Source organism: Amphiprion ocellaris, chromosome 22 (assembly GCF_022539595.1).
Source record: "Amphiprion ocellaris isolate individual 3 ecotype Okinawa chromosome 22, ASM2253959v1, whole genome shotgun sequence".
Classification (NCBI taxonomy): Eukaryota; Metazoa; Chordata; class Actinopteri; family Pomacentridae; genus Amphiprion; species Amphiprion ocellaris.
In genome coordinates, this window is record NC_072787.1 from 5,317,894 (window position 1) to 5,458,754 (window position 140,861).

At 39.4% G+C, this 140,861-nt stretch overlaps 1 protein-coding gene across 8 annotated transcripts; it reads left to right on the top strand.

Annotated features, from left to right (window-relative positions):
- Positions 1-22,446: 22,446 nt before the first annotated feature.
- On the top strand, positions 22,447-105,724 carry col11a1a (collagen, type XI, alpha 1a). Of its 8 annotated transcripts, XM_035952358.2 has the most exons (68): positions 22,447-22,824; positions 28,089-28,253; positions 28,746-28,959; positions 32,145-32,307; positions 40,410-40,535; positions 42,965-43,057; positions 44,028-44,213; positions 44,434-44,532; positions 46,301-46,585; positions 47,959-48,024; positions 48,291-48,332; positions 48,453-48,515; positions 50,059-50,133; positions 50,248-50,331; positions 51,353-51,409; positions 52,697-52,750; positions 52,865-52,918; positions 54,270-54,323; positions 54,459-54,512; positions 55,656-55,709; positions 56,143-56,187; positions 56,390-56,443; positions 56,538-56,582; positions 57,728-57,781; positions 58,570-58,614; positions 59,325-59,378; positions 60,777-60,821; positions 62,013-62,066; positions 62,189-62,233; positions 63,646-63,699; positions 63,811-63,918; positions 63,994-64,047; positions 64,999-65,052; positions 66,024-66,068; positions 66,253-66,306; positions 66,550-66,594; positions 69,496-69,549; positions 70,143-70,196; positions 73,067-73,120; positions 73,957-74,064; positions 77,551-77,640; positions 78,934-78,987; positions 81,417-81,524; positions 81,614-81,721; positions 82,222-82,275; positions 82,470-82,523; positions 82,987-83,094; positions 86,326-86,379; positions 86,460-86,513; positions 86,704-86,757; positions 87,282-87,335; positions 89,328-89,435; positions 89,828-89,881; positions 90,002-90,055; positions 90,952-91,005; positions 93,597-93,650; positions 95,738-95,845; positions 96,162-96,215; positions 96,764-96,817; positions 97,634-97,741; positions 98,896-98,949; positions 99,044-99,079; positions 99,179-99,232; positions 99,353-99,599; positions 100,419-100,531; positions 100,980-101,048; positions 103,534-103,767; positions 104,379-105,724. In XM_035952358.2, the coding sequence occupies exons 1-68, from the start codon at positions 22,710-22,712 to the stop codon at positions 104,523-104,525; spliced, it is 5,622 nt and encodes a 1,873-aa protein (XP_035808251.2). In that variant the 5' UTR covers positions 22,447-22,709; the 3' UTR covers positions 104,526-105,724. The 8 variants fall into 8 exon arrangements, with proteins under 8 accessions (XP_035808251.2, XP_023134998.2, XP_054863028.1 ...); XM_023279230.3 differs by lacking the exon at positions 44,028-44,213; XM_055007053.1 differs by lacking the exons at positions 42,965-43,057; positions 44,028-44,213.
- The last annotated feature ends 35,137 nt before the right edge of the window (positions 105,725-140,861 follow it).

Consider the following 140,861-nt stretch of genomic DNA (forward strand, 5'->3'; position numbering starts at 1 on the left):
TAAAATATCAGTGGTAATAAACCTTATAGTAAGGATATAAATGGTCTAATTGTAATTTCTTCCTTTGGTAAAAACTTAATAGGCACTAATCAAAGCATTTTATAAACAATAATAAATCATTTCTAAATGTGTCATGCAAATTTATGTTGCAGTTAAAATAAAAGTCACATTAAAATTTTCAAATCAAGTTAGTTTTATGCATCAGTAAGAAGCCGGAGTACCCGGAGAAAAACCACGTATGCACAGGGAGAACATGCAAACTCCATGCAGAAAGATCCCGGGAAAGCCGGGACACGAACCAGGTATCTTCTAGTTGCAAGGTGAAAGTGCTAACCACTACACTACTGTGCAGCCCACATATTATATCAATATTTAAAATATATGCTGTATATATTAAAGGAAAATAGACATTCTTCTTAAGGGGGCGCCTTTCCCCAGTAACATTCATGTTTGGAACATTGGTGGAATTAATTGTGCTTATTATCCTAACTAAATGAACTATGCTGTGCACTGTGTGGTGAATTTTAATTAACAGCCACTCGCCACAGTTTTAGTTGTTGTTTTCCACCAGCAGATGTCAGCCTCACCATAGGAAATAACAGCTGCTGCAGTAATTAGTCCGGCATGTCAAACTACTGTATGCAGGTTGAAAAATCACTTTAAGTTCACCCCAGTCAACCACAATACTGTTTATTGTTGGATGATTACACTAAAAGTATTATGACTGATTAAAAAATGTATTTAATTTAATTTGACCTTCATCGTGCAAGAAAGAAGTTCACAAGCAGAGAGTTCACCAAACTGAAAAAATATCACCTTTAGGCCTGTTTTGATTTTCTGCTGGATGAATGTTAATCTGTCATAGCAGAGATTTAATACCGGTAATGGGAGGTCTGTCCTTCTCCTGTTCGGGCCTTATGAAGACCTTCAGCTTCCCATCCCCACCCCCGAGAAAATCTCCCCTACACTTCTCGAGATGCCTCCAAATTCCTGGCCAAATGAAGCCTTTTCTTTGACGAGCAACGCAAGGGCATTCCTCATCAGGGGGACACAATACCCCCTTTCAGCATGGCCTGGCTCTGAAATTTCACAGGTGATGGGAGGAACGGTAGACACTCGATCCTCCTTCCTCCCTCCGACGTAACACATCAGGCCGAGGGAGAGGAAAAGGGAGAGAGATGCTGATCGGGAATGTGGAGAGAGAGGGGAAGTGAGCAGAGTGTGATGGAGGAGTGACTCAGTTTCTATAGACTGGGCTCGTGGCATCATTTTGGGGAATAAAGCTGCAGAAAGCTGATGTGTTGTGCCATTAAGATCAACAAATATGACAACTTTTCTGACAAACATGCTGTTTGAAGGTGACACTGACTGGTCTATCTCATTCTTAATGAAATGCCAGTTCCAGCCCACAGAAAGGTTCAATGAAAGAGCTGAAAAGAAAGGGGTTGGACCACGGGGGACCGGAGAGGAGTAAAAACTGGAGTTTCAGGTGGTAGAAGAGACAGATGAAGGGCTGTTACTGCCACTATAGGCAGCCTGGGGTAATGATGGAATCAAAAATGGCCTCTGGTTTCTGTCAGCAGTACATTATAAAGTACAAATGAATGTTGATGCTTGTAATTGTCATTTAGCTGATGCTTATATTCTAAGACACCTACTCAACTGGCTACAGAATCAGAGTTTTCTTTTAGTCAATGGGCTTCAGAACAGATCAACAGACATCTTTTGACTGGTATTGTACGTTGACTGATTGTTACTAAAGCCAGGAAATGTAGAATTGAGTGTATTCTGATAGAGATGAACACAAAAGGAGGAGGATCTCTCCGTACACCTGTTAGCAGTCAGTGGTGTTACATCCTAAAGGGAGACCCAGGTAGACGATGAATCAGGTAGACGATGAATCAGGTAGACGATGAATCAGGTAGACGATGAATCAGGTAGACGATGAATCAGGCCAACTGAGGCTAAGCGGCAGTTGTGTTCTGGCAGCAGCTCACCCAAAAAGTGAGTCGGCTCTGGCCCAGTATTGGTTGCCAGTTTTGGCGTGTGTGGATTTGGGCCAGTTTAGGCTGAGAATTGGCACATTTAGCCGCAGTTGGACCATCTACGGACCTGGTTATGTTTCAGCACCTAGACTCAGGCCAGAGTACTTGAGCCAAGTTTTTTTTCTGGCCTGCTGGATTTAGGCTGTTATTGTGGGGTAAAACCGTTTTGGGTAGCGAGGTCCTCAGACAGGGCAGCACAGTGGTGCAGTGGTTGCATTCGTGTCTAAATGATTAGCAAATGTGCAAAAATGTCAGGTTCATTAGGAATAGTCACAACTTCAGGATGTCTCCCGCTGGTCGGGTTGGGAACTCAGGCAGGAGGTGGATTCTGAGAGGGATCATATGAACCCCTGCTGTGTTATCTCTTCCTGTTTTACCAACTTCTTTTCATCATGAAATACTGTCTGCACACCTGGCAGGCCAATAGAGGGAGTTAGGAGAAGCCAAGGAAATGCAATGTGAGGAACTGACTCTTCTAAATTAGGAAAAATGTAATAAAAATGAATAGAATCTGCTCAAAGTTGATCAAGCTTAAGGATGTGTGTTGAATTAATGCTGCTTCGTTGTTGATTGTAATCTAGAAGATTTGTTCTTGAAGGTGTTCTCCTCTCATGAAAAGTGAAAGGTTTTCAAGAAACAACAAAAAAAGAAATACAGTTTCTTTCTGTGAATCTGCACTTTCCCACCAGGTTGTTTAAAATTGCTGCTTCAGAAATAAGGTCAACACTCAAAATTCTCCTCATGCTTCTTCAGTATTTCATCTTCACTCTGAGTTTGCCCACAGAAATACTTTCCAGTTAGGTTCTAGCCTCAGAAGAAAAATATTGGCAGCTACACACATCCACTCCTGTTTGTAAGCTGGAGGGGGTAACTAATTTAAAAAAAAAAAAAAAAAAAAAAGACCTAAAAAGGCGTACCAGGGCTTACAGCATTTGAACTGACAAGGAATGAACCAAGTCAAATTTAAAAACAATATGAACACTTCATCAGGATTGTTTTTGCCCTGAGATTATGATTTATATGGGGATCAAATAATCTATGCTGAATAATATTGGTGCTAAAATAATCTCCTCATGCCTTCAACAGGGTCCTACAGTCCTCAGCTCCTCATGGTGGGGTATATTCCCTGACTGGACACAGAGGGAAGGCTAATACTCTCTAGACAGTAAACTCAGGTCATGTCCAGCCTCCCAGGCTTTAAATGGACTCTTTCATGGTCGGGGCAATGAATGGGGCAGTGCGGGCCTCTGTGGTGGCATAGTGTGTATTTTCAGTAGCTTGCATGGAAACGGCATTGAAAAACGCAGGTTCTGAGTACATCATGCCTCCATTGTGCCTGTACAAATATTTCACAGACAGGACTTGGTTTATGTGACTGGAAAACTGGTTTGGGCTTATAGTGTGACTTATACCTTTTTGTCTCAGCATTTTTCATTCACTTTTATTTTCTGTGCAACAGCTGGACCTGAAACAGCTTTTAGACACATATGGTGAAGTGAAACTCTAGAGACATGGTGATTAGAATAAGAAGCCTCAGAGGCATTTAGAGGAATAGTTTGACATTTTGGAAGTATTTTTTTACACAGCGTAAGATGAGGATGAAGATTGACACCAGTCTGTTTATCAGTCTTTAATCTGACTCCAGGACAACATGTGAATAAGTGAGTTTTCGAGGTGCTGGTTGGGAGATTTTGTAAGTTTTGGGCAGAAGAAGAGTAGGGTTGTGGGTGAATAGCCTTTTCTGCTTAGGAAGGTTCCAACTGAAATGAGGTGTTAGCATCTAAGCGAGAGTAAAAGCTCTCTAAATGCTCTAAAGGAAAGGTGCTTCAGTGCTTCCTTTCTTATCTTCTTTAACAAAGGATATACTGGTCCATCCTTTAAAGAAAGAATAGGTGTTAATGCTGTTACATGCTGTCCCAGACACTATCCATGGAAGACCCATGTAACGTCCACCATTGATGATTATGTAGCCTAATGTAAGTGCAATCGAATTGTCTTAGCACCTTGCCTGTCTTTTCCAACATCCTTCTGAATTCATCTTTACATCTTTCTTTGACCTTATGACATTTTATATCGAGGAAAGAAAAAGACCAGCTTTTTCATCCTGTTTCTCATCCCTATGCTAAGCTAAGCTGATCAGCATTGTGTAGATACGAGAGTGGCATCGAACTGCTTAACATACCAAACAGTTTGAATACACCTTCTTATTCAATGCTTTTTATTTATTTGTATTATATTCTACATTGTAGATTAATACTGAAGATTAACACTTTTTTGTTTACAACATAATTCCCTATGTATTCTTTTATAGTTTTGATGTCTTCAGTATTAATCTACAATGTAGAAAATAATTATATAAAAAAAAAAAAAAAAAAAACACTTAATGAGAAGGTGTTTCCAAACTTTTGACTGGTAGTTTATCTCCCATATAGTCAAATTTAAGTCACTGCAGCTTGCTCTCATTTTGCCAGAGCAGGCAGCCTCATCCCTTCCTCTTCCTGTTTGAAACTGTGCATGTGTGTGTGTGTTTGACAAAGGCCATCTCTCAGATTGGTGTGGAATGCCACTACATAGTGAGCTGGGTTTTAAGTCTGCACTTTTCCCTCTTTTTAGACTAGAAATCCTTCAGTTTGGGCCTTCATGATTACAGAAGAGTACAAGCCAAGCTAATTGAACGGACTATTTATATGTTTGCACATAGCAAGTTGCAACTTTCACTACGACTTCAACAAATTCAGAGACCCTCATGAAAGATGGGCCACTGAGAGTGATCATAATCTGTAATTACCTGTTGGTCATTATAGACTAAAACTGAAACATTGCACTCCAGAAGGTAGACCAAGTATGGAGCCCTGCTTACAGATACTGCTATCAATGGATGTGTGACAAACAATTGCATCCAATCTTCTACTGGCATCTTGTTTGGCAGCAGTAAGACGCTAAAATACTAAGTAGGGAGTACAGCTGATGTTGATGGAGATGGCATTTGTTTTGCAGGTATTTAGTTATATGATAAAACCAAAGTATTGGACTAAATGATATCATAGAATTACTCCAGACATGGTGGAAAATCAGCAGAAAGTCAACAGAAGCCATAACAACATCATTGAAACTCATCTAGTCGTCATTAAAAAAATTCAATCTGCCATAGAAATAGATTTTCATGTTGTCAACATTTTGTTAAATGGTGAGTACATTGTTTTCTCTTATAGTTTTGTCAAAAAATAGCACACTTCAGCCCAGTCAACCCAGACCAGACACCTGTCATTTAAGAGAAACTACTCAGCAGTGTGTTACAAAAAGCCACTAATAGCTGCAATGCCAGCTTCTACTAGATTAAATTGCCTTGCGCTCAAGTCATTATAAGACAGCTTGTCCCTAGAGACACAGCAAATGTCCCACACTCAAATGAATCACAGATCCCATTGTCCCAAGCTGACTGTACATATAAATTATACTTCAGTCAGCTGAAACAGTCACAACATGCCATTTGTATTGTGTTTGACTCATGTCACAATGGATTTTAAAACCATCCTGCTGACAGACATGCTGTATGAAACCATCTGAAAACTGAAGACTCATGTGGTCTACAGATGGGCCGCATTGTGGGTATTAAGTCAGAAATTTATTGTAATTTATGCAATAGTGAGTATTGTCTGAATCTGTTTCCAGGAAAAGAAAAGCTTACTCATGTTTTGCATGTCGTCTTTAAATTTGTACAGCTATTCTTTGTTAAACGAAGTAACTCAGAGACCTTGGAAAGAATACAAGATAATGTCTGTTTAGCTCTTGAACTTAAACAATGCTTAGAAAATAGATACGCGGATGGATACACGAAGCTGCATATACTGGGTAGAACTGGTTGATAATCAGGGCACAGAGTGGATCTCAGGTACTGAACTAACCTCTAATTCTCAGGAGTCCCTAAGACTGATCAGAGTCCTGGCAAAGACAGAAATAATATAAAGTGGGGCAGACTCTGTTTAATCAGCATTTCACAATAAGCATTTGATAGATGGTGATGTAGAGGAAATATCCAAGTAAGGTTTACATGATAAGCAGGTTCAGAATCAGCCCAAACATGCACTACTTTGTCGCAACAGTATGATATACAGCACCCGTGTATTAAAGAAACCTTTTGAAACTGACCTGACATTAGTTATCCCAAAATGATGCAGGCAAAAGGCTACAATCACATCCCCTCAAGCTTCATTTTGTTTCAGGCAAAATTGAAAACTAAAGCTAAATCATTTTTGTATCCTTTTTTTTTCCAGAAACCCACCAGGATACAGTCTTTTGTAATTCTGCAGGTTCTTAATATCTACTATCTCCATTTTAGAATCCTTGTAAACAAATTTCAACTGGAGAGATTTATAATTTAGATTTTTCCAGTGTGCATACTTATTTGCTCTCCATGATTAATGATAATGAGAGTCTCCAGTTAATGCAAACTGCACTCCCATTGGACAGGCTTTAACCAGTTTGTACGTTTACCTTTGTCTTCTTGTGCACGTGGGAGAAGGCTTGGTGGAGAAAGGTAAAACGTGTGCAGGGATCAAACGCAGAGTCACCCACTCTGGAAGGAGACTGCCAAGGGTGAGGGGAGGTCAGGAATCCAGGGTTGAGGCAGAATGCGAGGAATGCTGCCTCCAGACCTGAACACTGAAACCAGAGACCACAGAGAGATACCATCTGAAGATTTGCAGAGTAATGGCTCAGGGTCAAAGTTACAGGATGAGTTATATTAGTGAGAGTCCAGGTCCAAAAGTAAATTCACGACAAACTCACGGAGCGTTTGAAGGAAAGCCACTTTGTACTGAAGAGGTTCTGCAGTTTAGCACTTAGCAAACCATGGAAATGAAATGAAAACAAGCTGTTCAACACGGGACATGATTTACATCATAAAAGACAACACAGACTGCTACTAGGTACTAATTGTTATTCCACACCGTGAACATGTAATCCAGATCACATGTGCAGGAGAATACATTTCACTTCAAACATTTCCTTCTTGTTAACAGCTCGCTCTGACACCATGGCATGTCCTTTGTGTTTGTTGAAGTTTGATGAAACCACAGTTGGCTCTGGCATTAGGCCTGTGGTCTGTTAGCACTATTTGTTGATGCCATTGTGACTGATTCCTTTAATCAAAGCCTGGAATTACACACATATAAGCTGCACTGAAGAAGGAAGGTTTGTATTACCGTTCATATACCTGATCAAGTCTACATTTTTATAGGGTCCTTTGTTTTAACTAGACTGAGAGTCTCGAGTTATTTATCAGCTTTGTAAGGATGTATTTAGTCACAATGATGATCCAAGCTAAATACTAATGCCCGCATTCTCACTAACACACTAACATTGTGATGTTTAACAGATGTTGTGTGTTGACACAGTTGCATTTGGTAATTATTACCAAGCACAGTACAGTTGAGGCTGATGGATTAGTTTAGCAGGCATTAAGTCATATACTAACAATGGCTATAATCAACTTTTTTTATATATAATGCCAGTGCATCAACATAAGTATTAAAAGAATATGACAGTGTGAACAGGTTCATACCTAATAATGACCCTCCAGAGAATTGTCACCCAAATCTGCAGCTCCTCACTTTAAGGAGCTTCAGGTTATTGTTTAGCTAGTCTGACCGCAACTTTATTGTGTTGTTTCTTACGTTCTCACCACTCTTACAGTGTTTTCAGAAGGGATGCGTGATATTTAAGCTTTGCCAGATATGCTCATATTTTTTTTCCAACTAATTGCAGCAAACATCAAGTATCTCATGTAGTGGATTTAACACATTATCACGCCCACTCTTACTATGAAGGCTCACTGGCAGATGCAGACATAAATTCAGTGCTTTTTAGATGTACACATTCGTGGAGCAAAACAAGAAAAATACTTACATGTATGTGTAAAATATTCCATATTCATTTTTATATAATATTTCCATCCTATCTGATTATAAATGTTAATTATGGGCCTTTATCAGACAATACCATCATGCATTCCCGGTTTTCAGAAAACTGCTGTTTGCACCAAAAAAATTATGAAGCCCCTTCTCTAGTGCTAACAACAGTAGACAGTCACAATGACATTCACCAGGTGGTTAGATATTACAATTCCACTTAAAATCAAATGCATCTAGTAGTTACTGCAGAATAACTCTTAACCCACTACCCAGCAGGAGATGGGTCCCCCCATATAAAGAGCCGGGTTCTGCTCAAGGTTTCTTCCCATTAAAAGGGAGTTTTTCTTGCCACTGTCGCCTTATGGCTTGCTCTGGGGGTTCAGACATATGGGTTCTGTAAAGCGCCTTGAGACAGTTTGAACTGTAATTGGCGCTGTATAAATAAAATTGAATTGAAATGAACTTAAAAACACATATGCTAACCCTAGCGTGGTTGTTGAGGAAACTCAGGGTGCCACCAAAATCATTGAGATTCATCATGTGAGCTAATCAAGATAAGAATATATACAGTATAAATGATTACATGCTGAGTCATACTGTCTAGCGATATCTAGTGTATTTTTGCTTTCTGTTAGTCTAAATAAGGATCAGTTGTCCTTTAAAATGCCACAGCATCCAACTTATACAGCTGGCAACTGAGTCTAGTCTTCACAGAAACCAAAATGTATACTGGAGCACAGCTGTTCTATTTCAGCTCAACGATCCCTTATTCAGAATTTAACGAAGAGTCTTGTACCCTGTATTCTGCTTTGCCATCCTGTTTGATGTTTTGTCTCCCCACATCACCCCAATCCACCGGTTAAGCCAGACTGCCCTCTCCAAACTGCTAATTATCTCTCTAATGCACGGGCACCTCCCTGAGCCTGACTGGACCACATGGTGAATGAAGGCACACAGCTGCATTACAGCAGGCATCTTCCATTTTTTCTTGAGCAGAAATTATACTTTCAGGGAGAACTTCAGATCCTTTGAAGGTTGTTTTACTAAGAGTATTTAACAGCAGCAGCTGTACGCATGTTACAGTTTTGGTTTTTTTTTGGGGGGGTGATGAAGCTACAACTGTTTCTTGTTCTCTGTGTGAGAGCTTTCTATGTGCGGCAACAATTAGCTATGTTTTATTGTCAGTGCATTCTGACATTAAGACCAAAGTTCCCCCTACACATGTTTCAGATATTTCATCACCTAAAACCAGCCATGAACGTTGACTTTACGAGTATACATCAGTTCCCATCCATTCATTCAGTTTCTCCAACTGAATCACTGACTGCTTTCAAAAGAAAATAAAACTTCAAAAATCCTCTAACATAATTTAGGCAGGCCACATAATGTACCAACGGAGACTGCAATGGCACTGGTAACAAAAGACTGCACATCCGGAGAGCATTCACAACTCTAATAGATTCCAGATTGTCTCGCAGCTCTGCTCTAGACCACTTGCACATATACATAGGTTTTTTGGCAGCACATCGGTTATCTTTTGTCCAAATGTGATCATGTCTTGCTGTGAGATTTTAGATTCATCGTTAAGCTTCATATAGTCTTAATGCATTAACTCTGTTCATATGCCTTTTTACTACAGCCACATGTGGGCTAGTGGCATCCACACTCCACCAAGTGTTAAAGTAATACAGAGATGTTTGCAGTGCAGTTAAAGTCAAACGGCCATTTAGACACAGTCCTATAATTCTAATGTGGGGAGGATGTAAGAATCTGCCATTAAGATTCCCACGACTTTGTCTCGACTGTTAGTCTCCACCACCTCTCTTGGCTAGCTGCACTTCGTTAATTATAGAAGGCCTGCCTCAGGGGTCGGGAAAGGTGTCCTGAAAATGACAGCAGATAATCCATTTAGCCATTTATATTTGGTAATAATGCACTAGTATGTTTGAGTTTGCCATTGTTTTGGAGTAAAGAGGCTTAAAGTGTCTGTGCACTTATCAAAAATCCTGAAAATGACTCAGCCAGAGCCACTAATTGCTGATGTCAAAACCAATTGTTTAACTAAAACTTTATTGATGTATGATTTTTGAACGAAACAGCTAATGAATAATAGCAGCCGATTTCATGTTATCATTTATGCAGCAACATCAGATGAACTGGCCAATCACCTTCAAGAATCTAGACAGGCTAGATAAGGCCAGTTCAGAGGTCAACCAAAAAAAACCAAGGCTGTGACAGTTAATTTCTAATGTGAGTAAGTGCTTCTGTATGCTTTCATACTTCTGTTTGTACTTTATTTTTTCTAGTAACATTATAATATGTACATTTCTCTGTTTGACCAAACTTAAGAGTATAATGATAGCTAACTGCTAACAGCTACTGTTGTTAGCAAGGGTAACTGTGATAGCATTCTGTACTTTAGAAACAGCATTAGGCAGTATTTTTTTGGTGTCACTGTGTAAAAAAATGTATGAATGGCTATTCAGGTGCTACAAAACTAGGTTGCAACACTTAGAGCATGACAAGCAACAAAGTCCACAGTGGGCATGTGATGAGGTGGCCCATGGACATAAACAGAGGACTGTCTTGGGTTTGAATCCTGTGCGAAGCCACAAGTTAATGGTGACTTTTAGACTGATGAAGCCGTGCGTATGTCTGTGCTCGTCATATGGGAATGGTTAGAGAAGAGTGGCAGGAGGAGGGCTGTGTTTTCAAATTCTGGTGCTTTTTTTTCTCCATTTCCACATTTTAACTTAGTGCAGGAGTAATGGCACCCTAGGTTATACACCGGTTACACACTTTTCACAGCTGGTTTGTCTAGTTGGAAAGCAGTATCAGCACATGTACAAATTAGGCACAGTGGCTGCCACAGAACTTTCCATTTTAGGATTTGGTTTGCAAGTAGTAGCACTGTGTTTCAGTGGTAATGCTAAAAATTCTGCTTAATGAAGCAGGTTGCGTGGGTTTCAGGTATGGCTTTTTGATTTGGCAAAGCTATAAAGCTATGTAGTTTATAAAATTAACAATGCCTCCATTACATGTAGGTGTGCAAGTGATGATATGATGGACCTTTTTGACTTGTAGAATCCAGAAATGAATGTAACCAACCAGCGTTAGCAGTGGCTGTATTACATGTATGGGCTGCAGCAATAGGGCTTTGGTGATGTGCATGCTGGCATATATATGGGTTAGTGACAAATTTAGATGAAACACAGCAATGTTTCAAATGATTTGTTACACCTGTGCTCCGCAATGACAAGTTATAATGTAAAATATGCAGAAAGTTTGCACTGAACTTTCCCTCCCTCTCAGTTCTTCCGACCAGCTTTTCCGCAGCATACCTGAACATCAAGGATCTGTACTGGAAGCTCGCCTTGGGGACCTGTGTTGGATAACCTGCAAGAGCCTTACAGGGTAAAAGAAGGCACGGGCAGCGCAAAACAGACAGCTCTGGCTGAAGGTGAGGGCTGCATGACTTGTCTTGAACTATGTTGTGACCTCTTCACCAAACTCCTTTAGGGGTCAAAGGCTAACCAGGGCAGCTGCACACAAAAGCAGCATGAAACTCTACCCTGTTTCATTCAGTCCCCTGAGAGTGAGCTAATGAGTTTGTCGGCCCAAAACACAACTGATTACATAATAAGAAATCTATAATCAAATTTTCTTGTAGTTAATGAGTTAAGGCAATAAAAATGGTAACTGAAGACCACCAAACTAGCTTGTGAGTTTTAGTGTTATTAATCACAGTCAGCTGGGCAAAGAATCCATTAGGTTCACTGAAGTACATATTTAAGGCTGTTTCTGTAGAAAAAAAAAAATGCCCTTTATAATTGCAGCTCAGTCAATTTTCCTACGTATAATTTTAGAAATGTCATTTTATTACTCCTTTTACAAAATATGACATTTTAATTCCAGCATTAATACCCTCTATGTTACGTCTTTGCAGTATTCTGTGATTATTCCTTATGTCTTCTGTAGCAGTTTTATTTGATAGTTTGAGCTATTTGTCAGACAAACCAACTGATTAATATGGACAAAGGTGTGCTAAAAATATGCTAATTTAGTTGCAGAACAAACACAAGTCTGTGGCTTTTGTCACTTATGAAAATCCTGAGAGTTTACTGGTGACGCTATTAGTAATGTGAACATACATAATGTAGACCTACACTATGTTAAAAGGGAGTGTAGTGAGGAGTGGTGAGGGAAGTTTTTAGCATTAAGCAAAAGTGGAAATGCAATAAACAATGAAGCAACTTCTTTAATTCAAGAGCATTTTTAATTGTTCAGAAAGTTAAAAATTGATTTCTGCACACTGTTCATGCATTTTATCAGTGTACGATAGTCCTTTTCTGATTATTAGTTAACATTATTCTGCATATTTTATTGCATTTATTATGAACTTGATATCACTAGTCTTTTTCTAAAGTCTGTTTTAGGTTTAGAGTGATAAATCTAAAAAAAACAAAAACTGCTAAGCCTATGAATCTTTCTTATGTTTCAGACAGCTGCTGGTCACAAGCCCTGACTGTGTGGTATGAGCACCAACTTGCAGAAACATGTAAGCTGCTTGACATACAGTAGGTAATCCATCATAGCGAAATAGAGCGAAAACTCACTTTTACGTTGACTTTCTTGTGTTATCACTGCATGGAAATATTTGATGCTTTCAAGGGCTTCTGGAGTCCAGAATTAGTCACTAAACAGCAGCCTCTTTATTTCACATTACTGCCAAGTCATCGTAATACTTTTCGAGCACCAAGGTTGGTTCACTGCTTGTCCTTCACTTTAATACTCAAAAATAGATGAATGAGGTGGAAGTTGAAGTTGGTACTCTGCAATTATAGTGTTCTTTTTTTCTCTAAAATTTCAAAGTGAGTCATTTATACTATTTTAGGTTGATTGATGACAACATTTGTGCCACACCTTTGTGCTGAACAAAATAAAAGTTATTAGTGTTGAAAGTCTATTTATTTGATACATGTTGCAGATTTTTTTCATAGTTCAGAAGACCCAAACACAGGACACAGGTTAAAGCCTAAAAACTACATTTTTCACTTAAACAGCCAAGCAAGTCAAATGCTCAGGAGGTCTGTCAGTTTGGTAAACAATTCCATGAAAGGGGCAGGAAAAATGCACAATGTAAAAAAAAAAAGTGCAATTAATCAAAGACAAGTGAAAAAACAAGAAAGCAAGGACATATAAGGAATGGCTGGAAAGCTGAGGCACAAAGCAGTGTAGAAAATGTGGAAACTGACTAAGGAACAGCAGGGAGTATATAGACTGGGAAGACTAATTGGATGATTGGTGACAGGTGAAGCACAAAACCGGTGGGAAAACAAACAAAAAGAGGAAATAAGATGAACTGGGACGCTGCAAATGTTATTTCTGTCATTCAACATGCATGTATTACATTTCGAATCCCAAGAAAATTTAAGAAATGTACAGGCCATGTTTCTGCTTTGCACTGATACACATTTGTAACTGAAAGAAGCCCACACCATCATTATCTGTACTAAAGCTGGGTTATAAATGAAGTTGACCTAGGTCTTTAGTGCCCTTTGAAGTTTTGAATCTTGGAAAAAAAGTCTTTTGAGCAGGTGCTGTGTGATGAATATGACTCAGTGCCAATGGATAACCATGTATCCTACACTGCTCATATGCTTCCTTACACTCATAAGATATATGTCAGTCAGACATTAGACAGACTTAGATCAGACACGCATCCAAGCTCCACCGCATCAAATGCCCACAGTAACACACATGCCCTGTCATTTTGGAATATGAATAGTGAAATACAGTTTACCTCCTACAGTTCATCTCTCAGCCAGTCTGCCTGCCTCATGGCCCTCCATTTAGAGGCCATGGTGCTTCAGTGCCGCCCCTGTGGGTGCACATTGCATGCCGTTACAGGACAGTTCTCAACAGCTCAGCTACAGGGTGGGAGGAGTGAGACATATGAAAAGGAGCTCTATGAATGAAGCTTGACTCTAACTGCCCACAGAGCAAACCAGGAAATGTGAGAGAATATTTTAGTTGGTGCCTGCTAAGGAGCGCAAACCTCTGCTCTATATTGGTAACGTGTGCTGCTAAGGCACTTGATAGGTATAACTGCATTAAAGCAGGATTCATTCTGTTAAAACATTACACAGCATATGCTAGATGCTGTTTGAGTCCGGAGTTAATGTAAAGTTTAGGGAAATTAAAGGAACATTTCGATTTTTTATAAAATTATTAATATTAACTAATACTCAAAATGGCTGACTCTCACACACTGACAGATTATCTTCTAAATCTACACACATCCAGTCATGATAGATGGCTGCCTCAATAACTTATCGAGAGGTCTGTTGCACACTCGTACACACACACACACACACACACACACACACACACACACACACACACACACACACACACACACATACATACACACACAGCCTATTGAAAACCTATTTCTGGCCGCCCACTCTCACTTCACAGTAGCTGCTCTATCTCACCATTCAGCCAGGGTGATTCCCTGCTTTCTTCCCTCCTGCTGCGGTCATCATACCAGCTGATTTTGCCATGACTTTTTCTAAGCTTTTCTTCTAAGTCCTACTAAACCAAATCTGGGTCACAGAAGGCTATTCTTCAGGTGTCAACCTCTAACTTTCCCCTTGCCACCTGTAGAAAGCAGTATATTTGTTACAGAATGTGTGTGCCGTCATCTTTTAAACAGCCACACACTCGCATACCAAGTTCATGCACCTCTCTTAACTCCTAACATTTTTGTCCTGAGGGCTCACTCTGGAACCTTCCTGACCAGGTGGTGCGAACATACAGATCTACCTTTAGCTCTTTTATGATTGGCTGAAAGGAAAGCTGCACAGTAGGTGATAAAGTGTTCTATTATGGGAGGGAAATTGGCGTAGCACTCACACTGTCCATGAAGCTATCACATAGAGTAACCATGCTGTGCTCCACAGCAATTTTGTAAACTTTTGCTGAATAGTTTCTTTTATGTTATGGATAAAAGTTGCCAATTAGCAAAATTTTACTGTGACTGCATGACATTTATGAGCAGAAAAACTGCTTCTTTAAATTAGTCTGTGAGGACAATAAATATTAAAGCAAATGGCAAAAACAGAAATGTAGACTGATTTTTTCCCCTGTCTTTTAAGACAAACTTATCCAAGATCTGGATCTCAACTATTATTATGCTACGTGCCACTCATAAAACAGCAATTATCAAGTTGTATCACATAGGAGCACCACAGCTACCTTGAAATTATACTTTTATCAACTGAAACCATCACTTTAGATGCCTCTCAGCTACAATACGCTCAGACAGAAGGACATTCCTGACTTTTTGAGACATATAAATGGCTTGTTGGATGTCTGACTGACTGTAAGATTGCTGCTCTTTTTGCTTTATGTGCTTTAGAATCGGGCTGCTTCTCATTAGGAACACCTGTAGCCCAGGCCTGGCTGATTTTAGTTCATCACATGGATCTTTTTTCTCTGCATGACTGAGACAGATCTGTGGTTTTTCATCAGTGTGAAGTACAGAACAATGTTTGGAGTTACTGTGCACACTATATTAATTTAATATCTGAATGCTTAACTTTGAATTTTAGAGCACTTTCAATACAAGTAGTAAATCAGACAAAGATTTAGCTTTGAGAGATGACAAAAGCAGCTACAACCTGTCAAACGTGTCATCTTTTTGGGATTAAGGACACATGCAGAAATAAAAAAAATGGTCACAGGTCATTATTGCATTTATTTCATATTTTTGTGCCATAATTGAAATAAAATTTCTATTTAATTCAATAAAAATAGCAACAAACCGCTAAGTGACACAAATACTATATAACTGGATATGTTGGGTCTGCATGAACCCTCTTAAAATAGAGACAACATTGAGCCACATGTTAATTCTGGTGTTCTACGTGGTGGACCACATTGTAAATACATGGTTGTCACTGGCAGTGTATGACAATGAAGAACCATTTCGATGGCAAAAATGACTATCCACAGATTGTCTCAAATTACCCAAAATTGGGCTAAGCTTCTAAAAAAAACATTGCAGTCCTATCTAACTAAGCTTTCAAATGATAAATATAAATACTACATGTATATTATGAAGTGTATTCATTTTTGGGAATGCTGTGGCAGCCAAAAATAATGTTAGTGAAGTGAGGGAACTTTTTCTTGCTTGTATTAGACAGAGGACTAGACTGAGTGTGGAGAAAGAGCTCTTTATACTCTCCTCTGTGCAGTGTGTAAACACTGACAGACAGTGGCTGGTGGTTGGCTCCAGTTTGCCTGTGAAAAGTGCTTGTGTTTCAATACCATGTCAGGTAAAACTCATAGCACGTAAAAGAACTATTTTCGTTTTACCATTTTCGACTTATATGGCACTCAAAAAACAGCATGTGCTTTTTTAAAAACTAAGATTTCTCGTTTTGTGGCTCAGTGTCTGGTGTTGTTGGTAAATGGTCTTTGGCCACCCTAGTTCATGTGTGGCACCTGGATTTTGCAACAAAACTGTCAATATGTAGTTTCAGTTTCTCTATGATCCGCACATCCATAAATGGAGAAAACATGGAACACTGGTGAACCTTCCCTGGAGTGGCTGGCCGACCAAGATTACCCCAGGAGCACAGCGATGACTCAGCCAGGAGGTCACATAGGAACCCAGGACAACATCTAAAGAACTGTAGGCCTCCCTGGCCTCAGTTAAGGTCAGTGTTCATGACTCCACAATATGCAAGAGACTGGGCAAAAATGGCATCCATGGCAGAGTTCCAAGGTGAAAACCACTGTGGACCAAAAAGAACATAAAGGCTCGTTTTGCTTTTGCAAACAAACATCTGACTGATCCCCAAGACTTTTGGGAGAACATTCGATGGACTGACGAGACAAAAGTTGAACTTTTTGGAAGGTGTGTGTCACGTTACATCTGGCGTAAAAGTAACCTAGCATTTCAGAAAAAGAACATCATACCAACAGTTATACATGGTAGTGGTTGTGTGATGGTCTGGGGCTGCTTTGCTGCTTCAGGACCTGGACGACTTGCTGTGATTGATGGAACCATGAATTCTGCTCTCTACCAGAAAATCCTGAAGGAGAATGTTCGGCAATCAGTTCATGACCTCAAGCTGAAACATACTTGGGTTCTGCAGCAGGGCAACAGTACAAAATACACCAGCAAGTCAACTTCTGAATGGCATAAGAAAAAACAAAATGAAGGTTTTGTAGTGGCCTAGTCAAAGTCCGGACATGAATCTGATTGACATGCTGTGGCATGACCTTAAAAAGACCATTTATGCTTGAAAACCCTCCAGTGTTGCTGAATTAAAACAATTCTGCAAAGAAGAGTAGGCTAAAATATCTCTACAGATATGTGAAAGACTCATTGCCAGATCTAGAAAATGCTTGATTTCAGTTGTTGCTGAGGTTGGCCCAACCAGTTATCAGGTTTAGTGGGCAATTGCTTTTTCACACAGGGCTAGGTAGTTTTGAATATTTTTTCCCTTAATAAATAAAATCATCATCTAAAAACTGCATTTTGTGTTTACCTACATTATCTTAGTCTGATATGTACATTTGTCTGAAGATCTTAAACAAAATGGGGAAAAGAGGCAACAAAAAAAAGAATTTGAGAAGGGGACAAATACTTTTTCACGGCACTGTAACTTACTTAACATATATTTGTGATATCTCTTTTGCATTTATGTAGTCATTAAACAGGTTCATTCCTTTATTCATCTGCTTACTACAGCAGGCCATCTTGGTTGATTAGCTCTCTAAATACACTATTCAGTCTAAACCTATATGCATTTGAATAGTTGCACATTTTATTTACCTGGTCTCATTCCTGACCTAGCCTTAGAGACAACTTGGGGCATTGCACTAGTAATTTTCAAAACGTTGAGGTATTAAACCCCTTTTAATCTGTTTGAGGTTTTGCATTCCTCAGCAAAAGCTGCTTTTCCTAAGTTTTCATTCATAAAGAAAACAGTTTGAAGTAGAACATGACCAGTAAATCCCTCTCACCAATATAGAGACCAATATTGGCTCATTGCTGATATAATGGTCTAGGTGTGGCTTATGTACAACAGAGACTGAAGCACAGAAATGCCAAAGGTATGTCTTGAAAAAATTCTGACCATCCTGTAATTTTAGTTGTTTTGTTTTACCAAAAAAAGTGCATTGCTTATTTGCAATGGGTGAAATGAGAGGAACCTTCAAAATGTTGTCATACTTTGCATAACGAGAAATTAATAACAGCCAATATCATGTTTTTCCAAATATCTCAATCATCATCATTGCCCAATATCTGCCTGGGCACAGTGGTGCTGTAGTTAGCACTTTGTGGATTCGGCCTTACTGATTGTTTAGGGCCTTTCTATGTGGAGTTTGCATGCTCTCTTCAGATGGATTTTTTGCAGGTGCTCTGGCTTTTTCTCACAGTCCAAAGACATGCATGATAATGGAATTGATGACTGGAAATTGGCCACAATTGTTAATGTGAGCATGAATGGTTGTTTGTGTTAGGTCTCTGATGGACTGGCAGCCTGTCCAGCATGTACTCTGCCTCTTGTCCAATGTTAGCTAAGATAGGCTTCAGCCCCCATGACCTCGAGAGCATATAAAGGGAATAGTTAAAGGATGGATGGAATGAATCTGCCGCCAAAGTCCTGTATTGGGTGGGCTATAGTTTTAAGGCAATTATTTTTTGTCAGTTGATTGTTGTAATAAAGACCTTCAAGGCCAACATTTTCACTTGTCACATCAGGGAAAGCATTGGTGTACAAACAAGGACTGCCTTCTGATTCACTATCATGGCTTGCTTGGGACACTTCATGGAACTTAGCAATCATTAATTCCATCTATGCTTTCCCTACTGTCAAAATGTCTGTCTTGAAAGAGGTCTTCGCTGGAAGAACCCCAACAAAAGCAACAGTCAACCATTTGCATATACACACAACACAAACATGGAGTAACATGATGGTTAACATCATGACTTAGAAACTTTAAATTTTTGCCTTCTGATGCCGCCTAAAAGTGTGACAGGAAGGAATAACACCCCAGCTCCTAAGATATTGTAGCAGCATAATACCAAAACTCTGGTGTAGTTTAAGTCTTCATGAGCCTCAACTTATGTCTTACATAGAGATTAAACAAGACCCATCATTTTTGCAAGTTACTGACAGAACTGCTTATCATAACTACTACAGTAGTAAATGAGTAGAGCATTGTGCCAGAGCGACTATTTATCACTTCTCTGGCATGAGTTAGTTGGCTTTAGTTTGACTCACCAGCTGTAGGGTGCAGGTATAAGCCTGCCTGCCACTGGCCGCACATTTCATTCACCTTTCTCCTACCCTTCTATTATCTATATTGTGCCAACTTACAAGTTTAGTCCGTAAACAGCAACAATATCTGGACGAGCACTAAAAATTTCAAGTTTTGCAGAGGATTTGGATGGTGTAAGTCAGTTTTGCTAATTTTTTCAGTGAATTAGCCCTTTTAATGACAGTGCTCGCATGTTCCACCAAAAAAAAACCTTCGTTCATCACTATTTTGCAGGAACACTCATTGTATCCTTCACCATCCAATACAACTGTGATTGATATAAAGAACTACAAACAAGACAGAGTTTTTTCCTCTCTTTAACAGAATGATAATACGGTGCATGCTATGTGAGACTAGCTGCCTCAGTTATTTGTTGATTTGAAGGCCATCTCATTAGTGGAGACAGTGACAAGTTTGAACAAAGGCTGGTTGTCATTATAATTACTGTTGATTACAATTACATACCCATGCTGGCAGAAAACACGGGAGAATACTTCACAGAGACTATAGAAATTGTATATTTCTTTATAAATGTTAGTTCAGAAACTATTAAAACCTAACTTAAAATTAGAAGAATGTAGTTTAATGAGTATCAACTCTGCAGTACACTACAGTGACACTGTGAACTTTACAACAATGTTTTACCATCAGGACTGGTTCCATCTACCTTTTCATGGAGGATATTAATATTCTTTAGAAGTATTTTATCCTTATATAGTTGCCTTTTGCTTGATATTACTGAGGAAGACACTGTAGTTACACCTACAAATACCACAGCTACAACTGCTGCTAAAACTACAACTAAAGGTACCGCAGTCGAGTTGGTATGCCATATATTTACCCCAACAGATTACATACCCAAAAGCTTCCAAACACTGTAGTTGTTTTTATTTATCTACTATTCTAGATAGTACTATTATAGATTATACAAACTGCACCTCTGACAGAGGAACTGTGGTTTATTTGGTTGTGAGACTTATGGCAGTATTTCGTGAATGAAGGGAGATTGTGCTTTGCTCATCGTCCAGTTTTTCCTCATCCAACAGGAAATCAAACTAGCAAACCTCCAACTGTATGCACGCCTCGCTGTCCCCGGGGCTACCATCTGCTGCTGTCACTGGAGCATCTCTCAGTTGCATCACTCAAGACCGAGTGACTCGCCATAACTAATATCTCCTTTGAAGTTCACTCCTGTCCATCTAAAGCAAAGTCTGGGAATCATTTTATGAATCAGTGCATAATCAGTATGAGAACACCCCCCCTAGAAACCAGAAAAGTCAAACAAATGCCAAGCACCTCTTAATTATTTAAGTGGAATAATTTCCTGTGAACTGAAACATAAAAAGAGCATTTACAAATTTTACTTGGACCGACACAAGAACCCTTGGAAGCCACTTGAGCCAGCTTTTAGAATGACTGCCCTTGCTTTATGAACCATGCTAGGGCAAGATGTAGCATGAAACCTTCTCTGCCCAGACATCAGTTCTTCTCAGGGAAATAGCTCCGCTTTTTGCCAATGGGCATCGAGGAGCATCTGATACTGTTTGGCTGGAAACAGGCTGAGTCTGGCTGGCTGGGAAGGATCCGACCCCTGCTTCTAAAAGGCCATTTGACGAAGATCCTTCATCTCCTTGCCGTTACTCTTTAGGGTGGTCCAAAAGTATGTGACTTCGTGATATTGTTTCTTCATGCAGTATATTCACGCTGTCACCGGGAACAACTTGAGTTATCTGATGAGATCAGATGATTCCATTTGTTAGTGCAGGTAACTGTTAAAGGCAGTATCACTGATAAGATATATAATATACAGCTGTTATTGGCATTTAATCCAGAAATTAACTTACAACTTGCTCTATGTCAAAAAGGGAATAAGATTCAGTAATACATTTAAATATCTCTGCAATTATTATATTGTTTGACTACATACAGGAATATATTTAGACATTTAGGAGGGTACATAGGGGTATATTTTAGGTGGATGCAAGGGAAAGCACATGCATGTGTCCCCCCAATAAAAGCATAAAAGAAGCTATAGGTGTGCACCCTTCAAGGCTACTATTAAATAAGAAAAGCTGATCTACAGGAAAATAAATGTTTGAAAGCAATACCTGATAGTGTTACTGCTTTATATTTCATTATATTCTGAACTGTCACTTGATGCCTAAATTTTGTGGTTACTTTTACATAAATAAAGACATTTTCACCATAACTTGATGCAGGAAATGCACAAATCAATGCTTAAAATTTCACCAGAATGCAGGAAATTATACATTTGATGTGCAAAATTGCCTACAGAGGGACCCTCAGATGTTCTGCTTCATATGTCTCCCACAGTGTTCAACTAAAACATATCCCCAAGGAAGACCTTATTATTACAGGGCAGAATCAAAATTTACATGTTATGTGATACATAACTTTAAGGAATGTATATAATCTAAAATCAGCTTGGTGAGATCTGGTTAAAGAGATGACCGTGACTTACATGATGTATAAAACTCCTTAAGTCATTGTTTCTTCAAGAGCTTGCATCTGCTTTCAGTGTTTTTCTCCATTGATTCATTCTTTTCACACATGAGGCTGTTCTGCCATGTTTGTGTCTCACTAATAGTGCCACATTTATATAATTCTTAGTAATCTGCAATCATCTGAAAAGTCAGGCTTTTCCACTGTTTGGATCACCACTGAACAGCCATTTCAAATTCATTAAGCTCAACATTATGTTTTTCATTTTCTATGATCGTTGTGTATTTCTGTCGTTATGTTTATGTGTGATTACATGGTGGAATAATTACTCAATTATGCTTTACATGGTTAGAGTGTTTTATGAACTGATTAAAGTGTAGCCCTTTTCTGTTGTTAAACAGATGAAACTGATAAAACAGTCCATAAAAGTGATTTTGGTCTGTATATGGATGGTTGTTAGAGGAACACCATTCTGAGACTTCATCATTCCCAGGTCGTTATCAGCTTTGTCGGAGTTTTACTTTTCCCTCTTCTTTCCTCAGACGCACTCTGCAGAGACTTAGGGGCGCACTGCAAAGTTAATGGGTGGACCCGAAGGAGAATTTCCAGCCCCGTGATTTGCTAATCGGGGGCTGGTTCCCTTGTCATTTCCCTGTAATCGTGGCTCCGGTTTGTGGAGCTTGCCCAGCCCTCCTGTCCGTGGACGCACCAAGTGTACCGACTGCACTGTGTGCGCTTTGGTTAAAGCCCGACTACCTTCACTGTGAAGGCTGGGCGCTGGGAAGGAGGACCGGGGCCTCGTTGTGGCAGAGAGAAGAGGCTTTAACTCCTCACATATGGCTTTTTTGTAGGACAGTTTCCATCATCATTTGGGATTGTGGAAGGGACGTCAGTAAAACTCACCTGAAGTCGCCCAGAAGTTTTGTTCACTTGTGGGCGCCCGACCATGGAGATGCAAAGGTGGTCCACAAGGTGGAAAACGAAAAGGTGGCTTATGGATTCCACTGTAACCGCATTCATCACTTTAACCCTGGTTCTACAGGCTGCTAATGTCAGAGCAGGTAAGATTAATAGGGACCAAACGTCTCTCATGAACTTTGTGTGGTCGAATAGGGACGGAGCGCCGAGTGGATGGGAAAACTCGGTAACAGATGATGGAGATTGGGCGAGTTACAGACTTACCTGGACACAGCGGCGTAATGTGCAGCCAAAGTAGATACATTAAAGCGAGATTACAGCATATAACTGTACAAGTGAGCTGATTACTCGTGGAAGCCACCAAACCAAAAGTTTAGGTGTAGCGCAAACTGTGTGCTGCTCACCACTATAGTTAAGTGGACGGTTAACCACTCTCCGAAAGCACAACTTAGACAGCGCACCGCTTGTAATGCATGTATTTTGTTGACCAGAACACAAGGTTATATTCAGGGAAACACCGCGGGCAAGTTTTACGCATGAATGGAAAGCTTCTGCCCCGAAGATGAAACACCTCGCCTAATTAAATTCATCCTAAGCCGCTGGTATGTGCTTATAAAGATCAGGAAACTGAGCAGCGTTCCCTGCTTTTTAAGATTCACTTGGGCTGAAAGAAACCCCTTTGTTTGAACTGTGGTCCGCTAGGTGGATGTGAACACGGTTAGCAGGGTGGATTTCCTCAGCCAGATGACACTGGACGCTTGTCGGACCCTGGACTGCTGACATGCTACTTAGAGCTTTACGATTGCAGTGAAACCAATCAATGTCACTTATATTAACATATGATCTTATATTTTCTGTCAGACTGAAGGAATATTGAGTTGTGAAATGGTTTTGTGTTGACTGATTGTCAGCCTACAGCAGCCACCTCTCAATACCAGAATACAGTGGATGTAATCCTACAGGTGGATGAAGAGAGGCTAACCAGGACAGGTGATTAATTAAAGGTTATGAGACACCCAGTAATTTGTGAAGACGTTATATTTTAGTCTTTGGTGCACAGTATTAGTGCATGACAATAAGTAAGCACCAGTGGAGTACACTTTTATAAAAGTCTGAATAAATCTCAGACCTGTCAGTGCAGAGTGGACAGCCCCCTGTGTGTTTGGGGGCTAGAAGTGGTCAGGCAGGTTCACCCTATCTCCACACTGCCCTGGTCCACACCAAAGCCCAAGATCTGTCTTGTGCAACCACCTCCCCCTTCCTTACCACCACCCCCCAAACGTTGCACTTCCAACTTTGCACTTAGATGTTTGGTGGGCTGCTGGACAAGGCTGTGTTGTGTGAGTGGTGGGAATGCTTCTCCTCTAAGTACTGAGCAGTTATTTGATGATGGTCCTTGTTGCACTTCCCTATGATTTCAAAGCCTTCAAAGAGCAGGCCTGCGTATGGGCCTAGCCTGCAGCCGTGATGGCCACAAGTCGCAGGGCTCAGGATTACTTAGGCCTCACACCTTGGCCTGTAGACAGCTCTGTGAGGGTTTATTCTTGTGTGCAGATGCAGGTAGTGATTTCGGATGTACATGATCTCCATAATCACATTTTTTTTCCAGCAACCTTGTTTTTAAATATAATGCCATAATTGTAGCTTATGCACTGACTTTTGAAGAGGATTTATACGGGCAAAGGTACTGATCATTACTCAAGTAATCAGTGAAGGCAAAGCAAGAAATTACAACAAGTTAGAGTTTATGTGGTTTGCATTACACCAGTCTATTTATTTTTTAATCACTATCTGTTGATTTATCTTCCTCATATTGCGCCTTTTGCTGTCTTGTTGTCTGTAAGTATAACAACCTGCCTGTTTTGGAGATAATGAATTGGAATTGTACTTCAGATTGAAAATTTCTCCTCTCCCAACTCACCAACTCCATCCTCTTAATGTAAATTTGAAGTATTCTGCTCCAGGCTGTATTTTTTTCAGGGTCTCAGTCAGTTTCTTCTGAGCCTTTTATGGCAGTCGGAGCTGTTTCTGCAGGGTGTCCTCTCCATCTAGCACTGTACAGACACGTTTTCTCAGCCCCCAGGGTGCAGGCTCAGATGTGCATTCCAGCAGACAAAGCTAGCATTTTCAGAGTCCTCTCCCTAATACGCTCAACCGGGAACTTCAGCTAATCAGCTCCTTGCAATACCTTTGTTTGCTGAAGCTATCACACACATATATAGTCATTAGCAGATCTTTTGGAGACGTTTTCCTCACCTGCCCAAAGTTAGACCTTGGTTATTAGTTTTAACTGCAAATTAAAACTTTAAAAATGCTTTAACAATTTAGAAAGGAGGATGATCAGAGTGGCTTGTTGACATGACCTGTTTGGAATTAGAAAAAGGTGTGAAAGCATGTTCCTATTCTCATATAGAAGTCTACATTAAAACGAGTAAATGAGAAGAAAAGCAAGGTGGGAGAGAGTAGTGGGAAAAATGCTTTGAAAAAGTGGGTAGGTCTCAGTGAAGTTTCCTTGGTATGACACCAGCATAAAGCCGTCTTGTTTTAGCCGGCAGCGTGGTGGAAGTTAAAGGAAGGAGAGAGGGAGAGTGGGGGGATATATAGAGAGAGACACTCTGAGTGAAGATGTTATTAGAGTCTCAGGGAGCTGCAGGTGAAAAGGTCCCCCTCCGTTTACCAGCCAGTTTTACATTTCTGTAAAGATGTAAGGATTCAAAATGACAAAAGAGGAGTGAGATTTATGATATCAACATGCTTAAGTCTTGTGTACTCTGTGATAAAGAATGAGTTGAGACAGAGTTTTTGGCCTCAGTCGTGAGCATGGTGTTATGTTATCTCTTGGAACATATGGTTTACAGTGATATACACCTGTGAACACGATGGAGATTATATCAAATCAGTCCATCCGTGTCTTATGGTAATGTGCCATATTGCTCCTCCCATCCTTGCGCGCCTCTGTAGTTTGCATAATGATGTAGAAAACGATCCAAAAACCAAGCAATGGAGGTTCCAATAATGGATCACTTCTCCAAACTGAGAACAGTCCATCCTCCTGTGCCACCTAAGTTCTGCTGGTAGCTGTGTGGTCTGTTTGTTCAGCCCTGAGGGCAAACACATCAGCTCATCAGATGCACTCTTTAAAAACCCGCGCACACTCATCTGGCATCCTCAATGGATTGGCCAGTATTGACGTTTTCTCAGCACCTCTGCGTGAGGGTCGTAGCTTGGCCAGATTGCCACATCTGGAACATATGAGTCCCGAAGTTTGGACTGAAAGCAATGCTGCAGGAACTCACAATGAGGTCCTCAGTTCACTCTCCAAAATAAGTAGCCGGTTCATCCTCGCAAGCTACAAAAATGGCTGTGATGTCCTCACTGATGGCATTTCTGTGGAATAACAGCTCTCAGCTTTATGTTATTTGATGTTTTTTTAATTAATTTTGCATATGTGTGTCTTTGGGTGTTTTGAAAAGCGCTATACAAATAAAATGTATTATTATTATTATTATTATTATTATTATTATTATTATTATTATTATTATTATTATTATTATTATTATTATTATATCTTCTTCCGTGTCCCCTATTGACATGGGTGTGAGTTGTATTGTAGAGGTTTGACCCTGAAGATTCTCCTTTTGTCTTTCTGAGTTTGACCACCTGATACCGATTTTTCCTAGAGAGACATGGTTGCTGTTAAGAGAAAGGAAGTGAGTGATGACTGTGAAATGGCTTGCTGAGTTCTGCAGATTTCTTCTTTTATTTGGAGTGTATGTTTTTTTGGACGACAAAAAAGTTGGACTATTGACTAAAGTTTGAACTACGGATTGAGGCAGACCTGCTACTTCTTTGCCTGCACTCTGACGGGTGTTTGGCCCACCACTGGTGCTGTAAAAGATGAATGTACAAATAAAGTTGCACTGAAAACTTAAAATATTCATTCAGTGTGTTTGTGGTCGTCTTCCATAAAGATGAAATCCATGAGTACCACAAACTCACTGCAATGGAAGTGTTTTTGCCTGAATAATGTCCTCAAATAGCAGTGTAATCTGCACTGACTATCTGGTGACCCTGTACAAACCCTCTGTATGAACGATGCTTGCGGCAGCTCTAGCGTCAATAGGAATACATTCATGTTTAAACAGGAACTTTTCCTCAAACCACATGCTATGCCAAATAGGATGAAACAGGCTCCTAATTGTCTTTTATGTTCCATAGCTGGAATGTAACCAGAAAATGTCAGACATTTTTAAGATCCTTTGTAGAAAGTATTCAGAGGAATACTTTTTTGACCTCTACATCCTAACCAAAACAGAGGCCTTAGAGTCATCAGAAAAGGCTTGTTGATGCTTTCAGATCCCTTGGCATGCCTTTTTGCCCCACAAAACCAGGTTAGTGTTCGACTAACCTACACTTCAAACAGTCTGCCATTGTATTGCCTTTTAGCCACATATAGCTGTATTCTGTGGAGTGAAGTGAGGTTCTGTTTATATTTTAATAAATAAATGTACTCATAGTGCCTGCTTACTACTTGCCTACCCATGCTGCAGTGTCAAAATATGACCTATAAACAATAGAATAGCACTGGCATTGTCAAATTTGGATGAAACTGTAGACAGTGAGACATGCAGGAATTGAATTTTCTTTTTAATGGATCTGGCAGTAAAAATCTCCCATTTACTAATGGCCCACCTAACAGAGGGTCTGTATATTGCTACACTTTGCTCTCTCCCAAGGCTAATGTTTTATGCTGATAGGGTGTTCTGATTAGGAGGCATAACTATGCTTTCCCATGGGCCTCCATGGACACCCACACAGGCTCCTTTATGTAAGGTGCATCAGATTGAAGAGCCTTATCAAGGTAAACCTATCCAAGTGTTATAGAACTAGAACTCTGTTGGCACATTGTTCATTATGGTCTTTGGTATGCCTTGACATAGACATTTCCTGTCAGATGAGCCTGTAGATGCAATGCAAGGGTGCATTTCCTAACTTAACTGTTTAGATGTTTGTTGTGGGAAATTTGTCTCTACATTTGGTCAGCATAACATACAAGGTTTTGCCTGTTGATTTGCTTTTATTTGAATGTACTAGGAATCATGCCCAGGCTCTAGTACTGCTGTGCTTGTATTTACCAGAGCAGGACCAGGACACATACATGTACTGTATATCCCACTGAAAATTAAACGTAAACACCCATTATTGTTGTTTTTTTATTGGTTTTGAAATATATGTTTTCACTTGAAATGCTGTCTCTGTGTTTTGTTTTACGTCTGTAATGTAGACAAGCAATCAATGCCTCATCCACGTGGTGTTCATGGTGACAAACCAGCACACCTTAAACTAAATGCTTCCTATGGAAAACTATACAATGATCTAACTAATATTTTATTTGCTTCTTGAACAGAAGAGCCAGTGGATGTCCTAAAAGTATTAGCATTTCAAAATTACCCCGAAGGAGTGACGAAAACAACAGGATTTTGTGCAAACCGAAGAGCATCAAAGCCAGACTCAGCTTACAGAGTTGCCAAGCAGGTCCAGATCAGTGCCCCCACCACACAGCTATTCCCTGGTAAGATGAACTTCTCAGACTTTATTTATCTAGGTGCAAACTCTTGTTTTTGTTTTTCAAAAGTGTTTTTTGATAGTGGATTCTCCTCTTGCTTTTGTTGTTGTTAAAGAGGCAAAAATCTTGGCTATACGTGCAAAGAACATTTGCAGCCTTTCTGTACCGGTAATTGATTTCTGTAGAGTTGTGTACATCTTGAAACTTTAAACATTACACCTACCACGGTTAAATCAAGACATGTAAAAGCTTTTAAGTGACTGAGGTTGCATCATTATAGTGTTATTTACTGTAAATCATTGACAAATTGTGAGAAAATGCTTTAAAAAATAACAGGTTATTGCTTTAGAACAGAAAACTCATGAGGAGACTTTGAAATGAAGGGGTAATAAACCTTAATGTTGTGTGCTTGGTAGTACAATCTTTATGTCCTCAGTTACATGAACTCTGACTCATTCAACTGTAATTAATGACCTCCATCCTCTTTTGGCCATGCAGGTGGTGTTTTTCCTGAGGACTTCTCCATCCTGACCACAGTGCGCCCCAAATCTGGCCTCCAGTCCTTCTTGCTGTCCATTTACAACGAGCAGGGAGTCCAGCAGCTGGGCGTGGAAGTGGGACGCTCACCTGTCTTCCTGTATGAGGATCAGACTGGCAAGCCAGCCCCAGAGGACTACCCCCTGTACCGTACTCTCAACCTTGCTGATGGAAAGTATGTCGAATCTCAAACATGCGCTCACGTAATCACACCATCAGATACACTCATGCACCCTCAGACTCACATTTGAAGTTGTTTCAGGAGGAATGGGCGAAACGTGCAGGGAGGGAAGTAAATGTCTGGGATTAAAATGCAGAATGGTGAAAAGAAACGTACCAAAGCTGTGGTAATTTGTAGCACTGAATGATTTAGTAGTCGTTCAGCATTTACATTGTACTGCCATTTTTTTTTGCAGCTGATGAAGTTTGGTTATAATTATAACTGCAGACAATCTGAAAGCTGGCTCATCAGTGGTCCTCTTATTTATTTCATATATTTTGTCCCGTGATTGATCAGTACATTAGTTGTCAGTGGACTGTTGTTTATTTTAGTTAAAATTTCCTATGAGTCTACGTGAATATGCATTTCTATAAGAGCTGGAGTGATTTCAGTGGCATTTTGGTCGTCTTCAGACTAGTTAAATTACCAAATAAACTAAAACATTGTCTGATTTGCAGTGGTTTGTTCTTCTTGATAAAAGCCGCAAAACAACCCAGATCTTCCCTTTGTTGCACCACAGGTGCTCATCACCGGATTATCCATCTCATCAGGGGTCCGTGGGCACAGAGACAGGTCAGAGACAGGGAGACACTGGATTATTGGGGCACAGCAGGGCTGCTATGGGCAACCTGACCTCATCCATGAACTCACTGCCTCTGTTATTTTAGAGGGGGGGGGAGGAAGGAGGGGATAGAGGCAGTCCTAATCTTACTTTTACCTCCTTGGATTACCTCACCAGAAACAGTGCTGCTAGCCTTTTAGCATAAACCTGATTATCTGCTCCCGGGTTCAGAAATCCCCAAATTCTCACTCAGAGCTTTGATGTAGCTGACATGATCCCATGTGCAGGGGCAAGAGGGGAATAAATAAACAGATCGGCTGCTGGGAAAATGCGTAATTTGAAATAGTATTTTGCAATTTCTTCATGTTATTGAAGGTTTTTCCACTTGCCGAACGTGCGATGTTTGTTTTTTTGAACTTTTAAAGGAAGTCAGATCCTGGTCAGAATATTTTGTGACCCAAATGAGCTTAAGATTAGATCTAGTGTGTACACTGTGATCATGATAGAAGCAAGGAAAATCCTTCAAAAATCTCATGTCAGCAGTAACTCTGCTTTATAAGCATTTTTCAGGAAGGAGTAAGTCTCTTGAGCTAGCTTTGTGTTGGTGTTGTTGGCCGTTCTGTCCAGTGTGTGAACTGCTATCTAACGAACAATGTTCTCTGTGGAGGATTTTTAACACTTCTTGGTTTGGATACATTCCATCTCCAAGCTTTGTCTAAATCTTCGGCAACTATAGCTCAGGCTGCGTGCAATCTGCAATCCCCTTGGATGTATTCATTGTTACTAAGAAGCATATGCTCAGCTTGAAAAGAGAAGCACAATGATGATATTGATGAGGCGAAAAAGAGCCTTATCCTTATTTAAAAGAAGAAACACGTGATGAATTTGGAGATTACTTGTGAGCTGTTACACTGTATAGCATCAGTTTTATGTGATTTATTTATTCTCTTTAAACATGCTTCTCAGAGGACTGCTTTCATTTGTAATTTCAGATACAGTGTTACTCTCCTGATCATTATGCACTTCAGACATTTGAGAAATTGTTTAAACCCACTGAAGTCAACTTTGCTTGTCTGCCATATAAGGTAACAAGTAATCCTTTGTGCTGTTGTGCTAAGCTCACTGAGTGTTGCACGTTTATTTTTCTCTAAGCTCCATTGCCTGCCCTGGAATGTGTCCGTATGATCTCACTGTGTTCAAAGACATTTGATCACATTTTGCTCCTCTGATAACACAATTTGCCATCCAGATTAATTAATATAATATTAGAAATATTATTTCTGCGATGATAGTTCTGATATTGCCATCTTGAGCTACAGTGTTGCCAGGTCTCATCTTCCACCTCAGAACAATGTTTTGACTGTGTGCCTCCTGCTCTGGCAAGGCAGGCCTTCCTGGATCTTGACACACACTTTCCACAATGTTCACCATGTCTGTCATGCCGAGTAACCCAGAAGGAGGATTAAGTTTGGAGTTTAATGAGTGTAATCCTGTGTTAAACAGGGCCAAAGTGTGGGGGCAAGAATGTGGTCCACTGCTGCCTGGTATGCAATAGCCCTTAAGTGCAGTGGCAAATGGTCCGGTGGCAAGGAAGGTGTCAGACTCACGTGTGACCCCGGTTAACCCTTTACATCTATGACAGTGGTCAATCAAAATATATCATACATAACTCTGTCGTTTATGTTTCTTGGACCATTTGCTTTTGTAATGAATTGCATCATAACTAAGAGCATTGGGAATTTCTTTCTCCCTCGAGGCTTCTTGTAAGATATTAAAAGTTGATTGTAATCTGATTAAAGTGTTGATAATTTTCATAGAGTGTAATCAAACAGCACAAAACTGCCTACGGTAAAGTTTCATGTCATTGACTCAACACTTGTCCCACACTATATTCATTGCTGTAATGTTTATGTGTAATTTATATTATGCAATGCAATGATTTCAGTAACAGTCATAGGATGTACATAAAGACAGACAAACCCATAGTTTGTTCGAGCAGCAGTTTTGAAGCTCAGTGTAGCAACTTCATCTGTCGCCATCTTGACAGTACATGATGCCATTCTTGCTCCTGGCTAATCCAAAAATAAGTCTAAAGGTGGAGTGTTAGTGGAGCTAAGGTGGGCCATTTAATGTATTTGGGCCATGAATTGTCCTGTGTCAGCTTCCACTTGTCACTCAAAGTGGTCACCCCCTTAATTATGCATAACTTGAAGCCTTAATAGAATTCAAATGGGTGAATTATATAAAAATGTACCCTCTGTACAGACATCATGAATTGTAACATTAGCCATGGATACCAAAACCGTTATTTGTATCATGTTTATTTCTGCTATAAGGTTGAGCATTTTAGCATGGAATTTTATAGGGATTGACATGTTTTAGCAGTCGGCCTCAAGTGGCGATTTGTAGAACTGCAGTTTTCAGCGTTTCTTGATAAAAATTTGCAGTGCCAATGCTTGAGGTTATTTTATGCACGCCACAGTAACAACAGTGTTTACAAATGACAAACAACAACTCTCACGCTGCTAGACCTTGCTTTCTTCTGTTACTAATCTGTTCTTTTTGTGTTCTTGACCAGGTGGCACCGTGTGGCCATCAGCGTGGAGAAGAAGACCGCCACTATCATTGTAGACTGTAAGAAGAAGATCACCAAGCCTCTCCTTAGGAGTGACCACACCTCCATCAGCACCAATGGCATTACTGTGTTTGGCACCAGGATTCTGGATGAGGAGGTTTTCCAGGTACAGTTTTTAGTGTTGTGAATTCCTCAATCTGCTTGTTGGTGTGTCATTGCTAATCTGTATCTTGGCATTGCTATATATAATAGTTTTCTTCTTGTAATCCTTTGGATTATCTATTTATTATAAAGATAACCCGGTATTATCTATCCTTTTTAAACAGTATTTACTGTACCCTGTCTCTGTCAAAGTGCTTTGCCTCAGGGGGTTTAGTTTAATTCCATTGACACAGCCCTGGACCCCTTTGATTCTGCCAAAAAGGAATGTGGAGTTGATAGAAACCAGATCAGATGTATACGTCTACAATTCTTTATCTTTTATGAGGGACTTTTTATGAGGCTGCTCATGCGTCAGTGTATTTTGATGATGAGAGTGCACCAAAGAAGAGACCAAGCAGAAGTTTTCAGCTATTCTTGTTTTGACCTGCTGCTTGACCACATAAGTAGCCTTGTTAGTGTGTTGTAGCTATTTTGGAGTGTGAGAAGCTCAGATTATGGGTAGAGGTGGTCAGCCTTTTAAACATAGAAAGCATACTTTAATGCAGCTAGAAATGAATGTGCAACCATTCTACAGCTGTGGTTTGAGTCGTACAGGTAATTGTGGAATGGGAAACTTACTTGGCTTGGCTGTGTTTTTCTATCACTTCACCTTAGTGTGTTGACTAACTGTGAAAAGCCCATTTAAGTCCCTGAAAGCACTAACTGTAATAACTGTAACATGCAATAGCTCAATTTTCAAGTTTGTTGAAGTGGTCATGATCGTTACTTTGCTCTTGAAAAAAATAGACATTTGTCTTTGTAATGTCTCGTTGAATACAAAAGTCAGATTTCCTGCCGTCTATTTGTATGACTCATAGTATACGCAATGTTATTCGTCAAGGATAAAACCAGAATCAGTACCCATTAACTCTTCCATGGAGTTTGTAATGAACACCGAAGTGAGTCTTCACTCCTTTTAACAAAGCCATTGTTGTTGTGGTGTGACAGTTGTCCGTTATTGAACGCTTTTAAACAATCCTTTTTCAACATTGTTAAACCTACTGTGTATGTAGCTGTTGATCCCTCCCTCTCCAAAAGAAAAAATGTTATGCTTTGTGGGCTTTCTCTTCCTGTTTGTACAGAAAATAATCTAAGAAGTCATAGATTTTATCATTAGACAAATACCACTTGTGTCCATGGGCTGCTGAGGAAGTCCAATGTTTGGAAATTTAAATGTGTGGAGTTTGTGGAGCTTCTTTGAGCTTTGTAGCCTCTCATTTTGCTTTGGCATCTGCAGTTACTGCAATGCAGTATTGATTTCATAGCCAAGTTGTAATGGTTTTTCCATTTGCAACAGATTTTGATATGCGTTTTACCCAATCTGTCACTCAATACCAAATAATTAAGATAATATGAATTTTTAAAAAAATGACACAATTCTGCATCTTTTAGCTTTAAAATGTAAATGTATGAGGGCAAATTTTTCTGGAATTGGGGCAATGTTAGATTTATGACACGGTGGTATGTTTATTCTGCTTTTACACACAGTTCATCCAGAGTTTGATGCTGAGATTTTTGTCAGGCAGATGTAAATAATGACAATGAGTGAATTGTCATGACATTCATGGTCTACTCTGGTAGGAAGTAAAGTTCACTGAAAGGCTGTATGGGAGCTGTGTTTGCTTGTGAGAGAGTGCTGGTTTGTCTAAGTGCTGCTGGAATGACTAGTCATTATTCTGATGTTGTGTTTGAGTGATTGATGCTTCTACTCTTGTCTTGAAGCCATATTTTTTGGCTGCCTTGTCATTGCCACGGGGACACAGGATGCAATGCAGTTTGTGTTTGTGGAGACGGCTTTTCCTTTTCTTTGCCTTGCATCATACCTCCTATCTGACCTTGTGCTACCCTGTGATTATTCAGATTATGACATGTTATGAGAGATACGATGCAGGGTGATGTAAAGAGATGGGGCTCATCATAAGTCAAAATAAAAGACAGATCAATTACAGTTAATTGGAAAGTACTGATATTGCAAGACACACCTCTCTTTTGAAAAGGTGCTGTCACCATACTACATATATCAATAATAACTACATATATTGCTCATGAAGGTGTCAAATTACTCAACAGAGAAGATGTAGGTACAATTTCATTCAAGTGCAAAGTTTTATAAGCAGATTTGCATTCACATCTCTTGTCAGTTTTGATTTTAGATTTATGAGAGGGCACTGAAGCCAGCTTTTGTATCAAACAGTGTGTCTAGTCAGACGCTGGCGAGTGGAAGGGCTGAAAATAGGAGCCATAAGTCAGCTAACAGGGTCTTCTCTGTGTAGTTTTTGGAACAGGTCTCCTGTCTGTTCTCTGTCCCTGCTCCCCTCAGAAATCCACGGGACCCATTGCATGCTGGGATATACAGTACAGAGGAAGGAAATACCTTGACCTTGTGCATTCAAGCCAGTGGTTATAATGAGAGATGATGTCAGACCTCCTCTTGTTTTTTTAATTAATCAAAAAATTTAATGTGATTTGATTTAATTACAATATAATTGTGTGTGAGACAATATTAAATATGTAGAAATGGAGGAAATGTGTGGCCTAAGCTTGTAAAAAGTTGCATTTTTATTTCATTTTTAAACCATAGTTTTAAAACTGTGTTCAATAGTAATCTGACATTACGACCATTTGCCTCTCAATTCAAACTCTGGCATTTGTTTTCACAACCTGACCTGCATTTTTCATAAACGTCTATTCATGCCATACCTGCTCCAGGTTGGAGGCGACCACCGTTGCAAAGGGATCTGGCTCAGATGAATGGGAGTCTTTCATTGCCCCGTCAGGCCTTCCTTATTTCCTCATCTCCTCCCCTCCCTGCATACTCTGCCCTACTCACCACCTACTCCCTCTGCACCCTCCCCACCTTGAGGCCTCCCTACTGTGCTAAAGCCATGAGGCTGTCTATTCATGCCTGGCGGACATTACCTGTCTGAATCGAGCACACATGTATACATACCTGTCCCTATCCAGCGACTTTATACTTTGAAAACACTTGTCAGTGCTGAGGGACTAGAAGTCTACATCATATCCAGCATTGCATCTCATTTTAAAAAGCACATTGTTTTGCAGTGGACATTGTTTATCAAACTAACACACTGTGTATTTTGATTGTTTATCAAGTGCTTATGATTTCTGATATACTTTATAAATGTTTAATAAATTATAATTGCATGCAAATAGTTGATAACAGTCTCTCCTACTTTTTAGTCCCTTTTTACATGCATGTTTAAAGACATACACATGAGACTTATTCTGTAACTGAGTTGACTTTTCGTGAAAAAACTTTGCAGTAAATATTTCACTGTTGCTTAAGAAACTAGTGTTGACCAGTTTTACAAATCACATTTAGTTGGCTTTACAGCTGTGTCCTAATCAAATCATTGCTCTTTTCCAGTCTTTTAATGTCATTTTTTGGAGGCTTAATCCTTCCTTACCTCTGTCGAAACTTTTGATTTTTTGGGTTCTTCATTTTCTTAGAGTGACTTTGGCGGCATAGCCACAATGTTGTTGTAATTATTGTATGGGGTTGTCTAATTACAGTTGGCTGTGGTTAGCCTAAAAGTACGTTGCACTGAGCAAAGGTATGTCGAAGGCCCCACGGTGATCACTACTTGGTTTTGATTTGACCATTGATGCCCTACACATGCCCTGTAATTACAACATGCAAGAGTATTTTAGAAGAGAAAAGACAAAGGAGCTATCTATCACAGCAACACTAAACATTGCTGTCGACTGATGATTCAAAACGTGAGCGTTGTTTCGTGCAGCTACACTGTAGAAATCCAACACTTTTACTATGCACTGCTGTAATCTTTGACCTCTCCCATGTGTATTTATATCCCTTGGTGCCTTGTGGTCAGGATGAGGTCAAGGTAGATTGTGCATTTAGAAAAAAAGATGGTATCATGAGCTCTGCACTGTCAACAAATGCCAGTGTCTCCTTGGTTTTATTTCTCTGTCCCTGTTTTCAATGCACTACAGAGCATTTTGAGGCAAATGTTATCTGATTCCACTAGTCTAAACTGACAGTAACTGCTGAAAAAAAGCCTACTTACAGGTACATTTTACTTGTAAACAACACAACTTGACTAAGCAATTCAGTGTGAATAAAGTGCACAATTAAATACTAAATTTCACTCCTATCACAGTTAGTAGTGATGAGTCAGCACTAATAGTTTTGCTATATATAAAAACTGCATAGTTTAAGAAGCTCTTTGAGTAGCCAGTCAGGTCTTCGCTGAAAAATTAAGAACTTCTCGAATCTCATTGAAAAATAGCATAATTTAACATCAACCCATTACATACACTGTATAGCATCCTCCCTTTCTTTTGTTGTTTAACTTTTTTATTAGCACTGTATATACATCCTCCAATTGCACAATAATAATTGACATCCACTAACCTGTTTTTTTAAATGTTAATGATGCATTCAAAGCTATTTGAGGAGAGCTACACCAACAATGCATAACAAAACAATGAATACAGCAGGTACACAGCAGGAAATTGATTTCTACAAGCATTCACAAGTCTCAGCTGTTGCTCTTGACCCCACTTCTCTCTTTCAGCCTCTCTCTTCTCTCATTGACCTCTGACACTGCAGTTATTAACACACGACCTCATGGGTCTGCTGCTATACTGCACTCTGCTCTGCTGTAGCCAGGAGGGGCATATTTTGGAGCTCTGGCTTTGCTCCAAGTTGCCAGGGGCTTTTTTTTCCCTCAGCAGTTCACAATGGAAGACAGGCCCAGATCCTCAGTGTAACTCTCCCCAGGTGTTTCCCAGCACAAAACATCTTTTACCGTCCCAGCTGCTCTCTCTAAATCCCTGTCTGTCTCTCGATACCTCCTGGTGTTCTCTTCTTGAGTTGACATCAGTTTCTCTGCTGCTTTGGCTTCATGAACTGGCTCTCATTTGTTAGGGGACTCAGCTACAGATTTATTTTGTATTGGAAAAGCAGGTTAATGAAGTGTTAGAGGAGGACACCTGTCTGTAGAAATGCCTTTTACATCAGAAAATATGTAAGTTCCATTAGCAAGTGTGAGGATGATTATCTGATTTGTTTAGGTGTTTAATACTATACCAACCTGTCGACTCTCAAAAATGAGTAGTGTTTATCTTTTATACCTTAGACTGGATTGCTTTAATGCATCATGAACACCTGCTGTATATGATCATTTTGTCTTTTCTTGTTTCTGTTTACAAGTATTATCGAATGTATGTCTCATATTGCTCATGTCCTCCCATGAAACAGAAGTTTCTTAATTGTGCTGATCTGGTTTAGGGGTTGAACACCATGTCTCCACAGCCTATTTGTGTGCAGACGGGTGGCTCTCAGACATGGACTAATTAGAGCTGACTCGAGCCAGGGTTCAAGCATTCACTGTTGGTCTTAGGGTGACACATGAGGTAATACATGTCAACTTGACTCAGGGCAAGGCTTGATCTCTCTTTTTCTGTTGAGCCTCTGCAAACACACACAGACGTAGACACATCTCTTTGCAGACTTAGTTTACAGTTGTCCAATGAACGATTTGCAGGTCAGTTTTGTCTTTTTGTGAAAGCATATGGCAAACATTTCAATCGACAGCACTGACGTTAAGTGGTGTTGTGTGTATATCTTTCAGAAATGATACAGGATTTGACTTGCAACTCTGACACTCAAGTTTTAGAATTGCCTGTCTGTCTTTAATCTCATAGTGAGAAGTGTAATATCAGAATAATTTACTAAAGTGCATAGCAAGTGTGTATTTCAACCGAAAACTTCATTTAGTTTCAATTTTTAAAATGCATTTTGCTCATTATAGTTCAAACATTACCACAGAGTTGTTACTTGATTATCTGTAGCTTACTCGTTTAAAGCGTTTCAGACAGTAGAGGTGAGATGATGTCCTTGTCAGTGTGCTATCCAAGAACATAGCTCCTGACATCATGCAGCATAGTCACTTGGTATGAGCAGAACTGTTGTAACTGGCCCACCAAGCAGAAGGGTTAAATTAGGTGTAACTAATAAGATCAGATGTTTGTCACTCTGAGGAATGGGCCAAATGTAGTGGTTTACAAAGCAAGACAGAGGAGCTGTATAGTGCAGGTGCACTGTACTGACTGACAATATAGACTGTTATTATTAGACCTGCATTCAACAGAAAGGGAAAGCCCTCTTTAAAACACTGTTTCTTCCACCCAGAGACACACAAGGAAGACGCTCTGTACTGTCAAACTGAAGCTGTAAAACAAGATGTTGATGGATGGTTATGTAGAGGATGTCTCAAGGAGCACTGCTTGTTTTCACATGGGACAAGCCTTAGCACATTGATGTTTATACTAAGGTCCATGTTAAGGACCCATAGATCTGTTTTTTACCCACGGAGGATAGACACACGTACTTACATTCTCCTGGCAAGTTGCAGCTTGCTTGATTTCTCTTGTGTTTCACTGCCAATCGTCTATTCTGCTCTTTAATGTATAGCAGCCCTGCTGACACAAGTGCATCACGTTTTCACCTCTGGACTCAAGCATCTCCGTGTGCTCGCCTGCCAGACATCCTAACCAAAGACATGCCCTTCACTCTGCCTCCTTAAAACACTCGTCAGCTGTCTTTGCAATGTGTATAAAAGCTCAAAAACCAGCCTGCAGGAACTGGGTTCAAGCAATTACAGACTCTAAAGAAAAATCCAGATGCTTTCGCCAGTGTGTTTGCTGTCTTGCAGTGAGCTGTGTGCTTTGGCTCTAGGACTGATAACAAAGCAAGACAGTGCTGGAATGGTGTCAAGCATTGTGGTGTCGTGTCCCAACAATAAAGAGAACGTTGCGGTTTAAGTAACTCGCCCAAGCCATGTCTGGGATTTTCAGAGTTTTACTCTTTCCCCTGTGCTATTATAATGGATTTCAGACAAAACCATTGTGTATGAATACGTTTTGCTTAGTATCATGTCTATTTTTATTGGTTACTTCATTTTAACACTGGTAAACAGAGTTGTGGGCTATGTCTTCTAATTAACAGCTGTTGACAATTAATCTTGATTCAGTGCCTGACTGGTTTTGTAACCACTAACAATATTGTTTTTTGTGCATAAAAGAGAAAAAAAGAATATTAGAACAGAGTTATGTCCTGTGAACTATTCTGTCTGCTCAGACACAGTGAACAATTGACTGTCAAACTGAAAATGGGAATCATGATATTAATGGACGGACTAAAACTCAAACATGAAAAAATACTGCAACATATGAAGGCTGAAGAGTAAACCTCATTTCAACTCATATTCTGATTAAATGTCATTTATAAAAGCACAAGTGGCAAAAAATACATAACACTTGAATCAAGAGAACTCATACACATTGCTGGTCTTTTCCCAGATCATTTACATTATGCAATTTTCTTATCATACAACAGCCAAAATCCATACTGAGGTTATATAAATAAAAAGAAATAATAAAATGTGCATGTCAGCATGTTTTACATAATATTCTCATTGATATAAGTATTGCTGGCCTTCTTCATTGTAAGAATGAAGTCTTTTATATACCGTCATACACAAAGCCTTGGCAGGCTTTACTTGTGCCTTGATGGTAAATGTTTATTTGATTTCCTGAGGTAAAACCCAGCACTGATAATAATAATTTTCCCAGCATCTGAACTTAGTTTCCTCCATGCACCATGTGAGTGTGGGCTCTGCGGTGTGTGTTTCAAGCTGTTTAATCATACATGTGGGGCAGAGTCTGCCAGACTCTGTAAGTGTATGGGACCTAGGAGATCACATCTGTAATTTAAGATTTTCATTCATGCCACTTATATACACCCAGTATGCATGAGTGTGTTTGCAAGATGAGACATGACTGTCTTGTCAGTATGTTTGTGTGCAGCCTTGCCTTGTTGGTTGCTTTGGATCTGGTTTTATGAGTCTTTAGTGACTTATGGAGCTATGAGTAATAGTAATATGCATGCAAATAATTAAAATTCAAAATACTGATTCCTGATATTCACTATATATGATAATTTAACCAACGTTGAAGATTATATGCAGGAAAAATCTCCATATGAAGATGACCCTGACATATATTTTCTGTTTTCTACAGGGTGACATCCAGCAGCTTCTGATTGTGGCTGATCCCAAAGCAGCATATGACTACTGTGAACATTACAGCCCAGACTGTCACACTCCCCACAGTGAATCCCTGCAAGCTCAGGAGCCAGAGGAAGAGGTCAGCCAACCAGGGAGGGTGGGGGAGATTCAACAAAGCACCAATCGATGGTCCTGATTAACTTAAATTTTATTCTAGATCAAATTTTAAACGAAGAGGAATGAGAGAGATTCACTTTAACTTGCTCGCAGCCATTTGACAATGAGCCACAGTTGTCATGTTTTATTTACACATAATAAATTGTGTGTCCTCATATTTATCCACCATTGGGAAGCAGATGTTTAGAAACCTTAGTGACCTTACTTATGACTTGGTCAATGTGTTTAGAGATATGAATGTAGGATTCTGATAGGAAGTTTATTAGATATTGGGAAATTCACTTAAGGGGTAATTGAATTAATTTGATACATGCTTTTATAGCTCTTACCACTTACAAGGCTTAGTTTGTTGTCGCCACAGGTTTTACACTTTGGGAGAGGTGTATGATCTTGGTGTACCTGTGCATTTTGTTTTAAAACGAAGAGTACCTCACTGTGTAGACATTAATACATAGTTACTCACAGTTACTATACAGACATGAAAATACACGTGTAAAGTTGTTGACATTTATTCTAAATGTGGACAATTACCATACAATTAATGTCATGTTTTATAATTAGAGATGTTTAAAAGTAAATCTGTACAGTAAACATTATAGTCAGAAAATTTTATTCAACCAACACAACCAAACAGCTAAAATTATTTAAAGCTGCACAATTACCATTATTGCAGTTGTTTTATATACTGAGAAACATGACATGACGTTAATATACAAATATAGATAGAATGTACAAATAAACTCTAAATCAGCTGTTGAAAGGTCAAACCCTGGCAGACATATGTCACACCCCAGTCAGTGATGTCATACGTGTCAGGTATGAAATACCTGCAGTAATGTCCGTGAATGGAGTTTTGCAGAGAGATTTGCATCCCACTTCAAACTCACACCAAATTCAAACTCACCCAGAGATACACAGTATGTCCCTTTGTGAAATGAAATGTGTTTACATCATAAAGTAGCCAGAAGAAAACTATTTGATTTACTAATCCCAGTGTGAATGCAAGGGAGTATTAATCAGCATATATGCTGATTTTGAAGTCATATTAAAAGCGGCTGATAGGGCTACCTTTTCTGTCTTTCTGATCTATTCCTGAATCCCCCACTTGTCTTCTTCAGACATAAGGATGCAATATTAAAGCCTTTAAACACCAAGTGTTTACTCACAATCATTATTCATGTGAGTAAATGCCGTGCAGCAGTAAAGGACAGACTAATGATCAATTTTAACTACTCACATATTTAAACATGCCTGCATCAGAGTTACCTGCTACAAGTTATCTTATTTTGCATTTGTCCACAAGTCATCATGAAGATGATTATGAGGTGAAACAGTCCTGAGATTGTTTCTTTGTAAAAGTGCAGTGCAGTGGGGTGTCTGACCCTAGCTGCTAATTTAACTGCAATCCAACTGTTTGATTAATTTAATAACTGGCAAAACACATTCTTCCTAATATCATAACCAATCATTTTTAATCATTTATGTATGGTAGCATGTTTAGATTTCACTTCCATGTGCAAGTTACAGCATGAAGTGATAAACCTTTATGACAAGAAGTCAGGGTTTTCCCATGCACTTATTGTGAGTATTATTATAGTGTATAATTTTAGTTTTGATGTATTGACAGGGAACAGCTCCAGAGCTACATGACTCAAAGAAGGCCTCTGTATCGCAGCCTGGAGCATGTAATTTACATACTTTCAGTGAGAAAGTTCCATTACGATATCCCTGAAGTGCAGCTGGTAATTTTGTCTTTGAGGTTTCTTTGTTGTTTTCCTTTGTTTTATGAGCTTTTTAAGCATACCATCTGCTTACATGTTGGTGGGTTAAACCACATCGGAAGTTTCAGCTTTTGTTTACCTTAATAGGACCATTATCTAATTTTGCATTCTTTTGCTTATATAAAGATGATGCAGACATTTTTTGTCACCATTATCCATAAACCTGAATTATAAGACATAAATATAGTTCTAGATTATATTTTATAATACATCATAGAAAAAAACTGTGTGTCTTGTAGCATTGTGCTTTGCTCATTAATAATAATGCGTCCGCTATTCTATTTCTAAATGTTTTGCAGTGTGGTTGCACTAAATAATGCGTTCCATCACATGGAAAGCAAATTGAATTTTTTTTAAATTGTGCCATTAACTAAATTCTATTTTCTCATGCTGTTTGCCATAGGTAATAATTTGAATAATTTGTTCTAAACAGTTTGAATGTATAGCATGCTGAAGATGATATGTACTACCTGTGTCATCTTCTTGCTGAAATAGCACTCTGCATCCTTGATGCTACTGCTAACACTGAAACCTCCAACTCTCTGTCTCTCTCTCTCTTTCTCTCCCTCTGTTTCTTTCTCTCTTTTTCTCTTTCTCTCAACCTCTCCAGTACACTACTGATGACTTAGATTACTCTCAGTTCTATGATTACTCTGAGGGAGCAACAGACACCATTCCAACCGATGAGTATTCTGAACCACAGGTAAATGAAAAAAGGAAAAGAAAAGATGTTTTATTTCTGTTCTGTTTTGTCTTTTTGTCAGTCATCCATTTCATCCCTCAGTTCATTTTTTGTGTTATCCCTGTGTCTTTAGTGTTACTGCATGTTTACATGCATACCAATACTCTAGCAACTTGGCCTAATCAGTGTCAACATCATAACATTGTTCAAATAGTTAAATTGTTTCTCCAAAAGTGTCAGTGTCCCAAAAGTTTGTTATAGCCCACTACATTTATAGATTAAGCAGTAACTTTTAGGTCCCATCCTGGTTGCTTATGCCTACCATGATCATCACCTAACAATACAGCAGTGTAGGTGAAAATTTGAGTATGCATGTGAACGTATACAGTGTGTCGATCCTCCTTGTGTCTGTTTTATGAGTCTGTTGCCTTTTCTGGAAATGCTATCTGCTTTACTTGTGTTTTTGCATTCCAGCATGTCTTTAAAACTATTGTATACAGTGTGGGATTTCAGCAACATTGTACTTTTTTAGAGAAAATATAGTGAAATGAATCCAACTCATTCATTCCCATTGAATCAATGCAATAGGTGTAAAGAGCTGCTGAAAAGCAAATTTTGTGTTTGTTTGTGTGCCTGTGCCAGATTGATACATGTACATGTCCTCAAAACTTTCCTGTGTGTCACATGAATGGCCCAGTCCTTGACTGTTGTACAGCACCTTTTTGTCTCCAACTGTCTGCACAATCAGAAGGAAATGTTAACATGATCAGTATTCCAGTTGCAGCTTTTGTAATTGAATTAACAACATGTAAAACCGTACCATGCAACTACTGCCTATGGGCTATTGTTGCTGTAAAATGAAGCACATGGGGCTTGACAGTTGGGGTAGAAAAGACTCTGTACAGCAGTTGTGGAGTGTGCCTTAAAATCATTTCCACTTTGGTTGTTCCATGTCTGTCTTGGTGTTCTTTGTCGCCGTCACCTCTTCCAGAGAAAGAAACGTAGTGTCTCCATGAAAAAGAAGAGGACCAGAAAGTCCCTCAGTAAATCTAAGACCAAGCCCTTAAAGTTCTTGGCTGCCAAAAAATCACCACCTAAAAAGTTTGCCGCTAAGAAGAAACAACAGATGCCTGGCTACCAGGCCACAGCGCCAGCACGACCCAGAGGCAATTTTAGGGTAAACGTTTATCTAAAGAAAAGACCGAACCCCATCAAGATCTTCCTGCCCTGAATTCTCAAGGAAGATCTCTGATGGCCGACTTAGAGCTCCCTAACCTCTTCTGAGTAGAAGTAGCAAAGAGTCTGTAGCTAGCTTGATAAGGCCCCGGACAAATAACCTCTGGATTGAGCCTCTGTGTTAACCCTTATTCTTCTTTCCTTTTTTCAACATGACTCAGCTAAACAATGTAGAAGGAGATTACAATACAGACATTGACTACGGAACTGTAGATGATACTCAAACTCAGTCCCCCTTTGCCACGAGTGGACCCAATGAGGTAATTTTCAATTTCGTTCTTATCTTTTAAAAAACAGTGTTAGGTATTTTGGGAAATGTGAGCCAGGAAGATGTTATCCAAGGCAGTACCTGGTATGAGTTGACAAAGACACAATCATTCAAATGAATCAATGTGTCTTTCGACTTACTATAATGTTGGTGTGTGGCATAAATGATGGACAGAGGACGTTTCTGAAATGCTTAAAAGTCCACAATTGCGCCACTGCGTACATCATTTGTATTCTAGGGATGTATTTCATGCTTAGAGAATGATGCAGTGGACATTGTGGAGTTCTTTTTTTTTACCAACATATTATGATTTCTGCTTTGGTCAAGGCTGCAGATTTTGTTGGTTCTCAGCATGTGAACATATAGTGAGACAATACAAGTTCACCATATTTGTGTCTTAATTGTTTAGCTAAAGCAATGACAGTTACTTTAAAGATGTAGCTAGAAATAAGAAATAAATCTGCTGTACATGGACTTTGCGTTGTTCCGATAATATGCACAGTCACTGTAGTCACCCTTCTAATAGAGATTCAGGCTTTTTGTAAAGTAACGTGTTCTCCATTTGATGAAGTCAAACATATGTTTTCTAGTGTTTAGAAACAGTGTTCAGATAGAATATGTAACTAATTCACACCAGTTTGTCAGACTTAGTTACCTGCATCGAAGTGTGGAGAGTTCACAAGACCTGCAGCTTTATCCAGGGTTTAAAGAAGCAAATGATGGCAGACCGTGTCTCATCCTGTGCCACTGAAAGTAAATTATACTCAAGATCATCTGTTAAACAATTTATTTCCTGTTGTCCATCACATCATAGACTTGGTTTGGATCAGTAGTTCTGCTAATGACATTGGAAAGAACTATGATCAACAAGGCTAAAATCTCCTCACAGCCAGCAACGATCATGCTTTGTCTACCGCAGTGTTCGACAAATTAGATGCGATTACACAGTCTTTTTTTAAATACATAATTTGGCAAGATGGAGTGCTGCCAATAAAAAGTGTGTAATTGCATCCACTTTGTCATGCTCCAAAACTAAATCCTTAGTGATCACCATTTGGAATGAAAGAAAATACTGTGCCAAGTGATTGTGGTTGTAGTACTTGTGCCAAACACAGAGTACACCATGTAAAGTCACAGATGGCTTAAAACATATTCCTCAAAACTGATTTATTGGCCAACAAATTTTGATTTTATTTGCATGTATCTTGATGCACAACTTCTACAATTATGATTAATTTAATGTTTTTGCAAATTGCTGCAAATGGCATTTCAGACAATTATATCAGCCTTTCTTTACTGTCTATATCAGTATGTCATGTATGGCTGCATGATAAGAAAGAAAAGAAGGCTGAGATAACATCACGTCTGTCTTGACATTTCTATTTACCAAACTTTTGATTGTCAGAGATGATAATGTTTTTAGTTCAGACATTGCAATAACACTTTATTTATTCCTTTATTTTGTTGCACTATGCTTTAAGAACATAGAACATTAGAACATACAAATCCATCTTGCAAGAGTTTAACACAATTTTTTCTTTTGAAGTAACTTATTGCGCTGTGATATGAAGTATGGAATAAATAAGGTGTTAGCATTGTTGGTTAAGCTTTTGTTTTCTGCATATCATGCTAAATTCATTTGTAATTTGCTTCAGTAACATCTAAAAGTAGAATATTTGCTTCATTTGCTTAACTAACATTCCTATTTCTTTGGTTGCTCACTATTACTCCACCTTCTTCGCTTGGGTAACACCCGAAAGGCTGTGGAGGAGGATTTTTTTGGTGCATATGCCTCCGAGGCCACTCCCTTTGCTCCGGAGCCCACCATTGTCCCAGAAAGAGTGGACAACTTGGAGATTGGCGCTGAAGCATATGACTTTAAGGAATATGACCTAAAGGAGTATGACTTGGGCGAGGTTGACAACAGGTTGTATGATTATGGGGCATATGATGAGTACGGCACGGCCCCCCCTAAACCTTCGACAACCTACGATGATGAGGTGGGGCCTGGGGTTGCTGCTGAAACCGACGTTTCTGAGAGTACTGTAAGTATCACACCCTGACCTACTGACTGTGGGGTGTGTGCATGAACAGCACGTGTTAGGGACACTCTGTGTGTGTTATGGACTCACTCTGTCTTCCAGTGCACGTCTTCCTAGTTGGTTGCTTGGCATGGGAAATGCATCATTGACACGTTGAGTGCAGAGTTGGAAAACGTGTATGTCCTGCTGCTGTCTCACTGGTGTGTGATTGGTGATTCAGTGAGTGAGAGCTATGATAGGGACAATGCATGCATCTGTGTTTTCTTATGAAGAGTGTGCCTTTTACTTCTTACGTAAGTAGACCTCTCCAACATATTACACAGTGTGTGCACAAGCGTTGAAAATATTCATAATAGCACTTCATCTATCCACACACAGAGTCCAATCAGTGCATGTTGGCCCAACCTACACCCCGCCCATAAATACCCAACAAGCCCTCTTGCCCATCCCCACCCATTCATCTCTCAGCAGTTGGATCCGATCTTTTCCTCCCCTCCTCTGCTATTTTAACAAGCACCCTGTACCTCCTTGTGTGCACTGCAATTAGCCAATAAATCATAAGGGGCTGTTCTCACAGTGCACACTCACACACAATTGTAAAGAAGATGCTAGGGATACATTCATTTTTGAACTCTGCCTTCACCTATCAGAGGTCACGGTTAGTCATAGTTTGTTATTTAGTAACCTCTGTCCACTCTGTTTAAGTTGTCCCAACATCATCAAACGTCATTCTGTGTCTGCATGCCTTGGGGTATTGTTAGCATGTGAGGACGAGGTCTTTATTGGGCTTGTATACCTTTTTAGTACGCCTCTACACACACAGCCAACCCACCCATTCACAAAAAAGCTCCGTCTTGTCCTTCCCATCTCACCCCACTTTCTCCGCCTCCACAAGCCAGAAGCCATTCACTAGTACTAATGAAACTACATTCGTCTTCAGCTATTTATTTATTTAGATTTGCTCATTTGTTGTTTAATATAACAAGTACAAAAGAAGATTCTGAACTTGATAGTGAAACTGTTCAGCAATTTATTATTTGATCTCCATTACTCAATGGCAGCATTGCTCCATTTCAAGCACGAAGAGTAGATGTCCATTCTTGCTCATTAGGACTAACATTTTGCTCGTTGTGTTCCATAATGTCATCTCACCTAATTTTGTCTATGATTCACTCTCTGTCTCTGACATAGCTACAGTAGTTGCAACTGAGTATATGATACTGATTTACTGAATTGAACTGGTTCAAGCATTCACGTGTTATTTTCACCAGCTGAACTGCCTCCTCAGTCATCATTGCTCATCGCTGCTTTTTTCACCTGCAAAGTATAACGGCTGTGTGAAGAATGCCACCTCTTTTCTTGATCTGTAACTGCAGGTTGCTGGCGTTGAAGGAGGCTTCGGCCAAAAGGGAGAGAAGGGCGAGCCAGCTGTGATTGAACCTGTAAGGCCCACAATGTCAATTATGTGCTAAAATTATGGCCACTATTACAGCACGTTTTGTTACTGAATTCATGTTTTTTTATAGGGAGCTGTCAAATTATTCCTCACACTTTAATTAAGTAAAATTTACTCCTGAGCTAAAGCGTTACCTCTGTTTACAAAGCACAGCGTATACGCCAAAACAGATTTTTTTCCCCCAAATTTGTTGACACTTCCTGACCTGTGGATAGCACCTGTGGTATGAAACAATCTGTTTGTTTTTTTAAGGGCATGCTGATTGAAGGACCACCAGGACCCCCCGGCCCAGCTGTGAGTATATTATGTTTTTGAAGTCGCTGTGTTGCACCTGAGCATAGCTATACACTAGTCTAGTCAGATTTTAATGAGCTGACATGCTGGTGGTCTGCTAACTTAGTTTTGTCTTTTTAGGGTCTTCCAGGACCCTCTGGCCTACAAGGACCCCCAGGCCCCGCTGGAGATCCTGGTGACAGAGTGAGTTGTCATTTAGTTCCCCAGACTAGCCACAGTTTTGTTTTTTGTTTTTTTATGTGTGTAAACTATAAATTCAGTTGTGTTCAAACTTGTTATAAAATAAGGCACTGGGTCAGATGATGCTGAAGGGATTTCTTAGCCCCTCAAACAGACACTCAGAAGTAGATGAAACCGGTAGGGTAATTCATTATAGTGGTGCTCTAGTGTTGCTGAAGTTAAATGATTTTTGTCTGTTGATAATATACTAATTGCTTGCTATTAAATTTTACAATGCAATACCGTCACAAATGACCCAATAGGTTAAATTGGATGGGTTGAATTTATATAATGTATTTATCATTTAGTGGTAAGGTGACCTGTAAGACAGTCTGCAAAAACTGTAGCACACGTCTCAATAACCAAAAGATTCATGTACTGAATGTGTCACTTTATGTATGGATACGTTTATGAAGTTTAGGATTTTCAGATAGCCATTACAATCCGATCTGGGGACTCCTGAGACATAGCTCACTATTATCACACATTATGAATCAGTGTAGGAGGTATATCTAACCCCAGTAACCTTGGTGACAATACTTCTGCTTCATATAATGCATTGAAGTTAAACTTTTCATGGTTAAATCTGATTGAAAACAATTTCTTGAAAGCAGGTTGAACACATCCAAACTAGGACCACCTTTGTTATGGACAAAAATACACGCCAAGATGCATTAATAGAATGAAATCAGAAGACCTGGAATTGTTTTCTGTTGTTTCAAGCTTGAGCTATACCTACAGCTAGATTATGTGTACTTCATTACTGCTATGGCATGACTTATAGCATTGTTTACAAATACATCCTAAATACAGTGAGTGAGATTTAGCAGATCAGTTATTATGGTTAAAACTCTTCAAAGTTAAGGGGGAGTAACAATATTTGCCCTGGTTTTCTCCAATGCTTTGCTCTTTGAACTGTCTCTCTGTTCCATAGTCACATAATACACTCACACACACACACACACACACTTGTGCATAAGAATAGATAAAAAAGGATGTTAGTTTTGGACTACAGATAGAAGCGCGTCTTACAGATAAATAGGTTCAGTCTGTGTATAATAGAAAAAATGTGTGTTGGAGTTTGTGTTTCCTTCCATATAACAACTCCTGTTATACTCCTGTATACATGTGTGTTTGTAGATTTTGTCCAAAGGTTGTTGAAAGTACTTACAGTATTCAAGAGTGATTTTCAGTGAAATTTCATAAAAATTCAACTCAGACATAAATGTTATTACCTTAAAACCACATGTGCGTATGTAGGAGATGTAACGAGGCTCAAAGAAAGAGTTGCTAAGCAGATTCTGCCTCAACAACATTGTGAGTTAATGCGATAACTTTTCTGATCACCTGAAGTTTAGATATGAACATATACAATTAATACAGTGAGCTATCAGAATTATATTTTTTGAGCACAGACTATTGACTGGCTTTTTTATCTTCACATGTCAGTGTTAATCTTTGAAATGTTATAATGTTATTAATCTGATGATGTCTGTTTGTATTGCAGGGTCCTCCTGGTCGCGCTGGTCTGCCTGGTGCTGATGGTTTGCCAGGGCCCCCTGGTACCATGCTGATGCTGCCAGTAAGTGCTATGCAAAGTACAGATTAGCCACTTTATATTACATGAGTCCATAACCAGGCTAGTTTCTAGAGTATTGAACGGTGATGACACACTCTGTCTGTGTGTGTTGAACAGTTCCGTTTTGGTGGAGATGGTGAGAAGGGTCCAGTGGTGTCGGCCCAAGAAGCTCAAGCGCAGGCCATCCTTTCGCAGGCCAGAGTAAGTGGAAAGAACATTAAAAAAAAAGCCTCCGGATAGCCCGAAGGCTGCAGACAAACCCATACCCCCGTTCTGCTCTCTGCACACAGCTGTAGGGGGAAAGGAGGGGAAGGAAGACAGAGACCATATTTTGGTGGGGAGGGGAGGGGGTTGCACTGCGTTTCGTTGGCCTTGCAAGGCTAAACGGAGACATGCCGAGCAGGCTGAAGAGCAACAACATAAAAAGGCCACTTTGAACAGATGGACAGACAGGAGAGACTGTTAAAAATACTTTAGGGGCTCTTGATCTGCGGGTTGGCAAAACCAACAGGTGTAGAAAATGGTTTTGTGAGTTTGTGGGAGAGGAGATGGGCAGTTAGAGGAAAAGAGAAACTTTGGAATTGGTATGTAGGAGTCCTGGACAGTATCCCACATTAATTCCACACTTACTGCCTGCAGTGACCAATAATATGTGGAAAATACATATTTGGGTGTACTACAGCATAAGACAACACAGTAAGATACCAACTAGAGAACAATCAATATGGACAAAATGCAGGATATATATGTTTTAATCAGAAAGGGATGCAATGAAATTCAACAATACAATGCAAAATCATTATACAGAGAATATTGGTATACAGTGTATAAAGCCATTAATTTTTTGTTTAGTTTATAGCTCTAAAGATGCTATATGTTGAAAATGGATAAGCACAAAATACAAATCTAGATAACTTTAGTCGTCACACATAACCTTGATTTTATTTAAATTCTAAAATAAAATTCTTCTTCTAATATTCTAGACAAAAAGAAATCATGTAAAAAAAAACATAATCAGCATGGAGAAATATGATATTATGTATGAAACTGAAGCATAGCACAGGGTGAAAACAATCAATGTGTGAGAAAGTATACAAACTTGTAACATGCTACATGGACAGTATACAAAAATGGATGTACAGTTCATTTGTTCAGTGGATTTTTTTTTTTTTTTTTTACTGAGTGGAATTTGACCTTGGTCTTGTCTGTTTCTGCCCTGCAGCTGGCTATGAGGGGACCCCCTGGGCCAATGGGTTTGACAGGAAGATCAGGGCCAGTGGTGAGTCATTGTTTACAGAAATGCTGCGCTTTAATTGTTGGACATTATTGCTTTTGAAACTACAAACTTGTGTTTATTATTCTGTCTATCATGCTTGCAATATATTGATTCAATTAGTCTTACAAACACGTTGTCCATTTGGATCAATGTTCACTCTTCAAGTTACATTTAAATTAAAAAAAAAGGTTTTCAATGATATTAGAGAAATAGTTTTTAGGAGGTCAGTGCTTAAAATGATAATCAGTACATTTGTACTGATGTATTAAGTATAGCTGTTAAAGAAATAATATTTAATGTATTGTTTGTATTTTTGATATATTACTTGTTTTGCATGTTGCTTGGTGGCTTGATGGACACACTACCTGTTAGGTGCTACCAGCTGCCAAATCTGGATCTGTTGTTGCCCTGCCCCCTGCTTTTTTCTTTCTTTCTTGGGCTTGTTGATACATGATCCACTATTTCTCTCGAGGAAACGACCCTACACAAGACAGAGAATTACCCTCTGTTAAATCTACGTTTCTGGGGCTAAAGGCCAAACATAATGATCTGAAATGATATGGAAATAATCAGATGTGAAGGAAAAGTGACTCAGATAAAGAATTTGTGGCTTTTATCTGCTGCAAGTGCGGCTGAAGATTTCCCTTTTTTGGGACATGTTAAAAACTCAGCTTTTCCGACAGCTGGGGTATTTTGTGACTCTGAAATGTTACAATTCAAAATTGAATCTACACTTGTCTGCAGACAGTTTACAATATATGTCCCAAATCTATGCTTCCAACAACAATTAAGCATTGCCTTTTTTAGTTTTAAGTATATGCCAGAACACACCCAGTGGTGTTAATGTACGTGCATGTGTAATCTCAGGCATCAGATGTAAATTTTGAGTAATTTCACAAACCACTTCAAGCTGATGCCGTTAATTTAAATGCTAAAACAAATGTTTTCCCCATATAAACATTAGTGTTTGTACAAGCTACACATAATCCAGTACTGAAGAAGTTATACTACAGTGATAGCACTTACATTATGCATTTATAATACATTAAATTATAAAATTGCTTTGCATTGTTTCCAAGTAGTTTACACACATGTAATTAAAGGAATTTGCTGATTAATTTATGTTAGTATGAACACACAATGTCTGCTGTACATATTAAGCTAAATATCGCCATCTGCTGTTTGCTTTACATTATGTTTTAACAGTCTTTGTTGTGGGAAACTGTGCTGAATTTTTGGAATGGAAAGCACATATATGTAACATGTTTGCTTTGTGTTCTCTCTGTTTAGGGTCCACCTGGTACCAGTGGATTAAAAGGTGAAAGTGGAGACCCAGGTCCTCAGGTGAGACGTGATGACCCTGACAACGTGTAAAAATCCCCAACACCAGCTAATGAAGGCCCTACCCCAGATCACGAATTCTCTCAGTCACTAACTGGTACTCATGTGTCTGTACAGGGTCCCCGTGGCATCCAGGGGCCTCCAGGACAAACTGGCAAAGCTGGCAAGAGGGTGAGTGAACTCACTCACCTCCAGCACTCACACCGCACTCTGTGTGTGTGTGTGTGTGTGTGTGTGTGTGTGTGTGTGTGTGTGTGTGTGTGTGTGTGTGTGTGTGTGTGTGTGTGTGTGCTCACATGTCTCCGTGTTTGCTGTTGTGTGGTTGTTTGTACTTCTGGTCACTCCGCAAACGCTGAGAGGCTTATTTCCGCTCCAACAAACAATTGCTTGATATGTGCTTAAAGGCCTGCGCTCCCTCCAATCCTCGGATCAATGGCTGGGCAGTTAATCTGTCTGAAAATGCCAGAACGAGAGAACTGACTATGGATGTGGGGCGCAATTAGTGTCACGGTGCAGTCACTCTACAGAGCCAAGCATCTTGACCTAATTGGATACTAATAAACATAAACCAGTCACCGGCAAATTGGTAATACAAACTTGATTAAATTGTGAGCTCTTAGCTGATTTAATGTGACAAAAGAATTGCTTGTTTGTATAATATGTAATGTACATAGAATATAAAAATAACTACTCAGCTACTGCTGCATTGTACTCATTTTTTCTTGCACTCTGCTCACTGTTTGTTTCAATAGTTTCTTTTAAAAATCTAATAATGCAATAATGAGAAGAGCAGATTATATTTATGAAATAGGGTTATGTAAATATCACTACAAATCTGAGCAATATCAGACTAATAAATATATTTTTGATTTGTTATTCTGTCCTGTAGTTCTCCCTCAGTGCTGTAGACTAGTGACATGCTTTGTTTATTATTCCCAGTTTTCTCCAGTTCTTCCTCTTGAATGCTAAAATTCCTTATTTTGTGCATTATCGTTTGATATTTTGTTGACCAGTGATTTATGATAGTCTGTAATATTTTTGTGTTACTGCTAGTTCTTGATGCTAACACGTTTTGCTGCTTCAGGCGGGAAACTCAGTTGTTTACTGATATATAATATTTATTTTTTTCTATTACTGGTTAAACTTTGCACATTCCAACAAACCACCTGGCACCCAGGAAGAGTGCCTGATGAAACCTTACAGGAATCCAAATACAGAAACAAATAAACCTTCTGGGCACAGCGATTCGCTATTTGACAACAGAGTTACATCCAAACTAAAGAGTGCTTGATAATTAAACTTTTTTTTTTAACTTTTCTGAATTGAACGTTTCTGGTTTCTGAATAAACTTACAAAGAGGTTTACAGCAATATACAGAACACAGAGAGAATAATAGGATAACAATAAAGCAGATCATTTGAACAAACAGCCAGACACAAACGGATTTTCTAGAATTTCAGAGGTGTTTTTGTTCCGACCTTCTCGGAGTTTATGTATATGCTTAATCTTTGTGCTTTTTAAGGGCCGTGCCGGAGCTGATGGTGCCCGTGGAATGCCCGGAGAGTCAGGCTCCAAGGTACAGCACACAACCTGACATGTCTGTGTCTCTAACTACAAATGAGTGAATACTAGAAGTGTCGTCATGTATAAGCCGTAATGAGTGTTTGGTGCTGTGTGGTCTGATGACATCTGCCGCTCTGTGTCATTACAGGGTGACCGAGGCTTTGATGGACTTCCTGGGCTGCCTGGTGAGAAGGGACACAGGGTAAGTCCAGTACGGTGGATGACACCTGTTCAGTTCATCAAAATCATGTGACAAAAATGTGCAGTTTGTGATGTTCTCACATGGCAGCTTTTCAGTTTCAGGTTCCACTGAATTTGAACAGCTGTGACATTTAGTTTTTTTGAGAGTAGAAATTAACCAGATTTACAAAGACTCCTGGTGAACAGCGGGTTGTTGTTTGTGTGAGAAAAAACTCCTCTAGATGTTTGTGAGATTATGAGCAAAATGCTGTTTACCCGTGTGATAAGTCCCAGTACTGGCATTAAAATCAAACCCCTTTTTTAGATCCAGTGATTTACTAGAGAGTTGGATACTGTGGGTATGTTTCAGATGGCAAATTGACTGGATGCAGTTCAATATGTTTTGCACATAAAGTTTGAAATTTCAATCACTGTATAAGATCATGTTAAATTACCTCCTTAAATTTCAATGCAATGAGTGAGTGTCTGCAGTGACATGAGGGCAATAATTGAATAATGGTTTTGTTTTATGTCTTCCACTAATGTACTTGCAGTAATCAGACTAGATGGAAACATTTAATGACAGTGGTGCACAGAAGCCAAGTCATTGACTTGTAGAATGGAAAATGAAGAAATGACTTAATCGTGGATTTCATCAGTCTGATGCATTTCACATGGTTATTCCAAATCTGTGATTTGATTTAAATGTTTCTCTTAGATCAATTTATTATATAATCTGTACCAGGCTCACACATTGTAGAGGAAAAGTTTGAGTTGCTTTTTAAGTCAGGGAAATGTAACATCAAGAAATAATATAATAAGAAAGCATATCAGCAATATGTTAGAATGAAGAAACAAAAAACTAAAAACACATTGTCCAAATGAGTGAAAGGTGTAGCGAGGATGTGAAATACAGGAGATTTGAACAGAGTTTTAAAATATAAACTCAACAGAGAAACTGAGAAAAACACAAAACAATGCAGGGTTTGTTCAATAAGAAAATTATTCCAAATATAGATATTTTTAAAACCCACACACAAAGAAAAAGTATCCCACAAAGGTTTAGCTGATTTAACACACCAAAATCTGGTCAGCTGTCAAAATGATGAATTAACCTAAATCTGTCTTTCTGTCACCTCTTTCTCTTTTTGTCCCTCTTTCTCAGGGGGAGCAAGGGCCAATGGGACCCCCAGGTGCCCCTGGAGAGGATGGCCAGAGAGTAAGTACTTCCTCTTTTAACATTTCAGAACTGCTCTCAGCTGAAGTGAATCGCTGCTATACTCATTCAGATCAGCTGTGCTCCTCAAGCTCAGCCCTCAGGCGGCAGCAGCTGGGTGGAGACTATAATCTGGGGAGGAGGAGAGCTTGTGTTTAACCTTTCCTCCCCCTGAAAGTAACCACCTCAACCTCCCCCACCCCAGCCACTTCCAGGGTGTTACTTCATTCAACAATGTTTGGATTGGTTGAGATTAAGCCCTGACTAATACAGGCTTTTGAGAGATTATGATTATAGGTGTTGATAGCTGACATCTAATACAAGATCCCTGTATTTAGTTCATTGTTTTGTTTGTGTAAATGGAGGCCCTAAACACTGATTCTCCACTGAAGCTCATTAATTAAATTTACTGATTCTGTTTTTTTTCTTCCCTTAGGGCGAGGATGGAGAGATTGGGCCTAGAGGATTAGCTGGCGAGAGTGTAAGGGTTGTCTGCTGTTGGTGATATTTCATCAAGCTATTCCAAGCCGCTGTGATTCCAACAAGCTACAGCAACATCTTCTTTAAGCTTTTAGCTAAGCTAACATATGTATCCACCAGGGGATAGGACTGGCTGTCTAAAAATTATTCATCAGTATTGTGAGCATAGAATAGAAAAAATTTTTCTTTCTCATTCTTATTAGGGTCCTAGAGGTTTGCTGGGACCTCGCGGTCCTCCAGGACCCCCTGGATCACCTGTACGTACCGTGGCTTTTACCGTCCTTTTTTAAAATATCACTTCCATTAATTTATATAATGTATCATGAGTCTTCTCCGATCTGTCCTCTGCAGGGTGTTGCTGGAGTTGATGGACCTCCAGGTCCCAAAGGAAACATGGTACAAACACATCTTCTGTTCAGAAAACTGATTTAAAATGTTGTTACATCAGCTCCAAAGGCTGCAGAGCTTCAGGTGACTGACTGGAGCTCTGCAGAACTTTTTCATTCAGTCAGCTCTGTTGGTTAGGTTGTTAAAATCCCTTTAGGATGCACATCTGTGAGGTTAAAGGTCATTCATATGCCTTAGAGGCGCTGAGAGGGATAGCAGTTATTTGAAAAGCAGTAGGGTATCGAGTGCTGAATTGTGGTTTTGCCCCTTTTCTGCCATATGTATTTTTAAGATCTCACAAAATAAGTATAAGATAAATTCTGAATAATGAAAATTTCCAACAGCTACTGAACAAAGTGCCAGTTTAAGTTCAAAAGGATGCCCTCAGCCACAGTTTCTAGCACTGAATTTTGAGTGTTTTTTGTTGTAATTAAGACATTTTATACAATTATGAACACTCTCTCTCTTATTGTTCTTCTGAGTCAGAGAATAGACTTCTTGTTAGAGTTTTTCTTTCACTCTGATGGTTAATAATCAGAAACCCAGCATAATAACACAGAGCTATGAATGTTTCTACTGAAGCTCCCTAGGCAGACCACAATCCAAAGCAACTACATAACCTGTTGTTTCAGTGTGTGAGGAAGAGGTGCTTTTTCTTGCTCTCTGCTTGTGTAACCCACATTAGGTTCAGTGAAGAGGTAATCCAGTGAATACATATTGCAGTAGATGTAGCATGGTTGGTTGTTCAGTTGCACCAAGACACTTAATAAAATAAGTTTTATGGAATGAGTTGATCCTCAAACAGCCTAAATATGCTTTATAGGGCACGAGTGCACTGCTAGGTTCAACTGTTATGTTGTTTATGATTATTATAGTAAAGCCTTTACAGTATTTATAGGGCTTTTTACATTATTTAAGAAGAATCATGAATCATCTTTGAAATCTGAGTTTAGTCCTCTTTGCACTGGAACCAGATAATAAAACAATGTCTGAGGGCCATAGTAATTTATGTTGTTAATAGCTGGAAGGATGGATGAAGCATACCAGATTGCTGACAATAACACCCATGCATGTAATTGAAGCGGCTGTATTGGTGACAGTGCCTCTGGGTCTAATATTCAGTGTCTACTTTTGACAGTTTTCATCTTTTTCAGGGACCACAAGGAGAGCCCGGCCCGCCCGGTCAGCAGGGAATCCCAGGAACACAGGTGAACAAATCAATCACATATCGCCTCAATACACATGTCAAGAACAAAGCGCAGTTTGCAGAGTCATGCACCGTGGTGTTTAAACACAGAAACATTCAGTCTTTGTTTCTGCTTGTAACTTCAGCACAACCTCTGCATGCAAAAAAAGCAGATACTTTGAATTCACTGGTGTCATCCTTTGAGGTCAGAGATTAATTTGATGAAATATATATCAAATTGAATAGCTTAATTCTCACAGCAGGGTGTGATGTTTGTGTTTTGAGGTGTAAAAGACAGATATTCCCTTTTCCCCCTCTTTTCTGAGCATCCTGCCTCTGCTCCTACCTTCCTTCCTAGGTGACATTAAACATACACGCACCAGATGTTTTTTTAAAAGGTTATCTTAGGAGAGGGCATGTCGTGAGGTTGATCCTTTTGAAAGCATCACATTCATGTTGGTGGAATTCCTGAAAAGCTGCCACACCTGTTGGAGGAAGCTTCAGTGCGTCCAGTTTTCCTGCGACAAACACACTGGCACACATCAGGTCGCTGCTCAGAAATGCATAAATGGGAACACATGAGCAAATATTTAAGTGTGTGCAGTTCCACAAGCATGCTAGATGCTAATATGCCCACTGACAACAAACAGGCAGGCACAAGCACACAAACCTAACATTCCTTTACCAGCTCAACTATTTACAGCTCCAACAAACTCTTCAGTTTATCCACCTTGTGTGTGTTTTTGAGCGTGCTTGTTGTTGCTGTAGTAACAGACTGTCACTTCTACTTATTTCTCTCTTCTATTTAAGGGTCTTCCTGGTCCTCAAGGCCCCATCGGACCACCCGGAGAAAAAGTATGTTCCTTTTTTCAATATTTTCCTCCAAATTTTTCCATTCACATTAATGCCCCATACAAAAAATACAACAAAATATAACTTGAACTTGTTTTCAGTCCAATAATCATAGTCAGGTGCAAGGAATTGTCTAGTAGCCAGATATAATCAATAAACTATATGTCAACATTCTTGTCATTGTAAATCAGATTTAGGGTAAAATGCTTAATATAATGTAAATTTTCCTGAAAGCAAAATTTCGCCTTTTCTAATTAGGTATCTGTGAGTTCACAAAAAGTCAAGCTATGCAAAGGTTAAAACAAAATTTAAATGTATTTGTACAAATGTCTGTTTTATACCACTTTGACTGACAATTCAGATACAGAAAATTTTATTTGTCCCCAGGGGCAGTTAAAATTGAGGCAGTTGAGCTTTATAGATTTCAGCAGAAATCACCTTCATCATTGTAATATATTCTGTTTAGTTGGAAATCCTTTCTTTAACATTGTGTTTCCTTCCATTTAGCTCAGAATTAGCATATGTAGTTTTATTTTTCTTAATAATAATAAGAAAAATAATATATTAGTAATACTCAGTTAGGTTTCTAAAGTTTATGTTTGACTTTTTTGGAGCCAGCACATGGTTTTGTCATTGATAGAGAATTCTGACACTTTTTTGTTTCTAACTTTTATAAAGCCTGACCTTGTTTTCCTTCTCTTTTCCTCCTACAGGGACCTCAGGGCCGGTCGGGGTTGCCTGGATTACCGGGAGCTGACGGGCCTCCTGTGCGTGCTCTTATCACCCATATACGTACATACAGTATATCAATATTATACACATGTACACACACAAACAGAAATATAACAACACTACCGTAACAGCCACTCAGACCTTAGGCACTATTGTTTCTTTTTTTTTCTTTCATGTGTTTTCAAACACAGAGAACAAAGGCAATGACTACATCTATACTCTGAGTGCACTGGTGAACTGGTGATTGGAAAGATGATTATATATTATATATCACTAGCCTATTCCAAACACAGGGCTCACCTCGAGCCATTTGCATGTTACATATAGTTAGATTCAGTTCTGGTTGTACATCATTGTTTAATCTACAGCCAGTCCTGTGGCCTGGCAGACTGCTGTTTTTCAACATGCAGGTTGTAAGATATCAGACTTTGCACCCAGAAGGAGAACTTTATGTAAAATATAACTATTGGTAATTACAAAATTAACACACATTATTAGAAATTTCTTAAAGCAACCAAAATATATATAAATGACTGCTTTTTAGAGTCCTACTATATTTGTATCTGCCTAAAATTGTTGCCCAAACTATATTCTGCAAACTAAATGTGGATAGTCTGTAGTTTGACCGATTTACCTTTTCGGTGTACGACACACACTGAGCCTTCCTCTGAAATCTCTTCAAGCATTTTTCATCAGCTGAAACATAATAAAGGGCCTGTGGGATTTGTTATTCCAGACCTGCACTCGCTCATGTCATACCTCCTTCTCTGCCCTCACTAGCAGAGGTCTGTAAGTTCAAGAGGCAGGCAGCCCTTCAGCTGCCCTCAGGCCTCAGAGCCGGTGATTTACAGCCCTCAGCCTCAATGTCACACCTCAGATTGGAAGTGCCAGGTGTTCGCTGCTAAAGGCTTCCATATATGTGAAGGTGTATATCTAAGCCTGTATGCCTGTCCTATCATCCTGACTTCACCAGTGACCACCACAAGTAGCTATAATTAATAACCTTACTAGTGATTATCTATTAGTACTATTAGTTTTCGCCTAATTTTATTGAGATTAACACACAGAACTGAATTTGTGCACTGGAAAAAAAACACCTTAATGCACACAATCCTATAGCTTGCACTAAGATTTGAGACCTATATTAAGTGTTTGATTATTTATATGGATTCTACACTAATCTTTTAATTTGAAATTTCATTCTTTGCTGCCGATTTTGCTTAGCCATTCGTCCACTATCAGAGCCATTTAGGACAACACAAAAGCTAGATATTGACGTTAATACCAAGAGTCATGAACAAACACTACACTTCTTGTTTGTGAAGTTTCAACATCATATCTGGTTGTATCAGGTAGCGGAAAACATGAGTTTGTTCACACCAAGTAATATGGCAATGATCACGTTTAATCACTTTGTGATATTTATCTTACAGGGTCATCCTGGTAAGGAGGGTCCACCTGGAGAGAAAGGAGGCCAAGTAGGTGTATTTAAGTCCCTGAGTCATTTGGTCTAGACAGTTATTTGCATGCATGTGTGCTGAGGTGGAAAGAGTTCTTGTAGAATTTAAGGACCTAAACTAAAGTAGCGTTTTGCCCAGATAAAGGTTGTGTTTTGATATCCTTCACATATGTCACCAATGTACTGAAAAATCACTCCAGACACTTAAACTCAAGCGACAACAGTATAACATTACATGTTTATGTATGTTGATATATCATAGATACTTTTATTTTTGCCCCTTTAATAGCATATTTATTTTTGTGCTTAGAGGTATTTACCTAAAGTTGATGTTTCTTTTGCTACCCAACCAGCATGACGAGACAATAAAGCTGTAGTTAATTGTTAAAGGATAAACTACATTTTTAAAAAACATTTTACAGTGTTTTTCTGCATTATTCATCCTTTCATGGTGTATTTTTAGTGCTTCTGTTCCCACTGGAGTCTTTCAGTAAGCTTTTATCAGGGATGAATAGCAGTATTTAATATAACAGTTAGATGAGCCCTTTCTTTACATTCTTGGATAAAATATTTACAAAGAATTGGCCATTATCTTCTTGACTGATTAGCGGGTACAATAGTCAACATTGTTGTGATTGTTGGAATCATTACTTAAATTTAGCTGTTTCCCAATAACACTATTTCATTTTAAAATGTGCTGCTGTGGCTCTGATGCAACCAGCTCTCTCTACCTGGAGTCACTGCTCTGGTTGCTTATCATGAGTAACAGCCTGTTACCACCGAGGGATCAGTGTTGTTGATCCCCCAGTGATCCAAAAGAGTTCTCTTTTAATTAAACCGATGTAAAATATAAATTATCACAGGCTTTTAAACATTTTTTTGTGTTAGATTTTGTGTAATGCGAAATATTGACAGGTAGATGTTCATTAATACTGCAAATATGTATCAATTCCAAATTTGGTTGCTGGTCTCCGTTATTACCGATTATTGGTATCAGTAGTGATACTGAAAAAATACAGCAGTTGATTCCTATTTTTCACAACTTACTCTCTACAATTGTTTTCATGTAATCGAAGCCATCTTAATATAATGTACCCACGTTAGTCAGTGTACTTAAAAACATATTTACAATTTCAGCTACAATACACTGAACTTGCATTTATCAGCTAAACATTTACTACAGTAATCATGTAATGTTTCCTTGATCCAGGGTCCATCAGGTCCACAGGGTCCCATTGGTTATCCTGGCCCTCGTGGTGTCAAGGTATATTTGTTCGATGGTGTGTGCATGTGATGGACCAACCACCTTTATTATTTCTCAGAGTCCTCCTTTATGTTGTGCCATTCATCTTTGTACTGTGTTATAATTAATCTCCTGTCCAACAGGGTGCCGACGGTGTCCGTGGTCTCAAGGGATCAAAGGGAGAGAAGGTATACAATTTTTAAAATACAAAATGATTTCTGCAAGTTTTACTATCCAAGTTAGACATAATCTCTGAAATAGGCTGAACAGATTAGGAATCATACATTGTGATGTTCGATTTCTGCAGTTCTCTTGACAAAGACTAGTAAATATGAAGGTGCTCTTCAATAAATAATTCAGCAAGTTGGATCAACAGACTAAACCAGAATTAATTCAAAAAGGGTTTTTTCTGGCTGATAAACATGCAGTCCAAATTGACATGCCTGATGGCAGTGTTGGTCTAAACTTCACATATTGTGATGAAGGTAAAGACAGCAAAATAAAGTCTGGGAACAGCCTGTGAATATATTCATGTCACAGATACTTTGTAACTGTGGCTGTTTACCTGCACTCCCAACTTTGTTTTGACTCTTTTGAGCTGTAGTGGACGGTAGCTGCAGCCTGAACGTACCATGCGGAGGTCAGTCAATACATCCATCTTCAGTGGAGACAGAGACTTTCTTGAAGTGACCCTTACTCTGTTGTTGAAGCTGTCATGCTCTAGGCTTTTGGTTTCAAAGAGCACTGCAATCAATCTCAAGTGTTTTTGAAGCGTTCAGCTGTGGGTGTCACCATGTAGAATTTCAACTAAGTTTTTTTTTAAATATTCATGACTTTTATTTAAGATCAATACAGTTATGCTGCTGTATACAATCTATTGTCAGACTGAGGGGTGTTGTTCTCACTACAGTGACAGGTATTCATATCATTTTTATTGAATTATTTATAGCAAGAGATTCAAAAGCCAAAACCTTGAGGAGAAAGGGTTTGTTATGAATAAAGGATGTGCTTTACTTCAGGTGTGTGCATGTGTGTTTCTGTGTGTGTGGTCTTGATGATGTGAGTTGCTGGCAACAGACATGCTCAGCGCTGCATTATGCATCAGATGGGGTTGAAAACATGGACAAGAGACTGACTAGAAAGACAAAGTGTCAGGGACAGAGACAGAGGTTGAGCTGGACTGTCCTTCAGTATCCACTTGCATATGTCACCTACCAGTTTTTGGTTTCATTGTACAGAATCTGGATTTATTATGTTGTTATATACTGACTCCAGTGTTCTATTAGAGCCCTTTTGATATTACGTTACAGATTTTATTACATCAATATATCCAAAGTCCCCAAGAACAACCTATTTGTGCAGGTGCTAAATGTAGAGTTTATATAGATACAGCATCATCGACCAACAGCTTAATAGTTACTTGCACATGCTATTCCACTGTCTGGCCAGCAGATAGCAGCATCAATCCTGTGATCCACATGGAAAAGAAGAAAATAGTTTCAGCTTTTGGTGGCGAATGCATGAATGCTTCAAAACAATATCATGAAATAACTAAACAGTTCCTGATTAAATTCATTAACGTCTTTTTGTCTCCTTTTAGGGTGAAGATGGTTTCCCAGGTTTTAAGGGAGACATGGGAATCAAAGGAGACCGGGTGAGGAACTGAAATAACTTTGTCAATTGGCTTCTGAAGAGTTCACTATTAACTTTGCACTTTACAAAGATACAACCATCATAATATGTGGTGCACGTTTGTTGGGTACAGGGTGAGCTTGGCTTGGTTGGGCCCCGTGGTGAGGATGGTCCCGAGGGTCCTAAAGGCAGAGCTGGCCCCAACGGAGAGTCAGGTCCCATTGGTCCAGCTGGAGAAAAGGTGATTTGGCTTTTCTTATCAGCCTACCTCTGATTGTGTGTTGATGTTCTTACTTATGCTGTTAATGTCTCTCAGGGTAAACTGGGCGTCCCCGGATTGCCAGGTTATCCAGGAAGACAAGGACCTAAGGCAAGTTTGCATCACTCTTGACACAATAAGGGATGTTTTTCAGCAATTCCTGACTGAATCCACTCCATGTGTACTGTTGGAACTGTGACGGCAACACAGTTATGAAAGTACACTGGCATAACACAACAGACAAAAAATGTCCATAGTAGACAGCATAATGACTTAATATAAATGTACAGTATTTCTTGATTGCATAAAAACCAATACAACATGGCAGTGAAATGAGATAAGAGTTGCCTGCATTCTGAGCAAAGGGGATTTGTGCAATGTATTTGCACTGATAAAAGAGATTTTAATAGTGATTTGCCTGGACATTCAGCATGAATGAAAAATATTTTTAAAGGTGATACATGTAGAAATTCTAGCACCACTCTCTAATGAGGTGTTATTTATACGAGAGGTTTGATGATCTAAGTTAATAAAGGGTCTTACATAGACACTGCTTATTAGCTTTACAGTATAGAACATAATAGAACAGTGTGCATATCTTACATTTGACAGGCGTAAACGTTTGTCATTGATTTTTTTTTTTTTATTGAATGTCCCCAATGCCACGTGTATTAAGGTTCTGCAGAATAGGTAAGCTGCTTTTTAATATCCTGTCTTATCCTGAATTTAGACAAAATCATGTCACCTTGTCTCGTGTTTACAGGTGTTTTGTGCTGAGCGTTGTGTTGTAACCCCATGATCTTATGTGTGTGCATTAACAAATCAGGAAGGAAAAAAGCGTTAAGGTCATGGAGGTTATCTGTTTTATATTTCATGCTCATGCTAAATTCATGGAACTTTACACAAAGGCCATGTTGTTAACTGTCTGAAACTAACTAAAGGTGGCATCAGATGGTAGCGCAGATAAATACAAGATGAGCTTTTGTTATTTTGCATGCCCCACACAACCTCTCTTGTGTTTCTCTCAATCCCCTCCATGATATCTCCCTCTTCTATTGACAGGGCTCAAGTGGTTTCCCTGGGTTCCCTGGTGCTAACGGTGAAAAAGGAGCCAGGGTAAGAAAACACACTCGCTGAGCACACACGGTGTTTGTGTATGAAAATCACCATGCCTTCATATCCCAGCACAAAAGAAAATTGATTCCTATTATAAAGGCATCTGTATGGTGACTTGGCACAAAAGATAACAACAGCGAAATCAATGTTGGGGAGAGAGCAAAAGATGTGGAAACAGTTGTGCTTTCATTAGGCGCGTCATCTCACTTCTAGACTTGCAAAAATCAAAAAATGCATTTTGGTTTTGCAAAATGCTGAGACATAGATTAAACTAAAGGTTTTGCTTTTACCATTTAAGTAGGCCGTAACAAAAATGCTTGATTCACCTTGATCCAACAATTGTTTCATTGAGGTTATGACAGCAAAAGTATCCGTTTCAAAAGATCTTAAAAGGAGAAATTGTTTCAAAGAAATAAGCTATTTCCTCTGTCAGATACATCACAATCATTTAATGAACACTTCAGAGTATTTTATTTAACTTAGCTGCCATGTGTGCCAATACTTTGTTCATCAAACTAAATAGTTCAGCTAGAAAACCATTTCACAGCTATTCTGCAGCTGTTTTCACTGCGTTTGTTGGCAGCCTGTTTCTTCTGCTGTGGTCAGCCAAACAGTGGAAGTAATCACTTAAGTACAAATTGTACCTATAAACACACAACTCCGACACTTTTAGTTTTCATTGTAACATAACCTGTTTGCTTTTTTATAGCAAAGTATTGATCATCGGTCAAACCTCACACATGCTTTTCAAGTTTCATAAACAGACTCATGCAAGTAAAATGAAAACATATTTAATTATACGAACTGCTGTTTAATTCATCTCTTAAAATGAAGGAACCAGAGGCTACTAATTTAGAACAGAGAAAAAATGAATTATGAGATGCTGGCTGGTTAAAGTGCTGTCAGTTGTGGAATAATGCCCCACTAGCAGTATAAGTGCCTAAAATGTTTTCCTTCTGGTTATCTAACAGGGCATTGCTGGCAAACCTGGTCCAAGAGGGCAGAGAGGTCCAACGGTATGTACAGTTCACTACATGATTTATATGAATAATGGACTGATTAAATATTGTCACATTATTTTAATAATCTCTCTAACCAAATTATGTACAGGGGAACTATCATTAATATTTCTCATCATTATAACTTCATACAGTATTAGTACTAGATTCTGTTCTGACTTTTGAGTGTTTCTCTCTTTAGGGTCCCCGCGGCGCTCGAGGAGCCAGAGGTCCAACAGGAAAACCTGGTCCCAAGGTACAGACACGATACCCATCACAATAAAACACAATACAGAGAGAGTTCAAGCCTTTTGCTATGTAGTTTCTCAAACAATACAACGTTTAAGGTAAAATAAATCTTGACCACCAAAATTATGACAGATTTCTAAATGAAGCTGCTTTCTACTGCTTGCATCCAGACCCATGCCAAAGACAGTGTGCATAGTGTCAAAATAAAGCTAAATATTAACTGATGGTGATTTGTGGTTGTGTGTTGCAGGGCACAGCAGGCAATGACGGTCCTCCAGGCCCACCTGGTGAGAGAGTAAGTCCATTACATGCTGCGTCTGGGATGCCTATTAGCTTATATGTTAATACAAACGAGGGTTAGATCTTTTCATCAGTTTTTCAATACTGTCCTCGCATTAAAAATGTGATTAGACCATTCAGCGTCATCTCCCTCCACTGTGATGATGGTAGACTCAGACATATTATTGCAAACTTTAAGGCACTTTAGTCAAGTGTTTAATCTAAAATTTAGACATCATTTGCCTGTCAAAGTGGATAAAAACCTTCAGGATTGTAAGCTCTAAGAAGAAGCAAACATGACCAGTATATATATTTTTTGTTCCTGCTAGGATTTTTAAAGAGAAATAAGATGTCAGTGTTTTACAAAGAGAGCAATTTTCCCAGAAAGAAGATGAGTAAATGTTAACTGGAAACAATTAAGAAGCAATCGACTCATTATTTTAAAGAGTCATTTAGAATCAACCTGTTTTGACAGAAGCCTTTTTATTTAACTTGTGTTTATGTACTCCATGCCATGAACATGAAAAGATTCTTTGTTCTATGAAGTTTTCCTTGTACCAAAACAAGTTAATAGGCTTAACGCTTAGGGCAACTTAGGCAGCACACCATAATGTTGTAATAACTTCCATGTTTCTGTCATTTGGGGTTTTGTTTTTACGCTGTGTTCCTCTTTCTACAAACGGCAACATTTCTGCTTTTCATATCACTTCTCATTGGTTCCTAGTCTTATAGTAAAGTACATTTTTGCTTTTGCAACATTTTAAAGTGCACCAGAAAACAAAATCTAGATTTTTAGCCTTAGGTATCTAACTCTGTAGGAAAGTTCACAATCTGAACAATACAAGTCCACGAATAACACTTCATTTCAAAATTTGTATTAGTTTTTGTTAGATTTCCAGTGGCACAATTTAATTTTGTTGTGTAACAATGGAATGGAAAACATTAGTTCGTTGATAGATAAATCCAAAAAGCCACAAAGAAGAAAGGCTTTAAATTTTACGTATGTTCTACAGTGGATTCCCTGTTTGAATTAGCTTTTACCTAACACTGCAGGGGGAGAAATTGTCTGTATTACAACTCTCTGTCAGATGAAGGCAACAACAAAAGTGTTGGAGTGTTACCAAGTTCTGTAAAGATACTTGTTTCTTTCAGCATGAGCTCCTTAATCAGGTCCACTGACACAGTTGTGCCTCATTAAAGTAGTTTCAATGTTTCCATTGACAAAGGCCAGTGTGAATCATGTCTTAATTTAACAAAGTTTAAGGTCACAACTTTTACTTGTAGTCACCCTTAAAGAAATAATATTTAGTTCTTGGGTTGCTCCTCCTAAATTTAGTTTATAATCTCTATAATATATTTTTGACCTAAAAACATCTTCAAACTAAAGCTTTTTCATTTTCAAATTGAATATCAGAGGTTAAGTTTAAAGAACATGCGTTCTCAACCAGATGTTGAGTATTGACTAAAATGCCTCTTGTCAGTTCTCCAGGGCTTTCTGCAGAAAGCAGTTTTCCAGAGCATTTTATAGCATATTGTTGACATTCAGCTATGAACCTTTGAACTGTGTGATTCTTAGTGATTGAAGTTCAGTTCTGAGGTTCGAAGTTGTAATATTTCAGCTGGTCAAACTATAATGTCATCAACTCTGTATTTCTAAAAGCTTCTGCAGCCCTTGTTAAGTTGCGTGGAAAAGATGTGAAAAAAATCCAGGGCAAGTTAACTCAAATCTGATGAATGATTGTGATTCAGAGATAAGCTTAGATCGTCAAGTCCACTTTGAAGTTTACACTAGATTGCAAAAGATTACATCTATTACATCTACATCAGAAATTTTATGTGTCATTTATATTTAATCCACCTAAACACAAACGCTTGTTACCTCAACAATATGCTTGCAGACTTGCAAAAAAATCTTCACATCATCAACATATTTTACTGTACACACTTCCACACACAACTCTTCAAAATGAGTATCTCTATCAGTTACACTCTGTAGGTTGTGAAGTGGCCTCTTTTTTTTTTTTATTTCAGACTCTCACCACATTTTTTATTCATTATTTGCTGATATGGGTCCTACTTTACTTTCCACTCTTCTTTTGTGTCATTTTTCACATGCAGCCTATATTTCTGCTGCTCTCACTGTATCAGTATACCGATCGAATATACAATGTATGCAATTTAGTACCGGAGTGCCTACATTTGCTGTAATACAAAGTTTGATCTTTATTAAAATTCAGTTTTCTGTTTCCAGACAGTAATATCACTACTAGTTTTGCTAACTGATCAACAGACTTAATGTTGTACAGTTTAGGAAACGATATGTTACCATATAATATAGTTTAATACTAGTATAATAATGTTGCCTTGTTTAATATTAGACAATAGGGAAAAAGAAATGATTGGACGATTACATGGAATTATATGGAATTATTACTATCATTTCTCTGTGATTTGACTGTTGGATTTAACAGGAATAATTGGATAGGAACTGACTTTCAAAATGAGTTGACCTTATTTTACCAAGCAGTTGTTCACTTACTTGTGATTTAGCTTCATAAGTATTTAATGCCAGGAATGTTCCCTTTCAAAAAATATTACCAGTCAAGCTGAGATAATAATGTGAGATATTTGGGCCACTATATTGTAGCAAATTAAAAGTCAGAGAGACCTTTTATTCACTACTTTTTGCTTTGGCTACAAAAGCATTTTTTATGCATTTTGGCTTTTAGGCCGGATAGATTTAATTTTCTGTCTCATGCTTCTTTGGAATTAGTCATGATGTTCATACGATGTTCTTCCAGCTTTAAAACTTGCTGTTTTGTTTTGGTTTTCCTTTGTGTAAAATGCAGTAAACTGGTTCAAAACTCTATTCTTTTTGTATCTCTAATCAATCAGATGGTCTGTTTGTTGATTGCAGGGACCGCAAGGACCTCAGGGACCAGTGGGCTTCCCTGGACCAAAGGGCCCCCCTGTAAGTATTTCCTCTCCCTGCAGGCACTATAGGCACCTGACAGCTCAGAGCAAAACTATACTAAGACCAGATGTTTGCAGGTACTTCTCAAGGTTCTTCTCCAACTCGTACTTCCTTTCCTCTCGCTCCTGTATCAATAGCAAATTAGCCTAGTTTGCAAACATAAGTCACAATTGATTCAATTTGAGGAATTCATGGGGTGCAGTAATACATAGCAATATCCCTAATTCTGTGCAGAGATCATTAGTCTAACTGTTATTGAAGCAGAACCCATTTTCTCACTCCCCAGTCTAGGCAGGAGACAAGTGGTAATTTCCACCTATTGATTCCAGTTAGATTCATAGCTGGCTCTTAGCCCTTAGCCAGTGATGTTGTTCCTTTCACCAAAAAAATAAAACCTGTTATTTTTTCATTAGTGTTCCAGTTCTCTAACTATGACTTTTCCTTGCTGAATATTATGTTTAGACGGTATATAGTGCTTGCAAAGCATTTGCTCAATAATAAAACATCAATACTTTGAAAAAGAAACTTTTTTTCAAGCAACAGGACAAATTTTGTAGTGTTGTTATTCACGTCAGATTTCTACCTAACAGGGACCACCTGGAAAGGATGGGCTGCCTGGACACCCTGGCCAGCGTGGAGAGACGGTGAGTCTTGAAGATGCAATATCCTGTCTGAGCTGTCAGTCAGCTGTGCAGCTCTGTTTAGGCTCAGCCTCTGGCTTCTTGCTTAGTTTTGGAACATAAGATCTCGCATCCAGCAGGAAAACTCAATGTGACAAGTGTTACACCTCTAAACAGAGGAAGAGGAAGCACTTTCAATTTTTCAAAATTTTAACAGTCTATTCTTCTTTTAATACAGCAAAAATTGTGTGTTAATGCTTGGTAATCTGTATATCCACTACTATTTAGGCACAAGTTGCCCATGAGACCTTTTTAGTTTTCATTCATTAAATTGCTTCTCAACTGCAAGACAGATCTGATCCTCCCAGTCAGTAAGCTGCACTTCAATTGAATCCCCCCTCCCCTCCTCTCCACATCTTATCTCTGTTGCTCTTATATACAGGGGATAGCAATCAGTGATAAAACATCTCCGTGGGATGCCAAATGGGCGGACATATCTCGTAAAGCAAAACTCTAAAGACAAAGCCCTTGTGAACATTGTCTGAGCCTATAGCCAGTTTCTTCTCCATTCACAATCACACACACACACACACACACACACACACACACACACACACACACACACACACACATGCATTCTGACTGAGTAAATCCAGATGGCTCAGATTCCTGTCTCATAGACTTGGACACTGGCAAGCTGGGGAGCCATCCCTCTCTGGCAGAGCTTCTCTCTTGTTGTTACTTTGGCATGTTTGCAAATATCCAATGAAAGGATGCTAAACTTAGATTGTCCTGCTGCAGTAAGGTATCCTTGTGCAGCACTGACTACAAAAACAAGAATAAGTGAGGGATAACTAAACCATATAAAATTTCTTGCATCACTGAGCAGCGGTTTATATAGTTTTTTATTTATTTTTAATGCAGACCTAATGAGTAATGGCTGTACTAAATCCTAACCATAGGTGCACTGATGCGTAGATAGAGTATCCCACGAGATGTAAGATTTACCTCACAACAACAAAAAAACAAATCAAAGTTAGATTTGATCACACCTTGTTGCAAATAACCTGCACTCAACTTCGATTCCCCAGTTCTTGGTATGCAACAGTGCACCTCAGTTTGACGAGGCTCAGAGGGCAATAAATTCTACTAAAAGCTTGACAGATCATCGTTTCTGTCATTAAAGCTTCCCTTTCCGCCTGCCTCTTTCCTATAGATAACATAATACAGCACACATGAGTGCCTCCCTGCCTTTGCTGAGATTCAAGCGACGATAGAGTCTTCATTAAGGTGTTTATGGCTGCAGATTTATGTGCTGACGAACAGGCTCCACAAGCATCCAATGTGAGAATGGATCACAGCAATAAAGATGCTTATAGGCACCCAGCCCCAGCAACACAAGTTGCATTTGAGGAAGTGCAAATAGAGATTTGAGCCAGTGTCTCTGAGTCAGGGCTGGTGCTGCAACAGTGCGACCTGAGGACTCCCGTTGAATAATACATCACCATAAATCACAACACATACTGATCAATAAGCCTGAAGTCATAAGTCAGACAGGATCGGCCTTTTAAGAGCTTAGATTAGAAACTTTTTCTTTCATGGTAAGTCGCAAATCAAATGAGTAACCATTTTAATAACTCAGTGAAAAGTTGTCATGGATGAAATTTGAACATTGAGGGATTCAAAGATGAAATGAAAGTATAAAAATTTCACACCCAGCACTCCGTTCCCGGAGTTGGACATGTTTGCTTCCATCTAATTACTCTTAGTAAATGTCAACTTAATAGAGTTTTACAATTTTCACTCATGCCATCCCATTCTAAAACAGGATGTCTGGAAGTACACCAGTATTTGGCAGCTCAGATAAAACTGGAAGACATATCCCAAGTAGATTAAGGGATCTGTGTTAAGGATATCAGTCATTCTTTAACTTTACACCCCTCCTGCATTAATTCACTTAATAGCTGACTTGTAAGCATCAATGTTAGGTTAATATTTGAGTTATATACTGTAGAGCATTTGGAGGAGGACTGAAGCCAATGCAGATTGGATTGTTCCTCTCCCGGAAGTCAGAACTTCTGATTTATACTGCACTGTTGGGACTCAATGCTCGGGATTTTGAACTTAAAACTTTTCTTGGCTTGTCCCGTTCTGCCTTTTAAATCTGGTTAAGCATGTCCATAGGGAGTACTGCAATGCAAATCAACATATCAGTACACACACTGAATGTAAACTTAATGCAACAAATTTACTACAACTAACTCGTCTGTAACCTCCCAGACAACACAGACCCTTACATTTAAAGCTGCATGCGGTAGTTGTGGAGCAGGTATCATACCAAGCTGAAGTTGGCTAATGTGATGGCTTGCATAGGTCTACATACACACTCAGTAGACAGAGAGCAACACTATCACCACAGTAGAGTCAGGATTCTTTAAAAGCTTGAAAATGTGGCAAACAAAGGTTTTCACTGAACTTTACACACCTCAAACCAATGATAAGAACAAGAATAAAATTCATTGGAATGTTTATGATAGTGTATTATAATATAATAGTTTGTCTCCCTCTGTTTTTTTCTTCTTTCTTTCTCTATCTTGTAATTTAACATCTCATTGGTAGTGAGATCTGTGTATGCAGCGTCTCAAAAAATTGTACATTCACCTGCAGTTATTAACTAGCCAGTGCTGTACTCTAATATAAACTATTCTTGATTGTGAATAGGACCTTAAAAGCCCTCGTTTCTACATCAGGAAAATGCCAAGCCAAAGCATAAATCCCTTCTTATCAGCTCAAGTGAAATCACTCGGGTTTGTTTACTTGGGTTTTAATAGATGAACTGTGTGTTTCCATTGTTATTGTAAACTGTTTAAATAAGGTTTTATATCTTTTTTCAGGGTTTCCAAGGAAAAACTGGTCCACCAGGCCCGGGAGGTGTTGTTGGGCCTCAGGTAAGAGAAACGTACTCTAAAGAAAAAATTTATTATTTATAAACAACAGCACAGCACTAGTAACATAGCCATCTGATAGATTACACAAAATGTATAAATTATGGAACGGTGAAGCTAGGAATGTCTCAGCAGTATTGTGAACCAAAATCCTAAATAATGGGTATCTTTTTAGAAAGAAAATGCTGTAGGCAACTAAAAAAATCTCAAGTTGGGGAATTTTATTTGTATAGCCCAGTACCACAAATCACAAATTGGCTTCAAGAAATTGTATATCATACAGTAGCTTCAATCCTTGGACTCTTGGAAGAAACTTGCGAAAGTGCAGCAGAGAAACATTACTTCATCAAGGTTGGAAAGAGCTTTGATGTTGAGTGTCCAGAAAAGAACTGCATAGTAAATTTACAATATAGGTGATTATGACAACAAAATGAACAACATTAATATTTTGGAACAAGGTTATTCTTTAGTTGGATTTTAAGCATGCAGTGACTTGTGGTTGCTGAAGTACTGGTGTCATTTTAAGGAACATTCAGTTAAAGATGCTGCACAAGTACAAATGTGATGACAAAAATGACCACAGCCAAAGTGGCGTAATGCAAAAGACAGTCAGACAATCAAAACACAAGAATGTGATACAATGCACAAAATGCACGGACCATATTAAAATAGTAATCATGTATTTGAGGATTTTTTTACTTTTAAAGCAAGCCAGCTCAGCTGAGGTCTTCTGAAACAGACCTTTAATTACTATTGAACATACTTTAATAAATGTGGCATTTCGTATTTTTTGCTGTGACAAACTTTAAATAATATTCAAATGTCTGATGACATTTTAGGGACCTACTGGAGAAACTGGTCCCGTTGGTGAGAGAGGCCACCCTGGACCTCCCGGCCCACCTGGAGAGCAGGGTCTTCCAGGTGCTGCTGGCAAGGAGGGAGCCAAGGTATGTGTCGAGTGTAATCTACTGTACGGGAGAAAATAGTTACAAAGTGTTCCTGTTCTTCTCAAAGAAATGCTGATTTGTTTTTGTGTAGCTAAAAAAATAGTATTGTAGAAATGGCCCCATAGCTCCCCCTGTCTTCTTTGGAGAGTAACAGATTTACACATTAACCTGTTTAAAAAAGTGGGTTCTGCTTTTCTCCTGCTCTGTATTAGCATTGCATTGGTTACACTGAAGAGAGGATGCCAGGAAGGTTGAGGGAAACATCCAGAGTATACACATGGACTGCAAATTGAACTTATGCAGTTGCAATTATCATACATGATTTGATTTTGCACATTGAGCCGGCTGCATTCACAAGCAGTTTCTTGAGGGCACGTCAAGCTAAACAGACTACTGGATTGCTTAAATAAGACTGTGAGAAAGCAGAAATAAGTCTGTAACAATAAATTCACCCAGAAGTACACCCCAGCCGTCGCCAGATTCTCCCCATTCCTCTGTACTGTAGAAGATTCCAGCAAGTGACTGCCCAAGATACAGTATCTGAGATTTGGGGAGTGTCTGGTTGCATTCTCTCCACAGCCCTCCCTGCCGGGCAATTGAGTGCCCATTAGGAGCAGACAGCAGCCATTTTGTAGAAGTATGTACTGCTCCAAACTAACCCCCTGAATCCTAGCACTACTCAGCATCTCCTCCTCCCCATCCCCTCCCTCAAACACCCCATGTCTTCTCCTTTCATTTTCTTCCTGTCTTCCCCAAACAGACAGTTTAATCAAGTCCATCGACTAACTCCAAAACCCTCCGCCACTCACAGCCCCACTTTCTTCCCCACTCTGCTCAGACCTGTGCATCAGTATTCCAGGGACACTTTTTGGAGGTCTTGGCAGCAGAGCCCAAATCCTCTTACACCTCTCAAGCCCACACCTCTGTGCCTCCCTGTTTGCAGATAAAGTCAGACTGCCAATGCAAAAGAGCAGAGAACAAAGCCAGAAATAACTTTTCCTGAAGTCAGATTTCCTTGTTTTAGAAATGTGGTGTATAAAATCCACCAGGAGGTAAATGAAGTTGCCCTACAATTATTAGTACTATTTCTTTCTTGTAGACAGAATACAAAAGAACTTTTAAAGTTAGTTGGTTGTCAATGTTGAGTGTTAGGACGGGTTAAGAGCTTGCATAAAGCTGCAGGATAACAGTTTTTTCTTACTCATTTCCCCCCCTGCTTCCTTGTAGCACACACTCCTTGCTACTTATTTCAATCAAAAAGAAATCCCTGTCTAAATGTTTTATTTGTTATGTCGTGTCACACCTGATTTGTTTGTTTATGTGAATGTCCTGCACTGTTCTTGCATCCCTGTATTGGCCTTACAGAGCCTGGATGACCATATGGCAAATCATAATATACAGTTTCACAAATTCCAAGCAGAATATATTTCAGAACATTCAATTTTCCAGACAGAACAGCTCTGTTATATTGAATACAGTGTCCTCCGTCTCTGCTTCAAGGCATCTTGAATGATTAAATCTCACCAGAACAAATGTCTTCAAAATAAAAACAAAGTCAACATGTTAGCATGAGACAACCAAAACAACAAAATATTCTTCAATTGGATCTTAACAAAGCAAAACACTGTACAAAGGGCAATGGAATACAAAATGAAATTACTTTTCAATAACAACAAGATCACAGCAACACATGAATATGGCTCTTGAAGAATACCTTTACATCTGCCTTTCTCACTTCTCAGTTAGTACTTAACTGAGCACACTGGGACCTTTGCTTCCTCTGACCTCCATAAATGTCATTTCATACATGTTTCTCTACAGTAATCATCGTTTATTTGAATGCAATTTTAACTTTTGGCTTCTTACAAATGTCCTAAATCTATTGACCTTTACAGATCTTTAATAATATGCGAGAGAGTGTTTGGATGTTGCACTGCAAGTTATTCCTATAAATGAAATTCAAATCAGAAATGGAAAATATTGCAGCAACTTTACTCGAACAAGAATAATATTTTACATGATCCTAGTTAAGGACCTTTTTGCTCAATTTTGCCACTGGCAACTGAACCATGTGGTTCCACAACCTCATAACCTCTCTGAGGCATTGTTTCCATCCCATATCCTCTTTAACGACTCGCTTACCAATAAACGTTTACAATTCAAGAAAGTACCTCATGGGTTAATTCTGGACTGCACTATTGTTTCCAACATTTGCAAAACCCCTCACTCCTGCAGCATGAAATGAAACAATGCCTACTGTTGAATTAGAATCTTTTGTAAAGGTTGAAGCCTCGTCTGGCAACAGCTTAATTGTATAATGATTTGTCCTTTTATCAGTACGTTGTTTAACATTATTATTTAACCTTTTCAGCAAAAATGTCTTCAATAATGTTTTCAAATTTCGTATTCTGACTACGTCAAAGACTCTGTAAAAGAAATACTGCACTGGTTTTGACTATAGTTGGTGCTTATTTATTGACTGTGGTGACAATGATGATAAATCCTCAGAAAACAATTATGCTTCAAATAAATTACAGCTAATGGCAGATTATCAATATGTATTCACTTGTTGTCTGGGGATTTTGCCTTGTCCTTGCTTAGTTGCAAACAGTGTAGTGGAGTTCTTTAGTTTAATGCATAAATACCTAAACTTATTACCTGCATGAACTCATTTCACCAGAGGGCTGAGAGAAGGAAGTTGTGAAGTAAAGTAGTTAAAGTAGTTCTGATTCTAAAGTTCTCATTTACAAGGGTCTAAGTGCAGTGCAGTTCTCAAATACAGGATTTTGCATTCATGTGCTTTGCATTTCCAAACCAATACCAACCCCATGCCAGACTTGATTCATCACTTCCAAGCTGTAAAATTACGTTAGAAGTTGTGCCTGTGGATAACTCAGTTTTAGATATAAATATAAGAAAAGTCATGTAGTAAGTTTAAGCTCTCAGTTTGCTGTTGCAAAGGCGGAATGTGTGGCTGACAGACTGAGCCTGTTTCACTATAAAGGTGTTTTGTGAATATTTAGCTTTGAGGCGGTTTATTAAAATATTTTTCTTTGGTTATTTTCATTCAAGACTAAGGCTGTATTTTGCTTGTATGTGTATCTTTTCTCTCCTTCAGTCAGACAACCTCTGGCTGGATGAAAACACCACTCTAATTTTCATACTATGACTAGCTGTTTTTTGCTTTTGTCTCTTATTAGCAATACTCTTATCCCATGTGTATCTTGTCTGCCTTAATTAGTCCTTGAAAGATGTTTTCTAGACTTGAATCTCAAAGTGGACCCTGTCTGAGAGTCTGGCTTGTTCCTCTGCAATCTAAATATTTTTAATGCACTTTAAATACAAACACTCATGAAACAAAGTAAAAACTATTTTTCAAAACATGAAAAGGCAGCTTTGTTAAATTTATTTCAGTTTTGCGGTTGTAATGGTTGTAATTGTAATTTTGATCCGCAATGTCTCATAAAACTGTCATTGTGTGTATAGGGAGATCCTGGACCCCAGGGATCCACTGGTAAAGACGGTCCTCCTGGCCTCCGTGGCTTCCCTGGAGAGAGAGGTCTACCTGGTGCCACGGTAAGAGCTCTATTCCACCTGCATCTATCCATCATAGTTTTCCTTTACACATGTTTGCTAGTAGAAAGTGACAGAACTTTGCTACATAACAAACGAAGCAGCTTCTATCTAGAGCTACTCACTTCATTAGAGACACCAGCCCTGGAATTCACTCCTAGCAATCAGTCCGCTGTGGAGGAAATCTGAAGCGACATCTTACAAATTAACAGGCGAGCCTCTGCATCGCTCCACCGCTACTGGCACCATTGTTTTAACCGCCGCAAAGATTCATGGGCTTCTATTACAGAATTTAGGAATTGTTGGTTGGGGATTCATTTGTAAAATCTTTACCCGCTTCTGCTCAAGGACTTGAATTGTTTTTCATATTTCAGTGCCAGGGTTTTTGGGGGGCAGCAAAGTTATTTGTTTGTTTCTGTATGCATTATTTACTTAATAAATTATTAAGTGAGAAATGTTAGCAATTAGGCCGGTGTGGCTGAGAATGGATGCACTGTAGGGAGAGGAAGTATTGTGCCTCCTCAATCCTCAAGGTCAATCAGATTCTTCAGGACAGCAACACCACTGATTGTTTTCTGCCACTGTAATTTACTCCAGCACACAGCCAGAGCCAGCAGAAACTCATTACCCATACTGCCATGTGCTCTTTTGTGGCCCACTGGGGAGCTGCACACACACACACACACACACACACACACACACACGTTTGACACTGACGAACATGCAAGAAAGCACACATGCATGCAGCGTATTATGCAAACCCCCTTGTGTGCAAAACGAAATTCACAAGCTTGCATATGAAGAACAAGATAGAGAAAATTGTATACACCCACATGCACGTGGAGTGTCGTTCTTTTGCAATCGTGTGTGGAAAAGAATCCCTCCACTCTCTAGTATCCACAAGAGCACATTTATGAACGGAGTGATGTCTTTTTTTAGACGCCTTATCTGTTGTGACTGAGTGATTTATTATGCATGTTGGGTTTTACCTCACATACTTTATTTTTAGCTTCTATTTCATGTTGAGAGAATATCAGAATAAAAATGTCAATAGGAATGGTATTTCTTGCGGCTGTGCTCGAAGGTTAAATGCGTTAAAAGCACGTTTCTAGTATCGTCTCGCTCAAGCGACAAACCACTAAATGAAGGCAGACAGTCTTGGCTGGATTGGCATATAATGATGCTGGTGTTGAAACAATGGGCTGTAAATTGTACACACCAACTGATGTAAAGTTCCAAAGAGTTTATCTGCTATGTCAGGTCGTTTCTCATGTGTTTTTCCCCTCTTTTCCTCAGGGCCCTGCAGGTCTAAAAGGAGGAGAGGGGCCCCAAGGTCCACCTGGTCCTGTTGTAAGTATGATTACCTCAGAATAAAACACGTTTGGGAAGGTAACTTGAAAGCAAAGTTTCTTTACTCTCTGTACTGGATGGTTTTATATTTTATTTGTTATTGCTTTTGATTAGTGTGAAGGCTTGTCCAATTTAATTCTTGTTCTATTGAGGCCAGCATATGGCAAATACCAGAGGCTGTTTCTGTCATTTAGAAAGGAAAATCTTTACTATTTACGCTGGCAGTTCTGTCAAGCTAATAAAAGAATGATACATTATTTTATTTGTTTCAACTGTCATTGCCCTGGGTTGAAGTTTGGTTACAACTGTTCTTTTTCACAAAGACACTGTTGCCCATTCAACAACGTATGAACACAGACACATTCTACTGATGTCCAGCATGCATAAGTTAAGTGCCTACCTGAAGTACATCACAGCTACAGAGAATAACAGAAGAACTGTAGCCACTGCGGCATTTATTGTAGACATGAGAGAAAATCAGATAAAGTAAGGGAATACAATTGCACTGAGTTAAGTAAATACATGAGTTACACATGTGACCTCATTGCATAGTCATGTGATCTGTGATTTATTATTATACCAATGAAAGTGCCAGACGTTTTCATCTCATGCTGTGATGCTACACGCAGCAGCTTCTCATCTGATCATGCACTAGAGTAGCTGGGTAACAAGACTATTTGCACCATTGCCTCCTGGCACACAGACAGAGACTCAAACAAACACACACAACAAAACCATGCAGCCAGGAGAGCATCCATATGGTGAGTCATATGTCTAGTCATCATGGGAGATGCTCCTGCACATCTCTTATCAGCCCTAGAGCTTGTGTTCTATCACTTTATGACTGCTCTTTTTCTTCTTGCTTCCTTCTCAGACAGTCACAGAGACACTTCCTATCCTTTGTAATCATTTAGAGTTTTGTAAGCTATTATATACACTTAAACCACAAAATGCAAATTGATAAAAAGTGTCAATATAAAGCATTTTTCAGGAAAAACATGTTATGTTCCATAAACATCTTATTTAAAAGGCCGATACTGTCTTCAGGGATATTTATAGTGCACTGAGCATAATTGTTAAAGTTTTAGATCCAGTTTTTTTTATTAATTGCAGTGAGTCAGGTTTCCATATATTTTTCACAAATTGAGAAAAATATAGCAGCAATGTGGCCCCACCACAGTAATTCCAGTCCTGGGAAATCAATACGCTGATAACTTTCTGCCCAAAGCTACAAACTTTGCACATTACATTAAAATTGTGTTAGCCTATAACTAAAGTTTTGTTAGCTGTTTGCATATTACCATGCATAAACTCTGTATGTTCAAATACAGTCTTAACTTTATAAACCTTGTAAAATCAAAGGCTGGGTCCAACTTATTCCAAATTATTGAAATATTGTGTTTTTGCCAGTTCTCTCTCCCCCATTAATGTGTATTTACATAATGTTTCCCAGTAGCTGCTCTCCATGTCTTCTTGGAGATCATAATAGTGGTAGTAAAAATGGGCTACACATAGATTAATTGTATACCAGGTGTCACTTGCTTATCAGTCTAGAATAGAAAATCAGATAACAGAATTCCATCAGTACTGATTTTAGGGGCTTTTTCATGTTAAATATTACCATTTTTGTGTTTCCCTACAGTTTTGTTCTTACCAGAATGAAACGGCCCTGATAAGAATGATGTATCATGGTACATTAAAACATGCACCTTTTTTAAAAATACCAATGTGCTTCACATTGTAAGTGACAGAAGATACATCACAATGTTTGCACGAGGAGTTCACTGAATTAAACACAGGTAACAAACAGTACAATTTTGTATTTGGGCTCTCTCGTGACAGTTTTCTGGTCAGACCGTGTAGTCCTGGAAACACAAAGTTAGTGTGAATGAAGGTAAACAAAAAATTGATTCATTGCAGCAGTATAAAAAATGCCAAGTGTCATTTAGAATCATGCTTTATGGATTCAGGTGAACACTGAGCTCCTGTATCTAAGTAGTGATACACTACACCAGTCTTTTTCATTTAAAAATGCATTTTCAGCAGCTGGAGAGAGCTGCTCAGGCCTTAGAGAACCACCAAGACCTCAGCTCTCTGAAGCAGATAATGCAGACTGCTTTTAAGAATCAGCAGTGCTTTATTGAAACCTAGAAGGCACCTGTTACTGCGTGTCGCTTCTTCAGGTTTCTCAGTTTTCCTCTTTCAAAGGGTTTACATGCTTGTCTTTGTACGCGTGTATTGATCCATTAGCAGCAGAACTCAGTAGGGCTGTGCTTTGTTGGTATCTTAATGGTGATATTTGTTGTTCAGTGTATTCAGGTTATATTTATAGACGGGCTAATAAAACTATGACATACTAAAATAAACCACAAAGCCTTGCCAACTTTTGTTTTCCACTTATCATGTCTCCATCCTTCTCATACATACAGGGTTCTCCTGGTGAGAGAGGTCCTGCTGGTGCAGCTGGTCCAATTGGCCTGTCTGGTAGACCTGGCCCCCAGGGTCCTCCAGGTCCTGCTGGAGAGAAGGGAGCCCCTGTAATTTATTTTTTTCTCTCCTAAAGCTTCTTGTTTTCTGACCTTCAGTTTTCAAAATATGATTAAAACCAATGTCTTTGTTCCTCTAGGGTGAGAAAGGGCCTCAAGGTCCAGCTGGTCGTGATGGTGTCCAGGGTCCTGTCGGCCTGCCTGGACCTGCTGGACCCCAGGGACCACCTGGTGAGGATGGTGACAAGGTCAGTCAGCCACACTCACCACTCGTCTCATTGTGTTGTACCAGCTGTGACTCTGTTTCCATTCCCAAGCATACATCTGGGACTGAACCACAGTGCCAGTCAATCTTAATCTTGACATTTGCACTCACGCCATCTGCATCAAAAGTATGGCTCTCCAGTTTCATTACTGTTGCCTATCTGTCTTCATAACTAAATGTGCCATGAAACACAATTAGGGGGGTGTAAATGTGAAATACTGTTGCTCATTTCAGCTACTAAAATTATAATGCTTCTTAGAGTTACTATCAGGCATTCTTTGAGCTGCGAAACATATGTCACTGCAAGGGTTTGCAGTCCAATGAACTAGACTGTAAGGATGTGCATCTCCATATTTATACATCCATGCTAGATTGTAGTTGCAGATAATGGCTGTTTGTGTTAAGCTGAGAGTTTACGATAATTTTTGACTTTGAGAAAAGCAGCACAGCTGATCTGAGGTAGTGACTGTTTCTGTTTTCCAGGGAGAGGTTGGAGAGCCTGGTCAGAAAGGAAGCAAAGCTGACAAAGGAGAGCAGGTGGGTTATAAAAATGCATCAAAATACATTATTCACACGTTAACATTCTCTTAAGAGATTTATTTATATCACACATGGAATGAACTGTGTTTAACTTAAATACATAAAATGTTACATGAGTGCTTTAAAATTTCTTTAAACATTTTGGGAGTTGCATTTTGGTAGCAACATTGTTTTTGTTTGTTTGTTTCCAGGGTCCTCCTGGCCCAGCTGGTCTCCAAGGTCCCATCGGTGCCCCAGGTCCTGCTGTAAGTACAACTGCCCTAAATGTAACGTACCAAGAATGTGTTACTGCCATAGCATCACAAATGAGATACAAAGACAGACAGGAAAACAGCTGACGTGGAAGCCAGAGAGCCTCTAGGAGACAATGCAGAAAACTCAGAGTTGAGCACTCCAAGTTTCCAAATGCTTAAATTTCTACAAGTAAAGGACTTTTCCTGATAAAGACTTGCAGTACCAGACAAAAGATGTTTAAACAGTAAATTGAAAAGCTTTCTGCCTTTAAGCGCAGTCTCCTTGGTGTTGTTTCAGCAAGCATTACATATATTTATATGAAAATTCCAAAGTCTATAATGAATGCGCTGCACTTCAGCAGGGCTTCAAAAATTTTAAAAATGTTCATAAAATTTAATAAGTGTAACATGAACAGGAATTTAGAGAATATGTTAAACCTGAGCAGAAATGAAAACAGCGTATATTTTTTCTCAGGGAGCCGATGGAGAGCCTGGTCCCAGAGGTCAGCAGGGTATGTTTGGACAGAAGGGAGATGAAGGTTCCAGAGGTTTCCCCGGACCCCCTGGTCCCATTGGTCTGCAGGTTTGTACCATAACCATAATCAGCTATGATTACAAATTAAAAGACCCATCAAACATGTTGTCTTTTACACATGTTACACAGTGGCTTTCTCCCACTGTTGTATGTTTTTGTTGTGTTATGGGTGCATTATTGTGGAAATAATGAACCTACAGTTGTGAACTATCATGTGTGTTAGATGTATTCATAGTTAGGCGGCACTTTCCATGTGTGCAAAAATGAATGATAAATGGAAGCCAGAGCAGAGGTCAAGCCTACCTTTACACGGTTTCCATTCATATTGCACACCAACTCGGTTTTACTTTCACCAGTCTCAACCAGACTCGTTTAAGCATTTATTTAGTTAGTCTTAAGACTTTCTGTACAACATTGGAAAAAATCTACTTTCCCCTGTATGCCCCTTGTTACTGATGCCATTTCATTCCTTTGAGGACTTTTCTTGAATTAATGTCAAAAACTTGAAGCAACACAAAATGAAGCAATGTGGATCGATATTAGATGTTGTATTTTTCTCTCAGGAGAAAAATTTCCCATTTTAACATAATTGTTTGGCATATGACATGCATCAAAACAGCCTCCCCAGTTATTTTCCACATAAAGTATGCTGGGGATGCCTGCACTGCCCCGAGTGGACGTCCCAAAGCTGTGACCAAATGAGCTGCTGTCATATTTTCCAGCTGGTTTTGATCAGATGTGCCAGATTTGCAGGATTTTTCTCCGGCTTGCTTCCGCTATATTGCCACCACACCTTGACTGGTTCACTTGTTAGGTGACAGCATTTCTTCTTTCATGGTCTTGTAGCTGTCACACTGAATGCGGAGAAACTCATTGTTAAATTTTTCAGTCCTCTATGAGCCACAGTTCTAGCTTCATAATGATTTTTTAAAAACATTTTTGTTGAGCAATGTAAAGCTGGAAAGACTGGAGAAGAACCTGAAATAGCGTATAGTATGATTGTGAATTTAAGGCATCATTTTGTAATTAATTTTATGTGCTATTTCTATTGTGATTCATATTCATTTTTGTCCTGCTGACATGCTATGCAGTTCATCTGCAGTGTATCAGTTTTTATGGCTACTCAGTTTGCTGCTTTGCAGTCCCATACTCAATATTAACCTTACCACACAATATTCATAGAGGACTACATCCTACTAACTAGAAAAAAATAGGAATTTATCCTTTTTTATTCATTTGTAAGCCTGCACATTAGGTTAGACTACTCATTATATATATTTATTCTGAATTTTTTTATATAGACTTTCATCAAGCATATTTTTAATTTATACCTTATTTATTTATTATCTTTAAGGATTAGAGGTCAGCAATAAAGCAAACTGACATATTTATTTTTAATTATTTATCCGGTCTTCCTCTCTCAAATATGTAATGATGACACATGTAAGAATCAGAATCCCACATTTATCTCAGACTCTGCTACAATAGAAACAAAGGCAGTCACCCAAAACTGACCTGACACAGTTGCCTATGCAGTTTAATTGGCTCTGTGGTGAATAAAGTAGTGACCTAGCTTTGACCTGCAATGATTACACCTCTCACCTTTATTCGCTGGCATCGTCCTTCTTTTATCATTGCCTTGGTTGTCTAGAATTCACAAAGACCTACAAGGCTTGTCAGTATGTATAATACAGAAGGCAGTATCGCCAGTGATACATTTTTCTTTTTGATATGCAGCATTTTATATTATTTATATGTGAGTAGTTCTCATCCAAGGTCATAGTTGCTGAGCTGTAGAGTTTAGGCCACACTGAAAATATTAGGGTCATTTAAAAAGCTGATCAGCTTGATACAGAAATGTACACATAAACCAAAGTCAACTACAACTACCCTTAATGATGTTTTGTTGCACCGTGATAATAATCTAGCGAGGTAGGACCTTTCCCACAGTTGTAGCCCATTTGTTTGTAATTATCTGTTTATTTGCAATCAACTTCTTAAGCTAAACACATTAGGAGTTTACTGCCACGTTTGGGGTCATTTTCTTGATGAAATTACATAGACTACTGCTCATCATTCCAAGGTGCTATTCTATCTCCACAGGATTGTATTCAATGGACTTTTAATTGGGAATAATTCACTTCCCATCGCGATTCAATTAATTGCATGGACTGACCTGCTCCAATAGCCTGTTCCTCGTTGAACACATTTGCTATGCTGCATAATTAGTAGCGCTGCTTACGAGCTGAGACTAGAGGAGAACTTTACACAGATGATATTTCTCAGCAGGCAGGAATCAGCATGCAGCTACACACACTTAGCACCCAGTGATATTACTTGCAAATAGAGGCATGAACACACACGCTTGGATATAGGACAGTGCACACATAACAAACTTAAAACAGTCAGCAAAGGCTTCTTTTTTACCCCCAGCGTTGTGAGTATTTGAGGTTCGGGAAGAGGTATGAATTCTTTGATCTCCTCACTTGCAACCTTACACTGATGACAAACTACCTTCAAATCAAGAACAGACACACGCAGAGGGTAAAGAAGGCTACAGCAGTTTAATCATGGCAATTACTGGTAGAAATGTCAGGGATCAAACACACATGAGGTCTTGGCCATGCTGCTCATTTAACATGCATGAGTGAGCTGGACTTACACTTGCACTATTGAGTAAAGCTGTACATGACAGTGACTGCAAAAGGAAAACAAACACAAGACTAGTATTGCCTTACTTGCTTAGTTATTGTCACACTTTTATTTGTAGAGATGGACACAGAATTGTAGAATGACATCATGACAGCGTCACCTTAGTATTTAGAAAGAGGCTATAAACCGCTGTTGTGCTCTCACAATATGTGTGAAGCTGTTTAATACAGTTCCTCATAAACAGCAGTTATTGCAAAAAGCCCTAAATCAAGCATTTTCATGCTGTACACTTTCTTGACCTCGCCTTGCATATCCTCATTGAATATTTCATTGAACAGATAATAGCACTAGATGGCAGTTAAAACATGGATCCACGTGATTAATTTATACAAGTTCTGGCCCACAGATACATTTAATATTTTAGTGCATCATTACAATGTATTCCAGCATTCAAATCAAATATCAAATTAAACTTGAGACAACATCAGCTGTTGTGAAGGCAGTTAACAGTACAATCCAATTTAAATCATTAAGAATGTTGTTGCTTATTCATGCAACAGCCCCTTGTCCCTGATTATGTTTCTTTTCTGATAATATAGATGATTATTCATTTTGTTCCGTCTTCAGGGGCTTCCTGGACCTCCAGGTGAAAAGGGTGAGAATGGTGATGTTGGGCCCATGGTAAGAGACTCACTCAGTTTTTGTAAATATTCTTACGATACATTAACGCACCTTAACAAGACTGTAACTCTGTTGTGCAGGGTCCTCCCGGTCCACCTGGTCCCAGAGGTCCTCAGGGTCCAAGCGGCGCTGATGTGCGTATGACTAATTGTTGACAATGTGTATACAAAACATTATGTATCATGCATTTAAAAGGTTCTGCTCCATGCAACTGTGTGACATAATGTTAACTGCAGTTTCACCTCACTCATGCTGCACTGTAAGCCCTGTTCTCTCCCAAGCTGATGAATGATGACTCATTTCTTTTTTTATGTTCTGCTGCAGGGTCCACAAGGTCCTCCAGGTGGTGTAGGTCCCATGGGATCTGTGGGTGAGAAGGTAAGACTCAGAACATGGCGCCCCAGGGTGTTCTGCCTGCTTACTATGATGTTCAGCTGTGAGAATGAAATATTGCCTCCTCACACCTTCCAGCCCATTCCAGACCACCCAGCTGCCCACTGTTGTTATCATCTACGTCTGTTCATTTCATATGCTCAGCCTTTTTGTCTGAGTTAAAGCTTGGACACTATTAGTGTCTGTTTTACTACACCTCAACAATATTCATTAATTTTACTGCTATTTGGCAGAAGGCTGCGCTATAAATACTTAATGTTGTGCCATGGCTGTTAATATGACCCTGGAATATGAAACACGAATGGCTGCTAACACTTGGGAATGCCGTAACTTTTAACATCCTAGTAATACACTATAATTATAGACTTACTTGAGTTAAATGGGTTTTGTTAATATTAATCATTTTGCCTTATTATTACTATTTAAAATGCATAGTCTGAATTTGGAAACTCTGTATGAAATAGGTTGAAGGTTTATTTGTCCAGGCACTGACATTTGTCTAACCACAGGGTGAGCAAGGTGAGGCTGGAAACCCAGGACCACCTGGAGAGCCAGGCACAGGGGTAAGTAAGCTGTGTTTTTGTTGTGCAGTGTGTGGCAGAAACAAGAAGAAGAAGTTTATATGTTGTTTTGCATGTTTGTGCCACGATGTACGCTCACGTCATACCACCCAGTGTTGGCATAATTATTTTTCATGCTCTACTTGAAAACATTCTAAAATGTTCCCTTGATTTAACTTTGTGTACAACACCACCATGATTTGCAGAATTAATGTTTGCTACATCAAGGTCGGTAGCAGTATCAGCAGTGTATATTCGGAGGTTATCCCTGGGAAAACAGCAACATTAATAGATCGCTTTAGGAGGTGAACAAAATCCAATCTAAGGAGAAGCTTTTTTTTGTCAGTGTGACACTGTGTATTCATCAACGTGAAAATAATTGCTCTTCACATTCAGGCTGGTAGTTCATCTCAGCATGGCACTACTGCTTTGCACCCCATGTCCACATCGCCTGCCAACCTGAGTCTCTTCCCAGACTCTTAACACATAATTACCTGGAGGATATGCCTGGTGCTTCTGTCCTAAAGAACAATGATTGCAGCCACAATGAAGCAAATTGGCATCAAACCACCAGACAGCCACTTTGCTGAGACAGCCTAAACTGTGATTTGCGCTTTTTTGATCTCTACAATGGGGCAGTAGTGTAGGACTTTACAACTTCTGTAAGTGCTCTTCAGTGCCATGTTCGGTTTTTTGATTTTGTTATACTGGATGCCAGAGTTCATTTTAAAGGATTGCATGCTAATTTATGGCATCCATATGCTTGCCTTTGTTGTTGCCAGACAAATTTTTAACAATTTGATACTTTTTTTTATTTTATTGAAACGCCCATCATTGATGGCTCTATTATATCTGCTGCCTCATTCATCATTATTGAGTTACAAGAGCAGATTGAAAAGATGGCCTATTTCCAGTGGGAGTGGCAGAGGAGTATGATTACAAGTGTTCATAATGTCCCCTGCTAGTCCCCCATCTAATTGCTAATATGTTGTCACTGACATTTCCAAAGTCACTTTGCTGCTCAAGTTCCCATTGTATGCATCCGTGTAGTTGCTTTGATGTGTAAATACATTTTAGGGACCATAATATACTTCTAAAATCAAACTTTTGTTTCTTGGTTGATCACATCTGAAAACAGGCACACAAATGCTGACAATGATACGCATACATCCATTAACAACTACATACATGATATATAAAAACTCAGATTTAATCATCAAAAATCAAATAATGTTAATAATAATAATAATAATAATAATAATAATAATACTATGATGCCAATGTTAACAAAATTGCAAAAAGAGCTTTTGTGTTTTTGTAATTCAAATGCAAATTTAAATGCATAAACTGATTCAAATGTTGCCTTTAGCCAAATATTTAATGTAACTTCATAGCATGAAAGTAATTGATCTCTTTTTGTCATCTGGTACAACATCCCACTGAATGATGGCTTCAACAGAAACAGCTGACTGCTTAAAATCCTGGGGAGGAATCGACAATATTCTGGACAATCTCTAATTCAAATCTCAAGCACCCTGTCACAGAGAATATGCTGGAATCCTTCATGCTCCTTAAAAAAGAGCTTTATCATAGAAAATAGGAAGGGTGCGTTGTATCAGCACAAAAATGAACACATTTCCTGTAACAGAAGCAATGGGTCCAGCATATTCATTTGGATTAAGGATTTTTATTTTTACAATGCAACACATTGCACATGTCCACTGTGAAGACATGGTAACGTCATATCTTAGAGCCCATGGTGTTTAAACTTTTTTGTGTCACTTTCTATCAGCAGTGTTGACCATCTGAGGTTGCTGTCCTCTGCTACGAGCACTGAGGTCATTTTTGGATCCAATTTCTTTCAGCAACCTCCAACTGCTTGTCTGTTTTTATCGGCCCACTCGCTTCAGTGTAGACTCTTTAAAAAAAAAAAAAAAAAAAGCCTCTTGTGGTACAGATATAATGAATGCTCTCCCCTAACCCCCATCACTACAGGGACCTAAAGGTGAAAGAGGAGAGAAAGGAGAAGCTGGCCCCCCTGGAGCTGCTGGACCCGCTGGTGCCAAAGGACCCCCTGGAGATGATGGTCCAAAGGGTAACCCTGTACGTCCAACAAATACTCTCAAAATCTGCAGAGGAGGTTTTCCAGTGCTCAGTCACACAGGCTAAAATGTACCACTTTAAAGGAAATACTGTTTATAGCCTTAAGGCAGGCAATTTTATCCTAGAACATATTCGCGAGCTAAAAAGCCTTTTTATTGAGGGAGATTATATTTTATGCCTGCATGGTAATGGGATGCAGTGAGGCCTTTTCTCATGGATTTGCAATATCATCATTAAGCCCATCAAATTACCTTCAGCGACTGTAACCAGGTACACCAGAACTAAATCACTGTCTACATTACTAACCCTGTATCCAGGGAAATTATGTCTCAGCAGCAGTGCTTCAGGTTTCATTTCTTTACACTGATGCATCTCATTTCTCTCTTCTGAAGGGTCCCGTTGGATTCCCTGGAGACCCCGGCCCTCCTGGAGAGCCAGGTGTTGCTGTAAGTGAAATCACATTGGTCACTGTTTGGTGGTCATATTAAATCCATACATTAAACAGTAAGGTAGTAGCACTGGATAGATCATTTCATCGTCAGATATCTGTATTTTTCTTTTTGCAGGGCACTGATGGAGAACCAGGGGAGAAGGGAGAGGATGGGGAAGGCGGCCAACCAGTAAGTTGTTGACACGTTTCATTATTTAGATTGAACAAATGACTGCATGAGTATATATTGTGTACCGTATGCAGTTTACTTGAGGGGCACTTTGTCAGTGTGTATGAATGAGCCTTGTTTTCATTTGTTTTATGATGTAGTAGTCCACCGCAAGTTTGCCTCCAGTAAAAGCTGTAATCATATTTATTGAGTAAATAATTTACACTGCAGCATTTTAACTCATGATGTTTACTTCATACTCTTGAGTGCAGGATAAATGGATTCATCTGCTTTGTAGATTCATTATGTCTGATTAGAAATAAAAGCCAAACAGTGATGTGTTGGCCCTGTTAAAATGTAGCAAATCACAGCTCCTAATTTTATGGATGTAAATGAGCCTTTATCACTGTCAAATGCAGAAAATCTTTTATTTACTCTAAATATGTGATATATTTTAATTTTTCTTAAAGAAGCCCAGCTGCACAAAAACACAAGGATATACAGTATATATCCATGTGGTTTTTGTGCTTATATGTATTTGTGCAGCCATCCTAAAAAGAAGCTCAGTAACTTTTTAGTACTCTGAATATTTACAAGGGAAATTATAAAAAATGCTTTGATTGCTTGCAAGTCGGAGATAATTGGATGAAAGTATCTCAGGGAGCACAGTATGTATCATTTCAAACAGTACAATGGCTCATTAAACTTTGGATTTTGGCCTAACTTATAGGGACTATCCTGGGGTTGAATATTCCCAAATGTTATCTGTGTTATTGTCCTTTTGGCAGACAGATCTGGCAGAAGTTTAGTTAACCATGCTGTGCTGCCATCAACATCATTTATATGAGCATAAACTAATTTGTTAATACAAAGTGTTGTGTTTCACTAGCATTGCTCGTTTCCTTGCTTGTTTTCAGGGACCTCCAGGTCCATCAGGAGAAGCTGGCCCACCCGGACCACCTGGCAAGAGAGTAAGTCTGCAGCCAAAACAGTTAATTTTACTGCAGTGTTTGTGCATATGGTTCCAGCAATAATCCCATATCCACTAATCAGATGGTCCCATTGCTGGCATTTTATCATTTCAAAAGCGAGTTGTTTTGATGTAAATTTTCTTGCAGACCAACACTTTTGTCTTTGTTAAAATCATGACTCAACAAACCTGTCAAATGTATTAGCCATATTTTTAAATAGATGAAGGGAGTGTGTATCTGCTGGCATTGTACACCCCTTTAGCCAGTGGACCGGTATTCTGCCTTGCCTTGCTGCAACTCCTCCTCAGCAACTCAATTTTGGCAGTAAAGCAGGAGAGATTCATTTTTATTAAATGTAGAGTGGGGAAAACAAAGTGGAAGATTTAAGGGGTCAAGGCATTACGCTGTCTGCGAAGAAAAGCTGTCTCAAAGCCTATTGAGAAATGAACGTGGGGATGTGAAAATCATGAATCAGTTTTTTCTTAGTAAGAAACTGAAAAGGCCTACTAAAAGAAATGGCTGGGAAAAAAGAGCCGCAGGTTCCAAACTCATTTACGTCTTTGTGGCAGTAAATGAGAGATATATAGTAGGTCTGACACATTATTGATCCATGGCTGCTTGACTGACAGTCGGAACAAAACAAAAGCATAACATGGACGTGGTAAAGTTGTTAAGAGGTTATGAGTAGAGAAGGTTTAGCTTTAGGGGTGTAAACCCCCAACTTCTTCCCAAAAATTAAACTAAATAAAACCTTTAATCCTTTAATGTATTATTTGTGATGATGTGATATCACCACTGACATTTCATTTATAAGAGCCAAATTAGGTCTCTACTTTATTGAAACTTCTCAAAATCAGAAGTCTGAGTTAAGATAAATACATTTTACTACATTAAAAGTTACTGTCTTTCATTCTCACTCCACCCAGTAAGCAGGTGTCCTTTACATACTTTAGGAAGCTGAGATATCTGTGTGAAGTATCAAAGGCAGTAAACTGCTGACTGTCTTGAATGCACACACCAGAGATGGAGCATTAACATATTTCCAATATGATGTGAAGCTCAAAGTCCACATGAAAATGAGCAGCTATTCTCCTGAATTTGAAAGAAAAGTCACAATCTCTAGTGACTCCCTGCATTTCAAAGAAAGGCACCAGGGCTCAGTCCAATGGGAAAAAACATGGCATGCATTTTTAAACCAAGGTTGATTGCTTTTTAATGTGCTCAGTGAAATTTATATTCTGGGTATTTAGTACGGTATCAGCATATGCTGCACCTAAATGGCCTAGGGATTATGGTAAGGAAAAGGGCTATTTTATCACACAGAGGTCTTTAATCACTTCAACAAAGGAGGGGGCCTAAGATGATCTGTGGTTTCACAGGTGGCTCCTCTGAATATATAATTCCACAGCTAAAGTTATTTGCGATTATTCTGTTGACCTTTGTTGTGTCTTTTCTGCATTTTGTTTGTAGAAATTTACCACTATTCTTAAATGTCTCTATATACCGACCTTTGGTTCTTAATAAGTATATTAAACATAGCCACAAATGTGTCTGGTTTTCTAATGCCTTAATACTGGAAATGTATTCAACTTTGGTTCATGAAATAAGGAATATGGAATTGGTTATTAACCTCATCTAGCTTTAATTCTTTCTATTTGAGTCCAGGTCACTACTTAATTCTTTTACCCTTTTGTCTCAGTAACTTGTAGCAATTTTGTCCAATTAGGAGCAGTAATAATCTGCGTCTCATACACACGACGCTGCTGTTCCAACAAAAAGTTACTTTGGTGACCTTGACAAGAAGAACACACCTACACATTGACTGAGGCTGCTGTATACTGGCCCACAGTTGAAATGCTTCTTGGTGCTGATCAAGAGGCTCCCTCTTCACCAACAGTAAGAGGTACACATCAGGAAAAGATGAAAGCTCCAAGACAGGAGGCGAGCTCACATTATAGGCTCTCAGTCAATAGCACTCAGCCTGCAGTCGGCCAGATCAGAGTGGAATTTGGATGAAGAGCAGGTTTGAAGAGGGAGACTGAAGGTGGAGTTGAAAGAAATTGTTGTGGGCCTTGGAGAGCCTGACCAGAAAGAAAAGACGGCCTATCTAATGCTGACGTGACTGAAGGGGCCTGTGTGTGTTTTTCTATGTGATATTTACGTGGCTGCTTGATTTTATGTCTTTGTGAGCAGACAAAGGCAAATCACTGATATATCTTGACATAACGGAAGCAGTGCACATTTGATAAAATTTGATTGTCTTCCTTGTTCGAAGACGCCACCTATGAAGTGTTTTTAGACGCAAGACAGCTGTTCAATATGAATCTAATAAAAGTTAACTAAAACACCAAAAGGCTGGGGAGATGATTCAGCAAAATCTCAAGTGATGATGATCACTTTTTATTTGAGAGCAAAGCTTTCATACAGCACATAATGCACTGTTGTCCATCATTTAAAAAAAGCTCCAACAAATAAAATAACTGAGCTACTTTTTCTTTCTTGGGGTTAATGATGAACATTCGCTTGTTTGTACAGTCTGCTTTTATGTGTGTTGTTGGAATGCTGAGACAGTGTCCTGTCTTCCTCCCCAGGGACCTCCGGGGGCTGCTGGAACAGAGGGCAGGCAAGGAGAGAAGGGCGCTAAGGTAAGAAAATCAATTCATCCTTTGCAAAGTAGAGCCATCTCAGCAAGTCCCTCGGCTGTCCTCCCCCCTCGCTGCACACACACTGTTGAATTAAAAGCACAAAAACGCAGAAGTAATTTATTTTCCATAGCAGATTAGATGGAAATTTATGGACGCAGCCAATTTAATTAAAACAAAGATTCACTTGTTTCTTGCATTGTTCTGTGGCTTAATTTCAAGGCCGACAAAAGAAGTCAACGCTATTTAGGTATGCAGAATTATCAGGCTTTTTTCTTTTTCAGTCTGAATCAGAATGCACTGAAATTTCTCTTGAGTTTGCACTTGCTGTGCACCAATTTCCCCATTTGATCAGTCTAAATTTGCTCGTATGTTCTGTGGCTTTGCACAAAGGCAGATTCAGTTACCATCAGCTGGTGCATGCATCAGAATACCAGATTTTTCTTTACACTAATGCCTTTGTTCAATAATTGTGTTGTGTGAATATAGCTGTTAATGAAACATGTCATTAATCTTCTTGAAACAGGAATTTGCCCTTAATTATCTCAATCCTAAATCTTGAACATCTGACTGAAAGGGTTGCAGCTGGAATATACAGTGGTTGTAATAAATTCAGCAAAGTCATTCTGACAGCTTTCTGTAAGCCTGTAATCTTTAAGCACCTCAAAGCTCAGATTTGGTATCTTATTTCCATGTGCTCTGTGTAGTCTCTTTGCATAGTGATGTGCTTCAGATTACAGTTAGTCAGTATTCAGCTGTTGGACATGGTGACCTTGTGGCTATCCTGATTTCCTCGTGAACTTCAAATAAAAGCATAGCGGGATTACTACCGTCAAATTTTGTGCCTGTTCTGAACCTAATTTCAAGGAAAAGGAACACTGGATAACTCAGACTCTTGTTTACTCGTCCCCATTTGACCGATCTACACACTGCATAGTGTCTCGGCATAATTTAAAACTTACAGCAGCCTGCAGCTGAATTCTAATAAATAAAAAAAATGAAATACTCTGAAGTGCCGAGAGACTCCAAAAAAAGCTTGAGAACAAGATATCAAAGGTTGTTTGTGTGTTGCAGATTTTAGAGGCTGTCACACATGCAGATGGTTTTAAAATATACTATTATTATCTTTTATTCATATATTCTATATCCTATGCCATTATTATACATTAGTATTTAGGTTTTTTTTTTTTTTTTAAAGTTATTTTTTTGGCCTTTTATCGGCTTTATTGGATAGGTGCAGTGAGAGAGAGACAGGAAATGGGAGAAGAGTCAGGGGAAGACATGCAGCAAAGGGCCGCAAGCGGGAATCGAACCCGGGCCAGCTGCGTCGGGGACCAGCCCCTGTATATGGGTCGCCCGCTCAACGCGTTGAGCTATACGAGCGCCCCAGTATTTAGGTTTTTGTACATAATCAACTGCATCACTTTTAATCACTGGCTGTAGTTACCTTTAAATGCACAGTAGACAACTAAAGGTAATTTTTTTTAGCTGATCTGCTATTTAAAGACAGTTTCAACCCTTTGAACCCCAAGCATTTTGTGTGGCATTATTTACTCCTGTCATATTATTACACACTTTGGGTTCATTTTTCTCTGCAATATGAAGTACTATGTCTCTATTGAATCAGCACAAGCTTGGCTAGAAGTGGAGAGAAGTCAAAAAATGTCGTCCGTACAGCATAACAAAGTTACAATACTTGTTTTTTTTTAACTGTATACTTTTGGTGAATTTTTAAACAATAAATGTTATGATTACAAGCTTACTTTTGCTTAAATTTCCTGAGTAAACTCCACATTACACATGATTAGTTCATGTGTAACACTGAGATCAAGTCTGGTGATTTTTTATAACAATACCATGCCTTTCAAATAAATGGGTTTGGTGGATTTAGAGATGGCTAGACTGATTAAACTGACTACTTATTTGACTTGTACTTGATCAAAGTTGAATATTTATGTTGATAATTTACATCTAGTGAACCCTGCTTTGTCCAGACTGTTAACATTATTGCAGTAATCTTAAATACCTAAACTGTGTTGTCTATTCCAGCCCAAGTCATGCATTCACAACGCTTGTATGTGCACTTACAGGGTGAGGCAGGTGCTGAGGGTCCAGCAGGTAAAACAGGACCTGTTGGCCCTCAGGGACCTCCAGGAAAGCCTGGTCCAGAGGGTCTACGCGGAATCCCTGGCCCTGTTGTAAGTCACAGCTACGACATTGAACCACACACGTATATGGGTTTACTTCCACTCTCAAAGAGACATACGTGCTCAGACTAAGACACACACTCGCAGTGTACACACAGAGGAGAGTACTGCTAAGGCATGATGATAGACTTCATGGAATAATCAATACTCCCATTTGACTTCTACTTTGTTTCACTTGTTTATTCCAGCACACTTTTCTTCCCTGTTTGGGCTATTAATCATTGTGTTGGGCACAGAAAATCAATGGCAGACCAGAGAAAATACAGCAGCCTATAATGCTCAGTAGTAACTGAATGGCTTTTCACAGGGTGAACAAGGGCTGCCCGGCTCCCCAGGACAGGATGGTCCGCCAGGTCCAATGGTTAGTATGCATAATATCATCTGCTCTCTCTCGCTCTCACTATCAGTATTTGTCTCTCTAACTGGAGCTGGAGTTGTTGGAAGGAGCATTTATTTCCACTTTTGACAGAGCTCCTGTAGGCTATAGGTTTCCTATTGCTTCCAGTATCTAAGTTAAGATGCTGAAATTATTCCACACACACACAGACCCACAGTACTGAACACACAGAAACAGAGTTGCTATTAAAGATCTCATTTATGTCTGGATTTGCCTGTTTACTAAAAAGATGGACTGTCCCCATCAATGACATCTATAATCTAATGGATGGTTTTATCTCTTGTGCTTTTTCTTTGCTTTTCTCTCTGTAAAATTTATGATTTTCCAGCTTTTTCTTTTGTTCCCTCACATTTTAACACTGTTCTCCTCTTTCTCTCCCTTTCCTTTCATGCTTCTTTGTCTTTTATTTCCCATTTTCTATTTCAACTTTTTGTCTTTCTAGCCTTCCTCACATTGTCTGGCTGTTTATTGTCTTTCTCTCTGTGAAATTGATTTTTAACTTTGCTGTGCAGGGTCCTCCTGGTCTTCCTGGCCTGAAAGGTGACCCTGGGTCTAAAGGTGAAAAGGTGAGTGTTGCCTTTTTTCCTGTGTTTTGATTGCAAGCTGTTTCATCTCTCAGGTTCCAGATAGGCTGAAAGATGTGAACAGGAACCTTTTTACCGTGATTTGGTTCAGATTTCAGTCAAGGTTACAACTTGCACACAACTTCCACAACTTTACAGATGATCAGACACAACACATCTTAGAATAACAAAGCAGCATTAACAGCAATGTGATCTCACATAAACATTTAGGAAACTAAATTAGTTTTTGTCATTGCTGCTGTAAGAGAAATCATCTCAACAGAATTAAATATGTGAATGTAATGTATCATTCTAATCTGTCAAATCTTGCTATTTTCTTTGCTGTCAAATTTGCTGGTGAAATATAACTGCAAAGGATATTGAGACAGCACACATTACTCTGTCTAAATTGCCTCCCCCACACTGACATGATGACTTGAGAGAGAACCATTTTAAAGCAAACAATAGACGCATCGTGTTGTGTGTTTTAGTGCTGTCAAATCTTTGGGCCTGGTTAGAGTTTGCCGATTTCAAAGTCATCATCTTTGTGTTGTGAATTTGCCTCGGTCGCTTTTGAAGTTCCAGAGAAGTTCTTTTGTACTTGTTGTAGAAGAGACATTTCAATTATAATCCATGAGGATTTGTGCTGTAATGAAACTTCACCCTTCAGAGCCTCCCATGTGAATTTCAGCTTTGTGGAAGAAAATAATGTTGCCCTTGTCAGACATGTATGCAATTACTTTAAAGTTTGAGTACACAAAGGGACACTGGTGTTATCTTTGACTGTTTGTTGTGTGTGCATTTATTTTCATCCTGCAGGGTCACCCGGGTTTGATCGGTCTGATTGGACCCCCTGGTGAGCAAGGAGAGAAGGGAGACCGAGGTTTGCCTGGGCCTCAGGGTTCTCCTGGTAGCAAGGGCGACGGTGTAAGTGATTGATGACTCCATTCCCACACTGATCCACAGGCCATTTGCCCTCCACCTTTTGCCATTTTTAGCCCATTTGCCCTTCCTCTGTGCCCACAGGTCTTGCTACGCTCACTTGCCGTAGATTAAAGTCCACTGAAAAAGGCAGGATTCAGCTGCACTGCAATGCAAATCTCTTTACTTATAATATATCAATAGTGAGGAAATGTTCTGTAGGTTGTAGCTTTTGACACATTGGATTACTCATACAAATTGATTTTAAAAAATGGTAGTGTCAAAATTGTATTCACATGGCTGAGAGGTGTTGTTTAAACTGAACTCTTTAGGTCCCTTTTTTCTCTGCATTTTTTAAACAGCCTTGAAAGTGGATACAAGTTTAGTTACTCTAATCTGGTTTTTTGTAGTTTTCTACTGTGGTAATCATACATATCAACGTTGCGGAAAATTAGTAACTCTCTATCTAGCAGTATTATTTTTGTTCATCTTTTCCCTGTTTTCCAACGAGCATTGTGGTCCTTTCTGTGTATTTGATGCCTGCTCTAATAATATCATGCTGGGAAGAGTTCCACTCTGAGCCATGCCATTGAAATTAAAACGTATTTTTCTTCCTGGTCCTCCCATTTAAATATAGAGCGGTAATGGAAGAAGGTACAAGCTTGGGCCCTGATAAAGGACTGATGACAGCCTTTATCAATTTTTAAATGAACATCACAGAATGAGCGAATATGCCACCGTGTCCTGCTGTGGCCCTCAGCCTGCCCTGGCTTCGTGCTTTAAAGTGATGCGCTGGATTGCGATTTAGCCTAATGAAATTGTAATGTCCTCTTTTGTCAGAGCACAAGGGTTTCAAAAAGTTTCAACTCAATTTACCATTAATATTTTAGGAACTGAAAATAGGCCTCATATTGTGGCTTGATTTCCTCCCAAAACTGCATGATAAAATTGTGAATTGCTGGATTGAAAGGAGCAACACCCCACATGTGCAGTGTTCGACCTCTCTTGGTGGTTAAAATTATTCATTCTATGTCCCTTGTCCTCTGTCGTCATATCTTACCCTTATCATTTCACTCATTATTCAAGCCTCACAATAATGCTTTTTTATGCTGTTTCTTTCATATATATCTGACTTCTGCTTTGATCTCATCTTATTACAGGGTATCGGTGGAGCTGCTGGTCCTCTTGGTCCCCCAGGTCCTCCTGGTCTGCCTGTAAGTCTGTTACTTATTCACTCATTCATTTTCATTCTGTGCTCGTGATGGAATGATTTTGCCAAACTGCTGTGCTGTGTCTTGTGTCCTGCAGGGTCCTCAAGGTCCTAAAGGAGCCAAGGGTTCATCTGTGAGTATAATCTGTTTTTTTAAAAGTGTATTGTCCCTGTGCTACTAAATGTGTACTTTAAATCCAGCCTGGATAACATCTTTGTCATGTCTTTTCCAGGGTCCTGCTGGTCAAAAAGGAGACACTGGCACAGTTGGTCCTCCTGGTCCTCCTGTGAGTAACATGGACCACTACTCTTTCTTCTGTTTCCAACAAGTTAAAAGTCACAGTAGCAAGTCATTCTTCTTCTGAATCTCTTCAATCTAAAACTGTTTTTCCCGCTACATCCTACAGGGCCCACCAGGCGAGGTTATCCAGCCCCTGCCTATTCAGTCACCTAAGAAGACCAAGCGCTCCAGTGACATGCAGTCAGATGCAGCTGGCACCATCATGGATTATGGCGAAGGCATGGAGGATATCTTTGGCTCACTCAACAGCCTTAAACAGGACATTGAGCGCATGAAATACCCCATGGGCACCCAAAACAACCCTGCCAGAACATGCAAAGATCTCCAGCTCTGCCATCCAGAGTTCCCTGATGGTAAGATAAAACTCAGCAGGAGAGTCTCACATAAAAAGAAAATGCATCAGATCTTTTATATATATATATATATATATATATATATATATATATATATATATATATATATATATATATATATATATATATATATATATATATATATATATATATATATATATATATATATATATATATATATATATATATATATATCGTATAACATGCCTCTTACTGGAATATGTTGCATCAGAGAGGAGCTCCATCTGTAATTGAGCCACCAGAGATTTTCCTCATTTCCTCAATTGGTGTTGGTTTAGACACCTGTTCTTTTGACAAACTGATTCTAGAGGGAAATAACAAACTTTCTTGCTGAAAATAATGATTGAAAAAACTGGCCAGAAAGAACTGGATTCTTCAGTGTTAGAACGTTCTAGTTCCTTTGGTGTCTTGGACTGTCTATTTTTGTAACTTTGCGCCTACTCTTAGCAGGATAATTGAGATGTGACTTCTCAGTCTGCGGTACTCTCGTGCCTTTTGGCATTATCCAGCGTGCAAAGTGGGATTATTAGACTGATAGACAAAGTTTTCATTGCATCAAGGATTGGTTAAAGTGTATCATTACTCATTTTGCTTTCTATGAGCAAAAAAAATCCACCTTGCTTCAGGCACAGTAACACCAGCTGAGTGTAAGCCATGAAAATGAGCAGCAAATTACATTAAGCAGAATTTCACATAAGATCAAGAAATCCAGCACACTTAAATTTGAAATGGAACTTTACCGCATTTTCTGTGGACATCACTTGAACAGGATGTTTGACTGTTCTTGGTTCTCCTCAGGGGAGTACTGGATTGATCCAAACCAAGGCTGCTCAGGGGACTCCATCAAAGTGTACTGTAACTTCACTGCTGGGGGCGAAACCTGCATCTATCCAGATAAGAAGTCCAATGGAGTAAGTGGCTTTGGATTTTGACCCTCAAGACACATAGCTGCCCGTTTTTAATCATCATTTCTTATCAAATATTAAGGCATCACTGTAAACCGGCATATCAACAGACAGCACAGTATTACACCGTAGTTATTAAAGGAAGCCATTCAGTTTGCTTCAGGATGAAACACGTACAGATTTGATATTCACTTTTGTGCAAACAACTCAAACACCACCAAAAGGCAAATACTACAAAATGATCTGACTCTATGAAGTTTGTGAAAACGATATTTCAAAGATATTAAAACAGCAAACAGGTTTGTCTTGTGCTCCCCACTGATAAACTTCGATGCTACCCTCGAGGCTGTGCTACACACAACAAACTTTTTTCATGTTTGCTGCATGATTCATGACAAAACTCATACGATAATGTTGAATATTATTATGCTCTGTCCGGTATTGTTTTCCATAGGTCAGAATATCGTCTTGGCCCAAAGAAGTCCCAGGTTCATGGTTCAGTGAATTTAAGCGTGGTAAAATAGTAAGTCTTTTTTTCTTCTTCTTTCATGCCTTCAGCTCTCACAATACAGAAACTCCTTCAGTCTGTTTCATCTCTCCCATTTTTCCCATTTTCTCCTACTTACCTCAATTGTCAGGCAGTGACCAAAAGTTGCTCCATATAAAGAAATCACAAACTACCTAATGGTTTGATTGTGTCCAAGGCCACAGCAGAGAGAATTTAAGAGTGCAAGAGATAAGTTTTATCATGAACATGAACAGATTTGATTTAAAATCATCTACATCCTTTTAATTAGTGCTTCATTGTCAGTGATTGTTGAAATGTTTAAATAATTACACCTTTTCATATAAGGAATAAAGCATAATTAAAACCTAAGTGCTCCAGTGGAAGACAAAGGGACTTCTTTTGACTCGACTTGAATCATGCGAGTCTTGGTTCATTACTGAGCCTTGATCCATGTGAGTTGATCGGGGGCAGAATGAACACCTGTGACTCCCCACCAGTCATTTGAACTGAGAAAACCTCTTGGATTAGAGCTAAAGTTTCTTTAAGAACCAGAAAGAAGTCCACTTACATTCTACCAACGCACATAGGATTACTATGGCCTGCGTGTCTGAGGATCTACAAAAACACATCATTAAATCATCACAGGGAATCCAAGAAGAATACTTGAGAATTTTAGCATTCCAGCTGTCTTCACTCTGCCCTTGAACAGTTAAAAATCTCCCTGTGAACATCAGCTATTTCTTGTAGTCAGAAATGAAAGGAACAGGTTTGTCCTGCTCCATCAGACTGGTGTCATGCTGTATGTATTTCCACAGAGAATACATTTCAAAAGACCCACTGTGACTGTGACTGTCATAGAGCTTTGAGGGATTAAAGGTGCACTGCATCTCCTGGCACTGAGCTGAGAATGCTCTTTAATGCACCTGTTCAGACAAGGTTCACACAAAGTTAATGTTCCAGCCAGAATTCTGTGTTGTTTTTAGATGTCTTGTTTCTCCAGAAGTTTTCCAAGTGAACCAAAAAGTGTCATAAACTTGACATTTATTACACTTAGTGTATGTAATTACTGCACAAAACAGTGTAATGATGAAAGACGTTTTAATTTGTCTTTTGGTTTGTGGGTTTTCAGCACATCAGAAACGTTGGTGAAGCAATAGTTTTGATTTTGTGGTGTTTTCTTTTTTCTCTCTGAGCCTTCTGGAAGCCCTTTTTATTCTGTATTTACATAGAGACAAAATGCCAACATGCATTATATTGCCTATGTTAGAATTAAAGTACAGCGAGTTGCAGTGTCTGCACCAGCTGGCTGTGAAATAATGTCCCTCTGTGCTGTGCTGTTTGAGAAGCTGAGCTGTGTTCAACAGATTACATGTAGGTGATGTCAGAGGCCTTCTTGTTCCCATGTTGAACTCTGCAGCTGTAGATTTGGCTGCCCTCATTAATGTTTTAAATAAGAATAACAGGGTGTTACTAAAAATATGTAACTACAATATTTGCCACTAGTTTTGTAAAAGCTGCTTCATGAATACTGACTACATTTGGACAGCTTTTATCAGCCAATGTGGGCCTGTACACACTCTTCATATGTTGATAACTTGAACAAGTACAAAAATAATTGTATTAGATTAATTCTATCTTCTCATGAAAACAAACCATTACAACCTTTTTTAAAACAACAATCTTCAGTTCTCTAGCATCCAAAACAGCAGTTCATTTACATGTTTTTTTATCATCTTAAGTATCTTCATATTTCTATGTTTCAATGATGAAGCCACGTTTTTATTCAGATACAGAATTGGCAATTGATTTGGCTATTTTGTCAGTGCATGTTTCCTCTTTTTCTCAACGTTTTTTTAAGTTTAAAATGATTCCTTTAATCACAAGTCAAGTCTTTTCCACAGGTGATAAATTAGAGGAAAAACCTGAACCTTTAATCTGATCAGTAAAGGGATCCTGTGGCTCTGGTTTTGCTCTGAGAGGCATTTTGCTGCCATGCTTTTGGTCCACTTGTCACATTAGAGGCAGTGGTCACTGCAAGTTAATACAAAGTCATTTTGAGTGATCACTTTTATCCTGTGATGAAACATTTGTGTCCTCATGGGAGTGGTGTTTTCCAAGGTGTCAGTGTCTCCATTCATAGGACACAAAGAGTCACTGAACATGATGTGAATGTTATGCTGTGGCCTTTACAGTCACCAGATCTCAGTCCAAATGAACACCTTTGGGAGATTTTGAACAGATGTGTTAGACACCGCTTTCTACCAACATGATCAAAACTCCAAATGAGGAAAAATTTTGTGCAAATATACTGTTCTGTCCCTCCAGTAGTTACACACAATTAACAAATCAATGCCAAAGTGCACTGAAGCTGGCAGCATGTTTTCATACAAAACCTTACTAAAACACTCTATGTATTTTTTATTGCAATTTCATAAAATGTACTTTCAAATTTGCGTTTCCTTCTTACCATCGACCTCTGCCTCTATCTGTTCCCCAACAGTTTTCCTATGTTGACGCAGATGGAAACTCAATAAACATGGTACAAATGACCTTCCTCAGACTACTGACAGCCTCTGCCAGGCAAAACTTCACCTACAGCTGCCACCAGTCTGTGGCGTGGCATGACGCCTCTAGCGACAGCTACGATAAGGCGCTGCGCTTCTTGGGCGCCAACGATGAGGAGATGTCCTACGACAATAACCCTTACATCACGGCCATCTCAGACGGATGCGCGGTAAGCACTGTCCATAGATCCAGTTTGTCTAAATGAGCCAAGAGCAAATGGAGTCAGTTTGTTACTGGCATCATCTAAAGTTTGTTTGCACAAGTAGTGTCAGGAACTGAAAAGGAACATTTCTTCATGCATATTTTGCCTCATAATTTTCCTTTAAAGTTAGATTTTTTTGGATGATTTAATCTAACCTAGCTAGTGCTATTTAAAAAAATCACCATGAGGTTATTTTCCAGCAAAACTCAAGTGTGTTTGCTGATTATTGGCACAAATTTACTACTGTTGTGTGAAGAACAATCAAATTGTGAGTGATTGTTCTTAGTTTGTCATTAATTCCATAACAACTGAAAAGAATTTTTAATCTGGATGTAGAATCACAATGAAACAACAAGGAGAGGAACCTGGTCTTGTAACTGATCTTAGCTGATAGATGAAAGGCCCAATTAATTTCAGCCACTTTTGAGCAAGGTTCTCCCTGATCTATAAGATGTGAATAGATTGACCTTTTCTTCAACTTGCTCGCAGTGCGAAGTTAGAAACAAAATGTGTTTAGTTTTCTGAGAGTTTTTTTGTTTTCTAATTCTTTTTATGTTTCCACATCTCTCTTGTTGCAGACACGGAAGGGCTACGGAAAGACTGTGATGGAGATTAATACTCCCAAAATCGATCAGGTTCCCATCATCGATGTCATGTTGACTGACTTTGGGGACCCTAACCAGAAGTTTGGGTTTGAAGTTGGGCCCGTCTGCTTCCTTGGCTAAACAAAAATGAAAAAGTAAAAAAAAGGACTTGATGGGGCCAGCAAAGAAAGTCAAGTTGAGACCTTCTGAGTACCACCAAACCCCATTTTTTAGCCCCCCACCCTTTTCTATGCCACATGCAAGTTTTGAATAAGAGATGGTGTAGCAAACATGTCTTTCCATGTATGTACGTGTAACCCAGGAAAATACTTGTTGCCCTTGTAGGGCTCGAACCACATGACTTAACCACGTTACGGAGCAAAGGTGAAGGACATTGGAATGCGTGGCAGAGGAGGGTGAATCGGAGGTTACCAAGAGAGGAGATCAGGCGACATAAGGGGACACAGATCTCCTCTCTGAATTCTCCAGGTGCTGTATGAAAACGACTACAATGGTGCTTGTTCAAAACACACAAAAAGTATAAAGAGGTGCTACGAAAGAAGGTGTATTTTGATAATTATAAAAAACTGTAATTATTATTTTGTACAATACTGTTATTTCTGAATCCACTTTCAAAACTTGCATGTGTATCAGATTCTGCTTTCGGCTCTTTAATTTCAATGTTGGTTCAACGATATACAGTGTAAGTTAAAGACATCATTAAATCTATTAAATTTATAATTCTGGTATTTTTTTGTTCCACACATTCTGTGTACATGTCATCAAGCAAATAAAAGTGAGCATTCAAACAATTCTCTATTGCTAAATTAGACTGTATGCCCTTTGTATATATTGACAGTCCAAAGCTTGAGGTTATTTGCTGTTTTGCCCTTGTGACCGTAGGCGAAACAACTGGAAGTATCACACCAGCACGTTAATGGCAACATCTCCCACTAATGTTGTGATCCTGTGCTAGTAGGAAGCAACCATGGCATTCATTTTCCTTTATTTAATTCTATTTGTTGTTTTTTTTTCTGTTTCGTTTTCTGACAGGCTTTTATTTTGGTTGTATACCTCAAACTTTCTTGATAACCTTTAAGATGCAAGGATGCTATGCCCTGTATATACCTTGGTTAAGCAATTAAGTTTATATATTTTGGGTGGGGATTTTTTAAGAGAGAAATACGTTAACTGTTAGACATCCACTGTTCAAATCCTTCTGTGAATGCAATGAGAAGCCCTTGCGGTGACCCATTTTTGTAACTAAAATGAGAAAATGTTTTAATGTGCTTTTTATAGTTCATTTAAATATTAAAAACTGGATTCGAAACAACAGTCAACTGAATGTCTCAATGGTTTGTTTAAGATGATTTTGGAGTAGATCTACCTACTGTACATGTCAAATGCTTTAAATCAAGGATATGTTTATTCAACTAAGATTCTGGGCTGGTGCAATTTCCGTCTCTCTTGAAACCAATAAAGTTCCATCTTACCGTAATTTCCTTTCATTCTGAGTACATGAATGGAAACTTGAATAAAATGTCTCTTCTTATTTGCCATAAGATGGATGAAACATGGCCTATCTACCTTCATATTTAAATGTATTTTCTGCTTATTTACCTGTACTTAGGATTAACTGTGAACGTCAAGCTACATGCACTATGTGTCTGACTGTAGTAAGTTGATAAGTGTTTGATTATTCTAGAAGCACACACCCCGATGCACTCACACAAAACCACTTAACTTCCCTGAATATGAGAGTTCTTTCTTTCAGATAAAAAGGCTTATTACACACCAAAGATGTAAAGCTTGAGTGAGTGGGATGGAATTGTAACACCATAATCTCAGCTTACTGTAGGTTTGACAGAGAAAGATGTGACAAAGATGAATGAGGGTCTTGTGAAAAATCTTTTATACCAAACCTGAATTGCTGTATTGACTACAGAACTACATAGCATTCTAGGCTGTCTTTGAATTACATGTTTCAACAAAGCAGTGTCATGTAACAAGAACTGTTGAGTTTGAAATGCATGAGTACTCTGTATGGCAGAGTTGGGAAAGAGCAGCAATTGTGCTATGAGATGAGGTTTGTGGTCACATATAAAAGCCATACTGTGGCAGTTTTACTCTTACATCTCCCAGTTAAAACGGGCAGCTGTGTGGCTTAACTTAGCATGAAAAATGAAAACAGGTAATTGCTAGTTTGGCTCTTTCCCATAAACGTTTAAACGATGCATGTGACCTCCAAATCTGAAGAAAAAAGGCCAACCTGCATTCTGTCTGATAGCCAGCAGGGGGCGGCTCATGTGGTTGCAAAAATAAGTCATATTCTATTATTATCCCTTATTAATCCCACGAGGGGAAATTCTGATTTTCGCATCTCTCCCCATTTGGGGTAGTCAGAGCGACGGGTCAGCCGCGGTACAGCGCCCCTGGAGCAGGAAGGGCTAAGGGCCTTGCTCAAGGGCCCAACAGTGGCTGCATCGGGGCTTGAACCTCTGACCTTCTGATCAGTAGTCCTGAGACTTAACCGTTGTGCTACCACTGCCCCTAAGTGTATTTGCCCTTTTTTTTTTTTTTTTTTTTTTTATGGCAGTATATGAGAAATTTAACTTAACTCCTTCATCTGCCAACTCCAGAAACATCTTCCCAATGAGTTTATGATCTCAGTCACTAATTTAAAGACAGCATGGTGTTCTTTACATAAACGATGTTCCTATTTAGAGGAATATAGACAAATAGATCATGTGTTAGGACAGAGCTATTTTGTGATTGTTATCATTTCACCGCACATAATGTACTCGAGTCCTCAGTCAGCATCCATTTATCGCTTGTTACATCCAGTTTGAACAGAACAAGATGGAGACAGCCAAATGCCAAACTCAAGGCTTCACAACAGTAGTCCCAAAACCAATGGGTGCTGTCATCTTTAACATCCAGTCTGCGCCTTGTTCACAGGTAGCATTTACCTAACAATACCTCTCAAATTGAAACTTATATTTTGCTTATTTGCCTCATACAACACATGTAAAAACAACCACTTGCAATTTTGGGGTTCTGTAGTTTTTGGCCCATTAGTTCCTTAGTGGTGATCGATCCTTTGAAGTGACACAGGCACTGGGGGGAAAAATATAAATTTTTCTTGTTAACGACCCTTTCAGTGGAAGTCTATTTTTCATACCTTGTTAGCATGTCTTTACAGTATTTGTTATTTGCTCGAAGACAAATCCTGAGTGAAATAAGCAGTCACCACCATAGCTGAGTATTTTCAACCTGAAACTGCAGTGTGCTTCTGAAACAAATTCAGACTTGGAGGGTTTCATATGTAACAAATAAATGTACTGTCAGCTTTCAGGGTGGAGTGATCTGTATCATTTCTCCATTGGAATTGATTTCTGGTTTGAGCATGCGTGGCAAAATGCTTTCCTCATAAAAAAAAAATATGATTTTTTGCCTTGGTCACCCTACAAAAAGAAAGTTTGTGGCCTGGCTCTGTCAAGGGTAACGACATTTGCTTGTGTGTATCTCTAGAGCTCACTAATAAACACAATATGAATCAATCTGTATTAAAAATGTAAGCATAAAGCCATAATAGAAGATACTTTCTCGGGCAGGACCAGTAACTTCCTGGAGGCTCTGCTGGTTGCTGATAATGACTCCCCACCACATGGTCTGGATATTTTTTTTCTCCTCCGATTAAATAGCTGAGCGTCATAATCAGTGAACTTCAAAGATGCTTTGGTTGCAAATGTTGTTCCCTGCCAGCTGTTTCCCCTTGTTTCCAGTCTTTATGCTAAGCTAAGATATGCAGGCTTCATACTTACCACACATAGCGGCATCAATCCTCTCATCTAACTCTTGGTGAGAAAGCCAATAAACCTATTTTAACTGTCAGCCTGATGCTTCAAGGTTTGCACCTCCTCTCCTTATCTGCAAAATTTAATTTGCCCTAAAGTGTCCAGTGTATTTCTAATTCTATTACAACTGCAGAGGGTGTTGCAGCTAAATCACTGCCAGCCTACAAGCCCCTTTCTCGCTTTGAAATAATAAGGGAGGAAAAACAGGCCTAATTAGTATTCAGTCCTTCTGTGCCTTCTTGAAACAAATGTTAGCAACGGCTTGTGTCACTTCAAAGGATTGACCACTGCTAAACCTTTTATTTTCTCCTTGAAAGGTGCAGAAGAAATCCACATAATAACAACTGACATGTCTGTGCTGAGCAGCAAAAGAAATGGACTTTGTATTTTCTTTTATCTTCCTTTCTTTGGAGTGAGGGTCTTTGTAGAGAAGCGACCAAAGAGAATACTCGTGTGAAACCGCACACATACGGAAAACAATCAAGAAATTCTCCTCAAGGCTCCAGAGGAGAATTCAGCTGCATTCAACAGTCCATGCAACTTTCAACTTACTTTCAAGTCCTTTAACAAATACCATATTTGTCTCAGAAGATTACTCGCATCCCTAATAGGCCTTTTTACATATTCAAGACACACCGTTTATTTAAATGAAGCAATCAAACTTCCTTGAGTTGTTGTGAAAGATCACAGTAATAATCTCCAACATTATCATATAAATGTCACATTTGCTGCATTTGCTGTTGTAAACACGGCAGGGTGGGTTGTTCTTAGAGAAAAAAAAATGTCAAAGAGTGCCACGTAGAGAATGTCACTCTTTATTACCAGGAGATCAATGGAAGAAAAAAACATCAGACTAACATTGCAATGAAAGACTGATGAACGATTAACGAGAGCAGTGGGGCAGAAATAACGCAACAATAGCCTGTTAGCAACAAAGACAGGAGACTGTATTCCACTTGAAAGAAGTCGCATTAAAGTGACAAATCCCAAAACCCCACAAAAGATCTGAAAGGAAATCTCATCCTATAGCATCCACAGTAGATTTCTGTGTATAACATCCCCTCCTAAAGCTCCGTTTAATGCCCCTTAATGGGAACCTTACAGGCCACAGTGACCAATGTGACACACGAGGTTAGACGAAACTTAAAACTACAGCACTTCTATACACAGTTTAGTGTTGCACTGACCTAATCAAGCGCTGTTACAGGCTGCTGATTACAACTGTTTGTTTTGCTTGAGCGTATACAGAAAGTGAATAATTACAAGGACATCACTCACAGGGACCATTTAGTCTTAAGTTTCCCCAATGTAGATTAGAGGGGAAAAAAAGCCCGTGTGGCTGTCCAAATTGCACCTTCATTCCTCTGGATCAGTGGATATGAAAAGATTAAGCTTCACACAGAGACCTCAGTCACAGCAGGTTTTAAGTGGAGCTGAGATGCTCATCTGAGACAAGAGAGCAGCAATTCTCAATCAAACTCAGCTTTCATCACCCTGAGCTGTGGTAAGTGTTTTTTTTTCAAGAAGAAGTGCAACATTAAGTTCAAAATGCAAGTGAAAACAAAAATATTTTCTGTGCAGAATAAATACACTGCCTGGCCACAATAAAAGTTGCATCCTGGATTTAACTAAGCAAATAGGTAAGAGCCTTCCATTGGATAGTTACTGCAGTGATGAATATGTTTCAGCTGCAACAACTTATTTAACTCTAGCTGATGCAGTGAGGAGCTTCTCATTTCTTAAACAACCATGTCAGAAGACATATCCTGTGGTCATGGAAAGGATGTTAATCTGTCTCAGAAGGGTCAAATTATTGGCCTGCATCAAGCAAAGAAAACTAAGGAGATTTCTGAAGCTACTAAAATCAGGTTAAGAACCGTCCAACAAATTATTAAAACCTGAAGGATAGTGGAGAACCATCCAGGAAGAAATGTGGTCTGATGAGTCCACATTTACCCTGTTCCAGAGTGATGGGGGCATCAGGGTAAGAAGGGAGGCAGATGAAGTGATGAACTCATCATGGCTAGTATCTACCAGCCTGTGGGGGTTAGAGTTATGATCTGGGGTTGGTCAGGTTCAGCAACATTATGTTCCCAAAGAATGAGGTCAGCTGACTACCTGAAGATACTGAATGACCAGGTCTTTCTATCAGTGGAGTTCTTCTTCCTGATGACATGGACATGTTCCAAGATGACGATGCCAGGATTCATGGGGTCACATTGAGAATGAGTGGATCAGGGAACATGAGACGTCATTTTCACTCATAGATCATCCTCCACAGAGTCCAGACCTCATCCCCGTTGAGAATCTTTGGGATGTTCTGGAGAAGACTTTGTGCAGTGGCCCGACTCTCCCATCATCAATATAAGATCTTGGCAGAAAATTAATGCATCTATGGACAGAAATAAATGCTGTGACATTGCAGAAGCTTATTGAAATGATGCCACAGTGAATGAGTGCCATACTCAAAGCTAAAGGCAGTCCAACAAAATATTAGTGTGACTTTTTTTTAGTCTGAGCAGTGTAGAAACAAGCATGTAAAGCAATGCAAAGAACCTCTGTGAGGCAGAACGTATAAGCTTTGACCTAAACACCAGCATGCTAACACAATGATCAAGTGAGGCATCTTAGTTTACATATTAGCCTGGAATACCACTAATGTCACCTCCTAATTCACAATCAATTCACACTGTCAGAATGAATCAAATGAAAAATGAGACTGATTATTTGTTCTGTTGATTACTTCATAAATAATTAAAACAAATTGTCTCTCGGTTAATTTTTTAACTCTTCATATTTGGGTTGTTGCAACGACAACAAAAAAACAACTCAATATTTGAATTTTAATGTTTTGTGCTTGTGGTTGAACTGTATCATTAGCACCTGGGAGAATAGACATGTAGCACATCTTGCCATGCAGTAATTTATCAGCTGTACTATGTAATCTCAACAGAATACTCATATCTGGCACTATGACAATGCTGCCTTTGCTATATTTTGTTATTTTTGTCATTGATCTGTGTATATTCATTTATTTGCGCTGAATTTAAGGATTTGCATCAACCACACAAACACCCTCTGGGTCAGTTGTGGGTTGGTGAGAGAAACACTTCAAAAGGTATTTGTAGGCAGCTATTCTATTAAACCCAAACCACAGTAGCAACAACAATAACAATACATTGGACTACGGCTCCCATCTATGAGTCATGTTTTTATAAAACTGCATATCATTCTAAACATATAATTATTGCGTGATAGGATGCTCAATATGATACATACTGTGGTTGTATGACTGGGTCTATGGCTGGCTGCAGACCTCCCCCTGTGTTGATGGTACAGCCCAAGCACCTGTGAATAACACAAAAATGAAAATTTGGATTGCATTTCTGAAGCAAAAGCCCAAATGAGAATAATTGAAAATTTAACTGAGGAACCACTATCTATTTTTTAAGTAATAATTTAAAAAAAAAAAGATAACAAAAACTTCAAATCCATTTTTCGTTTGATCCATTTTGATGGTGCAAACTGAATGAAGAACTGCAAAATGTTGACATTAACCTAGTTGTCACTACCTGACACACCCAACACTGCCAAACATATACAGTCATGGAAAAAATTATTAGACCACCCTTGTTTTCTTAAATTTCTGGTTCATTTTAATGCCTGGTACCATTAAAGCTATATTACCTGAAGAATACAATGAACACGACAAAAAATTGAAGCTGATTCCATAATACAACATGTCCTATTTGACATGTTTAAGCTTAATTGTATTCCCACAGTATATAAGAGGCCATTTCATGTCATAAGCAGCGCTGCACATGCAAAGGCCTAGAGTGGTTTCCTGCTGACATTCAAGCTGTAGCACAACTCAGAAGCTGTCAGCTCTCACATAATGCCTAAAACTAAAGAATTATGTGAAGCCACAAAGGCAGCCATCTTGGCTCTGCTGGAAATTGGCATGAGTGAGAGACAGGTAGTGAAAAAACTGAAAGTCTCCAAGACAGCCATTCATTACACCAAGAAATAACAAATCCCAATATGGTACAACCAAACTGCTAGCTGGTCGTGGCAGGAAACGTCTTTCTACCCACCAGATGACCATCACTCATCTGTTCCTGTGTCAGGAATCTTTGTCAGACCACTCATTTTAAAGGGACCTTAAAAATGAGTGGGCACTGTGGAGAAATGGGACTTGTTTGGCAAGGACAGTTGGAAACCGACTTCTTGAAGCTGGTCTGAAGTTAAACAGGCCACAGAAGGAGCCCTTCATCAACGAAAGGCAGAGGGAAGCCCGGTTACTCTTTGCTGGGATCACAAGGATTGGACTGTTGATGATTGGGCTAAAGTTCTCTTCAGTGATGAATCCAGTTTTCACTTGATGTCCACTCCAGCCAACTTACTGTTCAGGAGGAAGCCTGGAGAAGCTGCAGTAAAACATGGGGGTGGATCAGTGATGATCTGGGGTTGTTTCAGTCTGGGTGGAACAGGGCAAGTGCAGATGTGTGAAGGACGAATGAACCAGGTCATGTACAGGGCTACTCTTGAAAACAGTCTACAGCATCTCATGAAAACAGTCACAAGACGCTGTAGTGTTCTCTGCTGCTTACTTTGTGGGTATAATTTCAGTTCTTTGTTGAGCAGGTTTGGGAGTTTTTGCTGGTGAAAATGGATTAATAATTCACATTCTTCAGCCAAGAACTTCACTGTTTGAAGCCACTGCAGTGGTGAGATCACTGTCTGATTGCTGAAAATTTGCTTCTCCACTGCGTCCCACTAACTACAGAGCGACTCTCAACTGTATATTTTATAATGTTATTACCATTCCAGTATTTTAATGTCACCTTTGCGAGAAGTCAGTTTGGCTATTTGCAATTAGTGATAAAGAGAAGCTGAAAAGAGCCTAAATGTCAGCAGCTAATACACACAGCCTGGAGGGCTTAATGTTGGGGCTTGATGGCTTACTGAGTCACAACATGTTTTGTATTACTCAATTATCATAATTTTGTTTTCAAGTATAACAAGAATAATGTTCTTCATGATGTTCCACAAATAAATGCAATTTAGTTAAAAGGACTTTAATTGAATGCATTCTGAAGGCTGAGCTGTCACGGTTATAATGGTGGGCTCTGCTTTGCCAACAGCAACAGCAGCTCCGGTTCAGCTCAGGTAAACCAGCAGAGGGGAGGCTCTCCAGCTTTAATGCAAACTAAATTCTCTGGTGGCAATCAGGATCCATGTCAACTTAAACTGCTGCTGTCCCAGTGCCTGAAAATGTCAGGAAACAGCACAATGAATGGTTCTAATATCCCACTCACATGGAATTAAAGTTGCCAAACTTTGAAACTAACCCATTCCCATTCCTCAGATTTGAAAATAATAAATGAATTAAAGCTGCAAGCAGGTGTGGTGTATGTAGGGACGTGACAGAAAGCCCTCCCCTAATCACACATCCACACTTCACCTGAACTTTGCCCTCTTCAACACCCGCTCCGTCACCAGCAAAGGCCCCATTCTACAATTATTCATCCTGGACAATAAACTGGACTTCCTCTGTCTAACCGAAACATGGCACAAACCACTGGACTTCTACCCACTCAACCAAGCCACCCCCTCCGGATACACGTACCTCAACTCACCCCGCCCAGAAGGTCGAGGAGGCGGCATCGCAGTCATCCACAAACAGGTCTTCACAACCATCCCACTTTCCATCCCTGCCTCCCCCTCCTTTGAACACCTTGTTTTTAAATCACCCGGTCCCACCCCAATGGTCACTGCTATCATTTACCGCCCACCTAAACCAAACCCCTCATTTCTCCCTGACTTTTCCCACTTTGCCACCCAGCTATTAGCTACATCTCCGTCAGTCCTCATCCTTGGTGACTTCAACTTTCACATGGACAACCTTCACAGTAAATCTGCCTCTGACTTCCTAGATCTCCTACAATCACTCAACCTCACCCAGCATGTCAATTTCCCCACCCACAACCATGGACACATCCTCGATCTGGTTTGCTCCTCTGGTCTTACAGTCCTAAATATCTCCAGCTGTCATCTCTCCATCTCTGACCACCTAGCAATAACTATGGACATCAGCCTCCCCACCCCCCTGCCCAAGGAAAAACGGACAATCTTTTTTAGAAACACCAGATCACTCTCCCCCTCTGTATTCTCCGCCTCACTGACCACTGCATTGTCCGTCTCCCCTCCCCCGTCAATCAATAACCCCACTGACCTCATCAACCACTACAATCATACTCTCTCTTCCTGTCTTGATCAGCTTGCTCCCCTCAAATCCAAATTAGTTACTTTCTCCCACTCTGCTCCATGGTACACCCCTGAACTCCACCTCATGAAAGCCCATAAACGACAGCTAGAACGTCTTGTCAAGAAAACAAACCTGACAGTTCACCGCCAAGCCTACTCCGACTTCCTCCAACAATACAAAGACGCCCTGAAATCTGCACGGTCCACTTTCTACTCTGACCTGATCAATACCAGCTCCAACAACCCCAAATCCCTCTTCTCAACTGTCAATAAACTCCTTGCCCCCCCGGACACAGTCTCAAACTCGTTCACCACTGACAAATGCAACCTATTCCTCTCTTTTTTTCATAACAAAATCATCTCCATCCACAGCAGCCTTGTCACCTCTCCCACTTCACTTGATCCCCCCTCTCCTCCACCAAACCCTCTGAACTTTCCCCCCCTGGCCCACTTCTCGCCCGTTTCCCCCCTGGACCTGCCCAAATTCATCACTGGAACTAAAAACTCCACATCCTGCCTGGACCCCATCCCCACTGCCCTCCTCAAAAACTGCCTCCCTGTTATCGCCCCCCTCATCTCTAACATCATCAACACTTCCCTCAGTACTGGCTGTGTCCCCTCACCCCTCAAGCTCGCCTCTGTCTCCCCCATCCTCAAAAAACCTGGTTTGGATCCAACCTCCCCTCACAACTTCCGGCCCATCTCCAATCTCCCCTTCATATCCAAAACATTAGAACGTGTCGTCGCTGCCCAGTTGAAAACTCACCTCACCTCCAACAACCTGTATGAAACCTTTCAATCCGGATTCCGCTCTCATCACAGCACTGAAACTGCTCTCCTCAAGGTCACCAATGATCTCCTCCTCTCCTCAGACTCTGGACAAGTCACCATCCTCATTCTTCTCGACCTCTCTGCAGCATTTGACACAATCAATCACTCCATCCTCCTGTCCCGCCTTCAATCCTCCATTAACATCACCGGCACCGCCCTCACCTGGTTCACATCATATCTCACTAATCGACAACAATTCATCAAGGTCAACAACTGCACATCACCCACCGCCCCCCTGTCCCATGGTGTCCCTCAAGGATCAGTACTTGGCCCCCTCCTCTTTATCCTGTACCTCCTCCCCCTCGGCAACATCATCCGCCGCCACAACCTACACTTCCATTGCTACGCCGACGATATCCAACTCTACATCTCCACCAACACCACCGCCACCACCACCCTCCCCTCTCTCTCCAGCTGCCTGGCCGACATTAAATCCTGGATGAGGAAAAATTTTCTCCTGCTAAACTGTGACAAGACTGATCTCATCCTTATCGGACCTAAATCACTCACACCATTTCCCCACCCCCCCATTACCATTGATAACACCACCCTATCTCCTTCTGCTCACATCCGCAACCTCGGTGTGATATTTGACAGCAACCTCACTTTTGAACCCCACATTAATCAGATCACCAAAACTGCCTATTTCCATCTCCGCAACGTCGCCCGTCTCCGCCCCTTCCTCTCCTTCTCAGCCGCTGAAACCCTCATTCATGCCTTCGTCACTTCCCGCCTTGACTACTGCAATAGCGTTCTCTTCGGCTCCACCTCCAAAGTTCTCAATAAACTTCAACTCATTCAAAACTCTGCTGCCCGACTCCTCACCCGAACCTGTTCTCACGACCATATCACACCCGTCCTGCGGAACCTCCATTGGCTCCCCATTTCACACCGCATCCAGTACAAACTGCTTCTCCTCACCTTCAAGTCCATCCATAATCTAGCCCCCTCTTACCTTACCGATTTGCTCCTCCCCTACACCCCCCCCAGGAATCTCCGTTCCTCCCACACAAACCTCCTTTCCATCCCGCACAGGACCAGCCGGCGACATTGGGGGGACAGAGCCTTCGCCATTGCCGCCCCCACACTCTGGAACTCACTCCCCCATGCCCTCCGTGACTGCACCAACCTCACCACATTTAAATCCCTTTTAAAGACTCACCTTTTTAGATCTGCTTTCCTTAAGTGATTCTGTATTTTATCTTGAACTTGTTTACTATCTACTGATTTTATCTGTTTTGTTCTATCTTATTGTATTTTATGTACAGCGTCTTTGAGCTTTTGGAAAAGCGCTTTATAAATAAAATTTATTATTATTATTATTAAATGTCAAAGTGTTGAAGCTTAGTTGACCAGTGTCAAGGATTATGTCACAAAGTTTCTTGCAATGGTATGTGCAAACATAATGGCTACAACTTCCTGTTACCAATTGGTGGCACCCTGACTATGACTCCCTTTTGGACAGTTGATGTCTTCAGACCTGGACTCTCATCCAGCCTAGAGAATTTGGGCCAGATTGGCATATGGATGTGATCTGGACAAGATTCTGATCAAACATGTAAAGTGTGAGGCAGATTGGAGCATGTACAGGGTAGTTAGACAGCACTTCCTCTTTCCAGGTGAAGCATCAATGTTCAGGGGGCCGTCATGGCCACGCCCTTTGACTGATGTGGAAGGTTTTAATAACTTTTCATCATTAAGGCCTGTTGTATGTACTGGCAAAATTTAAAGTCTTTTGGAGTTAGCCCCTTTGAAGAGTTAACCCCTGAAAATGAGCAAAAATAACAAAAAATCACATAGTTAATTCAAAATGGCTGATTTCCTTTTGGGTTGAGGGTATGGCTCTAAGAGGCTTTTTTTGTTCATCCTCATGTGCTACATATGCCTACCAAATTTGGTAAACATAGATGAAATGTGCTGCCAATAGTACATGTTACAAATTTTGCAGAGGGTGCTATGGAGCCATTTTGCTACACATGTGTGCAAGTACCACACAATATCAAAGTTTTCAATTTCAATTTCAATTTCAATTTATTTATTTATTTGGACGGGGTAGTGCATATTGATGGGCATACAATCTCATACTAGTTTCCACAAGGTTGCAGTAAATACGCCAGATTTAGCACTAGGCTAATTTCCATCCGTTGTCCCACATCCCACATTTCGCCAGTTCTGATGTGTTTGCAAATTTTCATGAGTTTTTGAGCATGTTTAGGCCTCAAAAATACGATTGTATTGGGCAAAAAATAATTCCTTGCATTCCAATAGGGTCCTACGCGCTGTCAGTGCTCGGGCCCTAATAAAAAAAACATTTTCACAGGTCCTCATTTACAGTTTGTCTCTCCCATCTAAATTTCAAACAGTACTTCAGAGATAGCTTCCTCTTCACATTTACTGTACAACATATACAACTGGGAGCATCACTACATGACAGATGGGTTATTGCCAGATGTACTATTCATTTTCACCATTCCTATATGACTCACCAACCCAAAGCAGTGTATTAAACATGCAGGCAGAGTGCTCGGTCAGCACAAATAGAAATTGAGTGGCAATCATTTTAAAGCACGATCCTGGCTCTCCCCTCCACAGAGTCCACAAAAAAACCCACAATACACCAGCTGGCTGAAACACAAGGGAATGGTCTTCCCTTTTGACTCCAACCTTTCATCATCACATCCATACCTAGACAGCTTTGTGTATGGATGTAATAAGCTCTGAGCTTTTTTTCTGATTCACTAGCAATCCCATTGACTGTATTCTCTGGAGGACATGAAGGGGCTGATCAGCTGCTGGAGGGAGGCAGAGAGCTGAAATTACTTTCATAACAACTAGCAACTGCATGTGTACATGTCATAGATTCTATGGAACTTTGCAGAAATTCAGCTTTTCAGGCTCTGTTAAGGCCATGTACAAGCTCAGCTTTAATCACCCAACTCCAAATAAAAAAATCAACATATTCCAAACAAGTAAAAAAAAAAAAAAAAAACCCTGCTAAGAGAAAAATGAAATGTCAAATAAAATGTCAAAAAAAACCATCCACCTGACATCTAAATATTCTCATTACATTCTGGAGGAATCAGCAGCAAAAAGGTGGATAAAAATCTGTCAAACACAAAGGTGGTTGGGATTTTCAGGGATTTAAGTTTTGCATTTTTTTTCCAAAACAAATTCCTACTCAGGTACTCAGGCAGCTGATATGCAACAAGTTAAAACACTGTGAAGCTTTTGCTAAACATGAATAAACACGAGGAAACGAAAATAGAATTCAGGTATGCTGTGAGTGTGTATCAGCTTTGAAAAAGTGAAATAAAAACTGCTGTGCTTCCTACTGGGAATAATTATCAATAATCAAGGGGTATTTTGCACATAAGTAATTTGCACAGTTGTGTTAATATATGTACGTGACACCATTTGTGTAATTGTACCTGGGGATTGTGTATATAAAAAGCAACAAATGCTGTTGACATGTGTCAATTAGCTGCGCAGATTTCATTAGTCACTTCAGGCCTGTTTGTCATCGTTCTGAGTGAACTGTTTTTGTGGTGTTGATGTTATTTACCCTGGACAGTGAAGAGGCAGTAACATATTTTGTTATTTAGTTAAATCTGTGTTTTGAAGATCAGTCCTGTATGTAGGATGTTGCATGACCCGCACTCCTTTGTTCACAAAATAAACTCCTGTTACAGGTGGGCGAATAACATTAATGCTGTTGCAGGCATTTGTTGTTTTGTGTCTTTTTCTCCCAGATACCCTGGTTGGCCTTTCAGTGTATTTAGAGCACTTTGCTTCTTAAAGTGACTATACAGACAAAGCAGAGCCATTAAAGAAATAGTCTGACATTATTCCGGATTAGTGCCTGCCATGCTAAAGTGTGACACAAATGAAGGCACAGCTAGGACAAAAGTTAGCATATTTTAGTATGAAGAAGACAGAAGGGGGCAACAGCTTGCCCAAGCAGCAACAGCCATGGCTTCAAATGCATGCAGCAAGTGAAGAAGTACCTTCAAGTTCAATACCACTGAGAGCTGCTAGATTCTGGCTGAAAAATATCTGGCTCCAAGAGACTCACATTCCAATGTGTCAACTTTTTTCATGAAATATTTTTTAAACTGCTTTTTTCCACAATTTATTATGCTATGATTCAATCATTTTACTCCTTCTGATCAGTGTGCTGGTGGTCATTTAATCCAGCAGATATTAGGCCTCGAAGAGCATCCTGTTCTCATTTCCAATGTGTCAAATATTGTATTTTTGTCACAGTTGCCTACATCTCAGAGACTTGCACAAGGTGTTCTTTGGCGTCAGTGCCACCAGCGATGGCATGTAAGACTTTTTCCAGTTATAAAAGACTCACAAAGAGGTTGAATCGGCTTAGGCCTCACACTTGGTTACAGAAAAATATGATCTAAGTTGAAATACACCTTTTTACAACATTAGGTACACGTTACAAGGCCAATTTCTCATTACCTGTAAAGGAGCCACAGTGACGACACCGGCAGAGTACATCTGGATATTCACTCATTACATTTATTTCAGACGTTTGTCAGATTTTTACAGTTCTGTTGGGCTACTTTGCATGTTGAAAAATTATGATAAAGGGCTTTCAAATGAGACACCAAAGGCCAAGCAGCAAGAAATGATGAGTTTTGAGTGAAACTAGGTATCCTTGGAGCTGTGACAGGATCAAATGACCTTAAATATCTGGTGTGGACAGACTGGCAAACTATTTGGACTAGGACATTACGTGATTTAGCTTAACAATGATAATGAGCATTATATACAAGGCTGTTTTCACAATCAGCTGTTTCTCCCTGCCTTGTGCTAAGCTAAGCTAACCATCCGCTGACAGTAGCTTCACATTTGTCAGGCTATTTTCCTAGGTGAACATGCAAACAACACAACAAAACACAACACAGCAAACCACTGAGAAACAAAATGTTTTCTGATGAATTTTACAGGTGCTGCTAGGTGGATTTTGCCTCCTTCAAACTGAGCCAAGGTAAGTTTATCTCTCTTTTTCCAGTCTTCTGGCTGGAGCTTCACGTCTCAGAGATGAATGAGAGCGGTATTGATCTTCCCCTCCAACTTTTGGCTACAGAGCAAATGTGTATGTTTCCCAAGATGTTGAACTATTCCTTTAATTCAAACTCCACAGGCATTCCTGTTATTAAACTTGAACAAAAATGCCTCCCTGATTGTTAATCAGTGGTATCATCTCTGCCTGTGGTAAATCATCAGGTAGTAATATTAATATCTCACTGCCTGCAGTGGTAATCATGTGATAGATACTAGCTGCCAGGACAGAAGCATGTAGGAGTTTTCTGAATCCACTGCAGCAGTCAGAGTGGACTCCATGTATCAGTCACTCTCAGAGCATCCTTGGAGGAAAACCTCAGGCCGCTATTAATGATTCAGTGGACAAAATGTCACTCCTGTGGCAGCCCTGAACCAGTAGCTAGTGTATTCCAGTCTGTCTGCCTTTTTAAAGTCTTCAAGAGGATTCCAAGGTCATAATTAAAAGGGGAGATAAAGAAGCGGAGGGAGTGATCAGAGAGGCGCACCAAGTGATTGTGAATAAGCCCTAAGGCACATGCCAAGGCTCCCCTCGTTAGAAAACCTGAGAGACTGTCAACAGCAGATCCTCTGGGACCCATAACAAAGCTCACCCCATGCAATGCTTCAAAGACACACTCTCATTTGAATAAGTTCAGATGAGCCCTGTTCTGCCCTCTCTCATCCTGTCCATGGGGATATCATAGCCCGTGCATGGCCATGAATCTCGAGCAGGACAACAGGCTCTCTGACCTCCCTAACTATAAATTTTAGTGCATCTCCTGGGAAGTAGTGAGCCGATGCGCTCTTAAATAGCAGGTAAGGGACAAGCGTGAAGATTGTGTTTACCAGCCAAGGACAAGGGAGGCAAATCTCTCAGGGTGGGGAAGACAGGGCAGAATAGATCTTGGCAGCACCTGTTAAAACATTTAACAGGTAGACTTTTCAAAAGCCATTCCTTTACTTGAAAGAGTGAGAATAGATCTTTGGAAAATGAAAGTAGAGGAGGATGAAGGGATAATACTTGGAAGGGATAGGCCTCCACATTCATATTGAATTAATACAGCTACAATGAGGATGAAGTGAAGCTGCTTAAAGTAAATCTCATATACTAATTGAATGATATGGATTGGTTAAAGTGACACCTCCATAGTGAGAGTGTAGTACTGGTGGAAAAACAGGGAGTAAAGGCTGCTGTGGCCTGTTTCTGTGTGAGCAGCTGCACAAGTGACCCTGTCAATTATTAATTCTCTCAAAGTGCTGGGTTAGTTGGTTGGTCAGTTACTGCACCACTGTGTGTGTGTGTGTGTGTGTGTGTGATATTGTATTTCCTTTTTGTTGTTCTCTCTCCTTTTCTTCTTTTGTCCTTTTTTCAGACTTTATTATCTACGACAGTGAAGAAAGAGACAGGAAACAAGGGGAGAAGAGTGGGGGAACGACATGCAGCAGGTGACCGTGGGTCAGACTCGAACCATTGACCACTGCATTGCAACTGTTTGTCACCCACTCAAGTTGAGCTACTGGGGCGCCCTGTTCTCTCTGTTTTTGTTCACATTGGAAACCAGGATTTAATTAGAAAATCCAAACTTATTTCTTACATGTTAACGTCATAGTTTTCCAGCTTTAGGTTCTGCTCAGGATGTGGTCATGTGATTCTTTAAAACCACATTGCTTGTTAGTCTCATACTATGTTACTTGCATTATCTGTTGTTTAAACCATTTCTTAAGCACATACAAGATGCAAATTAATTGCAGTCCATTGCTATAGGATAGATAGATAGATAGATAGATAGATAGATAGATAGATAGATAGATAGATAGATAGATAGATAGATAGATAGATAGATAGATAGATAGATAGATAGATAGATAGATAGATAGATAGATAGATAGATAGATAGATAGATTAAACCTTTATTGATCCCGCAGTGGGGAAATTTTTGATGTTACATCAGCGAATACAAGAAATAGTACAAGAAAAGAAAAAGAGCAGCACACAATGCACACAGTGCACAGATATAGTCATTTTCTCCTTCTAGAAGAAATAGAAACCATTTATTATCATTTTGACCGTACAAAAAAGCAGCATCTTGGAAATTCATATCACATTCCAGTCTGTGTTGTTGCTATATCACTAGAGATTGCCCTTTTAAAACTTATGTTTGCTTCTATGTAAACAACAATTTGAGACTGAAAGAGACAAAATCATTACATTCATTACATTTCACCATCAAAGTAAAGCTCAGACAAGAGTAAAAATGAACACAAGTCTGTGTAGCTGAACTTTGCTTTTTCATTCCTACCCCACTTATCATTTCGCGCCCCCTCAGTTTCAGTTTATGAGTCTGGAACAGACCAACCTGTACGCTGAAACACTGGACTCAGCTACAGTATATAAAATAAATGCAATTTACCTACAGCAGTATGCTATTTGTGCACTGATGCATCAGTATTAGTGATTTACTATCCAATAATTTATCAGTCCAAGGGACTATTGCATAATAATTACTTTTTATATTAAAGCACATTTTTCTGATATTAATCATTTCTTTTTAATTAGGATTTTAATGAATTATTTTAATTTGTTCACAATGCTTGATGGACTACTGGAGTGTTTTACTAAAGGTCTGGGTGGCTCATGAATAAGGGAAAGCCATAAAAAATCAAAAGGAGCACATTTCATCCACTGTTTCCTCCTACAATGATGCCCCTTAGTTTTCACATTTAAGAATGTTCTATACAAGGTCACACATACCCACCTTCCTCTGATGGATTTGATATTTACCCCACATCTCTTCTATGGCCTTAGTCTACCTCCAAGTCTGACATTTTCACGTAGAAATAAGTTTTACACCACCAAAGTGCTGCTGTCCTTTCACAGTCTGCTCTTTTATATTTCCAGTACTGTTGTAAATTGCTGTATTACCATTTCTGGTTCCAGTGATTCTATTTTTTATTGCTAGTGAAATAATGTAGATCTGCTCACCTGATGACCTTCAAACCCAATGCTAAATTGCTAACATAATCAATAGAGGAGCTATGAAATTAGTCCACAATAATCTGACATGCACTAAAATCCATACTATAGATTTACACAAACCAGATGTAGTGCACATCTTGACCAGGCAGTGGAATATTTATTTGAGCTAAATCCCTTATTTGAGCTGAAAACTGATGTCACACATCAGTGGTTTAATTTTAGAGTTGAAACAGCCCTCAGAGGCAGCACAATGTGGCCTGTATCCCATGCAGTCTCTAAATTTGTCCTAAATGCGCATCTCTGCATGTATGGCAGCCGTATAAAAACCACAACTGTGATCATCAGTGTCCTCTTATAGTAGGAAACACTGTGTGGCAACAAGAGCAAAAGCGCCTCAACAGTATTTTGAATCAAAAAACAGCACTAACCTTGTCAAAACAGTTGAAAAGAAATATTTTGAGTAAGAAAAAAGAACGTCTCCATTCTGGCTTGAATGATAGATGGATACAGAAAGCATCTGGTTGCTTTCATCCTTAAAATCTTATTCACAATGCTTCATAAGAACAAGGTCAAGCAGCAGATTATAAATAAATAAAGCTGAAGGCCAGCTGAAGGCAAAGATGCCTCTCCACTGACCAGTATGGCCACTAAGTCATTGTAAAGTCACACAATAACCACAGGATGACATCAAGTGAACGACAGAAAAACTGGCAAAAAGTGCACAGCAAGGGCGATTTGAAACAGGCTCCTATTGGGACGGTTGAAGTCGTGCAAAGCTAGAAAAATGCTCTTCATTAACAGGTGGCAAAAAGGAGACACTTTGAGATTGGCAAGAACCACAAGGATTCCACTGTAGAGGACTGGAGTAAAGTCATCTCTCTGATCAGTCCAGTTTTCAGCTTTGCCCAACATGTGGTCGTTTAATGATTAGACTGAGACCTGCAGAGGCCTGCTAGCCACAGCGTCTCATTCCCACTGTGAAATCTGGTGGAGGATCAGTGATAATCTGAAGATGTTTCAGCAAGGCTGGAATCAGACAGTTTCCTCTCTGTGAAGGACACATGAATCAAGCCGTTATCCTGGATAAAAACTTGCCTCCTTCTGCTCTGACAGCGTTGCCCAACTCTGAGGTTCAGTTTTTCCAGCATGATAATGCTCCTTGCCGCACAGTTATGTTAAGGTGTTGATAAAGGAGCACCAGATCAAGATGCTGTCAGGGCCAGCACAATCTCCAGACCTGAACCTTGTTAATGCCATCTGGAATATGATCAAGAAGACGATGGACGGTCACGAGTCACCAAACAAAGCCAAGCTGCTTGGAATGTTGTGCCAGCAGAAGCATAAAGTCACCCAACATCAGCGTGAAAGACTGGATGCTAAGATGCATGCAAGTTGTGACTGAAAACCAGCTATTCCACCAACTGTTGATTTTGGACATACTCCTAGGTTAAAACATTAGTATTTTGTTACTTAAAAACTTAATATGAACATGTTTGCTTTGCTTCATTCGAGCTCTGGAGACACATTTTTTTGGTTATTTTAGCCAGTTATTATTATCTAGAAACTAATAACTTCTTTCTAAATGACAAATATTTTATTTGGAATTCAGGAGAAATATTGTCAGTAGTTTATGAAAGAAAAGTTCATTCTTCTCGAACACGTAGTAAAACCTGACAAGGTGTTAATTTTGCAGTAGATAATTTTTTCCAGAGCTGCACATGCGCATTCAGTCTGCTGTTGTACTTTTTGAGCTGCATTGTAAAAGTCGGTAATGCTGTCACAGAAACAATACCTCTCACAGGTTGTTTTTCTGATTTGAAATGCCCACAAATCATATTAAATGAAATGATGTAATCTCATCTATTGTCCTCATTCAGCCTCGCTCCTTCACACAACCAGCAATTTATCCAGGACATGCAGCACAGTGCTCTGCTTGTGGTGTGAAAGAAAGAAAAAAAAATTCAGCCTTGAATGCAGACGGCATTAATGTGCTGGAATACGGAAACATTTTGGTTCCTTATTTGGAACGCTGGGAGAATCTCTTCACATTTTAGAACCATCTGTAGTTCAAAAGTGAAGACATAAACCTTCTTCACACATTGTGAATTTCATTTAACAGCCTCATCACCTCAGCTTATGTTGATTAAAGATGGTTGTAAAGAGAGGTAGAACCTTTTACCTCTGACTATAACTGTATTTATTGACAATAAATCCCCGTAAATGAAGACCGCAGACAGCAGCAGAGAATATTTCTGCATTTAAATTTGAAAAACTGGGGAGGCATTTTCCCATCGAGACTGGAAATTAAAACACTCTGGCATGGCAGTGAATTGAAAGCTTCAACTGTGGGGAGATAAATTGACTATTATTGAGCATTTGACCATGAGCCAGCTGGGCAAACATTTTAATGACACATTTCTGGGATAATTTTACATCTGTGTGGCTTGGTCAGAGGAGTTACAGCGCTCTTCTACTCGGGGTATTTGAGCAAATGAACTGACCCTCACCTTATTCACACATGCACACAGTAAAAAAAAAAAAAGTGTGGGCTAAAAGCTTTGCGACAATGAAGACATGACAGGTACTGCACCAGCTATTCACCAGTTTGCATTGTATGTATGTGAAAAGGAGCAGAGACATGGTGGGAGGGCTGATGATGGTGAGTCAGTGTCCTGTACTGAGCTGCAGTGAAGGGCAGGACGTCACAGAGCAGAGGGGAAGGGCCATCAGCTAATCACAACACCATCAAAATAAGGCTTATTTCACTGTTTATTTTACTACCTACTATGTCTATTAAGCTTTCCAATCTGATTCTTGTAGAAGACACTGACACAATAATTTCCATAAAAACAGTGTTTTTCTTGTATCGCAATATAGAGCTACTTAATCCCAAAGGTATAAATATGAGAAGAGACTATGTAAGATAAGACTTGATTGGAGCATTTAGCAACTCATCTTATATGCAGGGCTTACAAGCAAAATGCTTCACTGCTCATATTTTCAAAATGCATGTTTCACAACAGTAACAGAATAGTACATGTACTCATGGTATTTTTCTCTGCCTTATTTTAGGAGCAGCAGTGGAGCAGTGGTTCTTTCTCTTGCCCCACAGCAAGAAGGTTCTGGGTCGGCTGGTGTCTTTCTGCCCCTGTGTGACCATCCTATAAAGTCTGTGAGTTTTTGCAGTTACTCTGGTTCCTTCCCAAAGCTCAAAGGTGCACGTGATTCTGATGATTTGGTAAGTTTAAACTGGCCAGGTTGCACAGTTATCTGTCTCTTACAACAGTGGTCTCCAACCCTTTTTGTTCCACGGACCGGATTCAAGCAAGACAATTTTTTACGGACTGGTCATTGTGCACATAACAAACAAGAAAAGTTCCCAGAGAGCACAGTACTCTGCCAAGGCTGCTCAGTCGTTGTATCATTTCCGACGGATGAACTCAATAAAAAGTTAACTTGCAGCGAGCACAGGCGTGTGTTATGCATGTATACGTTATGTATGGATACCGACTCACGTGACCTAAATATGTAGCAGGCGGCGGGAATTGATGGGACTCAGAAACACCCCCACAATTTAATCAGTTCTTCTTTGTATGATTTCCGACAGATAAGTCCTGATAAGTCCACAACAGTCGATTTGTAGTAGGATCACAATCATGTGATCGTCAGCAGGCAGCTGATGTAGTATTCACTTGTTGTCATAGTTACAGTGAAGCCGTGCCGCTATCTCATAATGATACAGAAATCTTTAACAAATCCATGGATCCAGACTATAAGCTGCATCACTGTCAAAATCAAATCACCTGGTCCTTGTGTCATTTCTGACCTTCCCTGAAAATGTCATATAAATCCGTTTGTATTTCAGTAATGTTGTGCACAGACAGACAAACAGACAGACAGACAAATGATCATTACATAACACCGCATTCCTTGGCTGTGATCTGCTTATCAGTGATCTGCTTATGATCACTGATAATGATCTTTAAAACAAAAAAAGAGTCCTAAGAGTCCTAAACAAATGAACTTACTTATTGCAAAATGTTTACTTATTTTTTCTTCTGTGTCAGCATCAAGTCTCTGCCTCTTTTAAAAGAAGCTCTCCAGAGACATTTGTTTTTTATTAATTTTGGCAAATTGATGGCTTCCTTTAACATCAAGTGCAGGAAACAAGCACAGATGGAAGCGACGGGAAGACGATGCAGTCCTTTTTCAAAATAAAACATCCTGTAGACTCCGCCAGAAATGAAATATAAAATAAACCGTTTATAGTCCCTCTGTGCTGCCCGGTACCAAATAACTCACGGCTCAGTGCCTCTCAACAGCCCGGTGGTTGGGGACCACTGTCTTACAACACTATAATTTAGTGTAGCAGTGGTGCAGTGGTTAGCATCTCACAGAGAGAATGTTCTAGCTCAAAACCTGCTGGTCAGCTGGTTCTTTGTGTGTGGTGTCTGAATCTTCTCCCCATGTTCCTGCGTGGGTTTTCTGCACCTGCTCTGGCTCACAGCACAGTCCACACAAAGTCCAAGTTACTAGGTTAATTGCTTGTTCTAAATTTGCCATAGGTGTGAGTCCGAACATGCTTTCTAGTCTGTTTTCTTATAATTACACCATTATGTTGGGCAGCACTGTGATGCACCTCACAGGGAGAACGGTCTGGGTCCAAACTACTGGTCAGCTGGGCCTTTGTGTGTGGTGTTTGCATGCTCTGGCTTACAGCACAGTCAGTCCACAAGTCCATGTTAGTAGGTTAATTGTTGATTCTGAATTGGTCGTAGGCGTGTGTGAACACGTAGGTAGAGCGCTGCCTCTCACAATCCTCTACAAGATAAAGAAGGTATTGCTGATAGTTTGAGTACATTGTGTTGAGGTCTGTGCCATTTCAGATCCTTCTGGACAAGAATAGAGAAGGAATGTACCTGGAAACCTGGAAAAGAGGTGGTCTGTATACTATTGTCATCTATTTAATGGACTCAAACTCACTATCTATCAAACTACTGGGACAACAGAACACAAACATATAATATATAATATAAGCTGTATATTATATTATATTATTATATTATATTAGATTATATTAGATTATATTATATTAGATTAGATTAGATTAGATTAGATTAGATTAGATTAGATTAGATTAGATTAGATTAGATTGAGAGTAACTATTTCAACAACGTTGATCTTACTTACAACTGTTATGCCCCTAATCTTCAAAACATTTGTTAAGTCCTAATTGGAACATGTAGCCTCTAATAACCTTAGGATTGGAGGTGTGATTCTGTGTTAATGTATGTAATCCAGGAGCCACTGTGATTTAAAATGTTTCTCTGCCGTTTTAAGCCTACTTTCTGTCTGAGAAAACCAGTAACTGGCTACAGTTACTGGTTTTCTCTGTTTTTTCAACAACCCCAAGAACAGGTCTAAACTTGTTTCATCCAGTTTTTGATTAAGAGTGCCATGTTGCTGATATTGCAGATGAATGAATGAGAGTTTCTGTAATGGTGTGATGTCCTCCACTCTCCCTTTACTGGATGCAGATGTTTCTGAGATTGCTTTCACACCGTTTACACAACCAGCAGGAATTGGATTCCCAATACATTGTACATTACAGTTGGACGGCTGCAGTGTCATCTATTAGTATCACTCAAAAATATTGTAGCTTCGATACGAAAATGTTTGCGTTTTCAAAAATCTGAACTTTTGCAGAATTTTAGTATGCACAAGCACTGTGATTTAGCTGTGGTTCAGCATCAGCAGGCTTCTCAACCATGCAGGATGTAGTGAGATTGCTTGTCCACACACCTCGGCAGCATACAGTATTTCATGTCAGCAACAGAGGAAAATAATATTGTCATTGAGAGACAAGTGGGCAGAGGAAGGACAAGATTGAAAGAAGACAAGACTCTTATATTTGCTGCAAGGATTCAGACCTTTATGAATCATGCAGAACCACTGTTGAGCCAATCAGTGAGTGAATCAGAGCAATGAGTCACCCTTGTCATCAGATGAATCAGGGTGCTCTTATGTAGGTGTGGTATTAAACCTAAGGGTCTAGACTACACAGCAGACATGAGCCCAGACAAATATCTTTGTAAAGTGCAGCTCCTTGTTCTTTTGTCATCTTGCAACTTAAAGGCTTGTTCATTGTTCCAAACAGAGAGGCAGAGTTTAGCTCCCCGAAAGACATGATGATACACTTCTTTGGTATTTTGACAGCTGTACTTGGTTGTGAGGTCACATTTTTTTGACAGGTTTGTTTTTTTTAGTTTTCCTGGTGGTTTAAAAAAAAAAAAAAAAAAAACATCCATTCAAACCACAATACCTCTGTGACTCAATGTGCTGTCCCAGTCCTTTTTATGGACTTCATAGTGGTGGGCTGGGACCAGTTTGGATGGTTGGATGCAGATTATACAAATTTCCTTGAATGAGGTGGAACCAAAAGGGATCCTAGGAGAAGGGTCTGCTTATGATCACTGATCTTGAATTATGGGACAAAATGATACAAATAAGATTAATCAGCAGTAAATTATATAACTGAGGTAACTCTTTTCCTGCATGGTAACATTTAAAGACAATTTAATCACACATTATTGCAGTTCTGGGTCTACATAATGCAATGCTGCTCTTTTCATATGCATGCTTCCTTTTACAAGACGGGAATTTATGCACATTGCTTCACTGTTTAGGTCTTTATTTAAAGGAAATCCAGAGGAAGGATGCTGCATTTCTTCTCAGACACCCACAGAAATTCATTACAGTAGTTTAAAGTAGAAAAGAGCACCAATACATATTTCCTTCTGAATTGGTTTTCAGTTAATTGCACTAATCCTTTGGCTAAATTAGCATAATCTTGTAAGTGCCAGATGCAATGTCAGAATGCATTATACTTCCCAATCAGATCTTAACTTTCTTGAATATCAAATATGACTTATAAGCAAAGACATATTTTTATTATGGAGGATAATAAAGAGATTTATATTTGGTTCAAACAAAGGAGGAGTCGTCCTCAAGGGGCCACTCGTCTTCCAGCATTCAAGAGCCAATTATATAAGTATAAACTAATTGGTACACTGTACATTGTAATTAGCTGTGCACACTGGGATCAATGTGTTGTTGTTGAAACTTCTCGAGCTTCATTTGAAGAAGTACCGCTATGTCGAGGAGCCTCTTTTATTTCCCCCAGTGATCATGAAGGATAACTAACTTCTCTCAAGTCAAGCTGTACACAGTATGATGGGGATCAGCTTTATGGTTTCACAGAAAACCAAAATGTTGAGATGAATGTCCCTCGTAGCAGCATCCTGAATAAAATTAATGACTCACTGTCCCCAGAACGCACGATAATAGGACCCTGAATCCAGAGCAGCAGAATAGAATGCAGTAATCATTTATTATACCACCTACTGTTTCACCTATGAAATGAAAGAACTGTTCTGTATGTATCATCAAAGGACCCATGACACCCCCACACAGATAATTCTGATTATTGTGGCCTACGCAGACTTTTTAGGACTGTGCACAGATGCTTTACTGGCGTTTCCCTGACTGTCTTGTTAGCTTTGTGAGGACGCAGGTATGACGCTGAGTCTCTATTAGCTGATATTCTAACAGCAGACGGTGTGGACATCTTTCCACAGCTTTTTAAGTGTTGACAGTAGCAGTGCGGTACCTTTCTGTGTGGGTTCCACCACAGCAGTCCTCGTGCAATATGTGTCTGTTGCTCGAGGCTGTTAATGATCCTCAGAGAGAGGTATGTGCTGCACAGAGCCACTGATTAATGCTGGAAGATGCAACATTTGGAAACAACACCCAGACAGCCCAAAGTTGGCACTGTTTGGCAACATCCTATAATTGCAGCTCATTTTCAACCTGAGATGTTCCAATAAGCTGGATAAAAACAAAAAAAGGCACACATTTAGGTGTGTCTATTAGCCTTACACACCCACATTTATCGCATAAAACATTTTGTCTAATCTTTTTTGGTTGTTTCAAGTTATTCGGTGACACCTTTTTAAACTTCTCTGTAATAACACTTTACAAGCTTTTATAGCAGATGACTGCCACAAGCTGCTTCCTATTACTGACGTCAGCAACACTCCTGTGCCTACGATGTGCTCATAAGTCCCTCCACAATAGAAAAAAGTTAATTCAAGAGACTGCCCGTCAAATATCAGCTCTAGTGCACCACACATGGTCAAAAACTCCACAGGGTATGATTAATAAGTACAGGTTTTTCTCTCTTTTTTTAAGTTATAATTTAATTTCTAGATGGAAGCATATGTCAAGGTCCAATCAGAGGTCTGTGCTTTTCAAACCCACCAGGTTTGCAGAATGGCAAAAGACCCCTCAGAATGAATGTGCCTTTTCCTCCTCACTATGTTTTTTTTGTACCAACAAATGCCACTTGATGTTGCTGAGCAACTAATGCCAGAAAAGAGCAAGGGAGCGAATGAAAAAGGAATAACAGCAGAGGGAATGATGGTGGAAGAACGGCACAGCAATAGCATATAAGGTTTTTAGATGAGTACAGCAAAAGGACAGGAAGGCAATTCTGGAGCAAAATGCAAAGGAGACAAAGAACAGGAGAACGGGGAAATAGAGTTAGAAGTAATGGAACAATTTTAATAAAAATCGGTTATTGGTCTGTCAGCACTGTCAAGCTCTGACATGAAAAACATGACATATGCATATATTTTCCTCAGAGCTATGGCTGGCAAGCTAATGTGTGTGGGTTCATCTTTTATGGTAGAAGAAGAAGAAGAGAGAGACTCAAGAAACTGAAATAAATGTGTAGAAGGAGCATTTTTAGTAATAGTAAATGCTTCTCCTGATAAAGTGTTACAACATACATGCAGTATTATATATTATACATAAACATTAATTCACCAAAGCATGATTGAAATCTGAAAACCTGACCCTTTTATCATTAATGACTCATAACTGTACAATATGTGTGTAGAACTTCCATACATGCTATTTGTGAGTGTGGCATATGCTTGTAAAGGGACAACATAATTACATTACTCAAAGAAAAGTGCTTTCTTGCCCTTTACATAATAACTGCAGATGTCTTCCTCTAACCGGGGCATGCTGTATGTGTGTGGCAGTTATTGCTATGCTTCATGTCAAAAAGAGCCACTTGGGCAACTCAAGAGCAAACCTCAAATTAAACCACCTCAAAGTTCAAGTGCCCCTCAGGATGTTTTTTTGGTTGCCTCAAATGCCCAGACTTTTTCACCAGGGAGCCTCCTTAAGGAATCGTTCATTTTCGCCATAATGTAAAGAGGGACATGTTTTTCTGATGTCAACATATACTATGCCTGTGTGTGTGTGTGTGTGTGTGTGTGTGTGTGTGTGTGTGTGTGTGTGTGTGTGTGTGTGTGTGTGTGTGTGTGTGTGTGTGTGTGTGTGTGTGTGTGTGTGTGTGTTTGCATGCCAAGCAAGCTAGACTGGCTTTTTAATAGTTCATATTTGAAGGTGTGTATTTGTGGTTGTGTGTGTATACATTCATAGCCCTCCAATACAAGTAAAGGGCCCCTTTTCCATTTCCATTTTTGCTCACGTCCTTAACGAGTTTGTGCTCACGTCTGTTTGTGTCTAGGTCTTTTGTGTTTTACCTTATTGAACCCTTTTTCACTGTCAAAATATATTGTCAGGATAATTTTTCTTAAGGTTTTGGTGGAATTGTTCAGTTTGTCTGTGGCGGCTCTCTGACTTGGACAAACTCCAGGAAACCTATTGCTTACATGCAATTTGTTGGCTTTGAGGTAAACGTTTCTTCACGTAGTTTCTTTTACTGTTGCAATATAATAAGTTAGATTTATTTAGAAATATTTATTTCATGATTCCTCATATAACATATACACATGGGTTGAATCTTTATAGTGCTTGGACAAGGAAAGATTTGAATGTGATGGGGCTCTATAGAGGAATTTTGAATAATTGTGTTGCAAAAATGTTCACATCACATAATCATGTTGCTTGTTGTTGTAATTCTCGAGTTTGTGGGCTTCAGGGTGATTCATCTTAGTTTAAGTTTCTTACTTGCAAACAAAAATAACAGTTTGACAATGTCTGGTACTATCAGCGTGGTTGTACATGACTTTCACATGTGTCTCATCTGTGATAGCTTATAGCATGATTAAATGTTACACTCCAAATTCACGTGCAAACAGCGAAAGATTTGCATTTACTCTCGTTGACTAATTTAAAGTATTAAACTGTGTAACACATTATAGCCCATCCTTCCATTAACTATAACCTCTTTATCTTGCAAAGGGCTTCAGGGGCTGGATCTATCCCAGCTGACAGTAAGGTACATACTGGACAGGTTGCCAGTCCATCACAGAGCTAATACAAAGATACACGTAACCACACCTATGGCCAGTTTAGAATCATCAATTAACCCAGCATGCATGTGTTTGGACTGTGGGAGGAAGAAAGAGCAGATGGAGGAAAAAAGCCCATGAAGAGAACATATAAACTCCACATAAAAAGGGTCCAACTGAGCTGCAGGTTTGGATCCAGAACCAACATCTGTGACTTTGCTAACCACTGCAACACAGTGCAGATTGATATTATTTTGCTATATGATATTAGTACTGGGATTCTGAGGTTAATTGGTGATTCTAAATTGTCCATAGGTGTGAATGTGAGGGTTGTCTGTTGGTTTGTCTCTATATGTGGTCTTGTGATATACTGGTGACCTGTCCAGAGTGTCCCCTGCCTTCACCCTAAGTCAGCTGGGATAGACTCCCGTCCCCCACCCCCCTGCCCCCCGCAACACTAATGAGGATTTAGTGGTGTATAGATAATGGATGGATGGATGTTGATACATACTATTAAAACAAATACATAATGTTACTTCCCATGTGCAATTATTTGGTTGTACAGTGCTTTTTATTCATCCCAAGACATCCATGCTTGCTACAGTAATTACTCCGTCAAGGAGTGCGGCAGAGTTATGTGACAATTGCCGTTGGTCTGTCTGTCTGTCTGTCTGTCTGTCTGTCTGTCTGTCTGTCTGTCTGTCTGTCTGTCTGTCTGTCTGTCTGTCTGTCTGTTAGCAACATTAATCAAAGACAGACTAACGGATTTCAATGACATTTTCAGGGAAGATCAGAAATGACACAAGGACCAAGTGATGTAGCTCATAGTCTGGATCCATGAATTTGCTAAAGATTTCTGTGTCATTGCGAGATAATGGCACGGTGTCACTGTAACTATGACAACAAGTGAAGCTATGTCAGCTGCCTGCTGACGATCACATGATTGCGATCCTGCTACAAATCGACCGCTGTGGACTTATCCATCAAAAATGATACCAGAAACAATTAATTAAATTGTGGGAGTATTTCTGAGTCCCATCAATTCCTGCCACCTACTACATATTTAGGTCACACTATTCGGTATCTGTACATAATGTACACATACAAAACACACGCCTGTGGTCACCGCAAGGTCATTTTGTTTGTGGGTACATCAATATAAAATGGTCACATTCTATGTTGCCGTTATTTCTGATCATCAAAAACTAATAAACAAATGATGCAGTTCTGACAATGCCATATGGGGGAGTGAGCAGCCTTGGCGGAGTACTGCGCTCTCTGAGGGCTTTTCTTGTTACTGAGTGTGATGACTTCCTGTAGTGAATCTTGTGTCATAGGAGGTTCTGGTGCAGCTTCAGTTTTGCCATAAAATAACTTCAAATACACGTCATTTTTGTTAGTTGGCATCAATGCCTCAGATCGCACAGCTTAAGTAGTGTTTCTCTGATAGTGTCGTGCTTTAGTGTGTCTGCTATGGGAAGCTGATGTTAGCAGCCTCACCTTGAGCAGGCTAAATGCAGATTCATTTTGCTATACAGCTCATGAAGACAGACAAGTGTTGGAGTGAAAATGTGCTCAAATGAAAGCATATTGACAACAACTATATTGCTCATGCTTCCATTCACACTAGATGATAAATGACATTAGAAATGAGTCTTTGGATCAGAGCCCTCAGTTTGGATCAAAGCTCTCTGAAGACAACACTGTGTCTAGTATTGGTAAATTTTGTTTACCAAGACTCTGACTCACCACCTCATGACATATTCCTCTCCCCACACAACTCCCCAGACTTCTCATTAGATGCTCTCTGGGGAAAATTAATGCAGATGAACATGCTACATTCACACACACAGAGACAAAACACACAACCACGTTTCTTCCTCAGTGATGCATTAACCTTTAACCACCTGCTCACATCTGATAATCTGGTAAGTACACACACGTACAACATTTCAACATGTGTCAAAAGAATCTGGTGGCGTATTATTCATCACATACACAGCTGATATATTATAGACCATAGTTCTGCTGCATTTACCAGACATTTTTTGATGTCTAAAATAGACAGATCGCTCTCAAAAACACAGGAAAAGAAGGCAGATGACAAGGAAAGACAGCATGAGCTGTTTAAAGGTGTACAAGGCAAGAGATGAAATAAATCCTTTGAGTTAGCAAAACAAATACTACTGCCCATTAAATGGATTCTCTTAGACTTGTGAATAATGCAGAAGCTTTATAATAACGATATTTGTTAACATTAGACATGACAAACAGAACAGTCTCCAGTCCCCAAACACAATCTTCTGAAAGAATATAGAAATAAGCCCATCGGTGTTCTAGCACTAGCAGGTCTGTTTAATTTTAATTACTCTTAACTAAACTGTCTGAACTAGCTCTATTAAAACCTGCTCCATTAAGACTCCATTATCCTGGTGTGAATAGGCTCTGCATCACTCCTGGATTGTTTTTTTTCTTTTCCTAATTTGCTTTATAGATAGGGTTTAATTCCTTTAATGATTTCACGCAAAAGAAAAAAAAATAGATGCCACACTTGTTAATTAAGATGCGAACATGCCTGCAAGCATGATTCCTTTTCAGTTTCAGTGTTTGTTCCTCTGAAAAATAAGAGAATGCCTCTGTGCAGCTCCTTGGTAGGCAGTGCATAAAGTGGTGTACTGAAAGAAGCTTCATTCCCTGTTGCTTTAAACTATGACAGGAAATTTCTATCTGCCATGGAGGGAACGTTGTGTTGCACAGCGGGTCACCTAAAACAGCAGACTGCTCACAATATATGGAATCTGAACCAAAATATTAGATCTAAAGCTGTGGGCCTGGAATGAAGATGAATGGAAAAATGCAACAAAAGCAAGAAACTAATCTAAGTATTTAGAAACAATACATCCTAAGTTTCCAAAGTTATTAAAGACTGTATATGTGCCTGGAACTAGACCCTGGTTGAGTGTCTGATGTGAGACCAACACTCCACCAATGGACAGTTTTCACTCTTCTGGTCACTTCACCTAGATCAGGGCAAATCAGTTATAAAAATGCAACACACACCATTTGTTGAAGGTTTTTTTTTCATATAACAGGTTCAATAGCGTTAGATAAAGGTAAAAATGCCACTGGCAATTTCATGAAGTTGTTCAGATCTCACCCTGACCTACTGATAAGGATAAAAACACAATTCTTATGCTTCAAAAGTCTCTCAAGTGTCTCTTATCCACACAGCCCAAGGTTGTTCATTTTGGCCTTAAAGTTTATCAGCTGTTACTGACAAAATCTGCAGATGCTTTTTCAGATGGAAATTTTATAGGTTAGCCAAAGGGTAAAGGGGTTAAGGAAGACTTTTCTCTGCTTATTTTTTCAAGAGACCTTTTCCCCCAATTTGACTGGACAAGCTCCATAAAGGGTCCCAGTAAGCCATGCCACCATGCATCATACCAGCAACTTTGTCATCTGAACACATTTTAATGTTATCAATACGACATCTCGACAACATTTCAACCGTTCTGACACAAACCTAGACATTAAGAAAGTGCTGCATAAGTAATGAGTAATTATAAAAGATTGACTAACCTTTACATATGAAAAAATGTTCATTTTTAAGATTCTGTCTTGCAGATCCAACAAGAATAGTACTACAACCATAAGCTACTTGTGTCCCTGCGAGGTTGTCAGTGTGTGTTTGAGCATATGTAGTAGCTGTCAACATATTACACATATTTCCAGGTCTTCATTTTTCTTCTGGGATTTGCATATGTTTCCATGATTAACAGTCTTAAAAACTTCTCATTTATGATGTTCCTGACATTAGATTGTGATTCTGTTCAGCCTCAATCTGAAACAGGTCATTTGGCTTCAGTCTTTTTAAAATTCAACTTTTGATGAGCCCACACTGTTCTGATTGACCAGCTGCTCTTCTTAAAAAACAAAATGGATCCCTCGTAAAATAACGTTATGGTATTTTCTGCATACAGTACAGGTAGACACATACCAGTTAAATTGTACACATATACTGTATAAGGATTGACGAATCCTCTGCAACATCACCCATAGGATGCCTGACTCTGTCTAACTTCATCTAATCAAAAAACAAAATAGGCAAAAAGGTGGTGCTTGGGCCTCAAATGTCTCCAGGTAGCGGATTGTCCCATGACAGTTCCCGTCTGTCACTCAAAGAGACCACGCCTCTAACTGTACAAAATCTCACCTTTAATACAGTTTAAATGGGTGAGTTATATAACAATTCAGCCACTGTACAGATGTTATAAATGGGCTATAGAGACCAATTTTGTTTTGATACCAGGCTGTAAACATGTACACAACTGTTCAAAAGTTTGGGGTCACCCAGACAATTCCCTGTTTTCCATGAAAACTGACACTTTAATTCATGTGCTAACATAACTGCACAAGGGTTTTCTAATCATCATTTAGCCTTTCAACACCATTAGCTAACACAATGTAGCATTAGAACACAGGAGTGATGGTTGCTGAAAATGTTCCTCTGTACCCCTATGGAGATATTTCATTAAAAATCAGCTGTTTCCAGCTAGAATAGTCATTTACCACATTAACAATGTCTAGACTGGATTTCCTCATTTAATACATCTGCTTTTCTTTCAAAAAGAAAGGACATTTCTAAGTGACCCCAAATTTCTAAACAGTTTGTGCTGTAAAGTTGTACATTTTGACATGAGGGTCTATGGGGATTGACTCACTTTTGGAGCCAGCCTCAAGGTTCCATTCAGAGAACTGCAGTTTTTGGCACCTTGGCTTTGGCTTCATTTTTCAGTCCTGGAGGTTGCTTTACAGCTTAGTTTTTTATCAAACAGTATTCAAACCCTCACACAGTTGATACTGGTGACCCTCTGCATAACCTTCCATTGGTCTATTACTTTAAAATGTGAGCATTTCTTGTTATTCCTAAGGCAAGAAGCAAAGAGTCAGCATCCTCACAAGGATCTACAAACTAGAAAAAGCACCCACTGAGCCACTGACCTTTCACTGAAAGTGCTTTGCATTTTGAAGGAGTTGTCACAGAATATAAGGAGCTACAGATTTAAGACAGAAAGTGATAAACGTGTAGCTGCTGTGTATGAAAACTTGACAGATTCACAGCCGTGAAAACAGCTCACAAGCTTCCAAACCACAGTCGGAGTAAATAGTATTCTTAACGGTGAGCTGGTAGTCTCATCTGGTTAAGAAAGTCTTGAAAAGCATAAAGACAGAAATAAAGCTGTTGAAAAGCGAAGGGAAAGACAATCAATAGGCAAGGCAGAAAGGAAAAGGGAAAGACAAACAAAACGTGGAGAAAAAGTGGAAAAGAAGAGAAGAAGATTGTCTGGATTGCGTATAGAAGTCCACTGCATACAATGATGATGTTCCTCCTCAATGACAGTGTGTTCTGTAAAGACTGTCAAAGTCTTCATTTTTAGGAGGTCTTTTAACCACTTTTGTTTTCTTACCCTTTGCAGATCAGTGGTCCAAATCAAGAGGACATGTCCCAGCAGGTGATCTTGAGGCATCCTGAAAACCCTGCAAAAGTCAGCACAGTTGGTGTTCAGTGACTGTGGTGTGACTTCTTGGAATGGGATGTGCAGTCTGTGATCTCCAGGATCCATTGTAGGCTTCTTGTATGTGAGCGTTGCAGCCACTCTAGGTGGCAGCTGCATGTGGTCCAGACTTCACATGTGTATAGAAGAGTAGTGATTCAGCAGGCTTTGTAAATGCCAAGTTTAGTGTACAGGTGGAGGGACTATTTTGGAAAACCTGAAGTTGCAGCCTTCTGACATGATGCTGTCATTGTGTTTTTAAAAGAAGGAGCTATTGTAAGTAGTTGATGTTTTTTGGTGCAGACAGATGTAGTGGGAGCTGGACCCCCATAGGCATGTCACCTTGGTGGTCAGACTTGGTGGTTATCTGGAGCATTCAGACATTAAAAAGGTTTCTACAAAGCCTAAAACCTGGAATCTCAATACTGCTTTTCAGCACATCATGAAGAAGTTTGAAGATTATACAAAAGTCCTCCTTCCCAAATGAATCTAGAGCTGCAAGGCACCCAGTTTCTGTGTGCAGCTATGGGGAGACTCAGGCTGCCTCCCCGGTCACCTCAAAGATGAGTCAGTAAATTAGACGTTAGCAAGCAGAAAGGAAGCATGTGCATCTTCCTCTAACTACTGCACTACAGGCCTAGTCACATCATCCCGACTGTCTGAATGGAATTTGATTGAAAGCATTAGACAACCCCCTTCTCACAGCAGATGACCAGATTATCAAGACCTCAGCTGACTGCAGCCCTGCATCTCATGGAACTACAACACGTTTCTAGAGGTGGCATCGTCACAGTGTCCTGCACCAGCATCTCGTCTCCCACGGCTGCTCCACTGATGAACAGTTTCATGAATATCTCATGCCTGAGATATTCATGAAACTGTATGAATGATAACACAGAGCTGTGCAGAAACCAACCGACAACCTTGTAAATAAAACCTTCTGGGTTGGAGCTCTGAATGAGAGTCACGAAGGACCCGGCTCCCTCGACTTCTCTCCTGTCTGAGGAACCTTATTCCTTTATCTGTGTTTTGGGTTTTAGTCTTCTTTTTTAGAGGAAACTTTTGCACAATGCCCATTACAACATAATTATTGACATTTTTAAGTGACTGAATGCCAGCTGTGATGACATTTCACCAACTATTTGTTCGCAGATACAAACTAAAAAAATACATCTTTTGCTCTAATGGAAACTAGATGATTAGTTTCTTACAATAATTGGCTATTGCTGTTTTTTTCTCCAACTATTCAAGCACAACTTCTTAAGCGGAAACTAAATGTCAAACTGTTACAAGACAATAAGCTTACAAATGGACTCTTGAATGACTGATGCTAAGATGTGGGCATTGAACTCAACAAGAGCAAAGCATTTTAGCAGGAAATCAGAAGGTTTATAGAATCTTGATACTCTGATCCATACAGAGCTACATCCACATAGATTTCCAGATACTTCAGCTGCAGTGAGACAGTGTTTGGCAAATCTCTTTTATAACGTTCTGCCAAACTAATCTGATATTTTTTCATTTAAACTGTTCCTGACAAGCCTGCCTGCAGAGAAATCAAATAGTAGAAATGATTTAAAAAACAAGTTAGCTCAACATAAACT

Coding starts and splice junctions, on each gene's coding strand:
- col11a1a (XM_035952358.2), top strand. CDS start 22,710: ATGGAGATGCAAAGGTGGTCCACAAGGTGGAAAACGAAAAGGTGGCTT. Junction 52,751..52,864: donor GTGGAGACCCAGGTCCTCAG/GTGAGACGTGAT, acceptor GTGTCTGTACAG/GGTCCCCGTGGCATCCAGGG. Junction 54,513..55,655: donor CTGGTGAGAAGGGACACAGG/GTAAGTCCAGTA, acceptor CCTCTTTCTCAG/GGGGAGCAAGGGCCAATGGG.